The 123207-nt window shown below is 51.1% G+C and overlaps 4 protein-coding genes, 1 long non-coding RNA gene and 3 other non-coding genes across 8 annotated transcripts; 2 read left to right on the top strand and 6 right to left on the bottom strand.

The window, feature by feature from the left end:
- Positions 1-13385: 13385 nt before the first annotated feature.
- On the bottom strand, positions 13386-13458 carry TRNAK-CUU. Its single transcript has one exon. It is a non-coding gene; the product is annotated as a tRNA-Lys (tRNA).
- A 1343-nt stretch (positions 13459-14801) lies between these two features.
- On the bottom strand, positions 14802-14874 carry TRNAV-CAC. The gene has a single exon. It is a non-coding gene; the product is annotated as a tRNA-Val (tRNA).
- A 2474-nt stretch (positions 14875-17348) lies between these two features.
- TRNAK-CUU lies at positions 17349-17421 on the bottom strand. The gene has a single exon. It is a non-coding gene; the product is annotated as a tRNA-Lys (tRNA).
- Positions 17422-21660: 4239 nt separating this feature from the next.
- LOC120383962 (zinc finger protein 501-like) lies at positions 21661-26912 on the bottom strand. The gene is made up of 3 exons (XM_039502284.1): positions 26858-26912; positions 26137-26250; positions 21661-25761 (listed from the first exon to the last, which is right to left on the bottom strand). The coding sequence occupies exons 1-3, from the start codon at positions 26889-26891 to the stop codon at positions 24644-24646; spliced, it is 1266 nt and encodes a 421-aa protein (XP_039358218.1). The 5' UTR covers positions 26892-26912; the 3' UTR covers positions 21661-24643.
- Positions 26913-37035: 10123 nt separating this feature from the next.
- On the top strand, positions 37036-51042 carry TRIM41 (tripartite motif containing 41). Its single transcript, XM_039502202.1, has 6 exons — positions 37036-37978; positions 43141-43236; positions 45227-45457; positions 46157-46179; positions 48109-48236; positions 49178-51042. The coding sequence occupies exons 1-6, from the start codon at positions 37097-37099 to the stop codon at positions 49693-49695; spliced, it is 1878 nt and encodes a 625-aa protein (XP_039358136.1). The 5' UTR covers positions 37036-37096; the 3' UTR covers positions 49696-51042.
- Positions 51043-56320: 5278 nt separating this feature from the next.
- On the bottom strand, positions 56321-64196 carry RACK1 (receptor for activated C kinase 1). Its single transcript, XM_039502307.1, has 8 exons — positions 63940-64196; positions 62313-62484; positions 60942-61089; positions 59934-60029; positions 59252-59362; positions 58091-58231; positions 57226-57336; positions 56321-56455 (listed from the first exon to the last, which is right to left on the bottom strand). The coding sequence occupies exons 1-8, from the start codon at positions 64046-64048 to the stop codon at positions 56390-56392; spliced, it is 954 nt and encodes a 317-aa protein (XP_039358241.1). The 5' UTR covers positions 64049-64196; the 3' UTR covers positions 56321-56389.
- A 2667-nt stretch (positions 64197-66863) lies between these two features.
- On the top strand, positions 66864-71839 carry LOC120384016. Its single transcript, XR_005588604.1, has 3 exons — positions 66864-66968; positions 69080-69102; positions 71726-71839. It is a non-coding gene; the product is annotated as an uncharacterized LOC120384016 (long non-coding RNA).
- A 2377-nt stretch (positions 71840-74216) lies between these two features.
- On the bottom strand, positions 74217-94538 carry LOC120383530 (E3 ubiquitin-protein ligase TRIM7-like). The gene is made up of 7 exons (XM_039501696.1): positions 94076-94538; positions 88182-88277; positions 86455-86685; positions 82214-82236; positions 80512-80627; positions 77135-77209; positions 74217-74986 (listed from the first exon to the last, which is right to left on the bottom strand). The coding sequence occupies exons 1-7, from the start codon at positions 94499-94501 to the stop codon at positions 74475-74477; spliced, it is 1479 nt and encodes a 492-aa protein (XP_039357630.1). The 5' UTR covers positions 94502-94538; the 3' UTR covers positions 74217-74474.
- Positions 94539-123207: the final 28669 nt, after the last annotated feature.

Below are 123207 nucleotides of genomic sequence, written 5' to 3'. Positions count from 1 at the left end.
AGCTTTAATAGAAACGCGTCCTTAAGGCTACATTTTTCAAAGTGCCTAAAGATTGAAATCAATGGGAGTTAAGTCCCCTATGCAGGTGTGATGCCTTTGAACATCCTGTTGAATGCCTCCCTGCATCTTTACAGGTTTCAGCGTGGTAACCGTGTTAGTCTGTATCAGCAAAAACAACGAGGAGTCCTTGTGGCACCTTAGAGACTAACAAATTTATTTGGGCATAAGCTTTCGTGGGCTGGAACCCACTTCATCAGATCTGATTGGCATTTTCATCAGATCTGATGAAGTGGATTCTTTAGCCCACGAAAGCTTATGCCCAAATAAATTTGTTAGTCTCTAAGGTGCCACAAGGACTCCTCGTTGTTTTTCCTGCATCTTTAGGCACTGAAACACCTTTGAAAATCTGGCCTCTTGTGCCTCATTTCCCAATCTGTACAATGGGGATAGGAGCACCCATCTTACGCAATGCATTAAAAATTGTGAGGTCTTTGGATACTAGGCGAAGGGGGGCCCAATAAGTACCCTTAGAATACATTATTGTGCCATGAATGTAGAGACCTTTGTCACGCTTGAAATTGTGTTGACAGCTAGTCACTGGTTGGCATTTTCTTAGCAGAAAATATTTTGTTAATGGTGGGACCCAGGGTGCGTGGGGCAGCCCTCACTGAAAATGCCACGGTCAGGGCAGGGAGTAAAGGAGAGCAGATTCTCCCAAAACTGGTGGTTAACACTGAAGTTAGACTCCCCAACGAGTCACAAACTCTGCTCCTGATCCCCCACACTGGTGGTTGAGAAACTAAAAAAGAACTCACACAGCCCCCTTCATTGCATTCCAGTTCTCTGGCTCCCAATCAGCACCTAGATCCAGTACAGTGAGAAGTTATTGAAACTCTGCTCATTATAGAAAATGTTCTTCTGACCCCAAAGAGTCAGCCACATTGCCAGGTCAGTACTAGTTTGGATCTTACCCAAAATACCACGCTGCCAGCCAATCCCTTAGTGTCAAAACTAACGGTTTATTATAAGGAAAAAGAACGAACACGAGGAGAGTTGTTAAATGGTAAAGCTCTCAGATACATACAGAGACTTCAAAGACCATATATCAGATTCTTAGCAGTATTGGTGAGTTTGCTGCCTCGAGAGTCCCTCTGAAACACATCCACAGCTTGGATGGGTCTTTCAGTCCTTTGTTCAGAGCTTCAGTTTGTAGAGAAGTTACTCCAGAGGTAGGAAGCAGGAATGAAGACAAAATGGAGGTGATGCAGCTTCCTTTTATATTCGTTTGCCATGTGGTTTGTACTTCATGTGTCCCAAACACAAGCTTCACATCACATGCCATGGAAAAGCCATAGAGCTCTCTTCCATAGGCTCCTACATGTCTTGCTGACTCATACAGTGTAGCCGCTGGTTTCTTTCAATGGGTTCATTGTACCGCTGATGACCCTGGATGGCCATCGAACAGGCTAGGCAGTGCTGATGCCAGTCAGTCTGGGGGTGCCAGCCGGAAACACAGCACAAGTTGGAAATACAGATATACTCTACACATCTATAACTCACAATGCAAAGGTGATACAAACATATAAAGAAGATTATCATCCTTGGCAAAGTGTAACATTTTTGCAGATACCTCACAAGGCATATCTGGTCAGACTCCTTGCAAATTTATAGTATTGGTATCAACACTATCATATAAAGTGTCCCCCATATTCCGTACAGCGTCACAAATGGAAAATCTTGTTTCATCAAAACCAGAAAAATGGCATTCCTCTGGGAAACTGGCATTTCTCACTGGGAAATCCCCAAGCAGGGGAAAGCTAGTAGGACTCTACTTTCCAACTTGAATTCCAGCTGGAAAAAGTTGGGAAACAGTCAGAAAATGTGAGAAAATAGGATTCTCTTACTCTCCCTCTCTTTTTCTAATAGTCCCATGGGAAAACTGGAATTTCCCCCTAGAAAAGCTTCCCAAAGGACATATGCCCCTGAAAATTCCTCTGAGAACTCAATACAGGGGTAGCTGTGTGAAATTCTATGGCCTGTATAAAGCAGGAGATCAAACTAGATCATCAAATGGTCCCTTCTAGCCTTAAAATCCAGTAAACAAATTCCCATTTTCCAACCAGGTCTAGTAACTTCACCGCTAGCTTGGCCTGGCTAATGGATGTGGCCCTTTAGCCCAAGCAGGCGGTGCTTATGCTTTTGGATAGAGGTCGGGGTTCAGTCCTCACAGATGCTCAAATTCCCTACGGAGCTTTAAAAATTCCAATCTCCATGTCTGCATGTACCATTGCTGCTCAGAAAACCTATTGGAACCGAACTTGAGACTTCTGAAGCTAAAAGCATGAACTGGTATGGCCTGATCTAAAGGAGAAAAGGAGGCTGCATTTGAGAGTACAGTTTTATTTATAAAAGTTTTAATAAACAATTAATAGCTGTTAGAAGCATGTTGCAGATGTGATTAGTATGTGCTATAGGTGCATCAGTTGAAGGTTATAAGCATGTCCATAGGAGTCAGTATCGATGGTTATAAGCAATCTATTGATCTGTCGACCTGTCTAAATGGGGAGGAGGGGGTCACATACTTCTTTGCTTCTGTAGGCTGAGTTTATTGCACAAACCAGAGACCTCTTGCATCCCTCCAGTCCACCCTCCTTTCCCCTCTATTTCAGCGATTCCCTGTAACTCTCCTCCCTTCCTTGATTAGTCTTTGTTCTGTCTGGAAGATGAGCCATTCAGTAGCAACATGTTAAAGTCCATTGGGAGGAGGAGCAGGGATGTTGTTATGCTGGAAGGTATTAGGGGGTGCAATCAAACTGTTGGTTGAGCTACAGACGTTTACAGAGGTGCTTGAAGCTGTGGCTAGGCAAATCAGATGGAAGGGTCTCCCAGTGTCCCCTATTTTTCCCCATCTTGTTTCCTGATTTTGTTCCCCCAAAATTAATAGGCTTGTGACCATTGACATCTGGAACATTCCCATATATGTTGGAATTGATCAGATGCGGTGTTCCGACATTACCACGTTACGAAAGATAAATGGAGAAATGTAGTTGAGTGTCAGGCTTTTGAACGTCCAGCCAAAGATTGAGTGACCATTTCTTGAAATGCTCTGTTAATCCTTTATTAACCTGTAATAAATGTCACCATAATAAAAAGTGTGAGCAGACAATCTCCATTTCTTCCAAGGCTATAGTGGACTCAAAACATCTATATCCTCCCTAGCCAATAGAGGTGGACAGAGAGCCACTCTTTGTCAGTGAGCGGTACAAAGTACAATTGCATGAGAGCCAGTCTCAATTTCTAAGAATATTTCTTACTGTAACCCTTCTGCCAGGTGGAGTCAAGAGCAACCATGACTGGGTTCTATACCTAGGGGTTCCTTTCCATCAATCCAACACAGAACTGGCTCGAGCCCCCACCCAATAACCTGGGACAATTGCACACCACCCCTGGGCACCTCCAAGAAGCAACACTTCCCTTCTCGCGAGCACAGAGTCTGAGGGTAGAAAAGAAACTTTTCATAAAAGGAGGGAAGTGACCCGGCATTAATTAGGGAAAACGCCGCAATCAGGATTCATAAACATAAAACCGTGGGGAAAACACCCGCCCCAGAGCATGTTGGGCAGTGTCCTTCTGCTTCAGGTTCTTAAGTGCATCAGCCAAAAGTTCCTTTAATGTGCCTCTCCCATCTCCTTCCACCACACCACAGTCATAGTTGTTGTCCTTAGTGAAGAGCCAAAGTTCAGAGGTCATCTTCAGGATCTCACCTGCCCAGAGCCGGCTTTAGTCCTATTCCACCAATTCCCCCGAATCGGGCCCTGCACCCAGTGAGAATCCCTTCCCTGGCTAGAGGCGCCTTTTTAATTTTTACTCACCTGGCGGCGCTTTGGGTCTTCAGCGGCACTTCGGCGGCGGGTCCTTTGCTCGCTCTGGGTCTTTGGCGGCACTTCGGCGGTGGGTCCTTCAGTGCCACCGAAGACCTGGAGCGAGTGAAGGAACCGCCGCCGAAGTGCTGCCGAAGACTCAGAACACCACCCGGTGAGTACAAGCCCCACTTGTTTTTTTACATGTGTGGTTTTTTGTTTTTTTTTAAGTCATCCCTGCCGGGGCCCCGTCGAAATGGTTTGAATTGGGCCCCGCACTTCCTAAAGCTGGCCCTGCATCTGCCAACTGGTGGGGGTAGGGGAGGGGAACAACCTTGCTTTGAAATCTGATCTTTTGTGCGCTTACCCTATACTATACCGATTTCATGGGGGAAACCAGTGTTTCTCAAACTGAGAGGTCCTGAGCCAAAAGGGAGTTGGGGGGGGGGGTCACAAGGTTATTTTAAAGGGGTAACAGTATTGCCACCCTTCTGCGCTGCCTTCAGAGCTGGGCAGCCAGAGAGCAGTGGCTGTTGGTCAGGCACCTCCCCTGCTGTTTAGTGAGTGTTGTTTAGGTGAGGGTGAGGCCCTCAATCAGGGTATGCCAAGCACAGTTCTGCTGCCCTTGATTCACATAACAAGGATAACAACGCTTTAGTGCCCCTGCCTCCGGTAACAAAGTGACTTGTGATCCAACACCAGCCAAAAGTGATCATTCAGGCAAAGCAGTCCCATCATGCCGAGCACTTAGGCAGGGTGCGTGTGCCCATGCAAACAAGGTCAGCTCCTGAAATCCTCTTCTCTCGCTCAGCACTAGATGTCAAGGGAGAGCCCATTCAGATCCTGCTCAGGTTACCCATAATTATTCCCAGATGGATGGATTTTCAAAATTGCTCAGCACCCAACTTCTTCCATTTAGGCACCTAATAGGAAGTATGAAGTTATTCAAAAGTTCCCAGCAGCTAACAAAGAAAGGACTTTTTTGTTGTTGTTGAACTTTCTGTATTGTTTGGTGGAGAGGACCTGACAAATGAAATTTTTGTTTGTCTCCAAGTTTCCTCTGTAGTGTGTAAGATGTTCTATTCCTTTGGGTTCTTATACTGACCCATCGCCATGGTCTCCCGGCCTGAGAATCCCTCATTTCTCAATCTATGGGAAGCAAAGTGTTCCGTGTTCGTAAAATCATCTGTGTAGGATTTTAGAGCACTCCATCGTATCAGAATTCAACACCAGATAAAGGAATTTGGTTTGTTGGTTCATCAATGAATCTACTTGCCTCAGTTGCCAGCCATTAAAAGGTTGTTGGGTCTTCCATTGTCTCTCCAGCTGCCTAAAAGTCAGGGCGCCACCAGCGCCCAAACTATGTCCCTGCCCTCCCATGCCGCCCCTTCCCCAGAGGCCTTGCGACCTACACGCTTCTTTCCACCCCCTCTCCGCAATTGCTTGCCCTTATGGCCCCATAAAAAGTGGGACCCGTCCACTTTTAAAAGTGCCAGGGCCACCCCCCTCCCCCCACGCATTCCAGTGCCCCTGCTGAGCGGTTTTCAAACTTTTTGAGCTGAGACACCCCCCCCCCTTTGCGTTACAGTTTTTGGTTGTGCCCCCACCCCCAAACCCTGACAGGCTGGGTGGCCTGCTGAGGTGAGCCGGGGTGGAGGTGGCGCTCCCTCCCCAAGCTCTGCCGCATGAAGCTGGCCCAAGCCCCCGCTTCTCCAAATATAGAAGTCAAACTACACCTGTGAAAAAAACCTAAAGTTTTCCAGTGCCTATGTAGCCCCTGCCTATGGCCACATGCATACAAGCACCATAGTCACTGAGGAGGGTTGGACAAAGGACCTTCAGCACTGAAAATACAGCCCCCTGCTGCTGTTGGTAAGTAGCAGGCTACTAGGGCTGGGTTGCAGAAGGTATTTAGATGCCTAAAGATGCAGCTAGGAGTCTAATGGGCTTTTCCAAAGTGTCCAGGTGCCTAACACCAGTTGATTTCTAGGTCCTTAAGTATCTTTAAAATCTGGACCTTAGTTGCTAAGGACACATCTATACAGAGAAATTGACTGGAATTGCTAGTCTGGAATCACTTCCTGCCTGGAAACTCTGTTTCGGGAATAAGAGAGCTGTTGTGTGTGTCTGGAGGTGAGATTCATTTTTTGTTTGTTTTCATGTATAAAACAAAACCAATAAAAAAGCACATAAAGGTACGTGAGTTACAGCTTGTGTATGATTCTGAATCCAACACGCTGCACAGGTTCTCCAACAGAATTATACAGTTTTACAGCTCAAAGCTGCAAGATCAGTCGATTCAAAACCAAACTGTACCACGTAGACCAGGGATTGGCAACCCGCCCTTCCCACAGCCCCTATTGGCCTGGGATGTCAAAGCGCGTCTGCAGCCAGTGGGAGCCACGATCGGCAGAACCTGCGGACACTGCAGGTAGACAAGCTGGCCTGGCCCACCAGTGGCTTTCCCTGGCAGGCCACAGGCCAAAGGTTGTCAATCCCTGCCGTAGACATAACACAGTAGGGTGGGTGTTACGAGATTAAAATACAAGACACCCGTAAACAGGAAAACCAGGGAAAAGGGGGCTAGGGAGGCTACGTGGAATGAAGACCAGGCATTCTGTCAGTAGTCTCATTGGTTTTTTACCCAAATGTATCCAGAAATCGAGTCCAAATGTTTTCAAATTCATGTAATTGAGCCGGTGATGCTGTCTGCCGACTGTGAGTGACGACCTCAGGGCAGACTGTCAAAAACAAGGCAGACACCCCAAGTTGGTGGTGTGCTCTATAATTAGAGTTCACCAAGCCGGTAACAAACGTAAACTCATGGATCGCTATAAGAGTCTTACCACAGTGTCACAGACAGTCCCATTAAACTCTCTAGACCAGCGGTTCTCAAACTGTGGGTCAGAACCCCAAAGTAGGTCATGACCCCATTTTAATGGGGTCACCAGGGCTGGCTTAAACTTGCTGGGGCTTCGGCTTTAGCACCCCAGCCTGGGACAGTGGAGATTTGGGCGTTGTGCGCAGACGGAGGTTATGGGGGGCTCCAGACTGAAAAATTTGCGGACCACTGTGTAGAGTTCAGTTTGGTGGTTTTGGTGAATTTTGTAAAATATTTCTTTGCTGCTAAATTGGAACATCTCTGTTTTCCTAGTCAGGCCTGGGCAGCTCTCCTGATGATGCTGTAGTCAGAGCTACAGGGACACTTCCAGCAAAACCGCCAAAGAACCGGGAATGTGTTCTGAGACCTTTACCTACAACGCCAACACAAAACAGCAGAAGGGCGCAGACAAAGCATTGGGCCAGTCCAAAGCTCCAATACGTCAGGCTGAAGGACAAAACACAAGACTGGTAAAAAGCAACAATGCAAGCACAACTCCAGTTCCGGCGTGGTCGACACCACACCAAGCCCTGAGAAAACTGTGAGTGAAAACACACATTCACAAACCCGGAGCACGTACTTCAGGGGTGGTGAATAAAAATCCAAGGACTGAAAGCTCCTGCGATGCAGGGGTAGCTCCTTATGAAGTATCCGAAAATTGTTATGAACTATTCTTCTACCTCAATAAGCTTGGAACAGCTCTTCACTATTCTAAAAAGATTTGGGAAAAACATGACGCTTCATTCAGAAAGCTGATGGCCGCTGTATCCTCAGGGGTTCTAAAGGAAAGGACAACAGGAAACAACATCAAAAATGCAAAAGCTTTTGTGGATGCCTTTGAAAAATACTTCCGTTTTCCAGAGGGTGGATCTGAGAAAATGCAGCTAGCAGTAGAAAGAGGCACGGGTAAAAGGGGCATTCTTGAGGATACACATCAGCTGAGGGGTAAGCAAATGGGGGGGTCAACGTTTGGGGGATAAATGGAAGGCCACCAGAAAGTTATGGGCCAGGATCATTGTACACATTTTTAAAAAGGCTAAAGAGGTGATCAGGAGAAAGAAACAAAAAGAGATGACCCCTAGTGGAGACTCTCAAGCTGTTGTGTCTGAGATGGGGGAGGCAGAATCCGGCCCCAGGCTCCTGCAGGGCGGTGGTGACTCTCACACAGAGTCTGATTTTGAAGATTCCCCAGAAGGCTGTCTGGATGGGTCCCCATCTACTCCCGACGAGCTTCGCGGTGGCCCGTTGGAGGCTGACTCTCCAATAGCATGGGACGTAGAAGACACACCTGATGGTTCCATAGAGACCCCCCCCCCAAAAGCCTGCAACCAGATGTTACTCCTAGAGGAATTCTGTGCCACTGTGCAATGCAGAATTTGCACAGAATTAATGTTCCACACAGAATTTCCTTTTCCCCAGCAGAACTGGTGCTGCGGGGTTTCTGGCCACCTCTAGGAGCCACTGGATCTGGCAGAGCCCAGCTCTCCAGCTCATGAATAGCAGACACTGCTGGGGAGAGGGGGACAGAAGTGGAGGGTTCCTGGCATGCCCTGAAGGAAGGACGTGGCATGCAGGAAACTCCGTATAACCCCAAGACCCAGCATCAGGCTGTTTTTCCCACTGGATCCCTGGGCTCTGAGTGGAGAGGGGGACTGAGTGGACTGGTTTGCCACAGGAGTTCCTTTAACTCTGTACTGCTGATGGGGAATCTTTTTTATTGTCTGTATTGTTGACATACTTGTTGACAGGTACTTTTAAATAAATTACCAAAATAATTGAAACTGGCATGATTATATTGTGTTCTTTTGACAAATAAAATATGCAGAATGTTAAGATATTGTGTGCAGAATTTTTAACTTTTTGGCACAGAAGTCCCCCAGGAATAATCAGATGTGTATATGGCACAAGTGAGAAGTTGACCATGGGAATTACCTAGATTTAGGGGGTTGGTGTATTGTGAAGAATTTTGTGGTGTCACTCTTGAGTGAATAAATTCAACCCAGCAGGTCACTGAAGCTGTACACAGGGGGATACAGTTAATTCTCGTTCACATTAATGCTTCTGATCACAACTGTTAACCGGTGCAGTTCTGTGCTACAGTCACAGGACAGGGCTTCAAAAATGCACCCGTGGCCAGCTACCAAAGAAAGAAGGGGAGTGGGAAGAAATACTGTTGAGGCAACAGTGAAGCTGCGTCTTTCTGAAGGAATCAGCAATAGATAGACAATGGCCCTGGTGCTGCACAGACCAGGGGCGGCTCTACAGTTTTGGCCGCCCCAAGCAGTCATGCGCGGGAGGCGCCCCGGAGCTGCGGGAGCAGCGGACCTCCCGCGGGCATGACTGCAGAGGGTCCGCTGGTCCCGCGTGGCCCGGCTGGACCCCCGCGGCTGCGGACGGTTCGCGGATCCCGCGGCTCCGCTTGAGCTGCCGCAGTCATGCCTGCGGGAGGTCCAGCCGAGCCGCGGGACGAGCGCTCCCTCCGCAGTCATGCCTGCGGCAGGTCCGGTCGTCCCGGGGCTCCGGTGGACCTCCCGCAGGCATGACTGCGGCAGGTCCGCCGGCGCAGCCCGCCGCCCCCTAGATTTGGCCGCCCTAGGCACCAGCTTGTTTTGCTGGTGCCTAGAGCCGCCCCTGGCACAGACCCACACGTGTGATTAACTTTATACACTTTGAATAATCCCATTGCCGTCAGTGAAGCTCTCAGTGTGCAAACTGAGCATATGCTTAACTCTTTGCAGGATCTCAGCCAATATTATTAATGTAGCATCCAATCCTGCAGCCACTTACGTAGGTGTTTAACTTTGCTACCATGAAGGTAGCAAATACTTACCATGGGTGTAAGTATTTGCAGGCTTGTGGGGCAAGGTACCAATTGCTACATGGGGTAGTGTGTATTCTGGATCAGGCCTTTAGTCATTATATTGTATGTTATAGTATTTGGTATCCTTTTTTAAGGAAAAAAATATTTCCACTTTATTTATTTATTTTTGCCACTTTATTTCATTTGGTTTATTAAGTTGGTTGGCAATTTAAAAAGTGTGTGGGGAGGGGGCGGGGAATCAAAGGTGTCACTCTTTAACCAGCTTTGAAACTGAACGATTTAAAAAAAAAAAGCAAGAAAAAAAATAAGAACATAAGAACGGCCGTACCGGGTCAGACCAAAGGTCCATCTAGCCCAGTATCTGTCTACCGACAGTGGCCAATGCCAAGTGCCCCAGAGGGAGTGAATCTAATAGGCAATGATCAAGTGATCTCTCTCCTGCCATCCATCTCCATCCTCTGACGAACAGAGGCTAGGGACACCATTCTTACCCATTCTGGCTAATAGCCATTTATGGACTTAGCCACCATGAATTTATCCAGTCCCCTTTTAAACATTGTTATAGTCCTAGCCTTCACAACCTCCTCAGGTAAGGAGTTCCACAAGTTGACTGTGCGCTGCGTGAAGAAGAACTTCCTTTTATTTGTTTTAAACCTGCTGCCTATTAATTTCATTTGGTGACCCCTAGTTCTTGTATTATGGGAATAAGTAAATAACTTTTCCTTATCCACTTTCTCAACATCACTCATGATTTTATATACCTCTATCATGTCCCCCCCTAGTCTTCTCTTTTCCAAGCTGAAGAGTCCTAGCCTCTTAATCTTTCCTCGTATGGGACTCTCTCTAAACCCCTAATCATTTTAGTTGCCCTTTTCTGAACCTTTTCTAGTGCTAGAATATCTTTTTTGAGGTGAGGAGACCACATCTGTACACAGTATTCGAGATGTGGGCGTACCATGGATTTATATAAGGGCAATAATATATTCTCAGTCTTATTTTCTATCCCCTTTTTAATGATTCCTAACATCCTGTTTGCTTTTTTGACCGCCTCTGCACACTGCGTGGACATCTTCAGAGAACTATCCACGATGACTCCAAGATCTTTTTCCTGACTCGTTGTAGCTAAACTAGCCCCCATCATGTTGTATGTATAGTTGGGGTTATTTTTTCCAATGTGCATTACTTTACATTTATCCACATTAAATTTCATTTGCCATTTCGTTGCCCAATCACTTAGTTTTGTGAGATCTTTTTGAAGTTCTTCACAATCTGCTTTGGTCTTAACTATCTTGAGAAGTTTAGTATCATCTGCAAACTTGGCCACCTCACTGTTTATCCCTTTCTCCAGATCATTTATGAATAAATTGAATAGGATTGGTCCGAGGACTGACCCTTGTTACCCCTCTCTCTGAGAATTTACCATTAATTCCTACCCTTTGTTCCCTGTCCTTTAACCAGTTCTCAATCCATGAAAGGACCTTCCCTTTTATCCCATGACAGCTTAATTTACGTAAGAGCCTTTGGTGAGGGACCTTGTCAAAGGCTTTCTGGAAATCCAAGTACACTATGTCCACCGGATCCCCCTTGTCCACATGTTTGTTGACCCCTTCACAGAATTCTAATAGATTAGTAAGACACGATTTCCCTTTACAGAAACCATGTTGACTATTGCTCAAGAGTTTATGTTTTTCTATGTGTCTGACAATTTTATTCTTTACTATTGTTTCAACTAATTTGCCCGGTACCGATGTTAGACTTACCGGTCTGTAATTGCCAGGATCACCCCTAGAGCCCTTTTTAAATATTGGCGTTACATTAGCTAACTTCCAGTCATTGGGTACCAAAGCCGATTTAAAGGACAGGTTACAAACCTTAGTTAATAGTTCCGCAACTTCACATTTGAGTTCTTTCAGAACTCTTGGGTGAATGCCATCTGGTCCCGGTGACTTGTTAATATTGAGTTTATCAATTAATTCCAAAACCTCCTCTAGTGACACTTCAATCTGTGACAGTTCCTCAGATTTGTCACCTACAAAAGCCAGCTCAGGTTTGGGAATTTCCCTAACATCCTCAGCCGTGAAGACTGAAGCAAAGAATCCATTTAGTTTCTCCGCAATGACTTTATCGTCTTTAAGCACTCCTTTTGTATTTTGATCATCAAGGGGCCCCACTGGTTGTTTAGCAGGCTTCCTGCTTCTGATGTACTTAAAAAACATTTTGTTATTACCTTTGGAGTTTTTGGCTAGCCGTTCTTCAAACTCCTCTTTGGCTTTTCTTATTACACTCTTGCACTTAAGTTGGCAGTGTTTGTGCTCCTTTCTATTTGCCTCACTAGGATTTGACTTCCACTTTTTAAAGGAAGTCTTTTTATCTCTCACTGCTTCTTTTACATGGTTGTTAAGCCACGGTGGCTCTTTTTTAGTTCTTTTACTGTTTTTCTTAATTTGGGGTATACATTGAAGTTGGGCCTCTATTATGGTGTCTTTTAAAAGGGCCCACGCAACTTGCAGGGATTTCACTTTAGTCACTGTACCTTTTAACTTTTGTCTAACTAACCCCCTCATTTTTGTATAGTTCCCCCTTTTGAAATTAAAGGCCACAGTGTTGGGCAGTTGTGTTCTTACCACCACAGGGATGTTGAATGCTATTGTATTATGGTCACTATTTCCAAGCAGTCCTGCTATAGTTACCTCTTGGACCAGCTCCTGCGCTCCACTCAGGATTAAATCTAGAGTTGACTCTCCCCTTGTGGGTTCCCGTACCAGCTGCTCCATGAAGCAGTCATTTAAAGTATTGAGAAATTTTATCTCTGCATTTCGTCCTGAAGTGAAATGTTCCCAGTCAATATGGGGATAATTGAAATCCCCCACTATTATTGTGTTCTTAATTTTGATAGCCTCTCTAATTTCCCTTAGCATTTCATCATCACTATTACTGTCCTGGTCAGGTGGTCGATAATAGATCCCTAATGTTATATTTTTATTAGAGCATGATTAATGTTTATTGAAAAAGCCAGTTTTCATGACATGAAAACAAAAGCCTTTCATGAATGTCTATGATAATAAAGGTTGAAAAAAATAAATGGCAAACGAATAAAAATTGAAAAAAAATCAACATTTTTGCATTTTTATCCGTGTTTCACAGAAGGCCGCTTTGTCATTAAATAACCCTTTGTTCAAAAATGTTTCTACCCATTCATATGTCGTCCTTGTTTCACTTTATTGATCCCTGTTATGTATTATATTTAGATTTTATTTTCCTTTATGACAGTGTTTTATCTGCTGTGCGGCTATTAAACCCCAGGATCAGCAGCCAAATAATCTGAGCTAACTGCACCCAATCAGAGAGGCCACAATTTATTCAGATGTGGTCACGCTCCTGTCAAAACAGAATATCTCTCAGCTCCCTAATCTGCTCCTTTTCCCTTTAAAAACACTGGAAAACCTCTCGTGAGCTTCAGTGGTACAAGATGAAGCGCTCAGTGGGGGCACATTTCTGTGCCACCAGTAGCTGAACAGTTTTCAATTTCACTTGTCTTTACAGGACTAGAACAAAGTGGGGGACAGTGATCTCAGCAAGGGGGGGGCAGGATAGTGATCAGAGGGAATGGGAGGGTGACTGAAAGTGACTTGAAAGCAGCTGCTCATTTATCTGATTTTCCCCATTGCAGTGACACGTTTTTTCTCCGCTGATCAAAGCCTACGGGGGGTTATTTTCGACAGATCAAAACACGGTTCCAATTTTAAATGCACAGTTTTATGTGCCTGGGCTCATCTAGAAATAATTCGTTAGAGAAAGAGTGGCAGGAAAAAGAAAAAACATGCGCCCAACGTGGGGCTCGAACCCACGACCCTGAGATTAAGAGTCTCATGCTCTACCGACTGAGCTAGCCGGGCGGCTGTGGCAATACTTGAGATTTAGCAGGGATTACTCAGAAAGAGGTGTGTCGTTTCTCTGCCTGTTGATTTGCCGCAAGTTAGAGTTTGCCTCTTCTCCCAGATGACCGCTTGGAAAACATTCCTGGACACAAGACCCTCTCCAAGATTAACCCTAGACTCTTAATGTAGTTCCGTCTATATTTGCAGTTTGCTGAAGAAGGCATGAAGGTTGCCTTCCCGCTGGGATGCAGGACATATTTCAGACACAATAACTGGGGAAACCCCTGAGAAATGAACACGCGTGTACATCTGAACGCCTGAGAATTCACTGCCCAAATGCCTGGCTGCATAGGGAAGGATTTAGTCAAGAACAGGGTGAAGACGCATGGGGCTAACACTATGCAAACCCATGGAGTGATTCAGGGATAGTCCTGAATAACTTAGTCCAGAATTACCTTGCTCCTGTATGCAACAGTGTTAAACTACACAGAATGGGCCTTAATCCGGGATAAGAATGTCCACACATGCTTAAACAGGAATGGCTGCTCCTGAATGCCACCGTATGTATGAGCCCGGTGCAGGGAAAATAATGGTGAAAACACATTGATTCCAGTGCAGGGAAAAATAATGGTGAAAACACATGGATTCCAGTGCAAGGCGAATGATCATTGCGGTGGGGGGGGAAATCGGTGTCCAGAAAGACTCAGGCAGCCACTGTGAACATACCTGCCAAGATACAGTGGAAAACAGGTTGAGTTCAGAATTTGACCATAATAAAGGTCATGCAGCAAAAAATGCTGAGGATTAACCCCCCTCCCCCATACACCCACAAACCACACAGGATTTCACAAACCGGTCTGCAGCGTGAGAACTATAAGACTATTTGCTCCCTGTCTGAATGAACTTGTCAATAACCAGGAAGCCTCTTTCCTTCAATTTGTCTCCAAGCCTTTTATTCCCCTTCCAGTTTAACGCATAATCTAAAGGCAAAGAAAACGCTGGTCGATACCCAAGGTCGGTTTATTTCTCTGTTATTGGTACCCACAGCCCAGCGCTCATGTCCTCCCAAAACAACAATCAGAACCATTACTGGGACACAAATCCCATTGAAAGTCAACTGAGCAATTCTGGACAAAATCAAAGACACCTAAATACTAGATCAAGTTGTAGCACATCCTTTCAGTTAGTCTGCTGCGCTTCAGGCGGCTTAGGGACATGCTGATTAAAGATCTGCCGTGAACTATCCCTTTGGAAAGACGAAGGTGGAGAAATATGGCAATTCCTAGCAATGAAGGTGCCCGAAGAAAGGCTGCAAAACGAAACCTGTTCTCTGGGAGGGTGGGGAAAAAAAAGGTGACTGCTGTTTCTGCCCGGTTTCGAACCGGGGACCTTTCGCGTGTGAGGCGAACGTGATAACCACTACACTACAGAAACCAGCTGGCTGCGTCTTTCTTTACAACGGCTACAGCCATTGGTGTGAGAGTTGCAGGCCTGTTCTAGCCAAGGGCTGATGTTTTCTTTGCTGCTAGATAACATAACACAGGCCTCTGTTTAAAAGGCGCCTCCCACCGAAGCTGCTTTATTTCCCCCTGTGTAACATTCCCCTTCATTCACACCCGTGCATGCAGCATGGCTGCTAAACAAAGACCAGCGTCCAGCCAGATGTGGGCACCAGTTAGATCTGGAAGAATGCAGGGGGCAGAAAGTTTGAAAACACCCGTTGGTGGCAAAATTGAAGGGTGATCAGTGTGAAACAGTCAGGAATCAGGGCACAAGTGTGACACAAGTGGCAGAATCCAGTCAAAGTAATTCATCCAGCAGGATGACTGGTACAAACGCCTGGTGTCTATCAAACGCAGTCATCGTGAACACATCTGGCGTCTTCGGAGTCCAGACAAGGTACCTGTAACTGTCTGAGCAGCAGATTGGAAACACAACAGCTGTGCAAAATGCTAGAATCCCTCAGCATCCAGGCAATTCAGTCCCACAAGTACCTGGTTTCAGCAGAACTGGGAGGACAAAGCTTTTTGTGAAAAACATCTGCGCTTCTAAAAAAAAATCTAGCTCGCTATTTTATACAGAGGATGCTAGTGCTTTCAACCCCAGGCTGCTTGTACTTCTCTTGCTTGGTGCAGTCAGCATCTGAATTGAGAAGACCTGAATAACAAAGGAAGGTTACAAAAAATACACCTGGATGGTTCAAAGTTCCAAGTCAGACATAACCGTATAGACACTTTTGGCGGATCAGAATTGAGACACATCCCTGAGCCTCCTCAGGATCCAGGCAGAACACAGGCAAACGCATGGGGAAAGAACAACGCGCACAGGATAAGCCTGAAAACTCCAGCATCCAGACACACTCAGTGTAAAGCAACCCTGCCCCGAAGGAGTCTGGGATCAACTCTGTATATTAGTTGTTTTTAAATGATAAGAGACATGTAATACACCGAGGGCTGATGGGTTTGAAAGTGAATACACAGGACTTGTACAGACGGAAGATTAAGAATTGAATTATTTACGGTATCAGCTTTATGACAATTCAAAGTGGATCATGTTAAAGAATAAATGGAAAGTATATTCAAATTAATCCTTTCGGTTTTAAAATAGGGTTTTGTGTGGGAAAACCACTGCTGTACGGAATAAAACTCATTCCCTACTGGGATACAAGCCCATGGCTTTGAAAAACTAACATGCTAGTATAGAGATTGGCAGCTACCGGCTTTCTAATGCTATTTAACTTCTGCTAAACTAAAAGCAGTTTCAACATTTAACCAAATACGCCACTTTCCATTTATTTCCCAGGTAGTTTTGGTGAATCAGAAGCAACTTCAGCAAATCATAACAAAAATGTTTTGTTATAAAGGATAAAATATGTTAAATATGCCGGCATTATTCAATCTTACTTTTCTTTTTTTTCAGTGTGTTCACTTGTTGCCTTTGACAAGTTTGTGTCTAGTCAATTTCATTGTTCCTGTTATAGTCAGTTGGTTTAGTCAGATTCTCTCATCCTGAAACTACATTTATAAAACTTACATCAGAAGGGGAGCTCAATAAACCCTCATTAAAGAAAAAAAGTGTAGGTTGTGCCATTTAATGGCTGTTCCCTCAAAAACTGAATAAAAAATTTAGTCAGTTTCAAATAAAATTAACTTCAGTCTCCCTTTAAGAACTTTAACGAACACAAATCTACTCTATAAATATTTATAAAAATGAAACAGTATAAAAGACACTGCAATGCACATCAATATAAATCCAAGGGGTGTTTTTGTTTTTCTGAAATCCTTAATGAGTGTTAGGCCAAAGGCAGCCCTGGGGCAAATCTACTGAAGTTGTGGGAGCCATTTGTTTCAAGCACTTAAAATAATAATAATAATAATAAAGCAAAATTTTTAACATAGTCTTATTTTAGATTCTGCTGTTTCAGATATAATTGATTGCATGTTTAATAAATGCACAGGAAAAAGAACAATCAACACACCACCTTTTTTCCATTTTGCCGGAGAGAAAAATCATATTCGCTAATTTTGTTGCTGAACCTTTTCTTGTGATTCAAGTTATCCATCAGCTGTTTGTCCGTCTCCAGAGCAATTCCCCTTAATAATCAACCCAGTCAACTGAGACAAAGGATGACAGGGAATTGCAGCTGGTCTGTTTTTCTGTTCTAGCTGAGACAGAAAAAGAAAGAAGAGGAGATCAGAATATTATTTTTCGATTGTAAGAAACAGGGTGGCATTACTCCTGGCGCAGGAACTGGCATCTCGCGTCTCTCTGTCTCTCTCTCTCTCTTTGCTTTCTTTAAAAAAATAGGAAGATGGTTGAAACAACCATTTTTACAGACAGACATTTACTTCCAGGGAACATATGGTTAAAACACCTCGCACGATTTTTTTAAAAAAAGGAACTCGCTTCGCCCAACGTGGGGCTCGAACCCACGACCCTGAGATTAAGAGTCTCATGCTCTACCGACTGAGCTAGCCGGGCTGCTTATGCAACGTTGCAATTCAAGCATGTAGAATAGACCTACAGCTATGTTTCTTAAGTTGTCATCACTGTTTTGCTAGGTTTCCAGCCTTGTGTTGTTCTATCCCCAGGGAACCTTCCTAAGATCCAACAGGTTCCTTTTCCAGAGCTAACCACCTTCTGGGAACTCCCAGAATGCCAAGCCACAGGATGCAAAGTAATAGATGCAAAGAGCTGGGGGAATTACAAACAGAAGACAAGAGCAAAGGAAACAAGAAACTTCAGCAAAACATAAGAAATAAAAGGAAGTATTTCATCACCCACCACACAGTCAGCCTGTGGAACTCTTTGCCAGAAGATGTTGTGAAGGCCAAGACTATAAGAGGTTCAAAAAATAACTAGGTAAGTTCATGGAGGACAGGTCCATCAATGGCTATCAGCCAGGATGGACAGGGATGGTGTCCCTAGCCTCTGTTTGCCAGAAGCTGGGAATGGATCACTTGATGATTACTTGTTCTGTTCATTCCCTCTGAAGCACCTGACAGTGGCCACTGTTGGAAGACAGGATACTGGGCTAGATGGACCTTTGGTCTGACCCAGTATGGCCGTTCTTATGAACAGCCACACTGGGTCAGACCAATTTCCATCTAGCCCAGGGGAGGGCAAACTACGGCCCGTGGGGCTTTCAATCCAGCCTGCGGGATTGCCAGTCTCATAGGGCAGCAGGGCTAAGGCAGGCTCCCAGCCTGCCTTGGCATCACGCTGTTCCTGGAAGCAGCCGGCAGCATCTCCCTGCGGCCCCTGGGGTAAAGAGGGGTGCCTGCAGGCACTGCCCCCTGCAGCTCCCATTGGCTGGGAATGGGGAATCACGGCCAATGGGAACTTCAGGGGTGGTATTTGCAGGCGAGGGCAGTGCACCGCGGACCCACCTGCCCCACTCCACCCCCAGGAGCCATTGCCAGACATGTTGGCCACTTCTGGGAGCGGTGTGGGGCCAGGGCCGGCAGGGAGCCTGGCTTAGCCCTGCTGCCATCCCGGAGCCGCTTGACATAAGCAGTGCCAGGCCAGAGCCTGCACCCCAAATCCCTGCTCTGAGCTGCCTTCAGCACCCCAACCCCCTGCCCTGAGCCCCCTCCTGCACCCCACACTCCTCCTGAAGTCCGCACCCTTTGCTCTGAGCCCCTTCCTGCACACCGCATCCCATCCCATACCCCACACTCCCTTCCGCACCCCAACCCCCTGCCTCAGCCCCACATTCATGGCCCTGCACTTTCCCCACCAAGATGTGGCCCTCAGGCCAAAAAGTTTGCCCATGCCTGATCTAGCCCAATATCCTGGTCTTCTCCTGCCAAAAAGAGGAGGACCAGGGGCCTCCACCCCTTCCCCCTTCATGGCACCACCCCTTCTGCCCAAGGCCCTGACCCTGGCCAAGCCAGAAGCCAGAGTGGGCTGGGAGCTGCAGACCCTCCACCCACTGGGATTGGGATGCCAAGAGCAGCTTTGGCCCGTGACCCCGCCGTGCAGGCCCCACCATACAGGAGAGGTGGAGTGTTTGCAGCCCCCCCACAGCTACCAGTGTGGTTCTTACCCGAATCTGGCTCCGGCTGGGGAACCGGGCCTCAGAGCCACAGCCCGGCCATGGTAAGACCACACAGCCGGGCAGCTGTGAGGAGCAACCTGTTCTCCACCTGCCCTGGGTGGGGGACCTGGAGGGCAAGGACACAGGTCAGGAGCTACTCTTGGCCCCCACACCCCAGGCAGGTGAGGGTCCGTAGCATGATGCTGCTAGCCTGGCCAGGGGGGCGAGGCCTTGGGGGGCCATGGTGAAAAGTGGATAGGCCAGGCCCGTCCATTTTCAAAAAGTGGGAGGGCCATGCCCCCCGCCCCTTTCCCGGTGCCCCTGCTTCCAACAGTGGCCAAGGCCAGGTGCCTCAGAGGGAACGACCAGAACAAGCAATTATCAAGTGATCCATCCCCTGTCCTCCATTCCCAGCTTCTGGCAGTCAGAGGTTTGGCTCAAAACAGCAAAGGGCAGGAGCAAAGACTCAACATATAATACGGTCGCTTTAAAATCATTATTTACCCATATTCCGTGCGTTTTCCTTTGCCTCGAAGGAAAAGGGGAAAGAAAATGACCCAGAGGTTTAGATATTTGCTTTGGAAAAGAGATTTTGTGCAGGATCCTCCCGCTCCTCCCCTGTGTGTCCAGCTCTGTCCTGAAGTTGGCACACTCTCCCTTACAGGAATTTAGATGGAAAGTGACAGCTGCTGGGTCTGGGATCTCCCAGACCCCAGCCAGGGTCAGGCTGCAAACAGCTGCCAGCACAAGTTGCTGCTGGTCACTTTTGCTGCCCTGTCACAATTTGCTGTGTCTGCCTTTCCCCATCCTCTGGTCCAGGGGTACCATATTGTGACAGATGTGGGGGTGGTTTCCCATCATAATTTGCTCTCTCACACCTTTCTCCATCTCGTCTGGGGCAGCAAATGGTAATGGATAATAAGGGTCCACCTATTATAATGGGCTGCCTCAGTCTTTCCCTATCACCTGGGAATAGCAAATAGCTAATGCCTTAATGCAACCCTAACTACACTTGATCCCCTCCCAGGTTGGGGGTCTGGCAGGGAGAGGAGTGGGGGCAGCTGTTCAGTAGCTGTTGTGTCCCTGCTCAGAGAAAGGAGGCTGCGCTCCATCTGTCTCTGTTTTCCATCCTGCGTCATGAGCTGCTGCCACCTCCATTGGGATCTGGGAGCTGACACTGAGCAGCTGCTGCTCCCCCAGCAGGGTCTGTGCTGGGGAGACCTTCATCAAAGGCCTCCCTGTGCCGTGCCCAGCCCAGGTGGAACGTTCACTGTGCCACAGCGAGAGATCGACTCTGCAGTCTGAGGGTTGGGGCACCTGCCTGGGAGACCCCATCCCCTTTCCCAAGGACTCTGTATGACTGCTGCAAAATGTGACAAGTTCTGCAGGAGAGACTGAGGGACCCCCCATATCAGCATCTCTCATGGCCTAGCTTAGGAGGCTCCCTGCCTACCATGCTGGCTTTTGTAGATCCCAGCCTTAAGTGCCTCGGTTTCCCCATGCACAGTACAGGGAGCCTAGCTGACTAATTCAGCCTTTCTGGATCCCAGGGTTGTTTCAGTGATTTTCTAGACACCTAAGTTAGGTATTGCACCATCACCATCCCTTCGGCCCTCCAGGGCTCAGCGGCAGCCGAGCACCAGACATTCGACAATTGCAGACCTGGTTGAAGCGGAGGGGGCTAGGGACCAGATACCTGGAGAGCCCCATGCATCCGCCATTACCCCTCAGAATTTTCTGACGTTCACCGAACTCAGCAGCCTCCTCCCGGGGGCTGCCTGGAACACTCCTGGAAATGTTAGAACTGATCAGGTGCAGCAATCAAAAGTTATTGTGTTGCTTCCAAACGGACAAATGCCATTGCGCTGAGTGCAGGGCCTCACCTTGCATGGCCAAAAATAAATCAGAAGAACACCTGGCTCTCAGATAGTACTTGCATTGGTGGATTTCAAGGTGCTTTAAAGCAGCGGCTCTCAACCTTTCCAGACGACTGTAACCCTTTCAGGAGGCTGATTTGTCTTGCCTACCCCCAAGTTCCACCTCACTTAAAAACAACTTGCTTATAAAATCAGACACCAATACAAAAGTGTCACAGCCACAGTTACTGAACAATTGCCTCCTTTCTCATCATTACTATATCATTATAAAATGAATCGATTGGAATATAAATATTGTACTTACATTTCCGTGTATAGTCTACGGGGCAGTATAAACAAGTCATGGTCTGTGTAAAATTTTAGTTTGTACTGACATCGCTACTGCTTTTTATGTAGCCTGCTGTAAAAATGGGCAAATATCTAGATGAGTTGATGTGCCCCCTGGAACACCTCTGCGTAATCCCAGGGATGTGTGTACCCTTGGTTAAGAACCACCGCTTTAAAGAACAGGTTATCATGACTCCTCTCCATGGCTTCTCCACCAAGGTTCAAAAAAATGCCTCCCCAGCCTGACTGACTCTTCTTCCACAGGAGGTGAATGGGACAGGACAGCTAGCAGGGATTTCCCCTGCGAATGATGGATTTTCCCCACAGACCCATAGACGAGTCTGAAATCCCAGAGCTGGCTCCTTTGGCATCTGCAGTCTGTGGTGCTCAGGGAAAGAGAAATAACACCTCCAAGAGGCTTCCAGGAAAGCCCATTTTGACTCATTATTCACGACAAGAGATGCTGAGAGGTTGAGAAACTATGTTCTGCTTTATCATTTCCAAAGGAGAAATACAAGCTAAACCCACCTCCCCAGCCAGGGCCCGGAGCCCAGGCCAGCGTGGTGCATTTCTGTCCCAGGCCAGCACCGGGCTGCTCCCAGCTCCCGCGGGCACCAGGGAAAGAGAAACAAGTTAAAGCTGATAGAAAAGCACAGACAGTCCGTGAGAGATGCCGGGATCCAGTCACAAGAGCAAATGATCGGAGAGCAGGAAACCCCGCGAGCTCGGGTTCGAGGGATGCAGTGTGGGGCAAGTGGGGCACAGAGGGGTTCTCTCATCTGCACCCAGGACTCTGCGGTGGATGGGCAGGGGAGGAGCTAAAATTTCAGGGTCCTCCTCTCCCTTTGGCCTCATTGATGGGGGTGAGCCTGGCTTCCGGGGAGCTCAGGCCTCGTGACTTCCCCGGCTTCCTTCTTGCATCTGCCCAGCCTCGTCCTCTCAGCAATGAGGAGACGCTGCCCTCTCCCATCTTGGGGCGTCATTCATAACCCTTTAGATTTCAGGGGTGCCTTCCCATGGCAATCATAGGACATTGCCTGTTTCTCTCTAGCCCCACTGCAGCAAGTTCACAGTTCTCAGTATTGGCTGTCTGGCTCTCAAGAGCGAAATGTGCAATTTTCCAGCTCTGTACCCCTCACCTCCCGACTATATCTCGCATCATTGCAGGGATCAGGCAGTAACTTCCTTCTCCATTTCAGTCTCTGCCTCTGGGAGGGTAAATCTAGCACTCACCCTGTTTGTGCTGATACATATTGACAATTGGCATTGTTCAAACCACATGAAAATCTCACGATGGGGTAGAGGTGAAACTAAAATGGAAAAGGACTATTCTGGCAAACAGTCATTTGCCTCATCACATCTCCCATCACCTATCAAACCAAACAAATATCAAAGTACGTGACCCAACACCTTCAGGAAAGAAAACCCCACGATACAGGGTGGGCTATGAAACACTTTTACATTCAGAAAGTGAAATCCCAGAGAATCTTCAGATTCACAATCAGGAGAACAAACTGACTCATTTCCTTCTGAGCTGACTAACTGCTTCACTCAGCGCCTCCTCGCTATTCTGTTGTGTTAGTTACAGAATTCTAGCATCTTCACAATGAAACAGAAAAAAACAAAATAAAACCAAAACCTTCCCCATGACAAATGATCTGTAAATGGCTGTGAAAAGCCCAGAAGCGACTTTACCAATAGATGGAATTTAAGCTCAGAAACCTCAGCTTGTGCTTTGGGGTTCATCTGAATCCTCCCCCAACCCCAGCCCAGGTCGGTGACACTTTCACCTCCAGGAGTCTGATTTAGGATCCAAGTGTGATTCCTATGCATGGAGAGCCAGGCACACTGCGGTAAGTGACACTTTGGGGGGTGGACAGGATAAAATTCTCCAAGGCTCGGACAGAGGCTGCTGCATCAAGGATGGAGCGTGACAGTGATGAGGGAAAAGGGAATCCCTGGGACTCACCCCATCGCTCTCAAACAGCACAGTACCTAAAACACCACGTTTTACTACCCTTGCTCCAACTCTTTGAGAATCCATTTAATTCTCGTCTGTAAGAGAGAAAATGTACAAAAAGAAATGCTTTCCGGCACGGCCTGGATCAAGGGGAGACTGGCTGGGAGTGAGAGAACCTACCTGCAGAGGGGGAACTCAGTGACTTTAACAGTCACTCCGCTAATGGTGAAGTCTGAATGAATTAGATGCTCAGGCTCAGTCTAGGGTAGGATGGGGGGGTGGAGTGAGTCAGAGGAGATGAGCTGGCTGATCCCAACCATGTTTCCTACCACAGATGGATGCTCAGAGGCTGATGCTGCTGAGGCAGAGGTGGGATCTCCAGGCCTCCCATAAAAGGCCCTGTTGAAATCAGTCCCTCTCGGTGAATGCAGCGGGGGCAGGGAGAAGGGGCACAGGGGGTGAGTGATGAGGCATCTCTCTACCCCTGTGCTTTCCCTCGCCTCTTATCCCATCATCCCCAAACACTCGCTAGCCCCAGCACCCCCTTGTGTCTCATCTTCACCAGCCCCAACCATTCAATCCCCAGTGTCCTCCCCAGAACCCATCGCCCTGGTCCCTTAATGGTTAATCCCCCAGAGCCCAGCGCCCTGGGGGATTCAGGGAGGGGAGGAGTTACCAGCCCCCAGGGACACTCCCCCTGCAGAGAACAGCTCCAGGTCAGTGCGGGAGCCCAGCCCAGGGGATGGTGGAAGATGGGGGATGGGGACAGGAATCTAGAGTGAAGGTGGGACCTGGCCCTAGTGTCCTCCTCCTCATCTCCATGGCAGGGGGATCCCGGCTAGCAGGTGAAGGGGGGTGGGGGGGGACTTCAGCCAGGCAGAGGGAGCGGCTGGAGGAGTTTCTCTCTTTCCCTTCCCCCACCCGTGGCCCATCAGCTCAGCAGCCAGGGCAGCAGCAGGGAGGAGGGGCTGATCGGGGCTTCTCCTCCTCTGCCTGGGGTTTGCTTAGACCAGGCAGACCCAGAGGGTCCCTGACCAGCTGCTGCTTGGCTGCTGCTGGATCCTCCCCCCAGCGATGGGCAGCTGGATCCTTGGGAGCCAGACGCCCCTGATGTGTGTGGGAACGAGGAAATGGGTTTGTCACCATGGCCAGCCCCAGTCAGGGCACTCAGAGAATTTCTCCCACTTGGAGCATTTTCTTTGCTAAGGACATCTCAGCAGTTTCTTCCCTGCACAGATCTGCTGCTGCCAGATACTAGGGGAAGTTTGCCCAACATTCAAGGTGTTTCTCTCTCATGTGGGTTCTCCAGTATTAAGTAAGGCCTGAGCTGTTACCGAAGCTTTTCTCACAGTCCAAGCATTTATGGGGTTTCTCTATTTTGTGGCGTGTCTGATGCGGAACAAGGGCTGATCTCTGAATGTAACTTTTCCCTCAACAGAGACACTTCTGAGGCCTCTCTCCCACCCTGGGGTCTCCTGATGAGTATTAAGGGTCGACTTCCTATTGAAATGTGTCCCACTTATAGGTTCTCTCTGACTCATGAATTCCCTGATGTTTAGTGAGGTTTGAGCTGTGACTGAAGCTTTTCCCACAGTCCAGGCATTTATAGGGTTTCTCTCCCGTGTGGATTCTCTGATGCGTAATAACGGCTGAGCTGACGTTAAACCGTTTCCCACAGTGGAGGCATTTATAGGGTTTATCCCCTGTGTGGGTTCTCTGATGCGTAACAAGGTTTGAGCTCTGACTGAAGCTTTTCCCACAGTCCAGGCATTTATGGGGCTTCTCTCCCGTGTGGGTTCTTTGATGGGCAAGAAGAGCTGATCGCAGATTGAAACATTTCCCACAGTCCAGGCATTTATAGGGTCTCTCTCCCGTGTGGGTTCTCCCATGTTTAATAAGGGACGAGCTGTCGCTAAAACTTTTCCCACACACAAGGCAGTTATAGGGTCGCTCGCCCGTGTGGGTCCTCCGATGTTTAGTGAGGCTGGAGCTCTGACTGAAGCTTTTCCCGCAGTCCAAGCATTTATAAGGTTTCTCTCCTGTGTGGATTCTCTGATGTCTAATAACGGCTGATCTGACATTGAAGCTTTTCCCACAGTCCAGGCACTTATAGGGTTTCTCTCCCGTGTGCGTTCTCTGATGCGCAATAAGGGCCGACCTCACGTTGAAACTTTTCCCGCACTCTAGGCATTTATAGGGTCTCTCTCCCGTGTGCAGTCTCTGATGGGTAATAAGGTGTGAGCTCTGACGGAAACTTTTCCCACAGTCCAAGCATTTATAGGGCTTCTCTCCCGTGTGGTTTTTCCAGTGCGTAATAAGGTTGGTTCTTACACTGAAGCTTTTCCCACAGTCGAGGCATTTGTGGGGTTTCTCGTCCTTGGGATTTGTCTGCTGGGTAGTGGTTTCCTTGGGATCTGTGCATCCTTCCCCACCTTGAATGGATTCATCCACTTTCTTCCTTGGCTGGTTTCCCAGCTGCCTCTCTGACCCACCCGAATTGCCCCAGGCTTCTCTCTGTTCCAAGCACTGGGAAAAATTCCCTTCAGCTCCTCTCAAAAAGGCCCTCTCTGGTTCCACCTGCCAATTCACCTCCTTGTTCTCACTCAGGGTCTCATCACCTGTTGGGAGACAGAGAGAATCCAGACAGGAGTCACTGTCTGTGCCGGGGATAAAGGACAGAAAGGGGAATAGCAAAGAGAGAAAACACAATACAGTAACTGCTGGGGAGATTGAGAAATTGAATTCTGCCTCCACATCCCACCCAAACACTCACAGAGGAGTAAAAGCTGGGGAGGAAACTGCATACAGCTAAAGGATGGGTGGGAAGCCATGAGTGATATCTGTCATGGTGAGGCACGACTTGTCAATTACAGCCCTGACCTGGGTGAGATGGGGCAGACCTGGGGGAGCTCGTTCACAGCACATCTTTGGGAGTCTCGACTTTTTCCTTCAGTCACCACACAGTTTCTATGTCTGTTTCACCAACACCTCACCTGTGTGGGTGACTTGCATGACCTCCTTTTTCTCAGAGGCCTGGAGATCCGGGACCCACGGCTCTTCCCCTCGTTCCAGCCGGGCGATCAGCTCAGGTTTGGGAATGGGAAATCCTGCTCGGGGGGTGAAATCAGACAAGATCAGGGCCCATGGAGCACTGGGAGAGTATCTGTCACAAGGAACATTCCCTGAGTTTAACCTGGCCCCGCATGCTGTGCTGGGAGCATGACTAATCTGAACAGATGGGAGCATGATCACTGAGCCCCCTTGAGAGAAGCAAATATTTGGGGTGGGAGACCCTCCCCTCACTAGGAGTTTCCAGGATCTGTGCACTCTGGGGGATTCGCTGATGCAGACACAGCTCTGGTGTTAAACCCCTGCCTAGTTCTAAACCTCCAGAGCCCTCCCCATGGATGGAATCATTCCGGGGGAAGGAGGCCAACAGGGATTCTGCATGTGAGTTAGAGTTAATAGAGATAGGACAATACATGGCTTCTGCCCCCTTGAAAGCTGGAGGGATGGGGATGAATTAGCATGTCCATTAGGTTTACGACTTCCTGACTGCTTTGGAGGGGATGGAGATGCAAGTCTCTCTCGCACTGGAGCTGTGGACTATGGGACCCATTCTCCTCTAATCTAACTGACCAAGGAAGAACCCGACCAGTTTCAGACACGCAGACCCCACGGCTTCTAATAGCTGAGGGGACGGGAATTCCTTACCCAGCGAGGTCACCATCTCGTAGTTCTCCTGCATGATGTCCCTGTAGAGGGCTCTCTGAGCGGGATCCAGCAGAGCCCCCTGCGTCTGGGTGAAATACACAGCCACCTCCTCGAAGGTCACCGGCATCTGAAACAACAAGAGTCCCCAACTCAGCACCTGTTGCCCCAGCCATTTTCTCACTACTCACACAAGAGGAAAGCAAAAAACCAGAAGCTTTCGGGAGGACCAGAGTAGCAGAATCCCACCCCCACCCCGCTCAGAGCAGCCAGGAGGCTTCAGGAGGTGGGGAGAAGGTGAGAGCTCCTTGTCCCCCCAGCAGCTGGAGGAAGGCAGAATCTTCTTATTTACCACATGCCTACTAGCCACAGGCTGAAACAGGAAGCAGAGCTCTGAGCAGGGACAGGGACAGGAATCCCAACAGCTTCCTTTCTGCATTTGAGGGGAAAACAGACGATACAGTCTCATCATATACACTCTTTCCATTCCACTAGTATCTCACGGGGATGTTTAACAGAAGCCACTAAAGCTAGACATTTTTTAATTAGCAGATCCAGATAACGTGCATCCAAGAATTTTAAAAGAGCTGGCTGAGGAGCTTGCCAGACCGTTAATGTTGATTTTTTAATAAGTCTTCAAGTGCTGAGGAAGTTCCACAAGACTGGAATAAAGCTAATGTGCCAATTTTTAAAAGGGGAAACAGGATGAAATGGGTAATTATAGGCCTGTCAGCCTGACACCGAGCCCAGGCAAGATAATGGAGGAGCTGATGCAGGACTTAATTAATAAAGAATTAAAGGAGGGTAATGTAATTAATGCAATTTAACATGGGTTTATGGAAAATAGATCCTTTCAAACTAACTTGAGATCATTTTTTGATGAGATCACAAGTTTGGTTGACAAGGGTAATAGTGTTGATATAATATACTTACACTTCTGTAAGGTGTTTGACTTGACACCACATGACATTTTGAATCAAAATCTCAAATGATACACAATTAACATGGCACACATTACATGGATTAAAAACTGGCTAACTGATAGATCTCAAAATGTCATTTTACAGGGGGAATCAACATCGAGGGCGTGTTTCAAGTAGGGTCCCACAGGGATTGGTTCTTTGCCTTATCCTATTTAACATTTCTAAGAAATGACCTGGAAGAAAACAAAATCCATCACTGATCAGGTTTGCAGAGGACATAAAAATTGGGGGATGGGTAAACAATGAAGAAGCCAGGTCTCTGCTTCAGAGCACTTTGGATCACTTGGTAAACTGGGTGCAAGCAAAAAATATGCATTTGAATATGACTAAATGTAAACGCACACATCTAGGAACAAAGACGGTAGGCCATACTTCCAGGATAGGGGACGCTGTCCTGGGAAGCAGTGACTCTATGGGAGGCATGGTGGATAAGCTGCTGAACATGAGCTCCCAGCGTGACGCTGTGGCCAAAAGAGCTAATGCAACTGGATGTATAAACAGAGGAATCTTAAGTAGGAATAGAGAGGTTATTTCACCTCTGTGGGTACGTCCAGACTACCTGCCGTATCGGCGGGTAGCGATCGATTTTTTGGGGATCGATATATTGCGTCTCATCTAGACGCGATATATCGATCCCCGAATGTGCTCCCGTCGACTCCAGAACTCCACTGGAGCGAGCGGCGGTAGTGGAGTCGACACGGGGAGCCACGGACGTTGATCCCGCGCCGTGAGGACCCGAGGTAAATCGATCTAAGATACTTCGACTTCAGCTACGCTATTCACGTAGCTGAAGTTATGCACCTTAGATCAATACCCCCCCACACAGTGTAGACCAGCCCTGTGTTTGTCACTGGTGCAGGCACTGCTGGAATCTTGTGTCCAGTTCTGGTACTGACAGTTCAAAAAGGATGTTAACAAATGGCAGAGGGTTCAGAGAAGGGCTAGGAGAACGGTCAAAGGATTAGAAAACCAGCCCTGTTGTGATAGACTCAAGGAGCTCTAGCTATTTAGGTAAACAAAGAAAAGATTACGGAGTGAGTTGATTGCCGTCTACGCGGGGAACAAATATTGAATAACGGGCTCATTAGTCTGGCCTGGGTTATACAGTGGGTCAGACTAGATGATCAAAACAGTCCCTGGAATCTATGGACTTCTCAAAATTTCACAGCAACCTCGGGCTAGTGGGTTCAGGCTCCAGCACTGGGAGTCTGGTCAGGTTTCCCAGCCCTGCCCAGGGGGCTGTTTCCTGTTTCAGAAATGGGGGAGTGTTTCCCTCCCACCCCCGCCAAGGGGCCTGTTCAGAAAATCAGGCCCAGGTTAATCATGCCCCAGCAGGTTTGTCACACCCTGTCCCCTCTCTGCCTCCCCCTGTGTTTCCTGCCCCTTCCCCTCTACAACAAATCTCCCCTGCAGCTCCCTGAAAATCCCCTACCTGAGCTGGCTTCATCACAGCCATTTCCCTTCCCAGTCTCCTGAAGATGGGGAAAATCTGGAGCGACACGTGGATGTGATTGCTTAGCCTGTCGGGGCGAGAGGGGCGATGGGGGAGGTTTCAGAAGGGGCTTGAGTCCATTTCACACCCCTATTCCCCCCAGGCTCCCTCCCTGCAGACAGACACTCTGGACTCTGCCATGCTGGGAAAACCCTGTCACTATTACAGCACTGACCTGGCCCCTCCCACCAGCACTGAACCGCCTGAGACACTTTTAAATCGCCCCCCTCTGCCCCCCAGTAACAGACTGTCTGAACCAAACACTAGAAAAGACCAGAATCAAAGGAGCTGCAGTGGTGGATTCCCCCTGACATTGGCCCCAAGGGCAGTGTCCAGCACGCAGTGGCAATGACTCGACTGGGGCAGGATCTGACTTTTCCTCTGTCAGCTCCTCCCCTTGTTCCCAGGAGAGTCAGTCGGCCCAGGGGGTGCAGGGAATGGATCCGGGCAGGGCTGGGAGCTGGGAACCTCCCTCCTCACTTACTGCTCCTGCTGCCCCTTTCCGTCTCTTCTCTTTCCCTTTTCTCTCCTCCCCTCTGCCTGGGACAACTAGTGCCTGTCCTGTTCCCCTGGGCATTTGCTCTCCAGTGCACAGATCAGCTACTTCGCCTAGAACATAAAAGCAGCCAGACTGGGTCAGACCAAAGGTCCAGCCAGCCCAGTGTCCTGTCTTTAGACAGTGCCCAGTGCCAGGCGCCCCAGAGGGAATGAACAGAACAGGTGATCATCAAGTGATCCATCCCCTGTCGCCCACTCCCAGCCTCTGGCAAACAGAGACTAGGGACACCATCCACCTGCACAACATCCTCTGGCAAGGAGTTCCACTGGTTATCTGCATTGTGTGAAGAAATACTTCCTTTTGTTTGTTTTAAACCTGCTGCTTATTAACTTCATTGGGTGACCGTGGTTCTTGTGTTATGAGAAGGAGTAAACAACACTTCCTTATTTACCGTCTCCACACCCATCTGCTAGCAGGAGTGTGAGCCTGGGGGTGTCACCGAGGGCAGCAGCTCTGGGACCTGCAGACACTCGCTCTCCCTCTCCTACAAACTCACCAGCAGGTCCATGAAAGGGGCCCCTTGGGCAGAGTCACTGTCCTGCCCAGCCCCAGCCCTTTCCCCCGGGTCTCCCCATCCCCTGCAGGCTCCGGACACTGGAGAAAGTCCCCACCAGGCTGGGCAACTCTTAAAGCCCCCACCCCAAGCCACCTCCCCCCCGCCCCCATCCATCCCCCTCCTGCCCCTGGCCTCACACATCCCTGTTCCCCCCTCAATTTCCCCTCCCCCGTGTCACTGTCCCGCCCCCAGCCCAGCCCGGCCCGGCCGGGCTCCCCCCGCCCCCCACCGGGGCTGGCGGCAGCTTTCCCGGGCCCCGGGCGGGAATCGCAGCCAGCTCCGCGGGGAGCAGCCTGGGGCCAAACCTCCCCCTGCAGCCCGGGGGTGCCGGGGGGGGGCGGGTCTCTCTCACCTTCCTCCGAGCAGGGCCCCGGGCAGGGGCCGGGCCGGGCTGGGGGCTCTGCCCTGGGAGAGGCTCCTGGGGGGGAGCAGCGGGAAGGGCCCTGCTGGAGATTCCCCTCTCCCGGCTGCAGCCAGGGCTCCGGGCTCCCCGCACCAGCCGCCCCCCGGGGCTCGGGGATCTCGCCAGGAGCCTGGGAGCCAGAGTCACCGCAGCGGCTGCGAGTCACTTCCTGCGGCCGGGACGCAGCGAGCCCGGCCATTGCTCCCAGCCAGCGGCTCCTGGGTCCTAGCGATCAACCCGGCTCGTGCAGACCCCCCCCCCGCCCCAGACCCTGCCCCCTGGGGCCCCACCGCCCCTGGGCTCCAGCAGCTTCTTCCCGCATTAGGGGGCATCGTGCATAGAAGCCTCCCTGTCAGTGACTAGCTAAAGGAGACGTCCGTATCGCGGGGAGGGGGGAGAAGGGGGCTTCTATGGAGACGGAGGATTGTTCCTGTCTACATGGACACAGGGATGATGGGGATCCTGGTCCTGGAGCGGCTGCTCAGAGCTTGGAGCTGCAGGTGACATGCTTCTCGATGACACTGTGTGTGTGACCGCCCTGGTAACAGGCTGGCACAGGGAGCACTTGGCCAGAGCTGGTCTCTTGTTCACGCACCAGGCTCACTGGCTACCAGCCCTGGGCCGGAGCTCCCGGCTCTGCTCCCCTCGCTCAGGTCATGGAGCTGCCAGTGCTTTGCTGCCAGGTTTGTAGGGCTGGATTAAGCCATCCCCGGGCCCAAACCCCCTCATGTCTCCTCACCCCAGGGGCAGGCACCAAAAGGAACTTTTACCCTGAAAATGTAGGTGCTGGGTGAGTTTAGGAGCCTAGACAATTTGACAGGAGTTGTGGGAATAGCCATGGAGCCAAAACTTGGGACTTAGGCCCCGAAACCCAAATTTAGGCATCTAGGTACCTTTGTGAATCTTGCCCAGGGTCTCTGTAATGTGGGTGTAACGTGTAGTTGTGTGCACCTGGCTTCTTCAGCTCTTCATAAGAATGTCAGCATCCTCCGTCCTTCTCAAAACACTTCTCAGGGCTGTCGGCACACGGGCACGCTCTTGCACTGAGCAGCCGCTGATATCACAGGGCTGTCTTAAGCAGATAAGTTTATAATATTTTCCCCCTTGATGTCTGATCAGCTCATCTGTCAGGTGGTTGGCCTACAATGAAAACATCCTAAACAGCTTCAGAAACAAAGTACAGAGCATATCTAGTAACTGCAGTCACAGCCTATTTCTGGGTGTTTCTGGGCCGGGTGATTGGCCCTGCGCTGTGCATGTGGGCTGAGATGCAACATCACAACGTGTTAAATGAGCTGAAAATATTTTTATTACAGCCTCTCAAGCTGTGTTCTCACACCTATGCAGATATCGCAGCCATTAATATTACCATGAAAATGTCAGAAAGGTGTCAGAGGCAATCCTATGTTTGTGAGCTAAATTCCCCAGGGAGCACACAGTAACGGATAAGCTTTATATGACATGTGATTAGTGAGCAGCTAGAGGCTGAGATCAAAGAGGAATTTTACAGTTAGAGCACCAAAAATATGGATCGATTGGTTAATTCTGTTGGGACAAGAATTTCTATACATTGCTTATAGAGGGTATCCCCATACAGCCAGGCCAACACCCTCTGTGTGCACAGCAGGATCTACCATGACGACACTATCCGGCCTTCATTCTCCTGCTCATAACAGATGCCCAGACCAGCGGAGGGCAGAGAGAAGAGGCAAGATCATCTTAAATTTCAACCTTAAACCATTTATTGAAATTTTGTCGGCCAAAACTGAGACCTGGGAAATATCGTAATGACTTTTCCATACGGGGCAACGCTCCGGGAAATTAAGATGAGTGCCCCACTGCTTCGCTCCTTCTCTTTGAAAAATCAAATGGGGGTTACACCTGGACTATACAAAAATTTTTAAGTGTTCGGACACATCAAAGGTCTCATGAATAATAGCGTTTTTGGGAAGGACTCTTGCAATCTGCTATGGTTGCCAAGACTGCTATAGTTATAACTAAGGTGACTTTACTTCTGAACGAGATCATCCACACAGGGGTTTACGGCGCATTAACTTCACACCTTTAGCATCACACCATGTAGACAAGCCCTGAATAAGGGAAATTGAAAGGCTTGAAGCCTCTGTTAATTCCTTTAGTTTAAGGGGAAAAAAATGTATTTCTATGACATCCACATGAACAGGGTGGGGGGTCACAGACATTCAGATGCAAATACCTCTGGTCAGGGAAGAATAATAGAATATCAGGGTTGGAAGGGACCTCAGAAGGTCATCTAGTCCAACCCCCTACTCAAGGTAGGACCAATTCCCAGGTAGATTTTTGCCTTAAATAGCCCCCGCCAAGGATTGAACTCACAACCCTGGGTTTAGCAAGACAATACTCAAACCCCTGAACTATCCCAGAGAAGTAGTTGCTACATAATCAGCATCAGAGAAATCAGGAAATCAGTCCACCTTGCAGTCATATGATCCCAAAGAATAAACTGGGTAAAAAGAACAAAAATTTAGCTTTAAAAACTCAAGCTGCCATCTACCATACGAACAGGAAGTGTTATACTAGAAACACTGTGAGAGGTGACTCCTGAAGCTACTAGCAACTATTAATATTTTCAAAGATTATTTGCTATGAACATAGAAATGAACGAACACACAGACATCCATCTGCACCATGTTAACGAAGGGAAATGATGAAGTGCTAAGAGTCATCAAAATAGCATTTTAAAAACTAACCAATTTAAAGGAGTGAAACTCTATGGACAGTGGATTACCAAAAAACCCAGTTCAACTCAGGCAATCAGAACACCAGGTAAGACAAGTTTGTGAACTGCTCAGAGGCGTTATGCAGACAGATACATTGATACGGGATTCTCTTTCATACTAAAATCATGTATGACCATTGCAATTTTTGGCAGTGGGTGAATGTTAAATATTTTACTGGATCAAGTCTCCTTTTGCTGCTCAATACATCATGTCCAATAGCGAAGAGCTGTCTTGTCTTCAGGGGCGGCTCCAGGCACCAGCATGCCAAGCGTGTGCCTGGGGCAGCAAGCCGCGGGGGGCGCTCTGCCGGTCGCCGTGAGGGCAGCGGGCAGGTTGCCTTTGGCGGCATGCCTGCGGAGGGTCTGCTGGTTCTGCGGCTTCGGCAGACCTCCCGCAGGCTGCCGCTAAATCCGCGGGACCGGGGACCTCCAGCAGGCAAGCTGCTGAAGAGAGCCTGCCTTCTGTGCTTGGGGCGGCAAAATACCTAGAGCCGTCCCTGCTTGTCTTGGCATTGGGATGCCGTGCTTTTAAGAACACAGGCCTGCACACCAGCAGACCCTGTTCTTGAAGTGTTCCTTCCATTCACTGGGTTGCCCTTTCATTCGCTGCAAAGTTCTTTGTTCCACTTGCGTCTCTTAAAGCTGGTCAAAGCAGTTTCTGCAGCCCACTGGGAGACAAAGGCAACATCTCATGGTTAGTCCTGGCCATTTGCTGAGGATTTCTTATCTGTGTATTGTCCACCTTTCTGAGGAGTGTCCTGATCACCCAATTATTGAATTAACCCAACATCTGCAACCGGTAAACCTCTCGACTGTACTCAGAGCATGTAGTGTTCAGAGACTATTACAGGCAGCTTCAAATCCATCGTGCTCTTCCTTTTGCTTTGGCCTCTTTATTTCCCCTGCTCTCTTACTCCTCTAACTTGGGGGATTTAGTCCCCATTTCTCCTTCTACTCCACCCCCTTTCCCTACAGGCTCCTGCTCTTTCCCCGCGACGAGGAACCTTCACACAAGTTCTTCCTCTGCACACTTCCCACCCCAACATTAGGGTCCTTCACTGAAACCCCTCCCTCCTCCATACACAAGTCACACCCACTCAATTAGACCCCTCCCCCAACCAACCCCTTCTCCATCCAGTCCCTCCCCTCTATTAAACCCCTCTCACCTCCCCATACAAGCTCCACTGCCCCTCTCCTCCAGTAGACACCTCCCCCCCATCCCTGCCCGCTCTGGCTGGGGAGAGAGATTCCCCCTGGATACCTCCCAGGCCAGTGAGATGGGGGCTAGACAATCCAGCTCCCCATTGCAGGCACCAGATGGACTACAAGGTTAGGGGCACAGAGCATCTTCCACCTGCTTCCACTTGTGAGATACTCAGGAGAGGTGGGTACTCAGCCAGCTCTGCCCCAACACCATGTAGGGGAACCTGCTGTCACCTGCAGAGGTGGGCCAACCTATATTGCACCCTGGTCCCACAGTCCACTGGGGATATACATTGGAAGCTCCTTCATGGAGTTGTTAGCATGGATGTGATGCTGACAGTTTACATAGGTCATCCCCCCAGGTTGTTCTTTCTGTGCCAAGGAAATCCTGCTGCACAAGTATTTGCAGCGGGCCTGGTTGCAGTCCCTTTTCCATCTCCTCCAGAACCTCCTGCCAAGGTCCCAACTGCACTTTTGCTCACATCTCTTTATTTGTTTACCCCCTATCCTTGGGGCCCTTCTCCTTGCCCTGGCTAAAATGGCCATCTATCCATTGAGGACAAGAAGGTTGGGCAGGGGTGGGTGTTCTTTGTGACTGTGGGGCTGACGTATGTTTACTTGTCTGTTCCTGCCTCCAGGCAAAGTTCCTCTGGATGGCATCCACCAGCTCCCTGGACTCTTTCAAAGACCAATGGGCACTCTCCGGACTTTCCTGCTTGGCAGCCCCCTCTGGATCCCTGATTCTGAACCTTGTACCCACACGCTCTTCCTGTTTTCTCATTTGTTGACCTCTTCCCTGACTCAGGGAATCCCTCTGTCATCGTCCCTGCCCCTTGCCCTGTAGAAGGGTGTGATGGATGGATCCCTTTTGGGGGGACCTGCCTTGGACACAGGCTTGAAGCCAAGTGTGTGTGTGGGGGAGGACCTGCAGCCACTTGTGGTGGGAGGGGAGCCCCGGCAGGCCAGCCTCCACTGCACCCTGTACGTGCAGGGGATATGACTCCTTCAGCAGGGGCATGGGTCACAGAGTGCCCTGATGCCTGCCCCATAGGCAGCAAGAGGGAGACCCTAATGCTTCAGGCCACAACCACCAGTCCCTCCCATCCCCAGTGTCCCCCCACCCCCTTTGTTTTCATGGCCCCACGACGCCCTCGTTGGCCTGACCCACTGCCCACCACCAGGCCTGGGGCAGGCAGCGCTGCAAGCTCAGGGGCCGCTTCCCACCTCCACCCCCACGGCTCTATAGCTGCCTCCGGCCCCACCCCTGAGTCTCTCCCCCCGCTCATTGGCTCCTCCCACTCAGCTGAGGGCGGGGCCTACGCCGGCCACGCCCCAAGAACTTCGGCCCCCGCACCCTTTGACCATAGAGACTAGAGGGGAGGCAGGAGGCAGAAGGCAGAGCGTCATAACCCTCCCGCCGAGAGGCCACAGAGAAAAGGGCTTTCCGGGAGATAGCGCGTCCACCCACTCATTTCCGGTATTTTTTTAAACCCTATAGAGAGGCGCGGGGTGCGGATAGAGCGTCCTGCCGGCACCGCAGATCGGGGGAGTGAACCGCACCATAGAGTATCGAGTCCATGGGGCTAGACCGCCTCGCAGGGCCTGCCGCGCCAAGAACTTTTCGCCGTAGAGGGCAGGAGTTACAGTATCTTGCAGGCACTTCCGGTCAAATACCCTTATACCATAGAGAGTGAGCGAGGGGATGGATCGCCTCGCATGCATTTCCGGTCACATGCCGTTATACTATAGTGTTGGGCGCTGGGGCGGAGATAGAGCGTCCGGCGGGCACTTCCGCTTAAAAGACCGCTTCCCAGAGATTGGCGGGAGAGCGTCTCACTGCCACTTCCGGTCACATGACCACATACCATCGCATGGGGTAGCCCGCCGGTGGGGGATAGATTGTCTCGCAGCCACTTCCGGTGGGGAAAAAAAAGCCTCGCACACCATAGAGAGCGGTGGGTGGGGAGGGTAGAGCGTCCTTCGCAACACTGGGCTGGCTGGGGCAGCTGTCAGCTGGGCCCGCGGGAGCAGGAGGCTCCGGGGCCTCAGAGCCCTGAGGGGGGCAGGGCCCTAGTGGGGGAGGAGAAGGAAGACGCTCAGGGCCCTGCTGGTGTCTGGGGCAGAGGGGGGGGGGGTCAGTGGTAGGGCTCAGGTTCAGTGGGGGGCTCAGGACGCTGGAGGGGGGCTCAGGGTAGAGAACTCAGGGCAGGGGACTCAGGGCAGGGGACTCAGGACCCCGGGGGGAAGGTGAGGGTGGGGGCTGCAGGCTCAGTTGGTGCAGAGGGTCCATGGCGGTGGCTGGGGAAAGTGGCTCCATGGTGGGTGGGCAGCCCAACGCGGTGGAGACGCTGCAGGAGGAGGCCGTCTGCGCCATCTGCCTCGACTACTTCACCGACCCCGTCTCCATCGGCTGCGGCCACAACTTCTGCCGCGTCTGCATCACTCAGCTCTGGGGAGGCGAGGAAGAGGGTGAGGGCCAGGCCGAGTACGAGGCCATGGGGGACGACATGGGGATGGGCGGTGAGGAGGACGACGTGGATGAGCTGGACGATGATGACAATGTAGAGTACAACGAGGAGGAAGAGGAGGGGTACGGGGATGATCTGGCCGAGGAGGAAGACGATATGTGGAGCGAGGAAGACGAGGACACCGACCTGTGGGATGACCCAGGGGAGGACGACATGTGGGAGGATGAGGTAGGAGATGAGCTGTTCTTCGAGGAGGATGATTATGATGAGGAGGTGATGGAGGAAGAGGACGTGGAGGAGGAGGAAGAAGAGCCGCTGCCACCGCCTCCCCCAGCAGCAGTGGCCACACGACCTCGACACCCCCCAACCTTCACCTGCCCCCAGTGCCGCAAGACCTTCCCCCAGAGGAACTTCCGGCCCAACCTCCAGCTGGCCAATATGGTGCACATCATCCGACAGATGCACCCACACCCCCAGAAGCTCGCGTCACCGGCCGCTGGGACCTCGGCATCTGGGAGGTCTGGGAGTATGGCAGAAGTGGCAGGGGGGCTGGAGAAAAGAGCCCTGTGTGAGAAACACCAGGAACCCCTCAAGCTCTTCTGTGAGGTGGACGAGCATGCTATCTGTGTGGTGTGCCGGGAGTCCCGGAGCCACAAGCACCACAGCGTTGTCCCGCTGGAGGAGGTGGTGCAGGATTACAAGGTACGAAGTCGGCAGTATTGGGTTTTGTAGAGGCTAGCTAGAGGCCGGTGGGTTGGGTTGAGTTGGTTGCTTGGCTGATGGTAGTTGAGCATGCATGGATCAGCGTTTATGTTGCACTCTCCATCAGTACCTGGCCCGAGCCAGGGAAGCTAATGGTCCAACCAGCAGACCAAATTTGGCGATGAATTTTGGTCATGTGCTGCCCGAGGCACGTTGCAGATACACTAAGAAGAAGTTGGGGGTTAATTGGCTGGGAGGTGTTGGTTTGACCAGGGGGTTTGAATAGGGGAGATTGCATCGGCTTGGTTTGCAGTGGGATTGGGTTGGCAGTGATGGTTTTGGTAAAGCTAGCTAGTGGCTGGAGTTATTGCGTTGCATCAGTGAGGGAGTTGGGTTCACTTGGTGGCTGATGGTGGGTTGAGCGGTTGGCTGGGAGTTGCTGGCTTGATCAGGTGTTCATGCGGCTGAGTGTGATTGGGAGTTGGTTTGATCTGCAGTGGGATGGGGTTGGCTGAACTGAGTCGTTTGGTAAGACTGGTCAGAGACTGCTGGTGCTGGATTGCATTGGGATGGGATAGATGGGAGCTGTTTGGTTTTTTTTTTTCCGGCTCCCACCGGTGTGTTTCCTGGGCCCTTCTCAAGTCATAGGCAGCTTACACCAGGGTGGGCAAACTATGGCTCAGGGGCCACATCCGGCCCTTCAAATGTTTTAAGCCGGCCCTCGAGCTCCTGCCGGGGAGCGGGGTCTGCGGCTTGCCCTGCTCCACGTGTGCTGTGGCTCTGCTCGGCTCCCGGAAGCAGCGGCATGTCCCACCTACAGCTCCTATGGGTAGGGGCAGCCAGCAGCTCCCATTGGCCAGGATCCGCAGCCAATGGGAGCTGCAGAGGCGGCACCTGTGGAGGGGCAGCGTGCAGAGCCACCTGACGGCATCTCCACATAGGAGCCAGAGAGGAGATATGCTGCTGCTTCCGGTTGTTTCCTGAGGTAAGCGCCACCCAAAGCCTGTACCCCTGGCCCCCTGCTGTGCCCCAACCCCTGCCCTGGCCCTGATCCCCCTCCTGCCCTCTGAGCCCCTCTGTCCCAGCCCAGAGCACCCTCCTGCACCCCCAGCCCCACCCCAGAGCCCGTATCCCCAGATGGAGCCCTCACCCCCTGTACTTGTGATGATGCGGTTCTGGCGGGACCCAACTGAGAGTGTCAATTCAGGACTAATTGCTTAAACAGGGCAGTTACAGCCCAAGACTGGGGTTTTTCCACCTCTAAGGCAAACCAAACCAGCCAGACAAAGAGGACTTTGGTTTCACCCCACTGGCTACCCACAAGTCACACACGCAATTCCCTTAGACACTCCAGTCTCCCAGTATTACCACCAGTGCCACTCATCCTGGGGATGTCTGGTTATGAAAACCAACACTCCAGTAAAAGAAAAAGGTTCTCTCAATCTCAAGCCACAGACCTAAGTCAATATACAAATCAGATCTTACCCACAAATCACGCTGTTGCCAATCTAAAACCTAAAGGTTTATTCATAAAAGGAAAAGGATATAGATGAGAGCTAGAAATGGTTAAATGGAATCAATTACACACAGTGATGGCAAAGTTCTTAGTTCAGGCTTGTAGCAGTGATGGAGTAAACTGCAGGTTCAAGTCAAGTCTCTGGAACATCCCCCGCTGGGATGGGTTGTTCAGTCCCTTGTGTAGAGCTTCCATTTGTAGCAAAGTCCCTCCAGAGGTAGAAGCAGGATTGAAGACCAGATGGAGATGAGGCATTAGCCTTTTATAGTCTCTTTTCCAGGTGTAAGCACCCTTCTTTGTTCTTACTGTGGAAAATTACAGCAAAATGGAGTCTGGAGTCACATGGGCAAGTCCCCGCATACTTTGCTGAGTTACAGGGCGTATCTGCCTTCTCTCCATGGGTCAGTTGTGTAGCTGATGGTCCTTAATGGGCCATCAGGCAGTCTAGGCAGAGCTAACACCAACTTGTCTGGGATGTTTCCCAGAAGCACAGCACACATTTGAAATACAGACAGTATAGATCCAATACTCATAACTTCAACTACAAAATGATACATACATACAGACAGCATAATCATAACCAGCAACCCATAACCTGGTCTTAGACACCTTACATGACCCCCTTTACATAAAATTTGGTGCTACTACGGGACTTCGGTTGCAACCATGTTCTATATGGTTCCAGTCTGAGCCCCTCAGTCCCAGCCCAGAGCACCCTCCTGCACCCCCAGCCCCACCCCAGAGCCCGTATCCCCAGATGGAACCCTCACTCCCCCCTGCACCCCAACCCCCTCCCCCAGTCTGCAACCCCCTCCCACACCCTCAACTCATTTCTGGCCCACCCCAGAGCCCTCACCCCCTCCTGTACCCCAACCCCCAATTTTGTGAGCATTCATGGCCTGCCATACAATTTCCATACCCAGATGCGGCTCTCGGGCCAAAAAGTTTACCCACCCCTGGCTTACACTGTAAGGCCTCCCTCGTGGGAGGGGCTCTGCGCAGGCATTTCCCTGGAGTCAGAGCTGGTCTGGGTAGCTCCTGAGTCCCACTGAGCAGAGCTGAGAGCAGGATCTGACATCTCGATGGGGGCTGACAAGTGACAAGGCTGGGCTGGGAGAGGATCAGACCAATAAGACCATCAGTTGCTCAGGCCCAGAGCATCACAGGCATTTAGGTGCTGACTTCAGTGGGACTTAGCCATCTAAATACCTGTGACACTCTGAGCCTCAGTGTCTGGGTTCAATTGAAAAGCTTGTTTCTGTGATCATTGAGTCTCCCGGGCATTGTAGAAGAAGGAAGTCGTTAGAGGGACGCTGTCAGCTTAAAATTCTGCCTGGAAATGTGGCAACTGCTAGTATCGTGAGGGTGATCTGACCTTTTCAATGGTGTGAGCCGGATGCTAGTTCTGGAGCACCTCCGTGGTCCCCATACAGAGGTCACGTTGGGAAGAGGACCCCATTCTGAAGAGCATGCCACCCCACCCCTGCTGGCATGACCGCAGTGGGGGCAGGCCCCCGCTGTCCCTGTGACCCCTTCCAGCTGGAATGCAGACCGACAGATGACAGTGCAGAGCAATGAGGTCTAGACTGCAGGTTCCTAATGTTGCTGTGGGTTATGATGGGCTTGGGCTTGCCTTCGGGATTTTGGGGGCCTTTCTGGGGCAGGGGTAAAAATGGCAACTCTGGGGCAAGCCACCACAGGGAGAGGGGGCGCACGGGGCCTGTGGGGCTGCACGTAGATGAAAATTTGTGGCTGGCTGAAATAGTCCCACAAGCTGACATTGTCTCTTGGAGACTGTGTAAGTAGAGCCCTGCGTGAATACAAAATTTATATCCGTGGCTGCGGCTCTCCGCAGAACTGCTGGGCTCTACCAGGATCCACAGCAGCGAAAGCAGCAGCATGTCGGGCTGCCGCTCGCAGGAGCTAGCACCCAGCCCAGGCAGCTCCTCCGGTATGGCTGTGCTGTCCCCAGCCCTGCCCACTAGGGCGGGCACCAGGCTCACCAGCAGCTGTCCCTGGTGGCGCGAGTGTGTGCAAGTGGCTTGCACGCTCCTAGACAGGAGTCTCGTCCACACAGCGGTCTGTATTCCTGGTAGAGCCCTGCAGCTCCGCGGATATCCACTTTATACCCATGGATATCCGCATCTGCGCAGATACATTTTGTATCCGGGCAGAGCTCTAACTGTAAGCTCCTTGGGGCAGGGGCTGCCTTTCTGTTCTGTTTGTACAGCACCTAGTGCAGTGGTGTCCTGATCCCTGGCTGGAGCTCCTAGGTGCTGCCACAGATTAAAACATAAATACTTATAAAAGTTACAGCTAACACCCTGGTCCTGCAATGAGTGACTAACCCCTGCTGAGTTCAGGGGGGCGACATATCTGCGTAAAATTACCCTCATAAGTGTTTGCAGGATCAAGGCCCAATATTCCGGTAACTAAAAGAGATCAGGAGAGGTGCGGGGAGGGAGGGGGGATATTTTATTTCTCGTCTCAGTTTTTCCTGTGTGCAGTGGACAGCACTGTGTGGATTGCCAGGTCCATGGCCGGCCCTCTGTATAATTAGTCCTTTTCCTGTTCGTTGGGGGACTTTTCCACAGCAGCAGGGATGGGAAAAACACTAGTTAAAAGGGAAGGAAAAAACAAAACCAGGAAACAGTTATCAAAACACCTGGGTTGCAGCAGGGCAGGGAGAGTTTTTAAACGGGCCTCGGACTGGCTTTTTTAATGAGGCTTAAAGTGCGCTTGCAGTGTTGTAGCTGTGTCAGTCCCAGGCTACTAGAGAGACAAGGAGAGTGAGGTCATATCTTTTATTGGACCAACATGTGTTACATCAGACTGATATAACTGTGATGCTGTTATAGACCTGGCCTGCACTAAAGTTCAGTCGACCCAGTTACGTCTCTCAGGGGTGTGAAAAATCCACCCCCTTGAGCGATGTGGGTAAGCTGGCCTGACCCCTGGTGTAGGCAGCACTTGGTTGACGGAATTCTTCCTTCGACTCGGCTACCTCCTCTGAAGAAGTGGAGGACCTATGCTGACGGGCGAACCCCTCCCATCGGCGTAGACAGTGTCCATGTGAAGCGCTGCGCTGGAGCGTTTCAAGTGTAGACAAGCCCTAAAGTGCGTGCAACGGCAGCTCAGGTTTCAACCTGTTGCGATGTTACTGTCCTGCCCTCGCCCTCTCTAGTCCTCCAGCAAAACCGGAAGAGTCCGGGCTGGAGTCTCTCCAGATTTCGTGAGTCTGAATATTACAGCAGCGCCTGGAAGCTCCAGCTGATGGCAGCCCAGTCGTTCTAGGCTCTGTACACGCAGGTGGGGGAGTTGCAGAGAGCTGACAGTGTAAACACAGGACATACCAGGGAAGGATTGTCCCCTGGCTTAGACAGGGGGAGCTGAGGCTCAGAGAAATCGAGTGGCTCTAGGTCACACAGGGAGTTTGCAACAGAGCCAGGAATTGACCCCAGGTCTCCTGCTCTGCTGCTCCTACCCGTTAGACCATGCTGCCTCCTGGTCCATTGAAGCCAGACGAGATGGTCACTCTTGACATTAAAACCTATGAGCCCAGTAAGGGAAAATACATACAGAAAAGACAGATTTGGTGATAAACCTATCAGGGGTGGGGAGGATGTTTATTGTCTTTTCTTTGTAGATGAAACTCCAGGGCCATCTGGATCCGCTGAAGAAGAAGCTGGATGCGGTTCTGAAACAGAAATCAAGTGAAGAGGAGAAAATTACTGAGCTGAAGGCAGGTGCCAGGCTCCCCCTCCCCACCACCTTTGCTCTCCACCCCGACCAGGGATTGCATGGTTCAGGGGGGTTTTCAACTTGAGGGTCAGGTGGTTGAGAGGTTACATCCATCCTGCCCTTCCCATGTTGCCGCATATCTCCTTGGTGTCTCTTCTTCCCTTCCTGCAGCCCCTCCTAAGTCTCACCTCCCTTGGGGCTCCTATCTCCTTCCCTATTCCAGATGCTCAGGCAATCAGCGCTGAAATAGTTAGTGAAGCATAGTCACTGACCTATCAGAACTGGTGCCCCAGTGAGATGGACAAGGGAGTTTACTCTCCTCTGAGCTGTTGGTTCAGACTCATGCCTGCAGACTCAGGCAGATGTCATTCATGCTCGGCTCATATTTAGCAGGTTTTCTTGGCACCGCAAGGGGTAGTGACTTCTTTTTTTTTCTTCTTTTTCTTCTTCTTCTGTGTAATGGGAGTTGAGATACTGGCCAATCTGACCATGTCATGCAGGCTGCAGTACAGTAGCAGCATTGGTAGAGTTAACGTCCTGACTCACTGATTGTTTAACAGATGACTCTTCTAAGTGCCCTAAAATCCACCCACTGACTCAGCTTTTCTGGAAATTTGCTGTGCTGTGTGCAGGTGGTGGGGTAGGGTTAATGATCCAAATTTGGGGTCATTTGAGCACAGGATTCCTGATACACAGCCTCCCCAAAGGTCATGTGATATCAAAGTCCTCTGGTTCGCCTAAGGCAGTGGTTCCCAAACTTTTTAGTAAGGCGACCCACCAACTATTTATTTCTTTTTCTATCCTTTCTTCCCTCCTGCTCCGCACTCTCCCAACCCCTTTGCTCTGGCCTCCCAGCCCTGTCCCCTTCTGGCAGAGAGAGGGGCAGTACTGGGTGACCCACTTGGATCCTTCCAATGGCCCACAGTTTGGGAAACACTGATCTAAGGGTTGTTTTTTTTTGCACACTTAAATAAACCATGTGAGCTGGATTCCCCCCCATGTCGGCACCCCTGCTATAGACTGCTGTACCTTATCTGTAGCATGTTGCCAAAGATAACAAGGCTCTGTGTTTCCACATAAGCGCCTTCCACAGGTTCTGTAGCTGTGTCTGCACTAGGAAACCTTACTGCAGAGCCCTGCGGGGGACTATTTTTTTTATCCTTCTCCTTTCCCACAACATCCACTCACGCATTGTCTCTTGCATTTTTATCCTGCTCCCACCTGCAAAAACTTGGATCCTGCAGATCCCGCAAGAGAGACAGATTCCCCCATGCTCCTTTAAAACAAAACATGTGGCTGAAATTCTGTTTATAAGAACATAAGAACAGCCAGACTGGGTCAGACCAAAGATCCATCCAACCCAGTATCCTGTCTTCCAACAGTGGCCAATGCCAGGTGCCCCAGAGGGAATGAACAGAACAGGGAATCATCCAGTGATCCAGCCCCTGTCGCCCATTCCTAGCTTCTGGCAAATAGACGAAAGATTGAGTGTTTTCCCACAAATCGCTGCCGTCTGGGGTTTTTTGCCCACCCAATCCTGTCTGCAACAAAGTAAATTTTACCTGCTATTATGGCAGCGGGTCCTGTAGGAACCTTGGGATACCGGTCCCACTGCAGGGCTCTGCCTTACAGGCAGATTCCCACCAGCCCTGCACTGGCTGAACTAGTGCGGATTAGGCTTTGGCAGCCAGCCTGGACTTTGCCATTGTTAGCAGGTTTAACAGGCCGACACGTAGCTCAGCTGGCCCAGTGTTCAATATGCACTAGGGGATTTTATCCCACTGCTCTTTGGCATGGACAGACAATGGTGTTGGCTTCGCTCTGCTGACACTGTCCAAATATTCCCCTGCAGGTGGAGTGATGCCCTAGGACGGGTCACTTAACAGGGGTTGAACTTGGGACTTGGGGGCCAGCTGCCTGGGCTGGATAAGCAGTGGGTGGCCCAGGCAGGCAGGAGGAGCTGTGTCTAACTCTTCCCCTCCCTGCTCCAGAACAAGATGAAGCTGGAGATCAAGGAGTTCGAGTCGGACTTTGAGCTCCTGCACCAGTTCCTGATCGGGGAGCAGGTGCTGCTGCTGCACCAGCTGGAGGAGCGCTACGAGGCGCTGCTGGCCCGCCAGAGCAGCAACATCAGCCAGCTGGAGGAGCAGGGCGCCACCCTCGGGCGCCTCATCGCTGAGGCTGAGGACAAGAGCAGGCAGGACGGGCTGCAGCTGCTCAAGGTGAGAGCCTCCAGCGCACAATTTGATGTCTTCCCCCCCACACCCTTCCAGCCCTGGTCTGTCATCCCCAGCCCATTTCCAGATCCCTGCTGGAATGAAAATGAAATATTTGGACCCTTTCCACCGCCTGGGAGAGTGTTTGCGTGTGGGGAAGGTTGAGAGGGGGGCGCCGGCCGGCAGGGGGACCAAGCTTCAAGTCCTTGATTTGGGTTATGATCTGGAACAAAACACTGTTCTGACTCAGAGCAGGGAGCTTGAACCTGTTCTGCTCCCACGTCCCAGGCCAGAGCTATTTTTTCTCTCTCTCTCTCTCTGTCCCCAAGGGACACTTCATTGAAACTGATACGTCCCCTGCTTCAAAACAGCGTGTTCCGATGAAATGAAATTGCGCTGAAAATGTTCCCCACCCGGCTGCACTTAGGGGGAGACTTCCAAGGGCACAGATGGCAACGCCCACTGAAAAGCACCTCGCTTAACTCCGCTGTGTGCCTTAGGCACATACGTCAGGGGTGGTTTTCTAACTTCAAGCATGTGGTTAGTGCCCCAGACTGCAATGGGGTCGCTCCCACGCTCAAAGCGAGGGAGGTGCTCAAAGATCTCGCTGAGTCGTGGCTGATCAAAGAGTTTTATGAGACACCGTGGTGCTTGTCGCTGGCTTGTTAGTAATTTTTTTTTCTATTTTCTTCCCACTCTTCTCAGGACATCAAAGACACCTTCATCAGGTCAGTCCCGTCTGTTGATGCACCTGTTGCTACAGGAAGGAAACCGATTGTTTTTAAGAATGTCATGTTGTAGAAACATGGAAATGCTCCATGATGTCACTTGTTGAAACTGACTAGCCGTGGTTAGCACTGAAGGATAAGGATCTCCAGCTCCTCTGTAGTGCATTTCGTCAATAGATCACAGAGCACTTTGCAAAGGAGGTTAGTCTCATTTTCCCCATATTACAGATGGGGCAACTGAGGCATGGGGCGTGTGTGGGGGGAGTGACTTACCTAGCAGGGCAGCAGCAGAGCTGGGTATCGAGCCCAGGTCTCCGAAGAGAGTTTATTCCTAGGCCACGCGGCTTCCTCTGCACACTATAGATCTTAACCCAGTATCCTGGTTGGCTTTAAACATCTCTGGGGTCCCCACAATGTAGTTACAGTCATGGCAGTTAGACTTCCGGGCAGCCTAGACTTGAACACACTTGGCTTCCTCGATAATATTTTTTTTGTATTGTCCTAGCACTTGGGAGCCCCAGTCATGGACTGGGTCCCTACTGGGCTAGGCGCTGCACAAACGCGGAACAGAAAGACCCAAAGAGATTGGGGAGTGACCCAAGAGAACCGATGATCTGAGGCAGTCGTGCCAGATGTATTGACGTGACGTATTTACTCAGCCCCCGTGACGGGTCTTGAGTCAAGCTTTCATTCTAAACCAGATCCCAGCCGTTGTGGCCGCAAAGAGAAACTCTCAAACATGAACCGCTAGCAGAGGGTTTGCCAGTATAGCTATACTAACAAAGCCGCCTAGTGGAGATGCAGTTTCTCCAGGCAAAAGAGTATAGCTTATTTTGGTTCCCCAAACAAAATACCAGCACAAGGATTCTTATGCTGAGACTTGGTCTGCACCAGGGCTCTTGTTGGTAGAGAAATGTCGTCCAAAAAATCGCATCCCTAACTGAACTTGCTATACCAGCCAAAATTTCTAGCATAGATCTGGCCTCAGACTGCCTGAAACAGGTCGGGGGCCACCTCTCCTCATTTACATCACGCCGTATTAACTCTGGAATCGAATTATGGTGCTTCAAGGAGCAGTCTTCCAAACAGATTTGGTCATTGTTACCAGCGGGTGTCACATGGTCCGAACATTGTAGACCTGGTCCATGGACTGTGGTTAAAGATGTTACTTGTGTCTCTATGCAGACTCTCTGGTCTTAGGTACTGTTAGGTCATTTGTGTTAGAGTTGGAGACCCACTGTGTTGGATGTGGCAGCCGTGCGTAATGAGTAAAGCCGGTTGGAAAATATTTTTTCTCGTGGGAATGTTTTTCTTATGGAAAATTTGAACGCCAGAAAACTCAATTTGGAAGTGCTGCCCCAGTGGGTCATGGGAGTTAGTTCAGCTGCCTCCTGCTCCCTGTCTCCTGTATAGGCTGGAGTTCCTGGTCACACTTCATCTCCCATGATGCACCACCCAAAGAGGGGAGGTGGTACACCATGCTCAGGGACTCTCCTAATGCATCATGGGGGATGTAGTCTGCCTGGGAGCCCAGCCAGTAGAGGAGAAGGGAGACATGAGGCAATTGAATTACAACTCCCAGGAAGCCCTGTGGCATTCTAAGTCAAATATTTCAGTTTGGGGGTGGTCTGGTTTGGGGTGAAAAAAATCAGAATCTTCTGCAGAAAGGAGACAAGAAAATTGCTTAGTCAAAAACCTACATTTCTGTTGCAGAAGAGCTTTGACAGAAGATTGTCAGCCCGCCCCCACAGTGAGAGACTTTCTGTCCCTGGAGCTTACAGTCTAAAGAGAGAGAGGAGGGAAACTAACTTGCCCAGGGTTGTCGAGTGAGACAATGGCAGAGCCTGAGACCTGTTCAGTGCTCTGCCTACTAGGCCATGCTTCCCACTACACCCAGCCCTTGACTCACTGCTGTATTCCCTTTGCCAGGTGCGAAAGCGTCAAATTCCAGGAGCCGGAGACGGTGCCGGTAGACGTGGGGAAGAAATACCGCAATTACTTCCTGCAGGACGTGGTGATGAGGAAGATGGAGAAGGTCTTCAGGAAAGTCCCTCAAGGTAAAGGAGCTCAGCTCTTTCTTCTCTTGGTTAGCGGACCAGGGAGAGCCAGGACTCTGTTTACGCTGATGTCCTGTGTGTGGTGGAGCTGAACAGCACAGGCAACTGTAGCATGAGTTTCTCTCACAGGCTGCTTCTGCTGATGTGCATCAGCACTCGTCCACAACTCTGTCCTGACCCACAGCCCTCACCTGCTGTCCCAGCCCTGGGCTCTGCTCCCCAAACTCCAGGCTCTGCCAGTGCCCAGCCACTTGGTTTCCCATGCAGCTCTGCTAATGCACTGCAGTCCTGACCCACAGCCCCCTGTCCTGCCAGCCTTAGGCTCCTGCCTGGCTCTGCTGGTGCCCCTCAATCCTGACCTGCAGCTTGCTGCTATCCTGTCCCTGAGCTCACGGTGCTCCTAGCCCTGGGAGTCTGCAGCAGCTCTTTGCTGTTCAGGAGGAGGATGCCCGCTACTGGCCGACCAGTGCCAGGAGCAGTTCCCAGCCAGTAGTAATATATATAAACCTAGCACTTGGGGCTTGCTGATTGGCCTGTGGAGTGTCACATGATGAGGTAAGGCCTCGGCTCTCCATGCAGGGGGAGGTCTCAAATACCAAGCCTACTGTTTATTTGTATTATTTCAGTGCCTGAGACCTGAGCTGAGATCAGGGCCCCGTTGTGCCGGGTGCTGCACAGACACACAGCGAGAGACAGTCCCTGCCCCAGCTGAGATCAGGGCCCCATGGTGCCGGGTGCTGCACAGACACACAGCGAGAGACAGTACTCACAGTCTAAATAGATGAGACAGGGTGGGAAGGGAAACAGAGGCCGTACCTTGCCCAGAGTCAGCTGGGAATAGATCCCAGGTATCCTGACACTCAGCACAGAGTTGAGTTCACTGGATCATGCTGCCCCCCTAACCCTAACTCTCCTGACCGTGTGTGGGTCTCTTTCCTTAGCTGACGTGACCCTGGACCCCGACACGGCCCATCCCCACCTGAGCCTGTCCCTGGATCGCCGGAGCGTAAAGCTGGGTGAACGTCGCCAGGACCTACCCGACAACCCCAAGCGCTTCGACTCCGACTACTGCGTGCTGGGCTCTCAGGGCTTCAGCACAGGGCGCCACTACTGGGAGGTGGAGGTGGGGGGCCGGCGGGGCTGGGCGGTGGGGGCGGCCCGGGAGACGGCCCGGCGGAAGGAGAAAACGGGCGGCCCCTACCAGAAGCGGGAGATCTGGTGCGTGGGTGCCAACGGGAAGAAGTACCAGGCGCTGACGGCCACGGAGCAGACAGCGCTGCCCCCCGGGGAGAAGCTCCGGCGCTTTGGGGTCTACCTGGACTACGAGCGGGGCCAGCTGTGCTTCTACAACGCCGAGAACATGGCCCACATCCACACCTTCAATGCCACCTTCCGCGAGCGCATCTTCCCCTTCTTCCGCATCCTGGCCAAGGGCACACGCATCAAGATCTGCACCTGACCCGCTTCCCTGCTGCCTCGGGCCTCCTCCCCTGCTGGGTCCCTCCCACCATTGCACGGATCCTCCCCACCCTGTCCCAGGATCCGGCACCGCACAGAGGCCTGGGGGGAGGCCGCCTCAGCCGGCCTGACATTCCAAAGCCTGCCTCGTCCCTTTGCGTTACTCTGTTTTGAAGTGTGAGGGCAGGGGAGGGCTTGGTTCCGGGGATGACGGGTGGGTTTTCACGCTGCTGTCAGGCAATCCCCCTTCCTGTCTGATGCACAATGTGTGAATTGCTCTTGATGCACCACTGTAACCACCCCCCAATCTGTCCCTCTGCCGTCACGCTGTAGGGCCCTGGTGCTCCTGCAACACCCTCGCTCGTGTCTGGGGGCCGAGCAGGCGGAGGTGAGCGACTTCATGGAAGATCTAGGCCCCAGACCTGGGGAGGGAGCTCTGAGCATCCCCGGAAGCGCTGGCCCGCTGCTCTGTCCCATAACAACTCAAGCTCCCAAGGGACTTGGCCACCCAGATCTCATTGAATTTCCTTTGGCCCTGCTGGAAGAATTCCAGCCATCCAACTTCCCCCTCCCCCACTTCCTGGTGGCATTTGGAGCTAGCTCCAGACCATCTTCTCTCTTCTTCCACAGGCACAAGACCCCATTGCTCTGCCCAGTCCCATAATGCTGCCTTCCCTTCCCTGCTGGTGTTCAGACCAAGATCCAGCCCCAAAACATTGCTCTCCCCACCCCGCTTTGTGTCCAGCCTCCAGAGCCCAGTGCTTTCCACCCAGAACAGTCCCAGTGTCCATCTGTCCTCTAGTTCTTCCCCACAATGGTCCTCTTGTCTGCCAGTCTTGGTCTCCAGAACCATCACACATGCTCCTGAATCTCTCTTCCACGTTGTCACCACCCTTCGTGGCCCTGGGCATTGCATTTATTCGTGGACATCCAAAACAGCCTGTGGTACCGAGGCAAACGGGGCAACTTCCTCCCTAAGCTGAGATGCTACAAGAGAATCACTGGCTAAAATGTCTGGAGGTGCCAAGAATCATGTGAGATGCTTTCATTGTGAGCCCTGTTCTGGGAGTCCTAGGCCTCTCTGAGGGTTGGGTATTTATTTTAAATGTTCTCTGAGCTGTCCCCCCCCCCACCACCCTCCCAGTCGCTGTCCAGTTTCCAGCAACCCATCCCTGGAAAGACACTGCCCATACCTGCTGTGTGTTGAGGTTTGGTTGGTTGTTTTTCTGTTGATGTTATAAAGCTAGTTTGAAATATTTTTGGCTAAACCAAGAATTAAATGGAGATTTAGTTTTTTGAAATGTTATAATAATAATAATTAATAATAAAGAGAAGATTGTACAGTTTAGTCTCTGCCTCTTTAGTCCCACCTTGGCTGGAGCTGGTGACAGGGTAAAATCCAAAAAGGGGGGTTGGAAAGGATGTCAAATTTGTTTCAAAGGCCACAAAAGTAATTCTGCTGCTCTACTCTGCACTGATAAGGCCTCAGCTGGAGTATTGTGTCTCGTTCTGGGCACCACATTTCAGGAAAGATGTGGACAAATTGAAGAAAGTCCAGAGAAGAGCAACAAAAATTATTAAAGGTCTGGAAAACATGACCTGTGAGGGTAGATTGAAAAAATTGGGGTGGTTTAGTTTGGAGAAGAGAAGACTGAAGGGGGACATAACACTTTTCATGTACATAAAAGGTTACAAGGAGGAGGGAGAAAAATTGTTCTTAACCTCTGAGGATAGGACAAGAAGCAATGGGCTTAAATTGCAGTAAGGGAAATTTAAGTTGGCCACTAGGAAAAACTTCCTAACTGTCAGGGTGGTTAAGCACTGGAATAAATTGCCTAGGGAAGTTGTGGAATCTCCATCACTGGAGATTTTTAAGAGCAGGTTAGACAAACACCTGTCAGGGATGGTCTAGAACTAGGGAGAAGGTGAACTCTTTCCCTTCAAGGGGTAGCAATACAAGTGAGTAGGTACAGAGTCCTACAGATTGTTCATAACAATATCACAAAGATGTCCACATTTGTCATGGGATGTGTGTGTGGGGGGTGCTGATTACCCCACCATCAGTCTTTCTGTAGTACTTAGAGATTGGTTTAAGGCCTGCAGCCTCTCTTCCAGCATTTCAGAGTGGTACCCGTGTTAGTATCAGCAAAAACAATGAGGAGTCCTTGTGGCACCTTAGAGACTAACTAATTTGGGCATAAACTTCTGAGGGCTAAAACCCACTTCATCAGATGCATGGAGTGAAAAATACAGCAAGCAGAATATATATTCTAGCATGGGGTCAGCAACCTTTCAGAAGTAGTGTTCTGAGTCTTCATTTATTCACTTTCATTTAAGGTTTTGCATGCCAGTTGCACATTTTAACATTTTTAGAAGGTCTCTTTCTATAAGTTTATAATATACAGCTAAACTATTGTATGTAAAGTAAATAAGGTTTTTTAAATGTTTAAGAAGCTTCATTTAAAATTAAATTAAAATGCAGAGCCCCCCAGACTGGTGGCCATGATCCGGGCAGTGTGAGTGTCACTGAATATCAGCTCGCGTGCCGCCTTTGGCATGCATGCCATAGGTTGCCTACCTCTGTTCTAGCACATGAAAAGATGGGACTTGCCCTACCAAGTGGGGGGACAGTGCTAACGAGCCAATTAAATTAAGGTGGAAGTGAGCATCAGCTGTTCTAACTGAATATTCAAGTTATCTGCATAAATAACCATTTTTTTTTCAAATCTTGCTGAATTCTTGGCTTCACCCACTCCCCCTGGTAACAAATTCCATAGTCTAATCCCACATGGTGTGGAAAAAGTGTCCTTTTTAGCAGTTGTTCACTGGCCACCTTTCATTTTCATTGAATGCCTCCTTTGCTCTTGTCTTATGAGACAGAGAGAACAGAAACTCCTGCTCTCCTTCCTCTAACCAGTCCCATATTGCATAGACTCTTAGCATCTCTCTTTTCTAAAGCCCTGTCTTTTCAGTCTCTTGTCACAGGAGAGTTTTTTGGACACCGGATGAGCCTCATTGCCCTTCTCTGAATCCATTTCCTCCAATCCTACAATGAAATAGACCCATATTTTAAAAGGAAATGATCTGCCCTGACTTACTTATGAAGATACTTAATATTTAACACAGTGGTTCTCAACCAAGGGTTCGTGTACCCCTGGGGGTAGTCAGAGGTGTTCTAGGGGTTACATCAACTCCTCTAGATATTTGCCTAGTTTTACAACAGGCAACATAAAAAGCACTAGCACAGTCAGCACAAACTAAAATTTCAGACAGACAATGACTTGTTTATACTGCTCTATAGACTATACACTGACATGCAAGTACAATATTTATATTCCAATTGATTTATAATTATAGGGTATCAATGAGAAAGTCAGCCATTTTTCAGTGATAGTGTGGCTGTGAAACGTTTGTATTATGTCTGATTTTGTAAGCAAGTTGTTTTTAAGTGAGGTGTCATTTGAGGTACACAAGAGAAATCAACCTCCTGAAAGGGGTATAGTGGTCGGGAAAGGTTGAGAGCCACTGATTTAACGAAAAAGGAGGGCAGGGGGGTTAGTCCTCAATTTTTTTCATTCAGTAGAAAAACCCATTTTTCAATTGTGTTTGGGGGACAAATATTTTTAACCAAATAATGGAAAAAAACAAGAACTGTTAAAAATTGTCACCAAAAAAGTGAGTGTGTGTGTGTGTGGGAGGGAGGGCACAGAAGGAAGCCATTGTATGCCAAAGTCTTCATGTGGAAAAATACCAACCCCGCTCTAGTGTTAACTCTTTGCTCTTCATGTCCCGTGATGACCAAATTTGTCTCTTTGCCCAGCTACCCCAGCTCTCTCCCCAGGCCAGTCCTCGAGGCAGGAAAGTGCTTAAACATTTGCTCACGTCCTGACAGCAATGAGATTGAAGCATGCGGTTATCTTACATTTTGCTCAAGTACTTTCCTGAATCAGCCCAATGCTGATACAAGTTTGCCAGGTCTCAGAGGGTCTGACCCGGACTCTGGGCTGTGCCATTTTTTTCAGCAGTGAGACTGCAAGTGAAAGTCAGCCCCAGCCCCAGTGTTTGCTGTCCTTTCCTCTCCCTTTGTGTGCAGCTGTCTTGTTTTGTCTCCTCTGAACATTTAACCGCAACAGTTCCACGCCATCTCCCCTAACTTCTCTTGTCCCCTGTTATGACCATATTTGATACCATCTAAGGGCTTGGCTACTCTTGCAAGTTAGAGCACATTAAAGCAGCCCTGGGTGCTCTAAATCCTGATGTGTCCACACTGGTAAAACACATAGAGCACGTGGACTCTGCAGCTGGAGCGCTCCTGGTAATCCACCTCTATGAGAAGCATAAAGCTTGCTGCACCCCAGCTGAAACTCCCAGGCATCAGTGTGAACAAGGTGTTGCATTACTGCACTGTGATTGGCCTTTGGAAAGGTCCCATAATCCCCTGAAGTCAAGTGGCCACTCGTCGTCATTGTTTTAGAATCAGTTACCGGAATGTGGCTATCCCCTTTCAAAGCTCCATTTCTGACAGCCAGCATGCTGCTCTGGGACAAAGCAAACCATTAGTGTGGGATGCTGCTGTTGTGAGTTTGTGTGGAGGGCAGAGAGGGGGGTCTGCTGCTGTCTGAATTTACAAGACAGCATGCTGACATGCTCCCCCCGCCCATTTAAAAAGCACATTGCAGCCACTTGCACACTGGGATAGCTACCACAATGCACTGCTCTGTGGCATTGCAAGGGCTGCTACCATGGCCACGCCCCTGCACTTGCACCTGACAGTGTAAACACATGGCAGCATTCTCCCTGCTGCCGTCTCCGAAGGCTGGTTTAACTCCAGAGTGGAGCCATGCCCTAGGAAGCTGTCAGACAAGGGAATGGTTATAGTGAAAACCTTGTTCAATATTTTACCTTTCAGCTGCTTTCCCCTCATTTTCTGTCTCTTTAATAAAAGGTTAAAGGGAATTTTAATGGTGTATTTGACAGAGGGCTAAGCAGGGTGCTCTCTGCACACCACACCCCAGATCTTTTTTTAACTAGTTCATGGTTACAGCCAAACTGGTCTCAGGGATTACAGACAAAGTGGGTGAGGTGATCTCATTTATTGGATCACCTTTGGCAGGTGAGAGACACATGCTTTCAAGCTTACACTGAGCTATTCTTCAGATCTGGGAAAAGTACTCTTTTCCAGACCTGAACACAAGGCGGACTAGATTGTTAGCACAATCTAAAGCACCAGTCAAGGTGAAATGACCCCTTAACACCCCTGCTGTCCTAGGACAGGAAGGGAATTAATGGATTACAGATTGCTGTAATACAGTTTTCAGTGGTAGCCCTGTTAGTCTGTATCAGAAAAACAAAAACAAAGCAGAGTCCTTGTGGTACCTTAGAGATTAACAAATTTATTTGGGCATAAGCTTCCATGGGCTAAAACCCACATCATTCATCAGATGTATGAAGTAAAAGATACAGGAGCAGATAAATACATGAAAGGATGGGGGGTTGCTTTACCAAGTGTTGAGTCAGTCTAACAAGATAAATCAATTAACAGCAGGATACCAAGGGAGGAGAAATAACTTTTGAAATGGTAAGAGTGGCCCATTACAGACAGCTGACAAGAAGGTGTGAGTAACAGAAGTGAGAAATTAGTATGGGGAAATTATTCAGGCCTAATCTGACAGTATCCAGTTTGCAAATTAATTGCAGTTCAGCAGCTTCACGTTGGGGTCTGTTTTTGAAGTTTTCTTGTTGAAGAATTGCCATTTTGAGGTCTGTAATTGAGTGACCAGGACTGAAGTCCACCTCCTTTCACGTGAAAGCAGCGCAAGTCCAACACTTGAAAATCCCACCAGGCGGAGGGTTCCCAGTTTTCCAGATTTCATCACAGGACAGAAACTTTCATTAAAACAGAAGACCGGCCAGACTGGGTCAGACCAATGGTCCATCCAACCCAGCCAATGCCAGGTGCCCCAGGGGGAATGAACAGAACAGGTAATGATCAAGTGATACATTCCCAGCTTCTGGGAATTAAGGATTCATCTTTAATGCCTGGAGACCCCAGGTCTGCCTCTTCCTGCTGAGGCCACGCCCCGCTTTCACTGCTGACTCCTCCCTCCTGTGGCCCAGCCAGGGAGGGGACCTGAGAGTTCAGTTGGGGCAGGCAGGGTGGTTGGAGGAAGGGCTGAGAGCTCTGAGCCCCTCCTCTGGTCCAACTCTTCCCTGCAAAGCACCCCCCACCCTGCAGCCCTGAGACAGGAAAAGCTGTGCTCTTCCAGCCCTGGGGCTGTGACAGGGGAGATTTTTCCTCAAGAGCCCCCCAACCTGCCACTGCCCCCACCTCTTTGGTGGCACGAGATTTGGGGAGACAGCCTCCCCCAGCTTCCATTAGCACTGCCCATGCCAGACGTCTAGCTGCAATTTTAGATGCCTGAAAATCCTCTCCCCTTCGGCTTCACGATGCTGAGTGCAACGCAGGCGAAACACCTTTACAAATCCGGGCCTACGGGACTTGCTCAAGATCTCTGGCAGAGCAAGGATTGGACCCCAGGGACTTGAACCCAGGGCCAGGCTTCCTCGGAAGTTCCAGCTCTCGCACACAGGCCCCGTATGGCAAAGATGACACCCAAACAATCCCCAACCTCCAAAATGTACTTTTTATTGATTTTTTTTTTACACAAAGGCAGGCTGGGTCCTGTGGGCGGCTCTCATCTGGTCCCGATGGTGACCTGCCAGACGCGGACCAGATTATCTGTGTACCCAGCAAACAGGGTCTGGGGAGGAGAAAAAAAGACATGTCAGTAACGGGGTAGCTACAGCAGGCCTGGGGACAGATCAGCCCCCAGGAGAACAGCCAGGCTGAGCTCCCTCATCTGATGCCAGTGCCCAGCTGGGAAAATGGTGAGAGGGTATGCTAGGGGGCAGGGAGAAAGGGCCGGGCCACAGTAGATCAGCGACACGGGGGGGATGGGGCTCTGGGGAGAGCCAGGATGCTGGTGGGTATGGAGGCTGGGAGGGGTTGAATCTTGTGGGAAGGGGGCTGAAGGCAAGGGGTCAGGTCTCTTGCCCGGGGAGGAGCAGCAGTGCTGGAGGGTAGGGAGGCAGGTGGAGACAAGAAAGAGGTGATGTTGGAGGAGCTGAATCTCTTGCTAGGAGAGGGCTGGAGGCTGGGCTCCATGCTGGATGGGGGCTGGTGGCAGGGACAGAGGCAGAGAGGGCTCAGGTCTCCTGTCAGGGAGGAGGATGAAGGCCAGGCCCTGGGAGGTATCAGGGCTGTTGTCAGTGCAAGTAGGGGCTCGGGTGCTCATGGGCACATCTGCCCTCCCACGGGGTGTGAGAACGGGATCACCTTCCCATAGGCTGAGCCGAGAGCAGGTCCCTTGGCAGCCTCTGCCCCCTGGGGCCAGTGGTGAGGTTGCACAGGGCACCTCTGCCCCCACTGAAATATTGGCCCTGGCCCTTTAAGATTCTGCCCTGGCGTTGAGTCCCCCCCTCCCCCCCCCCAAAGGGAGGCGGGATGTTAAAGGGCCCATTCCCCCATTACCTGTCCGTCCGCAGACCAGGCCAGCGAGGTGCACTGGGGCGGCTCGGCTTTGCTGCTGGTGCTGATCACCTCCTGCTTTAGCTCGTCCACGATGATCTTCCCCTCCAGGTCCTGCGGGGGGAGAGGGGAAAAGGTCAGAGAAAGGACCCCCACGCCCCAGGAGGGTCATGGACCCCCCCTTTCCAGCTGTGCCCACGCCAGGGCGGGTGCTGGGGGCTGGCTCAGAAACAGCCTCTGGTTTTCAGCATGGAGATGCAGTCAGATGGCATGATGTTTCATCACAGCATGGCCCGTTGGCCCTCACAGCCCCTGGGGGGCTCCAGACCCACAGCATGTCCTCACCCCACATCTCCTGGCGGCTCCACACCCACAGATACCAGAGCACGGCCCCGCCCCATATCCCACTGCCTGTGGGGGACTGCAGATCCGGCAGGGCCCAGAGATCACTACGGTGGAGGTGTCTCCTCTATGGGAAAACCCAAGATCTATATCCTGGGGCAGAAGTGACCCCTAAGGGTGTCCCCTCATGGAAACCCCAGGCCAGGTCCCCTATAGAAACCAGCAAGGAAGGCAACTCTCTGGGTATGCCCTATAGAAAAGCATAAGCTCTGTTCCCTTTATAAAGCTAGCACAGCAGACACGCCTCCCAGAGGTGTGTCCTCTAAACACCCCCAGTCCCTAGTCCCTATAGAAAGGAGACAGAGAAGGAATCCCTGTGTCCTACGGAAAGGAGACACAGAGATAGGGAATTCCCAGGGAGAGGCCCCTAGACACCCCAGGCTGTGCACTCGGTATAAAGGGAGCACAGAGGGGGGGTGAAGTCCCCTGAAAGGCCCACCCCCACCAGCAGAGGGCACCCGCTCACCCAGATCTTGATGCTGGGCCCGGTGGCAGCACAGAGCCAGTAGCGGTTGGGGCTGAAGCACAGGGCGTTGATGATGTCACCGCCGTCCAGCGTGTACAGGTGCTTGCCCTCGTTCAGGTCCCACAGCATGGCCTGGCCGTCCTGGGGGAAGAGAGAGCGTCAGACGGAAAAAGAGCCCTCACCCCACCCCACAACCAACCAGCCATCAGCCTGCAACTTGTACCAAGGAAATGATGCACCTTGGGAGTCAGGCAGCAAACCTTTAACCTGTGGCACTCCCTGCCGCAGGACAGCACTGAGAGAAAGGGTAACGTATTTATTACTGCCTGCTATGTACTTCCCTGATGCCCAAGGACAGGCCCTGCACTGAGAGACTCAGAGATGAGGAGAAGGAGAGTAACAAACTGCTCAGATTCAAAACCAACACGGATCCCCTTAGGCAGAGGTGGGGCCGTGTGGACTGGGGCAGGGGCTCAGAGTGGCTCTCCGGTGGCTTTGTGAGACTCTGACAGGGTAGAATGAGATTGGAAGCCATGGTGCAGGGGAACAGGCAGGATCAGGGTGGTTGATCACACAGAGCTTTGATAGTGGTTGCAAGAAACTGGAGTTGGAGCCAATACTGGTCGGGGAGTCAAGGGAGGGGTTCAGAATATGGATCAGACCAAAGGGCGAGGAAAGGGGAGTTTAGTAGCAGCAGCATGGTGAAGAGATCAGTAGCGTGTGTCTGTCTGTGCGGGCACAGAGGATGCTGCTGTGAATGACAAGGGAGCCCTCTGCCCCCAAAAGCTCATAACGTCAGCAGAAGGCACGAGATAACAGGCGGATACAGACAGAGGAGCACAAAGAAGCAGCCATCTAAGCACTATCAGTCCAGGGAGAGCTGGGCAGGGGCAGCTCAGAAACAGCCTCTGGGTTTCCGCACGCAGACGCAATCAGAAACTCAGTGGGTTTCATCACGGCTCAGCCCCGCTCCCACAGACAGAGAGAGACAGACAGAGAATGTCCCCCAGCCTCCCGGTGGGGGTAGCTCAGCCGAGATCAGTGACCCCTCAGGGTCGACAGAACCCAGAGAGGAGAGGGACCTCGATCCAGTCCTGCCGTCCATCCCCCCTCCATGCTTCCCAGTCCCGGATCCCCACTGGAACCGGGCTGGGGACGGACCTTGCCGCCGGAGGCGCAGAGGGAGCCGTCGGGGGAGACTGTCACGGTGTTCAGGTAGCCGGTGTGCCCGATGTGGTTGGTCTTCAGCTTACAGTTGGCCAAGTTCCACACCTGGGGGCAGGAGAAGAATGTCATGTGATCAGCAGAGCACGTTCCAGACCAAAAAGGAACCCACGGATCATCCAGTCGGAGCTCCAGCATCTCCCAGGCAGGCAACCAGTCAAACCCCCAAAGTACGGAACTTTAGGAACCTCCCCACCCATCCAAGTTTTTACGGCACTTGGCAGCACAGCAATGGAGTGCCTGCTTCTTCGGAGACCAAGCCACCCAGAGGGCAGGACGCCAGCACCTCAAGGACAGGACAACAAGCTGCAGAGACAAGACACGAGTCCCCAGCGCTGAAATGCCCCCTTCACCACCCAGAGGCAACCAAGGGATCATCCGCTCCCAGCCTATCCCCTGGCCCTAGGGCAACCTAGGAATTGTGGGACAATGGAAATTCCCAGCTGTCTCTGTGCCGATGCTCCCTGTCCCAGACCCAGCACCACTGGGAGCGGGAAGAGAAATGATCAACAGCTCAGGCCGAGACCCCATCAATGGTCTGTGCCCTTCTCCGCTCCAAGCAGCCCCGGGCCAGCAGATGGACCCGACCCCCTGCAGCGCACCGCGGTCTCAAACCCACCTTCACCAGCTTGTCCCAGCCGCAGGAGACGATGATGGGGTTGCTGCTGTTGGGGGAGAAGCGGACGCAGGATACCCACTCCGAGTGGCTCTCGTCCTGGGGAGAGAAGGAGGGGGAGGAGTTGGAGGAGAGAGATCGGAGACCAGGGATCGCTCACTCAACCTAGAGTTCTGCTCTCAACCCTCCACTCATCTCCCCACACCTTGGGGGCTCCACCCCACCAGCCCTAGGTTCACAGCCTCCCACCACCAAGGGCTCTGCTGACCTCCCCACCTGCCCCGCCATGTGAGCTGCTGCTTGAACCCCTGGCCCAGGGCTCTGCCGGCCCTCCCTGCATCCCATCATAATTGCAGGACATGTCGTCAGGCCCCAGGGGGGTCGGCAGACGTGTCAGATCTAATCATTGGGACTGGGGGGGCAACACAGAGCCCTGGATCCTCTGCCAGCTGGGAGCAGGACCAGTTCCCAGCTGGGGACACACACGAGACAATTGCAGAGATGCTTCTAAATTAATGCGCGGGAGCCCAGGGACTGTTGCTCCAGCTTAACTCAGAGGGGTTTACCGAAAGACCCAGCGAGCGTCTCTTCCATGAAGGCCCCTTCTGCAGAGAGGAAAGGCCCCAGATCCCATCCTCCATCCCTTCTGAGCCAGCTGTTTTCCAACCACCCCCAGCTCTGCAAGGCTTCGGAGGCCCTTCTCGTCCCCCACCCCCATGACCAGAGCGGCAGGTTCACATTCAAAATGTAAGTGGGTTTTTACCACAACCAAACCCAAAGAGAAACAGCGAGGAGCATAGGACAGGAAATCAGGATGCCTTGGTTCTATCCCTGACTCTGGGAGGAGAGGGAAACCTAGTTGGTTCTATCCCCGGCTCTGGTAGGGAAAGCAGGATCTAGTGAGTTAGAGCAGGGGCCTGGGGAGCAGGACTCATGGATTCTCTGTCCCTGACTCAGGGAGGTGATCGGGATCTAGGGCAGATGCCTGGCCCACCCCATCCTATGTCTCACCTGCACTGTGTACTTGCAGACGCCCAGGGTGTTCCAGAGCTTGATGGTTTTGTCCCGGGAGCCCGAGACGATCTGGCGATTGTCGGACGAGAAGGCCACGCTCAGCACGTCCTTGGTGTGGCCCACGAAGCGGCGGGTGGTGGTACCTCTGCAAGGCAATAGACTCCCCTCAATCACTCCCAGGCCAGCTATGCTGGCCTCCCTCCTGCTAAGAGCAGGTCCTGTTCCCAAGCCACCTAGAGAAAAATCCTCTTTGATCTCCACAGAGAGGAGCACAAAGGGCGGCAGCCAAGTGACAGGGGATCCCACTGAGACAGATGCACATGCCAGGAACTAGCCAGGACATTAAACACGAAGGGGGACCCAAGATCCAGCAGTGGAGGCTGCTCAGCCAGATAAAAAAGGGGTGGAGCCAAGGAAGAACGAGACAGGGTATTAAGACAAAGGATTGTGATGTCACGGGGGATAAAAGCCAAGAGACGGCGCAACACTTCCCTGTCTCTCCCGCTGTCCCATCATAATTGCAGGACATGTCGTCACGCCCCTGAGGGGTCAGCAGACACATGTCAGATTTAATCATTGGGACTGGGAGGAAAGGGAGGGGTGCCTCAAAAAATCTAGATGCCCCAATGGCTGGAATCAGGGGTGATTGGCCACTGGGTACATCCAATCCTGGGCCCAGAAGGAAACTACCACACACGTTTGTGGTCTTAGAACCTAGACTGGCCATTTCCCTGCAGCAGCGTTTCAACCTTTTCAGATTAAAGACCCCTGATCTGATGTCAAAAACGTTCGCAGCCTCCCTGACGTTGATTATGAATGAATGAATGAAGGGTTGGTGATGATGCATTGTGCAGGAGGTCAGACTAGATGATCATAATGGTCCCTTCTGACCTTAAAGACTATGACACAGCTAAGCCTGTATAAATGACTGGTGTGTTTCCAGAGATCCACAGAGAACACTTGACTTGAAAAGGGAAGGGTGTATAGGGGAGTGATCTTTTGTTTTGCTTTAGGGTATAAGTGTCAATGCCTCATAACACCCCGACTGCCTTTGATGACCCCCACGAGAGGTCGTGATCCCCCATTTCTGAAACCCTGCCCTAGGGCACCATTAAGGGGTGCCACAACAAGCCAAGGGGCTCTAGGATAGGCATCCAGTCCCCCTCCATGGCACACCAACCCCTCCCCACTAAGGGGAGCTGCGATGGGCAGGAGAAACAGGCCATGGGGCTGAGAGGAACCCGTCTGACTCTGTCACCCACAGGAACCCTCTCCCCTCCCACCCTCCTTTGCACAGGCTTTTGCTCTGCCAAGGAAGCCCATCTGATGTCTGTGGTGCACCCCCCACACCCCCGATCCATCACTCACGTGGTGAGGTCCCAGAGCCGCAGGGTGCCGTCCCAGGAGCCTGAGAGGGCGAACTGCCCGTCGGAGGAGATGACCACGTCGCTGACGAAGTGCGAGTGGCCGCGCAGGGCGCGCTGCGGGATTCCGTAGTTGGTCTCATCCCGTGTCAGCTTCCACATGATGATGGTCTTGTCTGCGTGGAGGGAGCAGGGAGTCTAAGTCGGCTAGTCGCCTTCCTAATGGGCATTTCCTCTCAGGGAGCGGCCTGACAGCCCTGGGAAGGGGAACCTGCCACTCCCACGCAGGCCTGGCATGGCCCTATGACCATTCCCCCTCCCTGCCATCTTGAGCCCCTAGGGTCTGTCGCACAGGAGACTGGTCTCTGTCACCAGCGCCCAGAGCTAAATACACCACAGCCCCTTGGCCGGCCGGCCAGCCAGTCCCCCAAGCCTGGGGCTAGATCCAAACCGGTGCTGCTTAGAGGAGAAAGGCCTCGTATCCCACTTCATCCCGCACACAGTGAGTCACCCCCTAACCTGGAGCCCGATAGTCCTGTATCCCATTCCTTGGCCCCCTCCCCATTTATGATCAGATGAGTGTCAACTACAGGAGAAAGACCCCACCATCCCAGCCCCCACCCTGAACCAGCCAATGCCCTGTCCTCATTTATATAATCATGGGCCCAGCCCTGGCTCCCACAGCCCAGGCCTTTGCTCACGCTCCTTCCCGGCATCCCCTCATCATTGCAGGACATGTCATCAGAACCCAGGAGGGTCAGTGGACGAGCCAGGTCTAATCATCAGGGCTGGGGAGAGGAGGCGTCGAGCAGCTCAATGGCGGTACCAGAGATGGATGCTGATGCTGACAAGGGACAACATTGCCCCTGTGGCCTTGTCACGGGCACGTCCGCCCCCCTCTTCTACTGAGTTACTCCTCCCCCCATAGTATTTAGGCCTGAGACCCCTTCCTGGCTCCCTGCAACGGGTCCCCTCCTATTTATCTACCTTATAGGCCAGGTATCGAAATGCCTCTCACTGGGTTCCACCCTCCCAGTCACCCCCGCGAGATGGGGTAAGCACCCGCCCCCGTCAGGGAAACTGAGGCCGAGGGGGGTGGCCCTGATTTTCTGAGATGCCCCCAAGATCGAGAGGTAATTGGAGAGCCCCGGATGGGCAGTGCCCCGACAGGAGTCAGTGAATTACCCCTCCCCCCCACAGCGTGTTATTCACCCCCATATCGCCCCCAAACACTCCTGTAACCTCCCTCCCCAGGTACCCAAGTCTGTGCTCCTCCCCCGAGTCACATAGTGCAGCCCTGACCCTCCCCAGCGATGACACTGGCTCTTCCCCCCCACGGCTGAGATGGTCCCTCCCTTGCCTGCCCCCACGTATGAGAGTTGGTCTCTTCCACTCCCCCCAGCCAGATGGGATCTTCTTCCCACCTCCCCCCACCCCCGGGGGGCTACGAGATGGTCTCTTCCCCCCCTACGCCCCGCGCTTGGAACCTGCCAGCGCGCTCCCATCGTCGGCGACTCGGTTCCATTCTCCCCCGCACCGTGAGCGCAGCCTGACCCCAGCACCCGCTACGAGATGGTTTCTCCCACTCCCCCCCCCGCGGCAGGGCGGTTGGTCTGGCCCGCGGCGCTCACCGCGCGAGGCGGACAGGATCATGTCCGGGAACTGCGGGGTGGTGGCGATCTGGGTCACCCAGCCGTTGTGGCCCTTAAGGGTGCCGCGCAGGGTCATCTGCTCCGTCATGGCGGCGGCGGCGCGGGGGGCTCAGCTCGAGCGGGGAAGGAGGATGGAGGCGGATTCGGCGGCAGCCCCGGCCCGTCCTCTCGCTCAGTTAGCGGCCCGGAGAGAAAGGACGCGCCGACGTCACCCGGAAGCGGAAATAGCCTTCCTCCCCTCCGCGCCACCGTACGGCAAGATGGCCGCCGGCAGGAGACGAAGCAGGTCACAATATGGCCGCCGCCTTGTAGCCATTCAACTCAGGCAATCCCAACGGCTCCATCCGTGGGACGCCCTATGGGAAGAGCTGTTCCCTCCTTGCCCCGCCTCCTGCCGTGACGCAGCTTATCCCAGCCCCGCCCGGCCGCTGCTGCGGTTGAGAAGCCTCCCCCAGCCCAGTATCTCTACCCCCCTCCCCTAGCGCCCCCCGCCTCCGCCCCGGGGCAGGTGGGAAGACCCGGGATCCCCGCCGCCAGCGCGGCTCTCCCCGTAGGAACGCGCTGAGCAGGGTCACACGAAGCACGGGCTTCCCAATGTCTAGGGTTGCCAAGCCTCCAGGATTGTCCTGGAGTTTCCAGGAATTAAAGATTCATCTCCAATTAAATATTGTCCTTTGATGAAATCTCCAGGAAATGTGCCCAACCAAAATTGGCAGCACCACCCATGCCTAGTCACTGCAGCAACTCCGCGTCTGCTGTAACCTACTGAGGTGCTGCAGGAGACTTAATTCAGTGAAACAAGGACTTCTCTACATCTAGTTACATGCAGTGTTGCCAATTTAGTCATTGGTTGGAAATTTGAACTGAAATGGAAACATTAAGACACTTTAAAAGCATATACAGTGCATGATAAAATATTTGTACCTGAAAAAGTAGAATAGGTTTGAAAAGTATGAACAAAGACGAGCTTCCTCTCACAGCTGTTGCTTTTAATTACATTGTTGACTTTCTGGTTTTTGGCAGTGTTGGGCAACCTTATAATTTTAAAATGATGATTTGTAAGCAAGGTCTGAATGAGCTCTCCCCTGACGGTTAGTGATGAACCAGGGTGGGCAGCAATGGGGTGCCATGTGGGGGCCCAAGCGAACTCCTGGCCAGTGTCCCTGCCCCCCAGGCTTCCTGCCCAGGGCAGGTGGAGGAGGGTTCACAGTTCCTCACAGCTGCTTGTCTGTCTCCACCATCTTACGATGCAAGCGCTCATGGTGATGGTGTGCGCCGCCGACACAAGGAGCCAAATGTGTGCGCACACAAGCGATTTAAGAACTGATGGCTGCATGCTGACATAAATAAAGTCGATCCAATTTTTGTCGCATAGACCTGGCCTCACATACCATGTTTCTTTGCTCAGATACCAATCCAGACGCAAGTGCAGCCTTGGAAGGAAAAGATAGACCAAGGAGAGGAGAAAACAGAAATACCTGGTATGTGTCTGTTATTAATCTGTAGGTATGCGTGGGGTGCATAATGGGACTGCTGCTTACTGATTTCCTCCTCTTGACCAGGAGTGTCTCTGAAGCCCCCCCCACTCCATTTTTCCCTCTCTTCAGGTCTTTTAAGAACTCACAGAGGCTTTCTCTGATTGCCAGTACACCTTCTAGGGGTTATTTTCATTCAAGAACCAGTTTAGAACAACCCAGAATCTCAAACTAAAGTCCATTCAAACAACACAAAGAAAAGGTCCATACATGGCTCTAGAAAGAGACGAGATGGGGGAGGTGATATCTTTTACTGGACCTACTTCTGTTGGTGGAATGTACACGTTTTCCAATACATGGAACTCTTTGTCAGGACCCAAAGAAGAGCTCTGCTTGGCTCAACAGTTTGTACGTTCCACCAACAGAAATTGGTCCAATAAAAAATATTACCTCACCCACCGTCTCTTTCTGTCATCCTGAGACCAGCACAGTTACAACACTGCAACCAACTATGGAAGATCCTTAGCTTGCGCACTTTCTCTCACCCCCCAGGGCCCTTCTTCCATTCGGATCTGATCTCTCAAACATTCCCCCTCGCTGGGGCCCTGGCACCCACTCCCAAACACAGTCACGGTTTCCTGCTGCCCCAAGTCTCCACCTTACTAGTCTTTACCCTCCAAGCTTCCTGGTGTCATGTCCTGCTGGGTCTCCCTTCTCAGTTGCTGTTCTCTTCAGGTGGGGCTTGCTCTGCATTCAGGATTGGCCTAGCAGCATACTCTGCAGCTCATGGGACAAGAAGATGCCCTGTTCCAGAGTGTCTGGCTGCGCAAACCCAGGAGACTTTCTCTTTTCTTTGTATGTATGTTTGCATCCATGTGTGTGTCTGCTTTCATCTCTGTGTGAGCATCGTGATTCTCCTAATTTGTCTTGATCTATGCTGATTTTTCTCACCTTCCTTTGGTGTCTGTCACAATAAACTGCTGCCCTTGTCGATCTGAAGCCTGCTCTTTGTGTTTGCATTGTTGGCGCCCAAGAGCCAGCAGAAGGAAAAATTAGGGCCATCACAATGCTAACAGACATTACGACCAAAGTGGGACTCTTTGGGGAAAACACCAGTCTAGTAGCACAGGGAGAGCTTCTGTCAAAAGGTCCTGTTGACATTTCACAAGTGGCAATGAAATTCTCCTGAATGTGCACACATGGCCATGGGGGTCACTGGAAATATGTTAATTTATATGGGGTGCAATGTACTGTATGACAAGTCCCCTGCCTGCCCCTTTCCCTGTTTGTGCCCATCGATTACAGAACGCAGGTGCTGAGAGAGAAAAAAATACACTGGAAATTATGCAACTGCTTCAGTTTATGAAGGAAGACATGGAATTGGTGATCGGCATAGGAGAGCGAAACTTTTTGGTGGGAAGTGTGGAGAATATGCACAATGAATATGTCACCAAACTCTCCATGGAGATTTCCCGTCTCAGCGAGCTGATCGACGAGATGAAGTGCCGGCAGCCAGCGAGTGAATTCCTGCAGGTGAGACCCACGATTCATGCAAGGCATTTGGGGAAGGGGTAGAGGGTGAAACTCCCAAGTCATAGAGTGCAAGATTCAAACCTCAGTATAGAACTCGCGTGTATTTTTTAAAGTCTCTGTGTTGCTATTAATGAATTTTCCTCGTCTTGTGAGTAGGGAACTGAGACCCACAGATTAAGGGTATGTCCGTGCTGCAAGATGTGACTGCAGCACACAGAGACATGCCTGAGCCCCCCTCCTCTGAACTAGTTCCAATACCAATCACCACAAAGCTATGGCCATGCAGGTGGCAGCATGGACTCGCTGCTCAAATACGTACCCAGGGCAGTCAAAAGTGTAGGGATGGGGGGCACCCTTACTCTTTACTCTTCCCCCCTGGCCAAGCCAAAAGCTAGGGTGGAGTGGGGCCGAAAGTAGTCCCTGGTGGGCCCTCCGCCCAGGGCAGGTGGAGGGACCCAGTCTCCTCACAGCTGCCTGCTCGGCTCTTACCCCGACCTGGCTCCAGCCGGGGGACGGGATCTCGGAGCCTGGCCATGTTAAGAGCCATGTGGGAAGCCGTGGCAGACCCTCCTCCTGCCTTGGGTGGGGACATGGGCCAGGGGGCTTGTCATGAATAGTTAGTAAAGGGTTAAAGCATAGTACCTGGTGGGCACCTGACCTGAGGACCAATCAGGGAAGAGATTTTGAAACTCCTAGGAGGGAACTTTTTCTCTCTGTTTGGGGTTTTTTTTGTCTTTGGCCGTTTGAAGTTCAAGAGACCAGACGAGTTAATCAAGTCCCTACAAGTTCCACCTTTCTGAACTAATTTCTTCTAGTCAAGATAGTGAGTATTAGAAAGATACTTTGTGTCCTTATCTAATAATCCTATGTTTGCAATTCTGTGTGTTTGTTATTGATTATCCTTAATTCTGCTTATACTGGTTGTACTGAGACAGAGAGAGGATTCTCTCCAGAACTTAGCAAGGTTATACCCTATGAGTGCCCAGCTTGGATTCATAGAGATTCTGTATTTTCTTTTGTTCTCTTAATAAATTCTTTTCTTTTCTTTGGACTTGGTTAATTCCTTCCCTTGGGGAAATTTAGGGGAAGGGGAGGGGGAAGTGGGCTGCTTCCCTGTGTGTAGAGATTCAAGGCGTTTGAATCCAGGCACCTCTGTCTCCAGAGCAGGCTGGAGAGAGGGGGGAGGGGGAAGGTTCCTCCTCTGTGAATTGATCTGTGTTCCCCAGGGGGGAACAGGGTGTCCTGCCCACGGAATTGACCGGGTGGTGGCAGCCGAAGGGGAGACCTACCCTGGGATTTTGGGGTGGGGGGAAGACATGCTGGTCCTCACTTTGAAACCGCCCAGTTTCAAGTGAGGGTTCAGACCAGGACAGGGCTGCTCTCAGGCCCCATGCATCCCGGGCAGGTGGAGGGTCTGCGGTTCCCCACAGCTGCCCAGGCTCCACCAGCTCCTGGCCTGGCTGGGGGGCAGGGCCTCAGGGGGGAAGAGTGGTGGCAGGGTCTGTGGTGAAAAGTGGAAGGACTCCCCCCCCACCCATTCCTTTTCCAATGTCACTGACCCAGGGCGGGAACATATAACCTGTGCTACTGCAGCAGCTTCACTGCTATTTTGATTGGCGCTAGTTCGAGTACGTCTCCACATGCTGCAGTCACACCTCGGATTGCAGTGTAGCCGTCCCTTAAGTGACTGTGTCTGTGGCCAAGAGCTAAAGGCGGATTTCCTGTGCCTCAATTCAGTGCTTTGTCACAAGGCCAGACTTTGTCTTCTTGAGATCTGTTGTCTGGGTAAAGAATCCATGCGAAGGGTTTGGAAGGCAGATGTGCTAACCACTGCAACACCTGCACAGCAGCATTAGGGTTGTGTGTAGTCAAGTCCCCAGTCCAATGGCTACTCCAGTCAAACACCGATCTAGTCATCATCATCAATTACTATTATATTTATTTGTGTTCCCAAGCAATTGTGACAGGGAAGTATGATGAACAAAGCAGTTGGGTACAGAGGATATCCCTGAGGTTACGGTGTTAAATTATCTCGGTGCTCACTCACTCATTAGCTATCATTCACGTCACTGTGACACTGAGCTCCTTTTTCTCTCTCTCTTCCTCTCTAGGACATCAGAAGCACCTTGGCCAGGTACGTGCTTCCTTCTCACTCTCTCTCTGAGCCTTCATGATGCTGGGAAAGGGCTTGTACACACACCTTCCCAGATCATGGCACGATGTGGGGCAGGTGATAGGTGCCAACCGGCAGCCAAGTGTTTTTTTTTGGTTGTTTTTTTTTCCTTCCACCTGCTGCCTTTACCTTAATCCCACAGGCTTTGATAGTTATTTCCTCATTGATCTGAACAGCAGGAGACTGGAGTCTGATAGGACTTCTCTCTCCTCCAGCCTCAGCTTCCCCATCTCCTGCCTGCTCATCCTAGGGGCTCGCCCCATGGCCAGTACCTCACAAACCGGCAGCCACTTGGCTCTCTGCGTGTCCTGTTGAAAGAATTGCAGAGGAGAAACCTCAGGGCCCCTCCAGGGAAAAGCAGAGCTGGAGGAGACAAGGGCAGTACTAGGACACGTCCCCTCTGGTTGGCTTTATGTGGTTATTTCATACATTGGCTTAGTGCAAGAGATCATGTCCCCCTAGTGGCCAGCCCCAGTCATGACCAACCAGCTCATGGCTCACAGCTCAGAGTTTCTGCTTTAAGGCAAGGGGTCGGGGCTTGTGATTTCAGGGCCGAAGATCCCACTTTAGATGCACAAGTCAAGCCATGAAGCCGGTTTTTTGGTCGAGAGGGGCCCGGGCCCAGTGAATCAGCCTGACCTGGGGAAGGAACACAACCCCTGGGGAAGGGAGGGGAGCTCCAGGATGGGCCAGCTGGGATGCATGGGGGGAGCACTAGGAATGCAGGGAGGGCGGGAGATTTGTAGGGAATGTCTGCAGCTGGGGACTGAGGGCTGGGTGTCGTAGGGCACCCCCGTCTGGAGCGCTCAGCCGTGCCAGGTTGTGGAAGGGCAGGCACTTCCTCTCTCAGGTAACTCAGTAACTTCACTTCAGGCTCTCTTGGCACAATCATACCCTCCTTGGGGCTGGTTTATTATACAACCCCCTTGACAAAATAGTCCATAACAAAAGGCCCAAACACATAGTCCGTTGCTCACTGCCATCCAAACAGTCAGTAAAACTCAACACATTTCATCCCTCGATGCCCCTCACACGCAACACACGGGTGCCTTCAACCACGTGTGGCATCTCTGTTGATTGTCTTCTGTTACCCCGGCTCTTCCCAATGAGACCCCATCCATGGCCTCTCTGCTGGGAGCATCCTCAGCCCGCGAGTGCCCCTCACTCCCTCGGGCCCTCTCACGGCTCCTCTGGGTCCAGGTCTCCAGCTCTGGAGCTGTCAGCAAGTAAGCCCTCCACCGTCCCCTGCATTTAGCTCCAGCTCTCCAGCAGGCAACTCCCTCTGCTGCTGCTTCTGCCTTTAGCCCTCTGGCCCTGGCTCTCTGGCTTGGGGATCCCAGCCAGCAAACCCGTCTTCCTGCTCTCCTGCTTTCGGCCTTCTCCAAGGTCCCAGACACACCAGCTCTGGCAGTTTTCACCTCTGGTCCTTCTCCTGCTGCCTCTGTCTCGCTGGGTCTCCTCCTCACCAGTCAGTCTCCCAGCAGGTTCCCACTGTCCCTGGCACTCACTCCCAGGGGATTTCCTGCTTTCACAGCCCTGTGTCTACTCCCTCTGCTCCTTTTCCGACTCACTCTCAGGCCTGATGGACTCAGCCTTCCCCTCACTGGGACCCCCCTCCTCTAGGGCCCAGCTGCCCTCTTTTAAGCCCCATGCTGCAGTGACCTGATAAGGCACAGGCCCAGCTCCCTATTAAAGGACCAGTGTCCCCCTATGACACTGGGTCACCGACCACCAGTGGCTGAAGAAGTCAAGCTTCTCTGTTCAGCTGGGAATTGCTTAAAAAAAAACACCTTGTAAAAGCAATATTATTCTTCAAGCATCATCATCATCATTATGATCATGTTCCCATTATGCCTCTGGCATTTAGGGCAGCAACAAAGCTCCTCCGCTCCTGTCTGTTTCTGGCAAGTGTTTCAGAAGTTCAATGCACAGAGGATAGGAGCTCCATCATTGCCAGGAGGCGTTGGAGATGGATTGGCCATGTGCTTCAGATGGAAGCTGATTCCATCACCAGAATAGCAATAAGATTGACACCCTGAAGGCAAGCAAAAACGAGGCTGCCCACAGACAACATGGCAAAGAGCTGTGGAAGCCGAGCTGAAAGCCTGGGGCACAGCTGGGGAACCATCTTCAAGCATGGAGGTGGTAATACTCTCCATCTCCTCCCGGGTGCTGCTGTCCAGGCCCCATCTCTTGACCCTCCCCAGTGCTCTGATTTTGGTCAGCAGTGGCCCTGCAGACTTACAGAGTAGTTTTTATACACACTGGCTGGTCAACGCCCGGCGTATCTCTCGCCTGATCAGTTACATCTCTCTGCTCTTTGGCGGGTCAGAAGTATACTTCCTCCGCCAGGGTCAGAGACAGGGGGATGTCAGAGACTAGAGAATCCATTTCATGAGCCTTGGAGAAAGATATTTTCCCCCCTTCTCCCCCCAGCAGCACATCTGAGTTCAGCATAAGTGCTGACTTCTGTTTTTGTCAGTGGGTGCTTTTGAAGAGGTGTGTGTGGTGGGGGGGAGGGCACTCTGCCAGTTTTGGGAGGAGGCTATTTTCAGCATATTTATACACTTCTTTCATATTCTAGTTATTGAATATGTGTCTATGTGACGTTCCTCTGGTGTTATCTTGACCAGTGCACAGGCAGCGTGTGAGTATGCGGTATTGGTGTGGGTGGTGGGTGAAGTTTCCCCTTCCACCATCTTCTGGCTTATTTTATCTGGACTGGTGATCTGTTGGGTCACTCCAATCCTTGACTCTGGGAGCCAGCCTTACCCTGCTCTGCTGTGAGAACTCCCACTCCCGGGTTGTTCACGCACAGCCTCTGGCATGTAAGCTGATCCCAGCTACATGAGTGAGCACTTTTGGCCAGCTGCTGCTTGGATTGTGCAACCAAATGACACTAACCAATATCTCTGGTCCCAGACACAACCCTAGGAACCTCCATCTTGCAGTGGCCAGTTATGCCCACTGAGTGCTGCAAACTTATATGAGTTTGTCAATTTAACAAAGAAATTGATATGTACCAGGCTTGTTATCCCAAGGGGAGTCTCTGACATGCTTAAAACCAAAAACACTGCTTCAGGTAGAATAAACAAACAAATGTATTAACTACAAAAGATAGATTTTAAGTGATTATAAGTCAACACACAACAAATCAGATTAGGTCAAATGAAATAAAAGCAAAACGTATTCTAAACTGATCTTAACACTTTCAGTGCCCTTAGAAATTTACCGCAGGCTGGCTGGTTGCCCATCAGCCAGGCTCTCCCCTTTGATCAGCTCTTCAGTCACTTGGTGGTGGTGTCTGTAGATGGAGGTGGAAGAGAGGAAGAGCATGGCAAACGTCTCTCCCTTTTATTGTGTCCTTTCTTCCCTCTTGGCTTTGTGCCCCCCCGCTTCAGAGTCAGGTGAGCATCACCTCATCACAGTCCCAAACTGACCAAGGGAAGGGGGAGGTGACTCACTTGAGAGTCCAACAGATCCTTTGTTGCTGCCTAGGCCAGTGTTCTTTGTTCCTGTGAGGCTGGGCTGGGTTTGTCCCATACATACCCTGATGAGGTGTGAACTGCCCCTCTGCTCTTGGAGAATTTTGCCTGGGCCTCTGCTCCTGCAGAGTTTTTGTCTGAGCTTGTTTTCAGCCTCATAACTATATAAATGAAATTACAACCTATAACATTACTGTTACGATTACTATAACATCACTATAACAACAATGCTCAGTGTATCATGAGCCTTCCAAAGACACCCGCCATGACAAACTTTGCATTGGATACCACACAATCATATTATAAGGATGAACATGGGGGTGCAGGGTGTTCCCCCGAGGTATGGAGTGTCACAGTCTATCATTGGTGTCTTTACTATTTTAATAATGATTCAATTGTTATGAACTACATAATTACATTCTCCTGAATTACAGTATATTAAAATAATTGTAATCACCTTACAGTTGTCTTCACTAACATCCCAATTTAAAAAGATTATGTCTCACTGTAGCTTTCTGGATGAAACTGTCAGCAATCTTATTTACATCTAGTTCCCTGGTATTGTTTTGATGCACGTGAAGGACAGTTACATTATTCAGTTGCATCTGTCCCACTGACGATGGGAGATAATTTTTAAATCTTCTGAAGCTGGAGACTGAGTTCAGGATGATACAGGCACAGTGAGAAGGATTCTTATGAATTTGAAGAGTTCTGCAAATGACTCCAGGATCTCTTTCTTGATGGGTAACAGCTAATTTGGGCACCATCATTTTGTATGTATAGTTGGGATTATATTTTGCCGTTTGCATTTAACATTGAATTTCATCGGCCATTTTGTTGCCAAGTCACCCAGTTTTGTGAAACCCCTTTGTAATTCTTTGCAGTCTATTTTGGACTATCTTGAGTAAGATTGTATTATTTGCAAACTTTGCCACCTCACTGTTTACTCCTTTGCAGATCATTTATGAATATTGTTGAACAGCTCTGGTCCCAGACCAGTACAAGCCCCTTGGGGGACACCACTATTTACTTCTCTCCATTCTGAAAATTGACCATTTATTCCTACCCTTTGTTTCCTATCTTTTAACGGGAGTGCCTGGAAATGCTTTCAGGATCATCAAACAATCCTTAATTTAATTTAATGACAAGCCTTTCGTTATCTTAATCATCCTGCCTCTGTTAATAAACAAACTCCCTGCCCCATGGGCAGAAGTTGCTAGCAGCACAGAACTCATCACATTCCACACTCAAGCTCTGACTCCTGGGTGCTGAGAACCCCCACTTTTTTTTCCAGGGGTGCTTGAGTCTTGGAGCACCCACAGCATCGGCACCTATGCAGCTGGGATCTTAAACCCCAGACCCAGAAGAAAGGGAGGATTTATACAATCAATATACATAAAAAAACCCAAACAACAAACAAACCCTTCCCTGTAAACAACGATTGTGTGAACAACAACAATGTAAGATCCACTGCATAAAAATAAAAAATAATCTTGTAAAATTCTATATACAACATTCATACTCTGTGGAGATTATTAATTCCCCCTGCCCAGCACAAAAGGTTTCCTCTCCAGTCCTCACCTTCTCCTCCCCTCCACCAGATCTCCCCATCTCGGTCTCTGACCCTGCTGAATGTTAGAGTCCTCCAGGGACACAGAGAACAAGTGTTGAACAAGCTGGTCAACATCAGTTTCTGGTCAAGCCTCATCACAACCTTCTTCCTGTTCTGATGAGGCAGAAGCCCGCTGTAGCCTCCAGGTTCATAAAGGTTGTGATGGTAGGTCCTAGAGAAGCCCAGTTGTTGATAGGATTCTAATGGGATATCTCTCGCCCCCCACCCGCCCTGTCTCAGGGACACAGTTGGAGTTGGGATTTCCAGACCCAGAGCCAAGGGCAGATTCTGTCCCCGGCAAAAGTGGCCGGTGGGAAAGTGAAGATCGGGGCCTCGTTATCTGCATAGCAGAATGCCACTTGCCCTGCCTCATAGTCCAGAGAAACCCGGATCCTCTTGAGGTTCCGACTCAAGGAGAGAGGGACCTCAGGGGAGGTGAGAGCCCGGTACTGATCCAGACACCGCTCCACAGCCCAGATCCCCCCCTCAGGGTTAAAGTCGATGAGTCCCTTCCTCCTCAGTGATTCTCTAGCCACCCCCACGGCCCAGCGCTCCCCACCTCCCACCTCCACATCCCAGCAATGTCTCCCCGAGGTGAACCCCTTACATCCCAGCACACAGGGAACAGGATCAAATCTCTCGGGATTGTCAGGCAGATCCTGCCGGGTGTCTCCACATTGCACACATTTCCGATCCTCAGACAAGACGAGTCCGGGATAAACCGTGTCTGGATCCAGAATCACATTCGCTGGGGAGAGAGAGAATCAGAGCGTTAGGGGCAGAGCTCAGCCCTGGGGGAGGCTGGGACCATCTCTCACACTCCCCAGCAGCCCTGTTCTGGCTGGGACATTCTCAGATTTTCTGCCTTTCTGTCCTGGCCCTAGAGTTCAAGCTGATGGGACGTGTCCTCATGCAGGTCTCCTCTGGGTGTGAGGGATCAATCAATAGTCTTTTGTCCTTGATGTTACACAATGGCCTGTCTGATGTCCACGGGCCTTCCTTTTGTGGGGCAGGAGATGATACCTCTTTTGGTACACCAGTATTTCCCACTCAGTGTGACATGTCATTCCATATTCCCTATGAAAATATGCTTATGATATGAGAGATACTTCATGCCAGATGGCTCACGTGAGACATTGTCGGGAAAGTTATGATTACTGAATGTGATTATCCATTTGTATCCCTGTATCATTTCTGTATCTGATGTTAGGAATATAGACTATCTGTATCTGTATTTCAATTATGCTACTCTGGGTGACGCCCACTGCCAACACTTCAGGTACAACAATGGAGAAGCCAGACAGGGCGGATGGCCCATCAGCGAGGACAATGGACTGTGAAAAGCTTGGCCTTCCTGTGGATGCTCCATACTGCCCCTGACTCATGGACGCTGTAATCCTACGGAGTCAGGTGGTCTTGTCACCTGATACAAAAACATTACCCAGGACTTCTTGTAACTTTCCACTGTAAGATGGGGAGATGGGTGTCAGTCGAGGGAAACAAAGAACTCCCACCTTATGCAAATGCTATTTAAGGGTGGGCAGTGAGGTAATCCTGATGGTCAGTTTTCCCCTGCTACCCCATCCAAGATGACTGCTGGAAACAACCAAGACTGAACTGGAGGAAAGAACTGGACCCAGGCTGGAAGGGCATTTGGCCTGTGAAGATGATCAGAACCACGCTTAGGGTGAAATCTAAGTGTTGTAGAACTCACAGCCAGGTTGGGGTGTGTGCCCTGCTTCTTAACAGTCTGCCCCAAGGTTGGCACTCATGCGCTTGAGCTGTTCCACACAGCCTGCCCTGGCATAGCAGGAGTTTGACAGCCTGCTCAGGGGCTACTAACTCCACATAAGATGCTGGGGGGCGGGGGTCTCCCACTGGCTAGCTTCTGCGGCCCCCTAGCTAGGAGGCTGGTTTTCGTGGATCCCATTCTCAGGCACCTCTCTCTCCTCATGCATAACCGAGGTGCAAAGATGACGGATGCCTCCCCATAATGGGGCGGGGGGGAGGGCACAAGCTAAAGGGGAGGACATGTGACTGCCTCACATGTCTCCCCTGCCCAGTGACCCCTCCTATCCTGTGTCCAGCCCGGGACAGTGCTCTCCCCGCCCCACGTTATCTGCAGGGGATGGGGGGAGGACCTCTCTGTCCTTCTCTGTTCTTCTCTCCCTGCATCTCTTCTCCCCCCCACCACCCAGCACATTTGGCTTCTCTCCCTGGCAGCTGGGTGGGGAGCGGGACAAAGTCGTCTTTCCAGCCAGGCCCTCTCAGGCAGAAGCGGCTCCATCCTGCTCCCCGCCCGGCTGCCAGGGAGAGCGGCCTAACGTGCTGGGGGGAGGCTCAGGGAGAGAAGAAAGAGCCCCTCCTCCTCCCCGGCAGACCAATCTGGGGGGACACTAGACCCTCCCTATGCATCGCCTCTTCGCCTAACCCAATTCCTAAGCGCCTCCATGTCAGGCATTGCAAAGCTGAGCATGGCAACCCCCATGTCTCTCAGACATTGACCTGGCAGTGAAAGAGTTACAGGGCAATTCACATCGCTGCCACTGATGACAAGAGAGGGAGAGAAACGGAGACTTCAGACTTAGTATTATTTCTGCAGCCCAGCCACAGCACGAGTCAGTCTGTCCAGCTGCCCCCTCCTCCGTCAGCGTCCGTCTGTCTGGGGTACACACAGGCAGTGTGTGTTCAGCAGTGGATCCCCCGGGCAGGGAGAGGCGGTCGGTGTGTGTCACAGCAGCTCCCTTCTCACTTGCATGTGGTGCCTAGATTGGGGTGAGCTGGGCCTCTGGGGGTTTGATCCCAGAAAGTTTTTCTGCACATTAATTGAGAGTCCAATTTACTCTTAAATTGAGTGTGTGTGTGTGTGTGTTGGGGAAATGCTGGGAAAACTCACCCTTTCTGTATAGTTTTTTCACACCCCTTGCTGGAGACAGTCCCCAGTCCCTCTTCAGGTCAGATGACAGAGTGTCTAGAGAGAGAGGAGAGAGGGGAGGTTTCATGCTGCCATGTCTATGGCAAAATGTCTACTCCTTGATTTATTTGTGCTTTGATTCTGAAACAGACGAAATGGTAGAGATACGGAACCAGGCAGAGCAATGGAGACACGCTGGGAGAATTTCTAGGAAGGGCAAAGGATAATAAAAGAGAATCACAGATATTCTCTGCACGCGGCGCGTGACTAGGGTCCCGATTCTCATTTATGCCTCTCTGGCAGCGTAGCGGGATGTTTATACCAGCTTTAAAGCCCCTTTACACTGCCAGGGAGGTAAAGGTGCAAAGAACCCTTAACATGAACAGGAACCAGGACCTATACCACTTGTCTCCTCCAAGGATTTCACATGAACCCTCTGCACATACAGGATCTCATTTTCTAAGGCTCTGATCACCCCGAGCCGTAGGAGCCGACTTCATGGGCGCGCCGGGGCTCAAGTACCCATGGAAAATAAAAACAGGCAGTGCTCAGCACCCGCCAGCCACACTGATTCTGGCCCTGGGGTTGGCCGCCCATCAGCTGTTCGGCAGGCAGGAGGCACTTGGGGGAGGGGGCAGAGAGGAGGGAGTGGTGGGTTGTCAGGGGAGCCTGCAGAGAGGGGGCAGAGCAGGGGTGGGAAGAGACAGAGCGAGTGCAGGGCCTCAGGAGAGGAGGCAGAGCAGGACAGGAAGAGGCAGAATGAGGATGGGGTGCGGAGGGTGGAGCACCCACTGGGAAAATTACATTTGAGAATCCGATCCATAAAGTTTCTTATATCCAGGGAGCTGAAAGCATTTTAGTACAGCCACAGGTTAAGCATCAGACTAACCCCCTCCTGTGAGGTCTGCAGTTATGATCACCCTCCCTGCTTTCGATGATGGGGGAAACTGAGGCAGGGAGCCATTACTTGATTTGGCCATGGTCACACCGTGAATCAGTGGTAGAGCTGGAACAGAACCGAGCTCTCCTGACTCCCAGACCCATGCATTATTTGCTGGATGTGAAAGGGTTAAGCATCCTGCAGGATAAATGATCCAGAGTCAACTTTTAGAGACACGTTAGAAAAGTCTGTAAATGGTAATTAGGGCCATTCCATGTTAGATAGACTAGAACTTTGAAATGCAAACCTGTATTGTTAGAGAATTAGAGGTGATACTAACTGTGTGTGTTTACTTATGTCTTGTTGGAGGTTAACAATGTAATCAAACAGTCCTGTCTGTGCTGGATTCTGTTAATTCAGAGATCAAAAGGAGATCTTAATATTTAAATGAACTGTAAATATAGTGATATTACTGTATTCGTCTCTCTTTGAAATGTACAGCAAATCACCTGCAAATGGTGGAAAATGGTCAATTATCTTATGTTAATCCCTATAGCTAATTACCAATGATGCTTAGGAAATAGGTCTACTTCAAAGTCTCCATGGTTGTCTGTTGTTCACCTAAAGACTCCTAGCTGTCAAGAGAAGGCCTGGAACTGTATAAAGGACTCTTGGGTCCTGATCCTTTTTATCTCAGATCTGCTTGATGCTTTATGCAGGGGAAGCTTGAGTCATAAGGCTGAGATCTCCAGTCCTCACTCTGAATATGGACATTGGACTATCACCTATGGACTAATTCTGAAAGAACTCCTTGCAACTACAAAGTTAATCATCTCTACTATGAAGCTGATCTCAGAACTGTACTCATGTCTGTATGCATACTGATCTTTTAACCAATACTCTCTCTCTTTTCTTTTTAAATAAAATTTAGTTTATTGTCTGTAAGCGTGTATTTGGGTAAGATCTGGAACATTCATTAACCTGGGAGGTAATGTGTCTGATCCTTTAGGATTGGTAGAACTTTCTTATATGATGAATAAGACTTTAAATAATCCTCATCATATTTGACTTGGGTGTCTGGGTGGAGGCCTAAGGCTGGGTTGCTTTAAGGGAACTGTGTTTTGGCTTCTGGGTAACCAGTGAGGTATTGTAAAACTGTTTTGAGGCTAGCTTGGTAATCTAAGTACTGGAATGACCACAAGTTTTGGGGATTCTCTGCCCCAATCTTTGCAGTTTTCCCTAATTAAATAACCTCAGTGTGGGCCCCTTTGGGACCCGAGTCACAGTTTCCCTCTATTATTAAATAGCAGTTTATCAGATCCAGTCTCCATTTATTATGAGATCCCTGTGCAGATACAAAATTTGTATTCACATCTGATCGCAGACATGGTCCGTGTAGGGCCAGCTCCAGACCCCAGCGCGACAAGCACGCGCGTGGGGCGGCACTTGCCGGCAGGGGCGGCAGATTGGGCTGGCGGACCTGCCGCAGTCACGCCTGCGGGAGGTCCACCGGAGCCCCGGGACGACCGGACCTGCCGCAGGCATGACTGCGGAGGGGGCGCTCCTCCCGCGGCTCCAGTGGACCTCCCGCAGGCGTGACTGCGGACGATTCGCTGGTCGCGCGGGTCGGCTGGACCTCCCGCAGGCATGACTGCAGCAGCTCAACCACAGCCACCGGACCAGCGAACCACCCGCAGCTGTGGGAGGTCCAGCCGAGCGACTAGCGGACCCTCACCAGTCAAGCCCGCGGGAGGTCCGCTGCTCCCGGGGCTCCGGGGCGCCTCCCGCGCATGACTGCTTGGGGCGGCAGAATATGTAGAGCCGGCCCTGGGTCCGTGGATATCCGCATCTGCAGCCACGTATATAAAGCGGATATCTGCAGATTTGCAGGGCTCTATTTATGACCGGGATTATGCCACAACTGAATCTGTCAGAGAGGAGCATGTGATCCTGCTCTCTTCACCTGGATCCCAGATTTCCATGGTTTCAGAGAAACCTGTTCATGGGGAAAATGAATCCCCTTCATATGGATTATTGACTTGGAATAAAAATGTATTTTGCCTTGGAAAAAAACCAGGTCAGGAACGGCAGAAACTTCCTAAAACCATGGCTCTGCCCCATGCCATCCCTCTGTCCAAGGCCCTGCCCCTGTTCCGCCCCTTCTCTCCCAAGCCCCACCCTCACACTGCTCCTTCTCCCCGAGGCCCCACCCCTATGTCGCCTCTTCCCCCGAGGCCTCGCACCCGGCTCGTTCCTCTCCACCCTTTACCTGCCGTTGCTCATCCTTACAGCCAGTAAAATGTGGTGAGGCCATGGTCCCCTGGCTCCCCCTCCATTCCAATGCCCCTGCCCCAGCCCCTTCTCCTGATTTAATGTGTCAATTTAATTTATTTCTACTTTCCATCAGCATCTAACCATGGAATAATTGATCAGAGCCCTTCCTCTCTCAGCGTCATGGACATGTTTCGGTTTTCCCTACCTTTGAAGGTCCTCAAAGTCGCCTTCAGAGCAAGAGTTTGTTGAGAGTAAATGCTGAGTCTTTTTTCCAGCACAGGAGAGATCCTCACCGGCACCTGGAACTTCCCTTTTTTGCACCTAGACCACAACAGAATTTGTTAATGGATAATTGTTGGATTTTTGTATTTGACTCCGAATGTCGAACTAGCGAACGTTACTGAACTAAGGAGGCTGGAGAATGAATTGCTTTGTACATCCCCGTGCTCAGATGAGGTACAGTCCAGGCAATGGCAATGCAAACTCCCCCCACCAGTAGTACATTAACTTGTTTCAACTCTGATCTAGGGAGACCAGTTCAGGGGATAGGAAGGGAGTTCAATCCCCATGGCCCGTCCACTCCTTGGCTTTCCCGCTCTGATGGCCAATCGGTTCTAGTATCCCTGGTGAACTTCGCGTTCTGGGCCACAGAGACTGGACTGAGATCAACTCTTGTCTCCCTTGTTCAGTGGTGCCCAAACTTCCTGTCGTGCCCCCCACTTACCAGTAATGGAATCTATCCCACTCCATCCCCACTCCCATTACTGCACAGTTGGCTCAGCGGCAGAGCCTGGGCTGAAGGTGGAGCTGGTCTGGGGGCTAAGAGGGAATGAGGGCAGAGCTGGTCCTGGAGTGGAGTGGAGTTGCGTGAGGTTCCCTCCTCACTCCCACCCTGTGGGGGCTGGCCCAGCCTCCTCTGTGCACCTTCCCAAACATTCCTCCTCGCGCAAGGGGAGTGCACCCCAGAGTTTGAGGACCACTGCCCTAGTTTGTTCCTTGGGGGTAGTCAATATTTTTTGTCCTGGTCCAAATTACTTGGTGAAGGTATAGTCAAGGTCCAGACTCCAGAGAAAATAATAAAAGAAATAATAACAATAATGATAAGAAGAAATAAATGAAAAAGATTTCGGGATCCGTTCAGAAGCGTGAGGTGATCTGGACTTGGCCCGCAGTCTGCCTATTGACTGCCTCTTCTCACAAGTCTCCAAATAATCAACAGGTCATAAAGACTTCTCACTCCTGACCTGGGCATGACAGAACCAGAGTCCTAGCGATGAAACGTCCATATTCCACCCCCAGAGCCCTGGGGCATCTCCCCCGCCCTTGGAATTCAGGTGATTAAAAATAATCTATATACATTTAGTTTTATAGGAAACACAGAAAACCCCGTTTGTATTAAACAGAGGGAGTTTCTGACCCATTTGTCACCCTGCCCTGCTTTACTGTTGTGTCCTGGGATGATATTTTAAACATCTTATCCAAGCCCCTAAGCAGCACAGAGAAGTGCATGAATGGTGGCTATCGAAGGTCAGGGGAGGCTAAGCCTCCCCTAGCCCCTGCCGTGGCCTCACCCACACTCCGCCCCAAGGCCCCGCTCTCCCTCCCCCTTTCCTTGAAGCTGGCGGGGGCTCAGCTCCTGCCAGCGGCCTGGAGCTCTGGGCTCGGGTTGTCGGCCAGGGTGGGGATGGCTTGGGGCAGTGCTCAGGCCAGACAGTGGCCTGGGACAGCTCAGCCTGGCCTGGGGTTGGGTCAGCCAGCGTGGCTGCAGCAGGGGGGTGCTCGAGGCTCCGGCGGGTGGGGGGAGGGGCCTTGGGTGGTAGGGGCGGGGCCAAGGGCTAGTCTCCCTGAAGGGGGTCGTTCACCCGCCACCCTGCAGAGATGTGAATGGAAAGAGAGGAGCCACATACCTGCTCAATGTGCTTCTGGAGTCCTATGAGGAGAGAGAGAGAGAAGGAAGCTCAGTCCCGCACACCACACACGGGGGCTCCCTCCTGCTCTGGCCAGATTTTCCTAACTGGCCACTGTGTATCTCCTGCAATTATCCGGTCATGTTCTATTGCCTGGAATTGGGACATGTGTGTGTAAATAACACATGGAAACCAACGAGCTACAGCCTGGATCCACAAATGGACCGAGGTGCTGCAGTGCCTAACTTTTGGGCACCAAGAAAACCATTAAAGTGACGGGATCCACAAAGAACATAAGAGAACATGGGAACGGCCAGGCTGGGCCAGACCAAAGGTCCATCTCGCCCAGTGTCCTGTCTCCCAACAGTGGCCAATGCCGGGTGCCCCAGGAAGCCCGAGTTAGGTGCCTAGGCTCCCAGTGTCATGCATGAAGAGAGACTGGCACCCGGCTGCACAAAGCCAGCAGACTGGGCGGGGAGCTGCCTCAGACAGCCAATGGGAGAAGTTGACGAGTGGAGTGTGCCCTAAGCCCCGCCCCTTTCACAGAGTTTGTCACCTTACTACAGGGAGGCTGGATCTCTCTGTGGAAGACAGGAGGAAACAGGGGTGGCTCCCATATAACTTTTAGCCCAGTGGTTAGCGCTCTCACCCAGGAGGTGGGAGACCTACTTTCAGTTCCCCCTGTGCCAAGAAAGGGTTCAAACAGGGGGTCCCCCACCTCGCAGGAGAGGGCTCTAACCACTGGGCTCTTACACAGGTTTTTTCGCAGTCTCCCCTGTTGAACTGTGGATAAATACTTAAAGAGGCAGAGGGCCTGAACTCGGGGTCCCCAGCCTTGCAGCTGGCGACGCTAACCACAAGGCTAGTGAGTCAGTCTTAGTCCCTCGGTTGCCGGCGCAATGGCTATTTAAGAGAGTGCACGCAAACAGTACTTGCAAATCAACGAGCTAAAGCAATAACTACCCCATCGGTACGCGCAAGTGCTGTCTGTGTATGGGCAATTCACAGGGTTGGACTTGTTGTGGGTGAATCCCCCTTTGGGGACGCTAGCCCCTGGCCCCACCCTTTCCGCTCAAGGCCCCACCCCCGCCTGCTGGAGCTCTGAGTGCTCCCCCTCCCCCATGGCTGGAGCACCAAGCCCCATTCACAGCCAGAGGAGCCCTGGCTGGCCTGAGCTGCCCCAGGCCACTGGCCTGACCCCAAAGCTTGACCCCTCAGGCCCTGGGCCGCCAGCTGGCCTGAGAACCAGCCCAAGCTGCCCCTGGCCGCCCCAACCTCCAGCCACCAGCTCGGGCCCCTCAGCGGGAGGTGAGCCCTGCCGGCTTCAGGAGAGAGGGCAAGCGAGGGCAGGGATTTGGATGAAGCCTAGGTGGGGCCACAGCCTGGGTTAAGGGAGGCTTAGACTCCCCTGGACTTCGATACCCACTGCCCATGGGGTGGGCACACGTAGATGGTTGTAGGCACTAATACGGAAGCTGGTGAGGCCCATTTCAAAACTGGACACAAAAGGGAATTTCCCGGTCTTTCGCTCTTCCAGTGGGAAGGATGATTGTGCAGCTAAAACGCTAGACGATGATTCAGGAATCCTACGTTCAGTTCCCAGCTCCATCTGTGTGAACGCCGGCGACTCACTGAATCTCTCTTGCCCTTTGTAGACTTGAAGGTCTTTAGGGCTGAAACAGTCACTTTGAGCTCATCTATACTCACAGTTGCACCAGTTTAACATAAGGGGTATTTTTAAGCTTATTTGACTGAACCAGTGCAAATGTGTGTGTGGACACTCTCACTTCAGTTTAAACTAAGCCTGTATTCGTTGAGCCTGTGCTGATTCTTTGCCAAATTAGGTGAAATCGATATGCGCCGGGCGTCAATTGAAACACTATCATTTACACTGTGCTCTGGGGCAGGTTTAACTACCCACATTGAAAGGTAAACCAGGGCAATCTTGAATGCAGACAAGGCCTTATGTGCCCTGGGTCCCTGCTCTCAGTTGTGTCATCTACAACCTACTGTGCTGTAAATTAAAATAATAATAATAATAATTTAAAGTTTGTGTTGAATGTGCTGAGCAGGAAGTTACCCATCAACCTGCTCCCTGCTGAGGGTCTCCATCCTCTGGCCAATGCAGGATGGGGCAGAAACTCTCTCCTCTCAGGGAGTAACTTCACTCTGAGCCAGGAGCTGATGGTAGCAAGGATGCTGGCTGCAGCGGGTGCTGCTGAGGGACCTCACATGCTGGGCAGGGAGCTGAGGGACAGAGCAGGTTGCAGCAGGAGCCACAGGACTGCGTACCAAGCAGGTGGAGACAGGTCCCGCCGGACATTGCAGCTGGATTCAGGTGCACGTAGATCTTGTGGGGGAGCAGCAGAGCTTGGGCGAGGGCCCTATCGCCAGAGATATAAGCACAGAGGGGCCCTGTTGGGACCTCCCTGGAACTCAGAACCAACCGCTAGCTGATGCTCCTGAAGGGACAGGGAGCCTGCAGATGACTTCTGCAGGCAAAGAGCTGTGTGTGTGCTGGGGCTCAGTCTGGGAATCGGTCAGTGTGCTCTGACGGGGGCTGGCTCCATGGGAAGGGGCTAGCATCCTTGTGAAGGATAATGACATACAGAGGGGAACCCTGTAGCCCAGCTGCCACCGCAAAGGGAGCAGCCCGTGCTCAGAAGCTGTGCAGGAAGCACTGGAAAGGCTCCAGAGGCGAGAGATAAAGGTGATCAAAGGGATGGAAGGCAAGCCACATGAGCAAAGGCTGAAGGTCATAGGTGCCGACTCTGTGGGTGCTCCAGGAAAAAAGTTTGCAGATGCCCAGCACCCACTGGCAGCCAGCTCTCCCCTCCCCACCCCAGCACCTCCTGCCCACTGGTGGCCCCGCCAATCAACTCCTCTCCCGCTCGCTGCCATCAGCTGTTCCCCAGCATGCAGGAGGTGCTGTCAGGGAGAGGCAGGAGCAGGGAGGGGATGCGCTTGAGAGAGGGGGTGGAAAGAGGCGGGGCAGGGGCACAGCAGGGGTGGGAAGAGGTGGGGTGGGGCCTTAGGGGACGAGGTGGAGTGGGGGCGGGGTATGGGGTTGAGCACCCCCAGGGAAAATGGAAGCTGGTGCCTGTGTTTAGTTTGGAAAAGAAGAGATTAAGGGGGGACATGATAGCGGTCTTCAAATACTTGAAAGGCTGCCATAAAAAAGATGCAGAAAAGTTGCTCTCTCCTGCCACAGAGGGCAGGACAAGACGCGATGGGATCAAACTACAGCCCAGCAGATTTAGGACAAACTTGCTAACTGTAAGAACAATAGCACAATGGAACAGACATCTAGGGAGGTTGTGAAACTACTTCTCCGGTGGTTTTCCAAAGGAGGCTGGACAGCCCTCTGCCTTGGGTGGCTTAGACCCAACAAATCCTGCATCTTGGCAGAGGTTAGACTGGATGACCCTTGTGGTCTCTTCTCACCCTATGGGTCTGTGATTCTATGAACTGAGAGGGGCCCCAGTGACCCACACAATGAATGGAGAGGGGCCCCAGTGAATAGAGAGGGGCCCCAGTGACCCACACAATGGACTGATCTTGGCCAGGGAACCTTCTTGCCTTTCATAGAGGACTGGACAGGAGAGGGCCATGGCCCTACCATTTACCACCAGCCGTAAGGGGTAGCGACGGGGTGGGGGTGGGGCGGAAAGGAGTGGGGAGGGAGGAGAGGGACTGGGCCTTCGGGAAAGGGGAGATGCAAGGGCAGGGTCTCGGGGGATGGGGCAGGGCCACATTTCAGGCGCTGGTGGCCCCCCCCATTTTTAGAGAGCTTCCGTCGCCCCTCCCTGGCAATGCAACTGCTTCCGCTGCCAACCCCAGGGTATTTGCAACTTTCTCTTTCCTCCCAGCTCTAACCCCCACAGCTGAAATGCTGGTAGAGCCGGTGGTAGAGTCCCAGTCCCGCTGGCAAGCTGCTGTGTATCAGTTACCAGAGCAGTCAGCGATTACAAGGCTTAGGGACTAATTGTGGCTTTGCCGTTCTCTGGGGAATTAGCTGGGGGCAGAGACGTAGGGGCTGAGCCGGGCTCTGGGGCGTTCTGTCTGCACACAGCAGACGTGGTCAGTGCCTCGCAGACAGCTGGGCGGCGAGCTGTACATTGGTGATGCCCCATCACCTGCTGGGAGCAGGGAATGGGTTTTGTTTAGACCCCCTGAATTGACTGAGCAGGAGTCATCCCTTCCCTGGGCAGGGATCTGAGGTGTCTCTATCTCAGCCTCACCTGCAGGAATTCCCTCGCCGGCTGCTGCCCCTTCCCCTCCATCTCGGCAATCAGCTCGCTGAGGCGGGAAATCTCCTTGTCAAGTTTGGTGACAGTCTCGTTCTGCCACCTCACAATCTCCTGCTCCAGCTCTCCCAGCCGGCCCAGCAGGAGTCGCTCTTGTTCCTCCAGGAACTGGTGCAGCTGTTCAAATTCAGACACAACCTTCTGCCTCTCGGCTTCTTTTTTGTCCTTTAGTCCAGAGACACAAATAGAGGAAAGGAAGAGCAGGGACAAGGAGAGAAACATGAGACATTTCATAGAGCCTTGGTTATGCAAGGGGAGTACTTCCCCATGACCTCTGCAATTCAGCATTTTGTGAGACATTCCTTGTGGATGCAAAATAATTTTTTTCTAGAACTCCCTCATGAGGTCTAATTTCAGTTTCTCATGACTTTCTCATTTTTACCATATAATTATCAAATAAATCAATTGGAATATAAATATTGTACTTACACGTCAGTGTATAGTCTATAGAGCAGTATAAACAAGTCATTGTCTGGCTGAAATTTTAGTTTGCGCTGACTTCACAAGTGCTTTTTATGTAGCCTGTTGTAAAACTAGGCAAATATCTAGATGAGTTGATGTACCCCCTGGAACACCTCTGAGTATCCCCAGGGTTACATGTACCCCTGGTTCAGAACCACTGATCTACATAACAGCTGGAGGGGTCATTGCCAGCTTGGGTGGACTCAGGTGGTGGGACAGCGTAGCTGCCCTGAGTACAGTCCTGTGTGAGACCCTAGGTTGGTTCTCGGGCAGGGAACCCATGCCACTGTGAGTACACTGCTATTTTTAGCACACTAGCTCAACCAAAGCTAGCGTGCATACATCCACCCGAGCTGGAAATTATGCCTCCAGCTGCAGTATAGGTGTACGCTGAGACGCAGCTGTCACAGGTCCATAGGATCGGTGCTATGCCCCAGCTTTTGAACAGTCTCTTGGCTGGAGGAACCCCTTAGATGTGCCAGACCCCCCGAGGGGTCTCACTCTTCCTTCAGGATGGGCCATGAGGCCTCACCACCTCCTTAGACTGAGATCCCAGCTCCAGCCCTCCTGGTAGAGACTTATCCACTCTTCAGGCACCCAACATTTGCAGTGACACCCCAAACCACATAGGGTTTATTAGTGGCCTAGGACACAGCATGGGATGCCCGTAGGTTAGCACAGGGACATACGGGTTAAAGCACAGTCCATTCTGGGGCAAGGCAGAAGGCACCAGCCAAGCTGTAGTGAATTCCATCCCCATGCACTGCTTCCTTCTCTGACTTCCAGCCTTCGTCAGTTCCCAGGTTACTGAGCCCCAATGGCCTCCCCCACTTTTACTCAGGTTCCGGCACTCCTGCGGGAGCCCCCAAATTGGCCAGGGCCCCTAGGCATGGGCCCATTAATCCGCCACTGCCTGGAGGGAAGAACTACAGGTGCCAGAACACAGCTGGGCCTACAGTGTGAGAATGGTCGATACCCAGGGTGATGTAGCCTAGGGCCTGATCTACGAGTGGGAAAATTACAGAATCCCACATCATGACAGGTAAAGGCGCAAGGTGTGCACTCAGGGACACCAGAAAGGGGACAGAGGTGCTGTTAGCTCTGCAACCGTGACCCAGAAAGGTCACAGAGAAACACACCCCCATGCTCACAATGCTACAGAGAAATGAACCCGTTGGGTATTGACTATGGGCACTTACCTGGTACTCCTTAATTTTCCTCTCTTCAGTCTCTTTAAATCCCAGAAGCTCCTCTCGCTCTTTCTTCAGAGTCTTCAGTTGGGTCAGGGTTTGTTTCTGAGTGGAGAAAAACACTGTGTGTGATTTACGTGATGGGGTGGGACTTGTTTCTACCACTAAAAAAATACATATCCAGCATGGAGAGAATCTAGTCTTTGATTAAACTCTTTCTAAACTGTTGCCATCGGCAGGAGGATGTGATGCCAATTCCCTGAAAACCCACTGGCCAGACGGAGGTGCTGGGTGGGAGGAGGTTTGTCTCCAGGAATTCCCCCGGATCCCCTCCCCCGGCAGTAATATTGACAGTGATTGTTCCGGGCTGCCCAATGCAAGGGGCCCTGCACCCAGCGCTGCCCTGGCTCTGAGCGATCAGGGTAGTTTGGTCCCAGAAATGGGTGGTTCCTTTAATGGAATTGAAGTGATCACCACAGACTAATGGGGGAATCCCCTGGCATCAGGGGGAATCCTTTATGGCAGTGGGCCAGTAGAATGACCATTCACCAGCTCCTTCAAAGCCTCCTTCATAGGAGTCCGTTGGGAAGGCAGGGTTGTGGCTGAAGCATGCTGCACGTTGCCTACTCTCAGCTGCTACAATCACCCAGAGAACAGAGTGTGTCAGAGCAGCCCCTGGGGCTGAGGGTCCAGGCAGGACCCAGGAGGAGCAGATACTACCAGGAGTTTGAAAGGTGTCAGACAGCCACCTCTGCCCCCACTCTCTGATCCTGCACTGAACTCAGCTGTGCGAGTGTGACGCTGGCAGACCAGGTGCCAGCTCATGCCAAACCAATTCACTTGTGTATTAGTATAGAGCAAAGTGATTGTTAAATGTATAGAATGTAGTTGGTGTTTAAACTTCATGAGAACTAATGGGACATTACTTGCATTGTTTTCACGTATCTGTATCCAGTTATAATGGAGTAGTGAACATTTACATTGTGTATACCCCTGTAACTAAATAACCCATCAAACGAGGAAGAAGCTGCATGGAATGCAAATGAAGGACTTTAACAGCAAAGTGCTAATTTCAAAGCAAGTGGGCGTTGTGTGTGAGGATCAGAGGTCAAAGACTCAAAATGCGTTCCTCACTTTCTGTCATCGAAGGAACAGACCACGTGGGTGGGTAGTGACCCTGTCAGCTTGTTTTCTGGGAGAAAAAGCTGTAAGTACGGATTTACACAAAGATCTGGACTGTTTGGATTCTAACAGGGCGGAATAACTGAACAAGAAGACGAAGATCCCCAGGGTTATTCTGGGTAGCCCTGAGAAATTTTTGGGAAACTGGCAGATGACGACATCTCTGCTACCATTTGGAATTATGGACTGTGACTCAGCTGTACATATAGTTTACCCACTTTAACTTCTCAATCATTCTTATTTTCTTTTCTTAGCTAATAAACCTTTAGTTAGTTTACTATAGAATCGGCTGCCAGTGTTGTCTTTGGTGACGGATCTAGAGTACCAGTTGATCTGGGGTAAGTGACTGGTATCTTGGGACTGGAAGCAACCTGAATGTGGTGTGATTTTTGGTGTGAGTGACCGTTTATCACAAAGTCCAGTTTTTCTGGGTGGAAAGATAGACTGGAGAGCCTAAGGGGCCTGTCTGTGACTCCATGATAAGACTGGTGGAGTGATCTAGGAGTTCATTTTCATTATTCCTTTGGTGAAATCTAATTATAGAACTCACCATCAGTATGGGGTGTCTGCCCGGTTTTCTGCCCATCTGCCCTGAGGTCGGCACTCACAGTCCTAAGCCACTACAGACAACATGACACCAGGAAGGAGAGTAAATGACTCTGGTTGATTTAATGCAAAGTGTGTGCAGACCCTGCAGAACATGTTTCAAACAGAGAGAGCAGATGGGAGGTGCTGCTCTTAGTTCACGTTCTACCTCCTCAATATTTCTTTATAGACTGTGAATCCTTTAGAGTGGGACACGCTAAACGTGTAAATTCTCAGCACAGATATGACATAAACATAGCAGAGGACTACCTCTGCTGTAGCGAAGGTTAAGAAACACCTCTCTGTTTAAAGGGCGCTTATTATAAACCCTGTAAAATTTGCCTTGTTGCTCGGATTGCATTTCGTTGTGGTTCATGAAGCTGTGTGGTTGATCTCGTGAGCTAAAGTTGGGGTCATTGGACCAAGGAGTTTCTAAGATACAGACCCTTGAAGAAAACAGCTTTTCAGAGTCTACCGAATAACCCTTTGGAGGCAGTAAAATTGAAAAGTGGGAATTTTGAACCTATGACCCCTGCTCCCGATCCTGTCATTTCTTAGTTGTCCCCTGCACTCAGTTGAACCCTGAGTCCAGTGGCTCCTCCCGTAAGGTTGGGGGAGGGGCCTTTAGATGCAGGACTTCAATGAGGCCCCTTCCCCGAGGGCCCCCCCCCGACACCACCCTTTTCCCAAGGCCCTGCCTCTGCACTGCCCCTTCTCCCCAAGCTCCCACCCCTGTACCGTCCCTTTTCCCGAGGTCCCACTTCCATGCCGCCTCTTCCTCCCACTTTTAAAAAGGGGGGGGCATGGCTCTCTGCCCCCCATTCAGGCATCCCTGGTTAAGTATCATCATCGTTATCTGGCCACAGTCATATCACAAGTGCAAACTGACATGATAATTACAACTGCCTAAAGGACCCTGCCGCCTACCCACAACGTTGCTCTCTCTGGTTAAAAACTTGGAAAGTCACCCCATAAAACCTCCCTCGAGGCAGAGTTCAGGTTGTCCGGAGGCACAGCGTGTCCTTCCAGAACACTAAGTCCAGCCAAATGCAAATATCTGCAAACCAGAAATACCGACTTCCAGTACGTGCCTAGGCAACTTTAGCTACGTCCTCTCTGAATGCTGCCCCATGTGCCAATACCCAGGGGAGGTGTCTAATGCAGGTTGGGGCACAAAGCATTTCCGGTCTTGGGGCTGCAGCGGGGGGTGGGGAGTGAGTGGAGATGGGGCCTTAGGGGGAAAGGGCGGAATGGAGGTGGAATGGAGACAGGGCCACAGGGGAAGGGGCGGAGCAGGACCAGGGCTGTGGGCAAAATGGGCTCAGGGCTGAGGGCGAGTGATGGAACAGGGGAGGGGCTCCAGGCTCAGCGCTCCAGCCAGGGCCGAGAGCTCCGTTGTGGTCCCAGCCAGGGCTGAGAGCTCGACCCCAGCCGGGGCTGAGCTCTCAGCCCCACTCCCCCAGTGGCCCCGACTGAGCTCTCAGCCCCCCCACCTCACCCCAGCCAGGGCCACGGGGAGTGTGACGCTCTGTACCTCAGGGGAACACCCTGCACCCCCATTTCATCCTTATAATAGGATTGGGTGGGATCCAATGCAAAGTTTGTCATGGCAGGTGTCTTCGGAAGGCTCATGATGCACTGAGCATTGTTGTTATAGTGATGTTATAGTAATTGTTACAGTAACGTTATAGGTTGTAATTTCATGTATATAGTTATGAGGCTGAAAATGTGTCCCCATGGCTTAAAACAAGCCCAGGAAAAACTCTCGAGGAGCAGAGGGGCAGTTCACACCTCATCAGGGCATGTATGGGACAAACCCAGCCCAGCCTCACAGGAACAAAAGACACTGGCCTCGGCAACAACAAAACATCTGTTGGACTCTCAAGTGAGTCACTCCCCTTCCCTTGGTCAGTTTGGGACTATGAAGAGGTAATGTTCACCTGACTCTGAAGGTGGGGGAGGGGGAAGCCAAGAGGGAAGAAAGGACACGATAAAAGGGAGAGACGTTTGCCATGCTCTTCCTCTCTTCCACCTCCATCTACAGACACCACCACCAAGTGACTGAAGCGCTGATCAAAGGGGAGAGCCTGGCTGATGGGCAACCAGCCAGCCTGTGGTGAGAAGCATCTACGTTTGTAAGGGCACTGAAAGTGTTAAGATTAGCTTAGAATGTGTTTTGTTTTTATTTCATTTGACCAAATCTAACTTGCTGTGCTTTGACTTATAGTCATTTAAAATCTATCTTTGTAGTTAATACATTTTTTGTTTATTCTACCTGAAGCAGTGTTTTTGGTTTCAAGTGTGTCAGATAACAAGCCTGGTACATATCAATTTCTTTGTTAAATTGACAAACTCATATAAGCTTGCAGTGTCCAGCGGGCATAACTGGCCACTGCAAGATGGAAGTTCCTAGGGTTGCATCAGGGACCAGAGATATTGGCTAGTGTTATTCAGTTGCACAATCCAAGCAGTGAAAGGCCAGAAGTGCTCACTCACGTAGCTGGGAGCAGCTTACATGCCAGAGGCTGTGCGTGAACAGCCTGGGAGTGGGGGTCCTGAAAGCAGAGCAGGGTAAGACTGGATTGGAGTGACCTAACAGATCACCAGTCCAGATAACATCAGCCAGAAGAGGTGGGGTAGGGGGCCAGCCTCCCAAAAAGGAATCTTCACCCAGTACCACATACTCACACGCTGCCTGTGCACTGTACTGAACAAGGAATACCTTTATCTGCCCTCTACTCAAACACTTAGCCTACTCCAAAGCCTAGTTGTACAACCCTCTGCACCCTCACGCACACGGTCATCCAGCACTCGATTTTCACTTACCCTTCATTAAGCCCACAGACCACAGGCATCTCCCACTTCACTGCTGACAATCCCCATGGCAAGAAGACCCTCGTGCCCCACTACTTACAGAGACCCCCACTATCCTCTCCCACAAGAGTCATAGGTTCAGCAGGCCCCCACCACTCAGGACTTCGCAGTAGCCAGGCCATATCTGCTTGGGCAGGTGGGTGACCCCCTGTGCTCCTCCACTTCTTCCAGGCACAAAGCCCTTTGGTGGGGTGCTGGGGTGCTGTGGGTGGTAGTTAACGCTCTGTTAAAAAAATCGATGGGGCAGGACTATTGTCTCAGGCTCTCTGCAGACTCAGGCAAATGCGGCTGCATGGGTCAAACTTGGGGAATAGTTTCAAGATTTCTTCATAACATATGCACTGACTCCATGGGTGCTCTGGGGTTGGAGCACCCACATAAAAAAAATAGTAGGTCCTGCCGGTCAGATCCTCCCCCCTTCCACCAGGGCCTCCTGCCCGTGGAGGATCAGCTATTCAGCAGCGAGCAGAAGGCGCTCGGGAGAGGGGGAGGAGCAGGGGCAGGAAGAGGTGGAGTGAGGGAAGGGTGCACTCAGGGGAGGGGGAGGAACACAGCAGGAAGCGGCAGGGGGAGGACAGAGCAGGGGCAGGAAGAGGCAGGGTGGGGGTGGGGCCTTGGGTCAAGCAGGAGTCAAGCTCCACCCCAGGGAAATCAGGAAGTCAATGTCTCTGCTTCATAACCCTGAGGTCTAGAATTTATGGTGGTTTCCCATTTTGAAGCTTTTCTTCTGCAAACAGAATGACTAGCCACTTCCTTTAATTTATTATTTTTAAAAGGACCGAGGAGGTTCTGGTGCAAATCAGCTAACTCAAGGAGCTGGGACCCTAGAGAGGTATCTTTAGTGTCTCTGCCTTAACACAACACTGTAAATGCTGCATGCAGCAGAGTGAGGGTTGCATCCTGAATGTGAACGCCTGCTGGCGGTGCCCGGGGCTGTCAGGGGTGTGAAGGGAGAACAGCTTGTTCTCTCCATTCCCGGCCTGCCAGCAGCACGGCCACATCTTGCTTCAACCCCCTTGGTGGAGAAAGCACCACACATTGAGCTCCAGTGCCCTAATGAACAGAGCCGGGTTGAGTGGCTGGGACAGCATCAATGGCCAGGACTCCCTGCAACTGACAGAAGAGAGGGGCCTGCAGGGGAGAGATTTTGTCAGAGCTGGAGATATGGGGATGTGGGAGTGGAAATTTGGGAAACTGGGGGAGTTAGTGGCTCTGAGAGGAAAGTCCATATCGAGTTAACCAAGATCCAGTTCATTTCCTACCTTATATTTCCAGGCAGCCACTTCAAGGAGAAGCACCGGGTGAGACTTGTGCTCTGGAGATCTCTCGCAAACCACACACACGGCTTCCCCATCCTTCTCACAGAACAGGTTGAGTTTCTCCTTGTGTTTCTCACACACATTCTCTTTTCCCGCTTCGTCTGCTTTTAAACCCTCTTCTTGGAGTTTTTCTATTATGTGCGCCAGGTTCCGGTTGGGCCGGAGATTCCCTGTCCGGATCCGAGCTCTGCAGACAAAGCAGCACAAAGGCCCGTAGTCTCCCGTTGTCCATTCTTCACAGTACCGAGTGATGCAGCCCCGGCAGAAGTTGTGCCCGCAGTCTACGCTCACCGGCTTTGTGAAATACTCCAGGCAGATGGGACATATGGGCTCCTCTGTGATTTCCTGTTCAGGAGTCCCCGAGGCCATGGCTGCTGGGATCTCTGCCTTCTGCTCTCGACTCTGGGAGGAGCAGCAAGGCAAAAGATAAGAAAAGGAGGAAGTGGAGACAATATGGGGTGAGGAGGACGAGGAGGAATGGGAGGGGAGGAAAGAACACAGGAAATGAAAGGGTGGCTGATGAATATTGAGGGGGAAAAACCAAAAAGCGCTCAAGCTAAATCCAACAAGGACACTCTGAATCTGAAATGAGCGAGTCACAGACATGGACACTGGAATATCTACGAAGCGGTTCTCAAACTTCATTGCACTGTGATCCCCTTCTGACAACAAAAATTACTGCATGATCCCAGAACGGGGGACTGAAGCCGAAGCCCAAGGGTTCAGCCCTGGGTGGGGGCGGGTCCTGTAACTTGAGCCCCACTGCCCAGGGTTGAAGCCCTTGGGCTTTGGCTTCAGCCCCAGGTGGTGGGGCTTGGGGTTGGGCTTCGACCCCGGCCCCCAGCAAGTCTAACACCAGCCCTGGCAACCCCATTAAAACTGCGTCGCAACCCATTTTGGGATCCCCACCCACATTCTGAGAACCGCTGGAATGGGATGAATTAAAAAAAACCAAGGTAGTGTCTTGATTCGCTGTGTCTCACTGAACAGCTAACCTGCCCCGGGACTGCCAGCATTACAGTCACTTCCAGCATTAAGAGCCTGTGAATCAGCAGCGAGGTGTAGTGTGGTTGCACTTCCTTGATTTGGATTAAGGCAGATAAATATGTTCTCTTATCTGCATCCTGACCATGAAATCCAGTAAATAATTAAATTGGGAGCAACCTTTACACTGAAGGGCCATTGTAAGTTTTAAATGTTGTGACTCTACCATGTCAATGTATAGCCCAGCCCACGGAGACTGCAGATAAGATTCAGAAAGAGGCTCGAGGTTTTAATTTTTTTACAACATTCAGTATAGAGGAGGGAAAAATTACTTTCCCCTCATTTCTTCCCCCTTGGACCAAGACTGAGTGAGGAACTACTACATGGTCCTGCTTTGCTTGAGGGGAAATGTGAGCCATGGACCCTAGATTTACGTTTGTCTGGAGTGCCAGGTGTCCAGTTTTCAGTCCAGTCAAAAGGGGACCTGTACAGTGTCTGGTCAGATGTACTGACCAGACGTCTGTGGCCGGGACGCAGCAGGGGAGGCAGCGGAGCCAGGGTGGAATCACGTCGGAGTCCCTAGAGGACATGGCAAGCCCTAATCTGCAGTCCGGGTGGGGTAGGAGTAGGATGCAATGGCTCTTGCAAGAGAAGGGAGCCCTGCTCCCTGAGATGGATGCAGGGGGAACACCAGGGCCGGCCAACCAGCCCCAGGGAAAGGAATAGCAGGGGCACAGAATGAAGAGACCCCTCTTCACCCAGCTGGAAGCACAGAGGAGGCAGCCCCCGGTGGAGAACCCCAAAGAACAGGGTGAAGGGCGGGGTCTAGCTGGAGGCCCAGCCTCCCAGGAGGAAGGGAAAAGGCAGATCCATGGGATTGGTGTGGGGAGGGAAGAGGGGAGTAACAGAGAAGGGGACTGTCATGGGGCGTGGCTCCTCCCCTGCCTTCTTCCCCGTGGTAACTGCACCAAACCCAGTGCCTGTGCCTTCACCGTAGCCTTCCCTCCACCATTTCTACAGCACCATCCTCAGCACTTCTTGGCCCTCTCCCCAGGACCCCAGGGGAAGAGATGTCTTCCCCTTCAAGGCCTCCATGTTACTGAGCTCAACTAGTCCTGGTCCCCTCTCTCTCTCTCTCACCTTCACTTCCTTCCTCCCTCTTTATCAGCCTTGGACTGATCATTGGCTCCATAGACCATCCGGCCTGATTGTCTAATTACTCCCTGTCAGCTATGACAAGGGGGCCCGATTAACACCTGAGTGACCAGAGTGCAGGCTCACCTGTTCGCTCCTCAAACTCGGTCATGGGTACGATGTCCCATGGAGATTCGGGGGAGGGTGGATCACCAACGATACCAGGAGGGTCACGTGAAAACAGGGTCAGTGCCACTCAGGGGCAGCGCTCCCCTTCTCAGTCAGAATCAATCTCTAAATGGCAAAGCAGTCCCCTTCTCTCTCTCTCACCTCTCGTGCCTGCCATGGGATAAGAACAGTTAGACTCATAGATTTTAAGGTCAGAAGGGACTGTCATGATCATCTAGTCTGACCCCCTGCCCATTCCAGGTCACAGAACCTCCTCCGCCCATTAACAGTTGGGGGTTAAGAAGTTATTTGGGGTGTTTAAGGTCCTTCCCTGTTCCTGTAATGCTCCATCTGTACAAGAGCTTCTGTTTTGTTTGATCCCAAGAGTTTCTTTGACAGTCAAGCCAGAATCATACATGCATGAGCAGTTCTTCTATCTTCATTTTAGGAAAATAGCCCCTCCCCTTACCCCTTATCCTGTTCTGTCTCCAGTTCTAATGGAAAAGTGTCTAGAGCAGTGGTTCTTAACCTTTACTACAGCCTGCACCCCTTTGGTTCTCAAAATATGGTCTCGCACCCCTTATCAAAAATTGTTGACGCAGGTCAGTTCTTTAAACCTAGCTATATCATAACTATATTTGTTTCTATATTACAATAATCGTCAAAAATGTATAATGTTAATAAATACATAGGTTTGATTAAACAAAGTAGTTGTACTTACATGCCTGTGCTTAATTTGTGTTTTCGATGATTTACCTTCTAAAAAAATCTGGCATGTCTCGCACCCCAGAAAGGGCACTTCGCACCCCCCAAAACCCCAGACTCTAGAGGGAGGAGTTTTCCCAGTGTCCCTGCAGGACCCCATTCGGGCCGGGATCCCGGGGTCTCGGGGAGGCGCCCAGAGCCCAGGCTCCAGCCTGAGCATCTACACTGCAATTTTATAGCCCAGCCGCCCAAGCCCTATGAGCTCAAGTCAGCTGACCCGGACTGGGCTGTGCCCTGGCTCTTTGATTGCAGTCCAGATGTACCCTGAGGGACCCTAACTCCCACTGACTTTCAATGCACTTCTAAACATTTTGCCCCATACTGAGTTCGACAGAACTATTTTTTATGCATTCATTACGCAGTCTTTTATTCATGCTGTCACTACAGACACACTGCAGGGTTAAGCATTCGCTGTCCTACCTGGTCGTTCCAGCCATTACATTTAAAGCAATGCAGACACGCTGAACTTAGCTCTGAGTTTCCTGGATTTTTATCGCCCGTTGCTGGAATAATTACATCCCACCTGCCAAGTAATTTCTTACACTCTTTTACTGATAAGCCACGACTGCGTAACTCCATTTTACAACAGTTTGTTTCAGTGTAAAATATTCATCCTAATTGGAAGGTGGAGAAACAGAAGGTAATTGGCTCGAGTCCATCTCCTTCCACAGTCTTAGCGCACGTCCACGTGGCAATTACAGGGTGTGCTTGCAGCTCACATAGATATACCTTAGCTAGCCATCTTGGGTCTCTCAAAGCATTATGAGGCTGCGGCAGCAACGCACACTTCAGCATGGGCTATTCCTGCGACCAGTTACCCAGGGTTTGGAGTGCGCTTGTAGCCCTCAGGCTGCCACAGCTTCACTGCTCCAGGGCCCAAGCCAGCTAAATTAAAGCTAGCTCAGATACATCTACACATAATGTGTTCACAACCCAGGATTGCAGTCAAAACAGACCCACAAAGAAACACAACTCACTTTCCCCTCCTAGATCCCTCGTCAGAGTCTCTTTCAGGAAGATTATGGACAGTGGGTATAATAGGCCAGGGGAGTTTAAATCTCCCCTAATCCAGGCCCATGCTCCGTCCTCTCCCCCAAATAGGCTGGAGCTCAGCTCCGGAGGAGGCCAGAAGGTGACTGGGGCCGGTGGGGGGCTCGGTGCTGGGGCCCAGTGGCCTGGGGCAGTTCAGCTGAGGCTCTTCCAGCTATGGGGAGGGAAGAGGAGTACTCGGGGCTCCGGTGGACAGGGAGAGATGGGGCAGGGCCTTGGGTGGAAGGGGCAGAGCCATGTGGCTAGCCTCGCTGAAGGGGGTGCTCATGTGCTGCCCATGAGGAAGATGTATGTTAGAGAGAAATCCTTGAGATTCACCACCTCAGGAGAAAGCTTGTCTGCCTGTAACTTTCCCTCAGGCCCGTCCTTAGGGGAAGTGGCTCCCTGGGAGAGCTTCTATTTTGGCACCCTTTCTTTGAGTTTGGCTGCATGGGGGGTTGGGCAGACGGGGACCAGCTCCCTGTACAATGACTAGGGTTGCTAAGCATCTAATTGCACAAACCCAAACACCCTTGTCCATCCCTTCTCCAAGGCCACGCCCCCACTCACTCCATACCCCCTGCCTCCGTTGCTTGCTCTCCCCCACCCACACTCATTTTCACGAGGCTGGGACAGGGGGTTGGGGTGCGGGTTCTGGGAGGGAGTTTAGTTGCGAGCTGCAGGCTCTGGGCTGGGTCAGAGGGTTGAGGTACAAGGGGGTTCAGGGTGTGGGCTATGGGAGGGAGTTTGGGTGCAGGAGGGGGCTCTGGGCTGGAGCAGGAGGTTGGGGTATGGGGGGTGAGAACTCTGGCTGGGGGTGTGGGCTCTGGGGTGGGACTGTGGATGAGGTGTTGGGGTGCAGGAGGGGGCTGTGGCAGAATTAGGGTGTGTGCGGGCTCCAGGAGGGAGTTTGGGTGCAGAAGGGGACTCCGAGCTGGAGCAGGGGCTTTGGTTATGGGAGAGGGTGGCACTTTCCATGGCTCCCGGGAAGCAGCCTCCTAGTCCCTGCAGCCCCTAGACTTGAGGCCAGGTCTATACTACAAAATTCTTCCAGCATAGGTATGTCACTCAGGTGCGTGGTGAGATATGACTTGTGACTGACGTAGCTGTACCAGCAGGAGACTCTAATGTAGATGCATGTATACTGGCAAAATTGTGCTTTTGCTGGTATAGCTTATTTTGTTTTTGTGTGTCCATGTGTTGGAAGACAGGGGTGAGGAAGGGGAAATAAACTGTACTGGCAAAAGTTTTGCTGGTATAAGCTGTGTCCACACTAGGAACTCTCTGCCAGCAAAGTATACTGGTATATGTACACTGGCAAATTGCTCCTAGTGTAGACGTGGCCTGAGACATATTCCTTGTCTCAGGGAAGTTACGGAGTGAGGCTCTCACCCCAAGCACTGTATGCCACTCATCTGTGGGCATGTCTATACTGCAGTTGGAGAGTGTGATTGCAGAATGTGTCAATAAACAGCTTTAATCTAGCTAGTTCACATACTGATAACAATGAAGCCTTGGCAACATGGGCCTCAGTACGGGCTGTATGAGCCCGCCTGGGACCCTGTAATTATTTGGGTGGCTGGCCCTCACTGAAGTGTATGCTGCCGCAGCTTCACTGCTATTGGTATACAAGGTAGGTAGATTAATGCTACCATGGTGTGTCTACGTGCGCTAGAATCCTATACCCCAGTGGCAGTGAAGGGATGCCCTATGATTGGCACCTACAGGCAGCGTCTGCACAAGCCAATCTACTGCCATAGGCAAAACTTCAGTGTGCTGTCCCCCTCCTACGCCCTTAGATGTTCATGGCAGGGACCTGTGTGCTCCCCATCTGCCTCTGGCAACCCCTCCTCCAGCCTCCTTCAGCCCACAAAAGCCAGTTCCCCTTCTGCCACCCCCAGCCCTCCCCAGTTCTGCTCGATAATGATCCAAAGCAGTGCAGACCAATGCATGTTCATTTTCATCATCTGAGTCAGACGCCACCTGCAGAAGGTGATTTTCTTTTTTGGTGGTTCAGGTTCTGTAGTTTCAGCTTAACACCTGGAACAGCAAGGGCATTTAGCATAGAGCAGGGGTGGGCAAACTTTTTGGCCCGAGGGCCACATCAGGGTTCCAAAACAGTACGGAGGGCTGGGTAGGCGAGGCTGTGCCTCGCCAAACAGCCTTGCCCCCACCTCCTATCCAACCCCTCCCACTTCCCACCCTGACTGCCCCCTCAGAACCTCCGACCCATGCAACCCCCCCCTGCTCCTTGTCCCCTGACTGCCTCCTCCTGGGACCCCCCACCCCTAACCACCCCCCAGGATCCTACCCCCTATCCAACGCCCCCCTGCTCCCTGTCCCTTGACTGCCCCAACCCCTATCCACACCCCGGCCCCCTGACAGGCCCCCTGGGACTCCCACGCCTATCCAACTGTCCCCCATCCCCTGACAACCCCTCTCAGAACCTCCACCCCATCCAACCGCCCAGGGCTGGCTCCAGCGTTTTTGCCACTCCAAGCGGTGAAAAAAAAACAACAAAAAACTGCGATCAGTGCCACTTCAGCGGCGGCAATTCAGCAGCGGGTCCTTCCCTCCGAGAGGGACAGAGGGACCCGCCTCCGAATTGCTGCTGAAGAGCTGGACGTGCCGCCCCTTTCCGTTGGCTGCCCCAAGCACCTCCTTGCTGTGCTGGTGCTTGGAGCCGGCTCCATAACCGCTCCCTGCTCCCTGTCCCCTGACTTCTCCCCCCACTCCCTGCCCCCTTACCATGCCGCTCAGAGCAGCAGGACTGGCGGCCGCGCTGCCTGGCCAGAGCCAGCCCTGCCGCTGGCAGGACTCGGAGCTCACAGCTCCGCTGCCCAGAGCACTGGCCGCGCAGCGAGCTGAGGCTGCAGGGAATGGGGAGAGCAGGGGAGGGGCCGGGGGTTCAAGGGCCGGGCAGGACAGTCCCACAGGCTGGATGTGGCCCCTGGGCTGTAGTTTACCAACCTCAAGCATAGAGCAAGGCCCTTCGGTGCTACCACAGCACAAATAAATCAATAAATAATCCCTCAGGTTCCCCCTGCCGTTAACCTGTGAGCACCTGACTGCTTAGACTGGGACCTCGTTATTTATTTTCAGAGAGCCTAACTTCAGCAGCCAGCAGCTCTCACTCTGGACCATTTCAGGGCAGAAGCATCTGGGCTTCAACTGGTCGGGAAAATGTAGCCATTAACAGTGGCTTCATACACTTGCTCATGTCTCCTCCTGCTGGCCAGTTGCAATGATTGTAACAGCCTGCTACTAGCTGACACGGATTGGAACTATTCCTCCAGCATCAGTCAAAGAGGTTTTTGCTTTTGGTGCTGAAGGTCCCATGTTTGCAACTTACGACTGTGGAGACAGTTCATGACAGCTGTATCTGCAGCCTCTGCCCATGCCCCATAATCTTCATGGGCTTGGAAACATTGTTCGGGATTTGTAAAGGAGCTAAGGAAGTTAGGTGCCCAACTGGCCTTGACCTTCAACCATCCCACACTGGAATCCTGCAGGTCCATCACCGCCGGCCCACAGGGAAAGTGTCTTTGTAGGGCACAACCATAAATACAGTGGTTCCTAAGCTGAGATAGAGAGAGGGGTTGGTGTTCTGTTCTCCTTGATCTCAACCTCCTCTAGATCAATCAATAACAAATGACAGAAGTAAAAAACCCCAAACAAATCATGTGTCAAGAGAGTTCTGATGCTCTGATCTTTCTGTGAGAGAAAAGATACGAGGCCTTCTAAAGATGTGTTAATGCAATAATTTCCCAAATTCTAAAAGATAGAAACATTAGGCTGTTTTCTGCTCAAACAAGAAACACCTTACAAAATTAGGTGAAAGTCTTCTCAAAGGTGGAGCTCATGCACATTTAACCATGAAGGCAACTGCATCAAACTAAACCTGTGGAAAGGGGTATAAACTGTCTCTGACCAATTTCAGCTCTTGGATTTCACGTATTTGATATGAACGCTGTAACCTTGGCATTACACACAGAAGTGCCATCTCCACTCGCACCTACCATCCCTTCAGATGCCATCACTAGATGACAAGAGGACATTCGTCCTACCCCCAATGCCCCCCTCCGCCCACACACACCATCCCCATTCTCCAACTCAAGAGGGGAGGATGTGCAAAGAGTGAGCAGACAGGCAGGCCAGGTCAGCACGGGAATTCTAGAGCACTTAGGGAAAGGCTGTTAAACTTGTATCAACCTTGATGATTTCTGCTGTTCATAATCGTAACAATGCTTTAATGCTCTGATGAAAGTCAGAGGGAAATCAACAGACATATTTAGCCCTGGTCTATTCTAAAAACTTAGATCGATCAGGGGTGTGAAAGATCCAGACCCCTGACAGACATAGTTAAGCCAACCTAACTCCCAGTGTGGACAGCATTAGGAAAAATTCTTCCATCAACCTAGCAACCACCTCTTGGGGACATGGATTACCGACGTTGAAGGGAGAAGCCCTTACGTCAGCGTAGGTAGTGTCCACAGCTGCGCCGCTGAAGAGTTTCAAGCACAGACAAGCCCTGAGACAGGGAGAGACTGATGAAGAGAGATCGGGAATTTCAAGTAAACCAGATTAAATTTAAAAGAAATCAAGTTCTGGACTCCAGTCCTACTTTCCTCCAAGGAGTTCAATACACATCATTAGGTTATGCATCAGACACCCTAGAGAGTCTAATTATTATTATCACCCCCACTTTAAAGGAAGGGAAAACTAGAGTAGAGAGAGATTATGTGTCCAATCAGTGTCTGGAATTGGACCTAGACGTCCTGACTCCATCTGCTGGATTCGTTTAGTTTCCCTCTCTTATTTAATAATAGTTGATTACGCTCTTGTCTATTTATGCATATGCAGGACCACGCCCAGTTTGGGGCTGTGAGACTGGAGGACGTGACCGTGCTCCTTTGATTCTAATCTCGCATTTCTTCCAATTGTCCTGCAGGGTGCTCAATTACCGCTGAGCCCCATGCCCCGCCCCCACTCCACTCCTTCCCCCAAACCCTGCCCTGCCTCTTCCCGCCCCCTCACCCAAGCACACCCCATCGCCGCTCCTCCCCCTCCCTCCCAGCACCTCCTGCTTGCCGTGGAACAGCTGATTGCAGTGGGTGGGAGGTACTGGGAGGGAGAGGGGAGGAGTTGATTGTCAGAGCCGAGGTGCTGGGGGAAAAAGGGGGAGTTTGGCTGCCAGTGGGTGCTAAGCACCCACTAATTTTTTTTCAGCACCTATGAATCTAAGTACCTTTGTGGATCTGGATCACAGATCCCTTCTCAGTTTGACCTCCTAGATCCCTCCTTAGTACCTTTGAATTTCTGAAGAGTCTTCTTTAGAATGGTATATTTCTTCATGAAAATATGAATTCCCTTTTCCAGCCCAGAAGAAATCTCCACTGGCTGCTGGGACTCCTACCTAGAAAGAAGAAAATTATAGTCATTTTAATGTACTGCTAACGGTTTGTATTGTCATCCACTTTTATGTGAATTTCATTCTTGCGAAAGGTGTCAGAGTACATGCCCAGGAGAATGAATGGCCTCTTTGAACGGGGAAAGGAAAGGCATCTCTGTGGACAAGATGGGACTTCTGCCTCCATGCCCTGTTCACTCTTTGGTCTCTATACCTTGGATGTCAATGAGCAAGGCAAGAAGAACCAATGGACCTCCAGGCCTTTGGTATGGCAGCACTTGTCCTCTTGTCCAACTGGACTCAGATGGCTCCCTTCCAGCTCATTTCACACAGGTTACCAGAGACTCACTGGGTTGGAAGTAGCCTTGGAAGGATTAGATTTTGAACGGGACATGTCCATTTCACCGTACACACAAAAACTGATAGAAAAATATTTCCTTCAATAACAGTCAAAATGTACAGATGGGCAAAGTAAGAAAACGCTGTGTGAGAACTTCGAGTTTGATTTAAGGAAATTTAATCTGTATATTTTGACACGTGAGGTCAACAATGAGTGTGTTAATGGTTATATGGCTTTAGCTTTTCGAATCTCAGCATCGACGGTCATGAAATAACTATTTTGTGACCCACCCCTTTTGTCTGACCCTCCCCCATAATTTTCCACAACTGAAAATTTAAAATCGATAAAAATTTTAAAATAGGCTTAAAAATAAACATAGAGATTATTCATCAAAATTATATAAAAATAAGAAAATATCAAATTCGGACAAGCCTAGTTGTAAGCTATGTAGGGACCCATAGAGCGGTCATTACCATAGTGTATGAGCACTTCACTGTCTTTAATACATTTATCTACATAAGACATCTGTGAGCTAAAGGAAATATTATTATGCCCATTTTACAGATGAGGAATGGAGGCCCAGTGCCCAAAGACACACAGGGCGGCTGTAGCAATGTGATGACATTTGATCGCAAGGTGGCACTGGTGATTTAGAAATGAAGGGCCTATACTCCATCCCCAAAATCCTGAGGCAGCCAGTTCTCCAGGGATAAAACTTAATTAGTGAAAATCCCATTAGGTGTCTAAATACCGTTACAAATCTGGCCCTAAGTGACTTGCCACAGGACACATAGGATGAGAGCCAGAAATCAGAGAATTAAGAGCCAGCATGGGTGGAGGGTGAAGCTTTCCCTTGGGAAAGCTAGGCTCCTGCCCCCACCTCTTCTGGCCGAGATCACACCCCCACTCGCTGTTCTCAGCCTTCCCCTCCCCCACACTGTGCCCTGGCTGGGAGGGAGTGGGGGAGCCGAGAGATTGGCCCCAGCCAGGACCACAGCAGAGCTTTGGGCCCTGGCTGGAGCTCCAAACCTGGAGCCCCTCCCCCATTCTGCACCTTCCACCCACGGGCCCCACTCATGGCTCCACCCCATCCCATGCCTTTCCCTGCAGCCCCACCCCCATTCCACCCACTGCCCATCGCCGTTCCCCCCTTCCCCCATGACCCTGCCCCATTCCACCACTTCCCCTGAGCCCCCAACTCCCGTTCGCTCCTTCCACTTCCCCCTCCCACTGCAACCCCGAGACCAGAAAAGCTCTATGCCCCTGGTAGGGGGAGATTTTTCCAGGGACCCCAAATATGGTACTTCCTGTCCTAACCCGGCGACATGAGGTTTGGGGAGGCTTAGCCAGGGATGAAATCCAGATCTCCTGAACCTCAGTCCAGCTCTTTAACCAGAAACTCACCATTCCTAAAGCGCTCTGTAGTGTTGCCAGATTATTCCATTTTACGAAGTCGTGAGAATTTGCTCAGGCCCCCAGCCTGCTATAAGCTTTGGTTTGAACCTCTGCCTTGGAATGAAAAATCCCTACTTAATCATATACCAGGCAATAGTCCTCATAATGTCAGCAAGGGTTTTATGGCCCTGCTCTTTGTATTATTCTTGCCATGAAGGTTAAAGCACAGCCAATTAGAAAATGTCATTACTGTCAGATTTTATCTCACTATAATAACCAGCCCAATGATTATGACTTAAGAATGAAGCCAATGGGACTGCTCACTGCAGTGACTGCATTTGGACTCAAGATGGCCTATTTGATCAGCCTGTGTGTTCAGAATAGCTGTATTAGAATTGATCATGGTATTGGTGGGTGCTGGTCTTGGGTAGTTTTTCAGGTTTGGACAATCTGGCTTTATGTGACCAGAGACCCCACAGAGATGGCATATAACCAGCTTTCCTTTAGGGTAAGAGGTTTTGAACTCTGGGCTCCCTTAGTTTTTTTTTTTTTTTTAAACAAAGTTGGGGTTAGGTTTACCCTTAAACTCTTCATCTCTTTTAACTGTGGTGCAGAGTGATTGTTTTTCCCTCTGGATTTATGCCTTTCATGATTCCGTTTTTATACATATTCACCTGCAGTTTCTGCAGCTTGTTAAACTGAAACAGGTTTCTTATCGCATATCGTAGCCCTGATCTCATCTGGAACTAATCTTAATAACTGGCCAAGTGTAATTAACTGTAACAGTTTGTCAAAGTCACCATAAGATTTTCCCCCAGTAACCCACTTCTTAACAAAACCCAGTAGTTTATGAGCACACTCCAGATAAGAAACATCATTAGACATCTTACAATTAAACCTTAATTGCTTTAACACAGTGTTCTTATACTTTACATAATTCAAAGCTTCATCTACCTTCATCTCACCGAATACCTCTCTAGCTTTTCCAGTCAATCTGGTTAGTAGGGGAGGCATCCACTGCACATCTGGAATCTGGTGAATATTACACAGTCGTGCAAAGGTAGACAGAAATTCTTCCACATCTTCAGTATCTTTATAAATGATATAGTCTCTCCCAGTTTTCGCTATCGAGATGAGATGGATTTCCACAGGGCCGCCCGGGAGTGGGGGGGGAGGGCAAGTGGGGCAATTTGCTCCAGGCCCCGCAGGGGTCCCGCGAGCCCTGGCCTGGTGGCGGTCTGGGTCTTCAGCGGCATTTTGGTGGCGGGGGGCCCTTCAGTGCTGCCGAAGACCCAGACCGCCGCCGGGTGAGTACAAGTGCCGCAGCTCCCCCGCTTTGCCCCAGGCCCCCTGGCTGAATCCTCTGGGAGGCCCTGGATTTCCCGGCTGTGATAGATTCTTTTGCTCCTCTATCACTTAGAGTTGGGCTGTAGCAGCTTCTTTCTATCTCGGGTGAGCTTCTTTTTCAGTCCCTAGCTGTTCCAGTTGCCTGTGATAAGCCTTTTCCTCAGTATACAGCTGCTCCATACATCTCTTATGCTCTTCTTTCTTCATTTCAGTAATGGCTTTCTTTTTCAATCGAAGATCTGCCATTCTTTCTTCATGACCAAGCTGCTGCTTGTCTACTAGTGTTTGCATTCTGATTGCTTGTGCTGTAGCTGCATCTGGGGCAGGGAAAGGCAGAGACCCTGCTTTCTGGTCACTGTCCATAAGCAAATTTATCAGTTCTTAATCTGAGATGCGCTTCTTAAAGGATAGTCCCTTTGTGAGCATAAATCTTCAAGGGCTTTTCTGTCAAGACCCTCCTATGTTCTTGGCTCATTCATTGTAACTAATATTTAACCCTTAAAACTCTCAATATCAAAATTTAGACTTTGAATAGTGTGGGGTTCTGATCCAAAACCCAATTGACTTGTGGTAATGTGTATCCTGTAGCCAACTATGTCAAAAGTGACCATGTGCCTGGTATGGGCCATACTGAGAATGTCTGCCCTGAATATGGCAATCCTCAAAGCTGGTGGTTAATTCACCAAGCCAGTAACAAAAGAGCTTCTGCAGTACCAGACTGGTTAACCAGAAGCCAAACAGTCCCCTTCAGGCATGCCAGCCCTTTGCTCCTATCTAGACAAACAGGTCTAATATAGTGAGGGGTTACTGAAAACCTAACTCACCATAATCCTATAGGATCAGCCACCTACCCTCAGGTCAATAGATAGCTCAGATCTGACCCAAATATCACACTGTCAGCCAATCCTTAGTAAATTAACTGATGCATTTCTACTCCTGGCAGAATTCTGTGCCACTGTGCATAATTCCCCCCCAACATACATTCTGCCCAAGAACTGGTGCATATTGATATTCATGCTGCTGGCTGTTCTGGCACCACAGCTGCCTCTGGTGGGTGAAAGGAGGAACTGCAGCACTTGTCAGGCAGAAGGCATTTTCTGTGGAAGAAAATAATTCTGCAGCCGGACAAGAATTCTGCATGTGCGCAGTAGTGCAGAATTCCCCCAGGAGTAATATTGCAATGCTGAAGCTCACTGCATTTAAATTTTAGCTGCCTAGAAAATCACTGGAATGACTCTGTGAGCCACAAAGCCTGAGTTATGAGGAGATGTATCTTAGAATGGTTTCCACAAAAGCCAGCACACTAGATAGGAAGCTGCCTAAACTAACCAACCAGAGATGCCGACCAGAGGGGTATTGTATAGGGAGTATAGGGACCTAACTGAGCTTTGTGGATTGCAGGACTGTCCAGTGCCCATTGTTTCTTGATAAATTTTGTTCCTGATGTAAAACCCCCAGATTTTGTCTGAGCCCTGATCCAAAAGGGGTGCTCAGAGCACTCCTACAGGACTGGGCCCCACAGGCAGGTCAGGCTTTCCACTGCCAACCTTCTGGTTTGAGGATCCCTTTGGAGTTTAGACGTGAGGCAGGTGTCTGGGCACCTAGTGTGAGGCAGCAGTGCCCATGCCCAGAAGCAGAAATTTAGGAACTTTGGGAAATTTTACCATAGAAATGTTGAGTGAGTTTAGCTGCCTGCAGAGTTAGGGGCAGCCAGACAGAGGTTTTCTGGATTTCAGTGGCACCTAATTCTTGGAGTTCGGTGTCTGAACCTGGGCTTTAGTCACCTAAGTCCCACTGTGGATCTGGGTCATCATGGCTCCGTGCTTCAGTTTCCCATCTGTAAAATGGGGATAATGTCACTTACCTTAACTGTAAAGTGCTTGAGATCTACTGATGAAAAGTGGTATGTAAGCACTAGGGGATGAGGAGGAGGATGAAATGGCCCATGATTCTCCACATGTCTGTGACATGCCATTACAGGAAAAGACAGAAGCTTAGAGGCAGGAAATTGTTTCTCATTTTGACTCTCTGGGCTAGGGTATCCAGGACCAAGAGCAATTCCTGCTGGCTCAACTGGGGGAACTGGACAGGAAGACTGTGAAGAAACTGGGTGAAAATGCCACCAACTTTTCCAAGCCAATATCTCATCACAACAAGCTGATCAGTGAGCTGAAGGGGCAGGGCCAGCAGCCAGCGAGTGAATTCCTGCAGGTGAGACAGTGGGGTGAGGAGGAGGGAACCGGTTGTTAATTTTTTGGCAGCTCATCACTGGTTCCGGGCCTAGTGGAGGTGGGTAAACAGTAGATGGGATCTATCTTGGTGTTACTAAGGCTTTTGACACAGTCCCATAGGCAGAGGCGTATTATCACCTAAGCCAACAAGGCCTAGGCGTAAGGTGGCAAATTTGCTCACGCCTCCTCCCCAACTCTGCCCCTTCCCCAAATCCCCGGCCGCGCTTCCCTCCTTCCACCTCCCTCCCAGGCTTGCTGCGTGAAAGGGCTGGGAGGGAGGGAGAAGCGAGTAGCGGCACTTGGAGGAAGCAGAGCAGAGGTGAGCTAGGGCCTGAGGGTGCGGGGAGTAACCTGGGGCGGGAACCGCTCCCCGCCCCAGCTCACCTCCGCTCCACCACCGCCATCCCCCGAGCGCGCCGCAACTCCCCTCCTTCCACCTCCCTCCCAGGCTTGCCAAACAAAAGCGCTCCCTCCGGCCCCGGTGGCTTGGCCCACCTCTGGCCCCAGCCCCAGCCAGGCGCCCCGGCAGGGCGGCATGCCCCGACTCTGGCTCCGGCTCCGGTCCCAGTGGCATGGCTCTGGTCCTGGTGGCACAGCCTGGCTCCGGTCCTGGCGGCGCAGCCCAGTCCTGGCCCAGCTCTGGCCCAGGCCCTGACTCCAGCTGGCTGGGTAGAGTGGCTCCAGCTCGGCCCCAACTCTGGCCGGGCACTCCCAGCCGAGCGGCTTTGGCCCGGCCCAGCCTCCAGTGCAGTAAGGGGGCAGGGAACGGGTGTTGGAAGAGGGCAGGGGAGTTCAGGGGTGGGTGGATGGGGTCAGGGCGGTCAGAGGGCAGGGAACAGAGGGATTGAACGGGGGCAGGGGTCCCGGAGAGCCATCGGGAATGAGAGGAGAGATTGGATGGGGTCGCGGGGGCGAGGGACGGGGGGTGGAGGGGGCCGGGGTCCTGGGGGGCAGGGGGGCCACGAGCCCCTCGTGGGGTGAGGAGGAACCGGTTGTTAATTTTTTGGCAGCTTATCACTGTGTCATACAGGAGGCCTGTGATATGCAGGGGGTCAGATTAGATGCTCTAATGGTCTCTTCTGGCCATAAAGTCTACTCATTTCTGAAAAAGTGAGTGTAGCATTGGGAGCAGTGTCTGATGTTTTACTGTCTAGCTGGCTTGCTTCCTAGAACAAATGCTTCTTGAGTGGGGTGATCCACAGGGAGTAGCTCAAACCTCCAAAGTTCCTGGCCAGGGGCAGGACATTAGCACAGCAAGGGAGGGGTGTGGCAGTGACATCACAAAGGCCTTTTGCAGGACCTCAGACTATTGGCCAAAGGTGGTGGGGAGGTGGTGACCTCACAGAGAAATGCTGACATCAGCCAGGCAGGACATGGGCGAGGGGCCAGGGAAACCTCAGAGACTCCTGTGGCTTTGCTTCAGCAAGTCTCCTTCTCCAGGTCTCTCTTTGAGGACTGAGAGTGTATTCGGGTTCACATACGGGAGTGCAAGGAGGAACCTCTTTAGAGTTTTCTCCTTCCCTTTAGTGATTTTACTAGAAAACAGCAGTCCCTGTTTAGAAGGTAAGAGCCTCCTCGAGGTTTGAAACCTGTTCAGTCTCATCCATCTGGTGACAGTTGAATTCTAGGCATGGAAAACACTAGCTTAAGGAGGCAGAATTTTATTCCGCACCTGGGATTTTGTCCCTTAGAATCACTGGGGACATTAGGGTTTGTCCTTTTTGTTTCACCTTTTCCTCCATCCATCCCCCCCTGCTTTCTCTTCTTCTCTTGCTTCTTTTGTCCTTTCTCCTGTTCCCCTCCCAACACCAGGAGAGAGAGGTAGAAGGGTGTGTGTGTGTGTTGCGGGGGAGTGCTCTGCAGCTCTGACTGTGGGAGGTCCACCCTAAATGTGGGGCTGAAATAGTGCTCAGGAAGTGATCCCCACCAGTGACCTGGGCCATCCTTTGGGCTCTCTGGTGAGAACCCTCAGCCTTCTGTCCTCCGTCTCTACCCTGATTGGTTGAGCAGGGGTTATTGACAGGGAGGAGACTCAGGTCCTTGTTGTTCTCTTTTAAGACCAAGTAAATAAGTCATAACCAGTGATATATTTGACAAATGTTGCTGCTTCTCTGCATTAATGGTCTCTGAGCAGTTCACGATTCTCTCTAACATTCCAGTTCTCTTAAATACTTGCTGAATAATTGCTGTGCACTGTTGCTGGTGTGGAGCTCATCTGAGAGCACTTTATTCAGGTCATTCAATGTATGAAATTCAAGATCTGATGGTTAGTTTGAAAATCAGGGCTCTTGAGTCCTATTCGCAACTCTGCCATTGACTGACTGTGTGACCTAAGACAAGTCAATTCTCCTTTCTCAGCCTTAGCTTCTCCCTCTTTCAAGTAGGGATAATAATGATCCGCTCCTACCTACCTCACAGTGCGTGGAGGATGGGGATCCATTGGAGAGTGTCACTAAGAGTACTGCATAATATGAAGTGTCCTATCACATTTACTCAGAGCAGATTATGACATAATAGCATACATGAAATAGTCTATTTTATTTGTATTTTTTTTATTTTGAAATTAAGAGCAGCAACTGCTTAGCTCAGACTGAAACATTTTATCTATTTTTTGAGAACTAAGTGTCTCCTCTTTGTGTGCAATGAGACAATTTAACACACTGTGACAAACAGGAGAGGCTTTTGTTTTGCAACAAAATATTTTTGCAAAGAACTTTCATCCCACTTGTTATGAGTTCAAGAAACAACGTGGTTTTGTCTGAATGGGATTTTCTGACAGAAATGGTTTCAATGAAATTTCCCCACCATCTCAATTCCTGGGCTCTATCCCTGCCTCGGAGGGTGTTTGTCCGTTAGAACAGGAATCAGGAACAGTGGCTTCTCTTTATGGCTCTGCCACTGCCTTACTGTGTAGGCCCTTGGGTAGGTCACTTCCCTTCTCTGTGCCTCAGACTCCTCCCCATCTGTCCAATGGGAACAGGGACAATTCTCAAACTCTGGGCAGTTGTGAGCCTGAGTGAGAGAAGGGGTGTTAAAGCCCTCTGTGAAGGAGAAAGGGGAGTTTCTCAGTGTTTAGCACCAAGGAATTCTAAAGTTTGCTAAAATGTCTAGTCTGCAGAAACAAGAAATGGTTGAGGCCAAATTTTTAAACCACTGCCTTTTTTAAAGCCCATTCAGGGATGTGAGTCCCTGTCTTGTAGGTACCTGGGGTTCCTTGCCAGCAGGAGAGAAGAGATTCCTACCTCCATTTTTGTGGCCTTAACAAACCAGATACTGTGCCCCAGTTCTCGTCTGAGATCCCTGAAAAAGAACATCTTTCCATCCACGAACAAGACAGGAGCTATCTTTAAAAGGGGAACAAAGAGAACCCTGGGACTTACAGACTAGTTAGCCTCACTTCCATAGCTGGAGAGATACTGAAATACATGATTAAACAATCAGTTTGTCAGCAGCACCTGCAGGATACTTTGGTTCTTAGGACCGGTGAGCATGGATTTGTCAAGAACAAATCATTCCAAACCAATCCTCTTTCCTTCTTTGGCAGGGTTCCGGCAGCCACCATTTACTGAGAAAGGGGCAGAGCACAGACATGCTGCCCCCAGCTCCCTGAGGCCTTGGCTACACTGGAGAGTTGCCGCGCTGGTGGTGGCTTTACAGCGCTGCAACTCACTCACCCGTCCACACTTGCAAGGCACATACAGCGCTGTATCTCCCTGGCTACAGCGCTGGCTGTACTCCACGTCGACGAGAGGAATAAAGACTATAGCACTGCTCAGGCAGCGCTGCTCCGCCAGTGTGGCTACCAAAAGCGCTGTTCTTGGCCTCCATAGGTATCCCAGAATGCCTGTTCAGCCACTCTGCTCATCAGTTCGAACTCTACTGCCCTCGCCTCAGGTGACCAACTGTCAGACCTGCCCTTTAAATGCCCCAGGAATTTTAAAAATCCCCTTCCTGTTTGCTCAGCCAGGTGTGGACTGCAATCAGTGAATCTTTCCAGGTGACCATGTCTCCATGTGGCAAATGACCCCCAGCATGGAGCAATGGCGAGTTGCTGGACTTCATCAGTGTTTGGGGGGAGGAAGCTGTGCAGTCCCAGCTGCGCTCCAGCCGTAGGAATTACGATACCTTTGGGCAGGTATCAAGGGCCATGCTGGAAAGGGGCCATGACCGGGATGCGCTGCAGTGCAGGGTTAAAGTGAAGGAGCTGAGGAGTGCCTACTGCAAAGCCCGTGTGGGAAACCGCCGCTCTGGCGCTGCCCCCACGACGTGCTGTTTTTACAAAGAGCTGGACGCGATACTTGGGGGTGACCCCACCACCACTCCGAGGACCACCATGGACACTTCAGAGCGGGGGGAGGAGGAGGAGGAGGAGGAAAGCGAGAGTGAGGGTACTGGGGTGGAGGGAGACACCCTGGAGTCCCAGGAGGCATGCAGCCAGGAGCTCTTCTCAAGCCAGGAGGAAGGTAGCCAGTCGCAGCAGCCGGTACTTGGTGGAGGACAAATAGAGGAGAGGGTTCCCGGTAAGCGGCTTTTATTTTCAGGATGGAAATTTTTTGGGAGAGGAGGGAGGGTTAGGTCTGCATGCATGCATGCCTAGATTTGGAATAGCCCATTGATGTGGTCTATCACATCGCGGTAATCGGCCTCGGTAATCTCTTCAAAAGTTTCAGCCAGAGCGTGGGCAATGCGCTTGCGCAAGTTTATTGGGAGTGCCACCGTGGTCCTTGTCCCAGTCAGGCTAACGCATCTGTGCCACTGTGCCGCGAGGGGTGGAGGGGACCATTGCTGCACACAGGCAAGCTGCATAGGGGCCAGGGCGGAATCCGCATTGCTGTAGAAGACCCTCCCATGCTTCCCAGGTGACCCACAGCAGCGAGATATCTTCCAGGATCAACTCCTGTGGAAAATGTTGGGATAGTGTTCAGTGTAGGTGCCTCCTGTCATAGGTCTCACCCCCACTTGGAGCTGTTGGGTTCCAATGTGGGGACCTGCCTGGTTTCCCTCTAAACTAAAATTCTAGTTTAGATCTAGTAAGCTGCCACCACTCAATCAGGAAATGTGGATTGAGACACAGTCCTTCCCCAAAATCCTAGGGGATTCCAAGAGCCCCAAATCCATGGAGTTCTTACACCCAGGAGAAATAAACCATTCCCCCTGCTTCCTCCCCCCTCCCTTTTTCTAGGAGAGACACCGGAATCTAACTACAGAGGGATACCTCCCCCTTCTCTTTCCCTGAGAATCCACCCAAGGAAAGACCAAACAAGTTCTTAATAGAAAAGAATTTATTAAAGAATAAAAAGAAAGTAACTTTTCTCTGTAATCCAAGATAGAACAATACAGGGTCTAAATTTATCAATCTCTGGAGAGAATCCCCCCTCCCCCTTTCTTTCTCAGTGAAAGCAAAGTAACAGCAAACAGGAATAAAGAATTTCCTTTAGCAAACACACAATTGCAAACATAGAAATCAAATTATAAGACTAATTTGCCTTTCTAATTAATACTCACTATTAAATAGTAGAAACTACTCCAGGAGAACTTGGAGACATGACTGACCTCTCTTAGATCCAAGAGAGCTCTAACAAAGAACACAGACAAAGGCTTCCCTCCACAGAGATTTGAAAAAATCTTGTCTCTGATTGGTCCTCTGGTCAGGTGGTCATCAGGTACTGCATGTTAACCCTTTACAGGTAAAAGAGACCTTAACCCTGATCTGTTTATTTATGACACCTCCTGCAGCTGTTTGCTTTCCCCAATGCACGAAACCCCAGTACCCCTGAACCAATCATTCCCCCTTCCCAGGTGACCCGCAGCAGAGAGATATCTTCCAGGATAAACTCCTGTGGAAAATGTTGGGATAGTGTCCAGTGTAGGTGCCCCCTGCAGCTGTTTGCTTTCCCCAATGCACAGAAGCCCCGAGGACAGTACAGCCCTGAAACAATCAGTCCTCCTTACTCACCATTTCAGGGCTCCCGTGGGTTATGTGCGCTCTCTTTGGGATGGGAAAATTATGCTATTGTGAAGACTGTTACCCTCCTTAACTGCGGGGGAATAACTCTGGTATAAACAATGCTGCCTCTGTTAAGTGTTGCATTTTTGCCTTTACAGATGCAACCTTGAGATCTCGACTGCCCGTGTTATCAACGGCTGAGAGACTACAAAACCTCTGGAAGAAGCCGTGAAAAAGCAAAGAAGACATGCTGCAAGCAGTTATGCAGCACTCTGTCACAGAGAATCAAAAAGTGCAGGACTGGAGGGAAAGGGAAAGCGGGATCCGCCAGAGACATGCAGCGGACAGGAAGAAAAGCACAAAGCAGCTGATAAGCATCCTGGAGCGCCAAGCGGACTCTATCCAGGCGCTTGTAGCCATGCAGGCGGAGCACTACCGTGCCCGCCCCACCCTGTTGCCCTTGTCCCAGAGCTCTTTCCCTTGTGCCCCCATGTCAGCTCAAAACCTCCCACCCCAGCATCCAGGTTCTTACCACCACCACCACCAGCTGCCTCCAACACCTGTACGTTCACCAAGCAGCCCTGAGAACTACAACCCTTACCCTCTGCACTCAACCCCCATCACTATGCAGTATAGCCATCCTGAAGTGCAGCAGTCATTGCACAGCACTCCAGACAGGACATATGCAAACCTGTGACTGTACAGTTTCCCCCCGCCCCGCCCTTTTAGGTTCCCAAAAAGTTGTGTGTCTGTCAATAAAGTAATTTTCTTTTCAATAAATGAATTCTTGGCTTTGAAAAAAGTCTTTATTATTGCAGAAAGTCAAAGATACCTTAGCCCAGGAAAGAAACAGGCACTGCAAATCAGCTTAGGAAACACAGATTCCTATTAACATTGTAACCACTGCACTTCACTCCCGTGCAAGGCACCAAACATTACTGTTGGTTTTCAGCCTCGACTTCCTCCCTCAAGGCATCCCTAATCCTTGCAGACCTGTGCTGGGCCTCTCTAGTAGCCCTGCTCTCTGGCTGTGCAAATTCAGCCTCCAGGTGTTGAACCTCGGAGGTCCATGCCTGACTGAATCTTTCACCCTTCCCTTCACAAATATTACGGAGAGTACAGCACGTGGATAGAACCATGGGGATGCTGCTTTCCCCCAAGTCCAGCTTCCCATACAGAGATCGCCAGCGCCCCTTTAAACGGCCAAAAGCACACTCCACAGTCATTCGGCACCAGCTCAGCCTGTAGTTGAACCGGTCCTTGCTGCTGTCAAGGTTTCCTGTGTACGGTTTCATGAGCCACGGCATTAACGGGTAAGCAGGGTCTCCAAGGATCACAATGGGCATTTCGACGTCCCCTACTGTGATCTTCCAGTCTGGGAAAAAAGTCCCAGCGTGCAGCTTCCTGAACAGGCCACTGTTTCAAACGATGCGTGCATCATGCACCTTTCTGGGTCAGCCTGTGTTAATGTCCATGAAATGCCCACGGTGATCCACAAGCGCCTGGAGAACCATGGAGAAATACCCCTTCCAATTAATGTACTCAGATGCTAGGTGGGGTGGTGCCAGAATAGGAATATGCATCCCATCTATCGCCCCTCCACAGTTAGGGAAACCCACTTGTGCAAAGCCATCCACAATGTCCTGCATGTTCTCCAGAGTCACGGTTCTTCTTGGCAGGATGCGATTAATGGCCCTGCAAACTTGCATCAACACGATTCCAACGGTCAACTTTCCCACTCCAAACTGGTTCCCGACCGTTCGGTAGCTGTCTGGAGTTGCCAGCTTCAAGATTGCAATAGCCACCTGCTTCTCCACCGGCAGGGCAGCTCTCAAACTCGTGTCCTTGCGCCGCAGGGTGGGGGCGAGCTCCTCACACAGTCCCATGAAAGTGGCTTTTCTCATCCGAAAGTTCTGCAGCCACTGCTTGTCATCCCGGACTTCCATGACGATGTGATCCCACCACTCAGTGCTTGTTTCCCAAGCCCAAAAGTGGCGTTCCATGGTGCTGAGCATGTCCGTGAATGCCACAAGCAATTTCATGTCATATGCGTCACACGACTTGCTATCATCGTTGGACTCCTCATCACTTTGGATCTTAAGGAACAGTTCAACTGCCAAATGTGATGTACTGGCGAGACTCATCAGCATATTCCTCAGCAGTTCGGGCTCCATTTCCCACAGAAATCGCGCTGCACAGAAACCATTGAAAGAGTCAAGATGGCGCCAAACGTGGACGGAAAAACAGGGATGTGAAGCGATGCATCACAGGGCGTTGGGACAGGAAGCAGAATGACCCGCCCCTTCCGCCCTCTTCCCACAACCCACAGCACCAATATGGGAAGAGGTGCCCTGTGGGATAGTTGCCCATAATGCACCACTCCCAACAGTGCTGCAAATGCTGCAAATGTGGCCACACTGCAGCGCTGGTAGCTGTCAGTATGGCCACACTGCAGCACTTTCCCTACACAGCTGTACGAAGACAGCTTTAACTCCCAGCGCTGTACAGCTGCAAGGGTAGCCAAACCCTTTGGGTACGTCTTCACTACCCGCCATATCGGCGGGTAGCAATCGATTTCTCGGAGTTCGATATATCGCGTCTCATCTAGACGCGATATATCGAACTCCGAACGCGCTCCCGTTGACTCCGGAACTCCACCACCGCGAACGGCGGTGGCGGAGTCGATGGGAGAGCTGTGGACGTCGATCCCGCGCCGTGAGGACAGGTAAGTAATTCGAACTAAGGTACTTCGACTTCAGCTACGCTATTCGCGTAGCTGAAGTTGCGTACCTTAGATCGAAACCTCCCCCCCCCCCAGTGTAGACCAGGCCTTTGTGTCCCTAAGTAACCAGCGGGACACGGTACGTCCAACAGCCAGTGGAGATAAATTACAGGGTATTATATGTACCAGTCCAGTCTTTTTCTGTAACCCTCTACCTAGAGCATTGAATCTGCTCTGCTCTGAAATTCTGAGTGAAACCCAGGTACCTGAGACAGCACCAGGGGAAAGGTGTTTGAACGATGACAGCAAATCTCAAGCCGTGCATTAACCAGCAATAGAGCTGCACTTCACTCAGCTGAGCTGCAATGTCTCTATTAACCACATTGTTAAACTTCTGCAACATTGTACCCGGGGAACTAGCTGCATCTGCAGCAGCATCTCTATGTAGCATGGCTCCCCCACTACAGCTGAATTCCATCTCCTTGTCCCAGGTAGCTGCTTCCCAGAGTCCCCCAGGCCTCCTCAGTTTGTCCCCAGATCCCCTCCCACTGCAAGAATGGACAGGTGGCCTGAGAGCTCTCTGCTTATCCCACACCATGTACAGGGGTGGCAGGTTTGTAGAAATTTTGGTGGTGCCCAGAACGCTCAGAGCCCGCCCCCTCTGAACTCCGCCTCCTCCAAACTCTTCCCCTCATCAGCCTAAGGCTCTGTGAGGGAGTTTGAGTCAGGGGAGGAGGTCTGGGGTACAGGCCCTGGGTTGGGGCAGGGGATTGGGGTGTAGGATGGTTGAGCGGCTGGGCTCTGGGATGGAGTTTGGGTGCTGGATGCAGGCTCCGGGCTGGGGCACAGGGTGGGGGTGCAGGATGAGTGGAGGGGTACAGGCTCTGGGAGGGAGTTTGGGGATGGGAGGGCTGTGGAGGGAGGGGGTGCAGGCTCTGGAACAGAGTTTGGTTGTAGGCTCTGGGCTGGGGTAAGGGACGGGGGTGTAGGAAGGAGTTTGGCTACAGGCTTTGGGAGGGAGTTTGTGTGCAGAATGGGGTGTGGGTGCAGGCTCTAGGCTGGGGCAGGGCCTGGGGGTGCAGGAGGGGGTGAGGGGTGCAGGCCCTGGGACAGAGTTTGGGTGCAGGCTCTGGGAGGGAGTGTGGAGGGCTGGGTGCAGGCTCTGGGAGGGAGTTTGGAGACAGGAGAGGGTGTGTGGGAAAAGGTGGGGGTGCTGGGATAAATTGAAGCTACAATGTGCCGGCGCCAGAAAATTACAAGGGTCAATTAAAAGTGGAAAGTCAGAAGCAGCAGTGGCCTGCTTCAATATATTATATTTTGTTGTACCTGTTGTGATGAAGTGGGAATGTTCTTAATGTTTTCTCTGAATACTGTGTGGGGCCTCAGTTTCCCCTCTGCATTTTTTAAGGATCTAGGTGGTGGGATAAGGGGGTGTGATTGTTGTAGAGCCCTAGAGGGTCAGTGTGATGCTGTCTGCCACACCGTGCGCTTCCCACAGCGAGTCTGCTTGGGCAGGGCTCCTGGGGAAGCTAGAGGGCCCTGCACCCCAACTCCACAGTCAGACGTGACTCTCAGCCAGCCAGTAAAACAGAAGGATCACAGTCTAAAACAGAGCTTGTAGGTACAGAAAACAGGACCCCTCAGTCAGGTCCATCTTGGGAGGTGGGGACCCCAGACCCAAGTTCTGGGCATCTCCCTGTTTCCCCAGCCAGCTCCAAACTGACACTGCCTCCAGCCCCTCCTCTGGCCTTTGTCACTTTTCTGGACAAGGAGGCTACCTGATCTCTTTGGTCTCCAACACCTTCAGTTGGCACCTTGCAGGAGAGGGGCCCAGGCCATCAGTTGCCAGGAGACAGGGTGTCAGCCATTCTCTGTGCAGACAGCATCACACTGGCACTCTAGGGCTCTACAACAATCACACCCCCTTATCCCGCCATCTAGATCCTTGAGAAATGCATAGGGGAAACTGAGGCACCGACACAATATTCAGAGAAAACATTAGGAACATTCCCACTTCGTAACACCTGTATACAACCAATTATATACTTTAAAAGGTGTAAAATTCATAGATTCATAGATTCTAGGACTGGAAGGGACCTCGAGAGGTCATCAAGTCCAGTCCCCTGCCCTCATGGCAGGACCAAATACTGTCTAGACCATCCCTGATAGACATTTATCTAACCTACTCTTAAATATCTCCAGAGATGGAGATTCCACAACCTCCCTAGGCAATTTATTCCAGTGTTTAACCACCCTGACAGTTAAGAACTTTTTCCTAATGTCCACCCTAAACCTCCCTTGCTGCAGTCTAAGCCTATTGCTTCTTGTTCTATCCTTAGAGGCTAAGGTGAACAAGTTTTCTCCCTCCTTCTTATGGCACCCTTTTAGATACCTGAAAACTGCTATCATGTTCCCTCTCAGTCTTCTCTTTTCCAAACTAAACAAACCGAATTCTTTCAGCCTTCCTTCATAGGTCATGTTCTCTAGACCTTTAATCATTCTTGTTGCTCTTCTGTGGACCCTCTCCAATTTCTCCACATCTTTCTTGAAGTGCGGTGCCCAGAACTGGACACAATACTCCAGCTGAGGCCTAACCAGTGCAGAGTATAGCGGAAAAATGACTTCTTGTGTCTTGCTCACAACACACCTGTTAATGCATCCCAGAATCATGTTTGATTTTTTTGCAACAGCATCACACTGTTGACTCAGATTTAGCTAGTGGTCCACTATAACCCCTAGATCCCTTTCTGCCGTGCTCCTTCCTAGACAGTGTCTTCCCATTCTGTATTTGTGAAACTGATTGTTCCTTCCTAAGTGCAGCACTTTGCCTTTGTCTTTATTAAACTTCATCCTGTTTACCTCAGACCATTTCTCCAATTTGTCCAGATCATTTTGAATTATGACCCTATCCTCCAAAGCGGTTGCAATCCCTCCAAGTTTGGTATTGTCTGCAAACTTAATAAGTGTACTTTCTATGCCAATATCTAAGTCACTGATGAAGATATTGAATGAAGCCGGTCCCAAAACAGACCCCTGCGGAACCCCACTTGTTATACCTTTCCAGCAGGATTGGGAACCATTAATAACTACTCTCTGAGTACAGTTATGCAACCAGTTATGCACCCACCTTACAGTAGCCCCATCCAAGTTGTATTTGCCTAGTTTATTGACAAGAATATCATGCGAGACCATATCAAATGCCTTACTAAAGTCTAGGTATACCACATCCACCACTTCTCCCTTATGCACAAGACTCGTTATCCTATCAAAGAAAGCTACCAGGTTGGTTTGACACGATTTGTTCTTTACAAATCCATGCTGGCTATTCCCTATCACCTTACCACCTTCCAAGTGTTTGCTTAACCACTTGTTCCATTATCTTCCCTGGCACAGAAGTTAAACTAACTGGTCTGTAGTTTCCTGGGTTGTTTTTATTACCCTTTTTATAGATGGGCACTGTATTTGCCCTTTTCCAGTCTTCTGGAATCTCTCCTGTCTCCCATGATTTTCCAAAGATAATAGCTAGAGGCTCAGATACCTCCTCTATTAGCTCCTTGAGTATTCTAGGATGCATTTCATCAGGCCCTGGTGACTTGCAGGCATCTAACTTTTCTAAGTGATTTTTAACTTGTTCTTTTTTTTATTTTATCTTCTAAACCTACCCCCTTCCCATTAGCACTCACTATGTTAGGCATTCCTTCAGACTTCTCGGTGAAGACCGAAACAAAGAAGTCATTAAGCATCTCTGCCATTTCCAAGTTTCCTGTTACTGTTTCTCCCTCCTCATTGAGCAGTTGGGCCTACCCTGTCCTTGGTCTTCCTCTTGCTTCTAATGTATTGATTAAAAAGTCTTCTTGTTTCCCTTTATTCCCGTAGCTAGTTTGAGCTCATTTTGTGCCTTTGCCTTTCTAATCTTGCCCCTGCATTCCTGTGTTGTTTGCCTATATTCATCCTTTGTAATCTGTCCTAGTTTCCATTTTTTATATGACTCCTTTTTATTTTGTAGATCATGCAAGATCTCGTGTTTAAGTCACATTTTCTATCTTTTCTTACCCAGTGGAATAGCTTGCTTTTGGGCCCTTAACAGTATCCCTTTGAAAAACTGCCAATAATCAAGTATTGTGCGAAACATGATCATACCCCAAACTAACTGCCAAATTTAAGTTGCGTGTTTTTCCCTTCAGTTAAGGGCTCCGGGGTGGAGCTGTGGATGAGGGCTTCACAGTGCAGGAGGGGGCTCAGGGCTGGGGCTCAGGGTTGGGGTGCTGGGGCGCAGGCTCTGGGGTGGGGCAGGGCTGGGGATGAGGAGCTTGGGGTGCAGACAGGCTACCCCAAGGCTAGGGTCAGAGAGGACTCCCCCCTAACCCTCTCCCTGCTGGCAGCAGCGAGCTTCAGGTGAGGGACCCCTCCTCTTCCCCCACCCGCCCGGCAGTACACTCACTCTGCACCACTGTCACTGCACATGCTCCTAGGGCCGCTCTCAGATCCAGGAAGCCCCCTCGCCTCCCTTACAGGGGTACTGGGGGCGGGGGCTGCCATCATGTGTGGCCTCCCCTGCTGCTGCCCCTCACCATAGCCTCACTGGGGGTGGGGGATGGGGCCTCCCCTTGCCAAGTGTGGGGCAGGAGTGGGGACTGCAGAGTGGTGGCTGGTGGGGGGGGGGTCACAAAATTCACCCAAGCCCCAGCTGCTCAGGACCAGAAAGTCCCCCACCCCATATCCCCTGCGGTGGGGGGGGGTGCTGGGGATGGGGTGGGGACTGCCATCACATGTGGCTTCCTTCCTCCCCTGCTGCAGCCTGCTGCCCCCCACCATAGCCTCAGTGGGTGTGGGGGATAGGGCTGCCCCTTGCCCAGCATGAGGCAGGAGTGGTGGCTGCGGGGTGTGTGTGCAGATCACAGGGTCACTCCCTGAAGCCCCAGCAGCTGCTCAGGTGAGTGAGGTCTACTGCAGATGATCCTGTCTCCCGCCGGAAGCCCCCTTGGCGTCTCCTCCTCCAGGTGGGTGCTGGGAGAGGGGAGGGCTGGCAAGCATGTGTGTGCCTCCTGTCCCCCCCCCCGCCCCTGAAGTGCAGCAGCCGGCTGCCTCAGCCTGCTGCCGGTGTCTCTTGTTGTCATAGGCAGCAGCAGCCGGGAGAGCTGTGCGCTGCTTTCGTGCCGGGGGGACGTTTCGGGGCCAGGAGGGACACGAGCGTGGGGCGGGGGTGATGGCAGGTGGGGGCCGGTGCCTGCTACAGGCAGGGCTAAGGGAGAGACCCAGCTCCAAATATTGGTGGAGCAGGGCCCCCGGCTTTAAATATTCCATTGCACCATGAGCCCATATATCTCGCCGCCTATGACCATGTACCCTGCAGGCCCCTAGTACAAGCTCCCCTCACTCCCACTGCCCTCACTTGTTGGGGAGGAGCTTGGTCTCCATACGCCATTGAGTCCCTGGTCTCTCTGCTGGGACTGACAAAAGGAGAAAATCGGTGCAGGCCTTGCTGGGTGTGGTTGTGTGAGATGAGGTCACCTGCCCCACTAGGGCCCAGGCTGAGATCCCAGCACATTCCACGCTGGCCCCCGAGCCACCATCAGATGGACTTTCAGCCTCGGTCCGTGTGG

Source organism: Mauremys reevesii, linkage group 15 (genome assembly GCF_016161935.1).
Source record: "Mauremys reevesii isolate NIE-2019 linkage group 15, ASM1616193v1, whole genome shotgun sequence".
NCBI lineage: Eukaryota > Metazoa > Chordata > Testudines > Geoemydidae > Mauremys > Mauremys reevesii.
The sequence above is the reverse complement of the archived record's forward strand: the minus strand, read 5'-3'. Positions and strand labels throughout refer to the sequence as shown.

Bases quoted from the DNA above. Each gene is read 5' to 3' on its own strand.
- LOC120383962 (XM_039502284.1), bottom strand. From the start codon at position 26,891: ATGCAGGAGAACTACGAGATGGTGACCTCGCTGG. The intron at 26,251-26,857 runs GTAAGGAATTCC...CCCCCCGAGCAG, and splicing joins CGAGATGGTGACCTCGCTGG to GATTTCCCATTCCCAAACCT. The intron at 25,762-26,136 runs GTGAGGTGTTGG...GTCTCCCAACAG, and splicing joins CATGCAAGTCACCCACACAG to GTGATGAGACCCTGAGTGAG.
- TRIM41 (XM_039502202.1), top strand. From the start codon at position 37,097: ATGGCGGTGGCTGGGGAAAGTGGCTCCATGGTGGGTGGGCAGCCCAAC. The intron at 45,458-46,156 runs GTGAGAGCCTCC...CACTCTTCTCAG, and splicing joins ACGGGCTGCAGCTGCTCAAG to GACATCAAAGACACCTTCAT. The intron at 46,180-48,108 runs GTCAGTCCCGTC...TCCCTTTGCCAG, and splicing joins ATCAAAGACACCTTCATCAG to GTGCGAAAGCGTCAAATTCC.
- RACK1 (XM_039502307.1), bottom strand. From the start codon at position 64,048: ATGACGGAGCAGATGACCCTGCGCGGCACCCTTAAGGGCCACAACGGC. The intron at 60,030-60,941 runs GTGAGACATAGG...TTCTCTCCCCAG, and splicing joins TCTGCAAGTACACAGTGCAG to GACGAGAGCCACTCGGAGTG. The intron at 57,337-58,090 runs GTGAGCGGGTGC...CTCCCCCCGCAG, and splicing joins GGCCCAGCATCAAGATCTGG to GACCTGGAGGGGAAGATCAT.
- LOC120383530 (XM_039501696.1), bottom strand. From the start codon at position 94,501: ATGGCCTCGGGGACTCCTGAACAGGAAATCACAGAGGAGCCCATATGT. The intron at 82,237-86,454 runs GTGAGGCTGAGA...CTCTCCTCATAG, and splicing joins CGGCGAGGGAATTCCTGCAG to GACTCCAGAAGCACATTGAG. The intron at 74,987-77,134 runs GTGAGTTTTCCC...CTCTCTCCCCAG, and splicing joins GAAAAAACTATACAGAAAGG to CGAATGTGATTCTGGATCCA.